The 144179-nt window shown below is 35.3% G+C and overlaps 1 pseudogene; it reads right to left on the reverse strand.

Moving 5' to 3' along the window:
- Positions 1–6838: 6838 nt before the first annotated feature.
- LOC149226862 (putative CoA ligase CCL7) lies at positions 6839–70605 on the reverse strand (annotated as a pseudogene).
- Positions 70606–144179: the final 73574 nt, after the last annotated feature.

The raw sequence follows: 144179 nt of genomic DNA on the forward strand, positions 1-144179 counted from the left end.
TGATGGTTTTTAATTGTTATAATGGTCTGTTGGTTTGGGAAATTCTCATCTCCATTGACCCTCACTCCTTCACACTTACGTTTCCCACCTCAATAAGTATCTCTTCCTATCATCCTTTTAGCCATTTCTCCTTGTCTCATTGAGATTTTTTCATTTTTCACTAAGTGAAGGACTAAACCCTCCTCACCTAGCTACCCTTACTTAACCCTGTAGCTTTCTCCGAGTCCCTTAAAGTTTTTTGCACTCCACACTTTTATTTCATGTGAAAGTTGACACTCAGCTAACAAGTAGCTCAACCCCTCTTGGCATCAAGCAACAAATGGTATGAGTTAGTCCTACTTTTCTTTCTATGTTATAGCATTGTGGTTTTATGATATATTATTAACTATTACATGTTATCAAAGTTCAAAGTTTCTGCCAATGGTTACATGGTTTTAGGATCTTCATTTACTCTTATGTTGATGTCAATTTTTTCTATTTTTATGTGGGTGGATTTTCAAGGGCCTCGTATTTATTCTACAAATTCGTCTCTCCCATCTCTAGGGCCATTGCTAGCTTAGACACTTTGTCTTTACGGTATTAATTCGAGCCTTATTAGACTTCTCTAATTCTGGGCTACTCTCCCATGTTGTAACTTTCATTCCTAGGAAACATCAGTTGTTAATGTTTTTGTCTTTGGTTGTAACCCTTTTGCGGGTTCCTTATCTTAATTTTCATCCTATGGAATTTGAACTAGAGGCTTCCCCACTCCATTTCCTCTTCACTAATACCTATACATAGAGAATTGTCTTCTCTTGGAGTTAGCAATAGAGTGACTCATAGGGGATATAGAGCTCAATCTAGAGCCCAATGCTCAACCTATCTATAACACATGTAGACCCCTCTTAAGGTGGAAGAGGAAACCAAGGAGGAAGAATAAGTGATCATTAATGACAAGGAATGCCATTCAAATATCAATATTTTTTCTTACTATTTCAAATTAGATCCCTAATACAACACACAAAAGAGGTCACCAGAATCAATATTTACCAACAATATATCTCTACTGGAAGATAAATTTGTTGCTTCACAAAGTCTTACTCAAAAGGAATGAGAACATAGTTGAAATTCTTCTGCAGTTGCATGAAATCTAGTGGGAACATAGGGAAATAGACAAAAAAGTTGAAATCCTTCTACAGTTGCATGAAATTGAGAGGGAACATGAGGAAATGTACAACTAACTAGTTCGCATTAAGTCCCACCTCTCTCATGGGAAATGCCTAACACCCTCAGACAACTTGGTAGATCCATTATTGATTGATGTGTCCACCTCTTATTGATGGTTTCTACTCATGGTTTTCATTGGCTCCTAGTATTTCAATGTTTTTCTATTTGTAATAGTTTATATAGAGAAGAAGACTTTATTTTTAGTTCATGGATATTGTGTGAGTTGTACAATATTTTTATGAATTCCTGTAGAGAAACAAACTCAAACAAATATTTAGACAATCTCATTTATATAGTCTTTGATATTCTAATGTTCTCTTTTTGATATTTTGGGAAAGCCATGTTTCTTTCATTGGTTTAGTTTCCCATGTAGTAAACTATAGTATTAAAAGTTCATTCATGATGTAAATATGTTAGTGATCTAAAAAAATACTTAACTTTAAAAAAAAAATAAGAAATAAGAAAAAATAGAAAGAAATAACTTTTATAAAGAGTAAAATCCTTATAAAAATATTATAATTTTTTTTTTATTACTTATAATATTTAAACTATATAAGTTTGTAGATAGTTTTTATAAATAATTATTTATATTAATATTATATTTATACACAATTATTTATATTAAAAGATTTAGAATTTAAATTTAAATAAAATTTATATATAAAAATGAATTTTTTAAAATTAATTTCAAAATAATATAATTATTAAAAATAACTTTTTTGTTTATCTTATCTTTTAAATTAGAGAAAAATGTGTATTATAGTGAAGGTTAAAGCTTAATAACAAATACATAAATTTATAAAAACAACAACTTTATTACTTTGTATGCATTCTGTTTATTAAATCCATTCGAACATTCATAATTTTAATTTTAATTTTAAGTTTGGAAGGAAGAAAATAAAAACTTTCATTTAATTTTTAAAAAGACTTGACAAAGAGAAAATATCCCAAATGAATGATTTATGGCTAAAATGCTCAAAGAGAAAAAAGTTATCTAGAATTAGAATGTTACTTGCAAAATGTCAATAAGAAAGTAATTTAGAGGGTCGGCCATATATTTAGAAAATCGTGAATATGGAGTGCATGAAAGCAAAAAAACAAAATAAAATATTTAGGTGTTGTATTCTAAACACCCAGATGTAGATGATAAAGATTATGATATTTAGGTGTTGTATTCTAAACACCCAGATGTAGATGATAAAGATTATGTTGATTATTCCTAAAGATATTTGTGTGCAATATAAATGACAAAAGTCTCAATATAATATCATGGAAATCATCATTACACAAATAACTCTAATAACTTATTATTTCAAGTGGTGATTTGAGAGAATACGACTTTCAAGTTTTTCTAATTGACACTTATAATTAAATATATATTAAGAAAATTATATAATTATCATATGAGTTATATAAAATAAATTTAATATGGTAAAAAAAATGGAAATATTATTAGTCTTTAAATACCAAAGATAATTAGTTTGTTTTGAATCCTTAGGCTGGAATGTAATGCATTATCAATTAGTCTTGAAAGTACAATGACTACCGAGCAACCTTAACTTGGAAGTTGCAACACGAATGTTATAGAAAATGTGGAATTTCTTTAAAATTTCAATAATATTTATTATTTTTCATAATTAATAAGTAAACTCGAAAACAACAACATACACTATAATATCTATATATATATATATAATTACTTATGGTAACACTGCATGAAATATAATCATTTTCCATCATTGTTATCATGGCTTTTTTCAGATTACACATAACTATGTTTTGGGTTTTATTGGCTAACCCTAAACCATGCCTAGGGTTTTGTCGGCTAACCCTAAACCATGCCTACAGGAATCCCTGTCCACTTCACTCTCACACATGATTTTTGTCTTACCAAAAAACGACACTACGAAGTGGTTTCTGGCTTACCACAAACCTGCACTTACTTACACTCTCACAAGTGGTTTCTCCCTTACCACAAACCTACGCTCACAAAGTGATTTTAATATTACCACGAAATTCATCCGGGTACACATGCTTCATCAATTTTACATTAAACACACTAACTCGTGAAGTTACCACATACATACTTTAAAAACACCTCTACAAAACACCATAGAATTGCTGGCAGTTAAGATGTATAACTTATAATACAACATGCTAGTGAGTATATCCCACAAACTCACACTAACTCACACAAATATTCACTTTGATGTCCATCATATTTTAATATCTGATGTAGCTCAAACCACTATCCTCTAATCCATCTTTATTGCAATGTCTTCATCGTATCTGGTAGTCAATCATTTTTGCAACATATCTGGTAGCCCATCATTTTTGCAAATGAATTTGTCTATTGTTAGAATAACAAGTTACAAGATAGACACAAATGTGTGACCATTGTTGTTCAGACTAAATGTCACGAAAACAAAGCATAAAATTCTTTCAACCAGATTTACATTAACGACATAACCAATTTTTAAACCCTTAATCAAATTTAAATTTAAAGCAGTGAAGTCTTTCAATAACTCCAATTTTGCGTAACCTATTAGGCTTGTATTGGATTATTTCACAATCTAATTTGCGCACTTTAAGATCATGCTTGCCTTGACACTGCAAGCACATTTAAGATCATGCTTGCTTTGACACTGCAAGCACGTTTGAGGCACATTAATTTTAGATAACCTAGAAGCAAGTTGTTGACAAGGTTATGCATTTGAAATCTGCAAAACATGACTAGAGAGCCAGTGTTGGTGTACATGCACTTAGACTAGCTGTAGACTAGCTGTGTTGGTGTACATGCACCTAGATTAGCTCCAGTTAACTTATTGCTTGCATGTGGCACATGTACACATAAAGCACACTTAGCTTTAGTTAGCTTTAGTTATTGCATGCACAACTAAGCTTAACTTAGTTGCTTTTATGTATTTATTCTAAAACTCATATTGTAGAATCAATGCGATTTCATTCTTTTCTCAATTCTTGCTCGCTTTCTTCCTTCTCTTGCAAGCTTGTTTATTGTTTTGCAGATCTAGATCTATCTGTGTATCTCAAAAATCTTACATGGTATCGGAGCACAGGGATTTGTAATTAGTGCACAAGCAATTTTATTTGCAGGTTCAGAAGATTGACGCAACAACAAAGAATGGAGTCTAAATTGGAGTTTCCACAATCGGCAATTCTCACTCCATATAATTATTTCGAATGGAAGCCAAAGATTCAACTTCATCTCAGAAGTAGAGGCTTATTTCGAATAGCCATGGGAACGGAAGTTGAACCAACATCGGCAGTGGAGAAAACAAGATATTTCAATCGCATGGACGAGGCCTTCGGCATCCTATGTTTAACTATTTCTCCGGAACTGCTATTTCATGTTGAATCATGTTCAACTCCAAATGAAGTATGGAAAATTTTGGAAGAATTGTTTGGAAAACAGGATGAAATGCTTAGAATGATAGACGATTCGATCGCAACCTATAGAAATCGTCGTAAAAGCTTTAGCTTAGAACCGGAGGACCCGCATGTCGCCAGCCTGTACGCCACCAACTACGTCCAAGGTCTCCTAGAAACCGATGGTGGTGACCCTAACCAGTTGGAGGTGGCGGCCTGCTGCAAACATTACACGGCCTATGACGTGGACAACTTGCATGGGGTCGAGCGTTACACGTTCAATGCCATCGTGACGCAACAAGATCTGAAGGACACATACGACCCGCCATTTAAGAGCTGTGTGCTGGATGGCAATGTGGCCAGCGTGATGTGCTCCTACAATCAGTTCAACGGCGTCCCCACCTGCGCCGATAGAAATCTGCTCGCAGGCACCATCAGAGGCGCTTGGAACTTGAACAGCTATATTGTCTCAGACTGTGACTCCGTTTCTGTATTCTACAACCAACAGCACTATGGGGCAACTCCTCAAGACGCAGCTGCCGATGCTATAAATGCAGGTCTGGATCTCAACTGCGGGACATTCCTAGCTCAGTACACACAATCAGCTGTGCAACAAGGCAAACTGAACGAGACTTCCATTGATATAGCTCTGCATAATACCTTCACGGGTGCAAATAAAGGCGCTGCAGCTACGCAGCGTACTTCAAGAAATTGTTCTACTACACCGCATCTAGAGGTAGAAATGGTGATGAAAAGTAGACTGCGTAAAGATGCAGAGAGCGGAAGGGACTTCTGGCACATAATTTTCGGTCTTATCAATCATGGGCCCGCAAAAATAGAGGTTATTTCTTTATCTTTTTGGTCCATCGATGACGACAGCTCGGATGTTTGCAGCATAAAATGGCCGAAAGGTGACGTGATCCTCATGGAAGGCCTTTCGTTTCTGTGCTATACCAGTAATCATCCGTGCCCTCAAGGGTCTCACGATTCTCCCAGAGTAGCTTTCAGCTGGAAATACCGAAAATTGGAAAAGAAACCAAATCTTACATCTATTCGAACAGACGTTAGTCCATCGCCAGCGAAATCATGGGATGCCTCATGAAGCCGCGCAGACGATACAATGTTGCAGTACTCCGTCGAACGGGCAGTGGTTTCTTTTCTCTACTTTTGCATTATATTTTGAGGGGGGGTTTTCTTCCCACTGGGTTTTCCCTCTTTCCTCCTTTTTATGCATTGTATATGGGTACCTAAAATGGCCGTGTTGCCGGGACTCATTCATTTTGCATCACACTCACCTAAGTTATGCTTAAGGGGGGGTGTTGGTGTACATGCACTTAGACTAGCTGTAGACTAGCTGTGTTGGTGTACATGCACCTAAATTAGCTCCAGTTAACTTATTGCTTGCATGTGGCACATGTACACATAAAGCACACTTAGCTTTAGTTAGCTTTAGTTGTTGCATGCACAACTAAGCTTAACTTAGTTGATTTTATGTATTTATTCTAAAACTCATATTGTAGAATCAATGCGATTTCATTCATTTCTCAATTCTTGCTCGCTTTCTTCCTTCTCTTGCAAGCTTGTTTATTGTTTTGCAGATCTAGATCTATCTGTGTATCTCAAAAATCTTACAGCCAGTCGTATCTTAGGCTGAATATTTTCAAACTTCCTACAGCAGCGCACGGACATCTCTAGCACTAGCAGAAGTTTCTACCGTCGAGTGATGACACGACCCAGAGAAGCCCCCACTGAACCTGCTTTGCATGAAAAACAAAAGAGAGTCTTTATGGCCAACAACGACATCTCCATTGAAGGAATTGATCTGATACGAGTATGGTAAAACCACGTCTAGAAAAGTCTGTTGAGACTTTAATCTCCCGAAATCGGAAATAAGGAGCACGTTATTCTTGAAGTTGTTTATAACCTTGTATAGGGCATTGGGGTCTTCGCAGATGATCACGTGGTCCCGCCCACGGTACCTCCTCAAGCAGGGCTACCTCTCCGGCCATAGCACCAGTTCCCCCTTTATTTCCTCGTAGATGTACGATTCCTCATTCCCCATTATCTGTCTTCCCGGGGGAGGGGGGTGTTTAACAACGAGGCTGAGCGAGGAGAAGAAGTTCGCATAGAAGAGATCAGCGTTGTTGAGTTCGAGGGTTCTAATGATGGAGGAATTTCTTATCTCCTTCGAAGTATCTGGAAGGCCTCACCAACGATCCCAACTATGCCGAGGATCTAGAGTTCCTCAGGATCTCTTTCCATTTCTCTCCTCTAATCGGGACACCGATTTCATCAATGCCCTTTGCTTTATCTGCAAAAATATTCGTACGGATTAATTAATATGGTCTGCCTACCTCTATACATATAGTCAATGGAATGAAATTTGAATACTAGGTCACTCAAAAAAATAAATTCTGATGTGATCTGATCTCAAACAACGCTTCATCAATTCTCAATTCAATAAAATCGAACAACCACAAAGATCATCTCTCCAACACTCCAATAACCACCGCTTGGCTCAGCTGGATCAGCAGAACCCTGAGAAACCTCAGATATTATGGCTCCAAACGCAGAATAGATTCACTTATTTTCTTTTCCAGGTGTCACGATCCACTGGTAAGCGTGGAAAGCAGTAGGCGATCATTCTTCGGTACAGGTAATCGGTTTGATATCCATGGATATGTGTCCTCACTCATATGCACCACGACTCTCTCTCTATCTTCATGCACTGATTCAATCGCGGTTACAGGACAGGCCCTCGACCTCGTTGTCACAAGAATTGCATATGAGATTCTTGAAAGAAGATGATCCTGGGTGGAATGATCCACGTTTCTTCCATATTCAAGAAAATCTGCACCATGCACATAATTTGCAAGAGGTACCAGGATTGATACCCCTCATCTTCCACCAGCCAATTACTCAGCGAGAACAAGGAGTTCTACATGCAGACGCCCGTGGGTGGTCGAAAATCTACCTGGGCTCAGACACCAACTCGACTTGATTCCTCTCTAATCATCTTCAAACGAACTTTAATAATCTAATGGACACACAAAAACTAAAAGAATACAAATATACTCTTTTATTTCCCTCTGCTAGAGGCTTACGGCTAAACGGGCTCTCATACCAATTTAAAAGACTAATGAAATGATTAATTAATTAAATAATGTTATATATAAACATATGTAGTGTTGTTTGAAGATAGGAAAAACATAATTAGTTGATTGAGAGAATATCTCAACCACACACCAATCTAGAAATCAATTAGATCTAAACAACTTTTAGGAACAAACTCTTTTACATAGAAAAAATCACAACTGAGAAAAGTAGGAATTATATTTTCAAGTGAAAGATAATCCATTCTAAATTTTCTTTGCATAAACATCTTTGTGAGAATCATGGAATCTGTTTGGTAGCTAATTAAGTATTAACACATGAGAATACTTAATTATATGAGAATGAGGTGGTGGGAGAAGGTCATATCTAGGGTGATAAAAGCTTTTTCTAGTATTTATAATATCATAAACAATCAATGATGATTTGTCAAGGGTTTTTTTTAGAGTTTCCATTTATGGAGGGCACTAATTTAAAGAGAGGAAAGGCGAGTGTCTGTTTCATGATGGAGCTATTGTTGTATGTAAGCTTAGTTGTGGTTGAGAGCTGGAAATTAACTATTACAAGGTGGAGGTTTGTTTTGCTATGTACTTGGCCAAGGAATCACATGTTCAACATCATCTTTTTGCTAGTGAACTTGTTGTATTTGGTCTTTTGTATGTGTCTTTAGATAGTAGCTTTCTATATTTTTCTCCCCTACCTTGGGTTGTTAATTATGGGTGGCCTCTTTTTACACTCCCCCCTTTGACCCTATTTCTTGAAAGTCTTTTCATTTTCCTCTTTTCTCCATCTAGCTTGCTAAAGATTGGTTTCTCTCTCACTCTCCCCCTGACCTTTTTGCCACTAAAGATCTTGGTGCACTTCTAGTTTTTCCCCTGCTTCTCCTCTAATCCTCTTCCCTAACTACAAATACTCTCTATCGGTTATCCCCTTTAGTTTACTCTCTTTTTGTGCATTTTGCGACATGGCTAGAATGCCTCTCTCCTCTTGTCAACATGGATGTAGGAATAGTCTTTCGAGCCCTGCAACAACCACTGATACATATCGCTCTTCTATCCACCAAACTTGTGCTCAAGTTGTGGCTCACTTTGTTGTCACTAGGGATATCATCCATGAAGGGACCGAAAGAAAGATTTTTAAAGTTGAATACTAAGTTAAACAAGCTAGAAGATTTGAATTCCTCATAGGCAAGTCAAACAAGAAACCAAAGACTAGATACCTAATATAACAAACTCTTCGAAGGCATGTTTATCCTCCTACATGCAAACTATCATCCTATATTGTCATATCAAAACTCTCATGGGAATGGTGTTGACAGATAGTGTAGAAAGTCAGCAAGAAATCATAAAGTAGACAAGCTTAACAAGAAAGTCTGAATTACTGCCATGAAATTGTTTCTCCTCCTACATGCAAACTATCAACCTCTATTTGCATATCAAAACTTTAATGGAAAAAGAACCTACAGATAAGCTAGACTATCAAGAGAAAATGATAATTTACATGATTAAACTAATGGACAAAGTGAATAGGCTTAAGAAGAAAGTCTCAATTCCTACTACGAAATTAACAAACTTTGACTTTTCTCCTTCAACGATGACAATCAACTAGAGCTGAGCCACTAAATCCTATTCGATCTCCCCAACTTATTAGTGAACAAGTGAGTCAAATGTTTCAAGAAAAATTTCTATAATGACACTGCCATTGTCCTATATATTATCTTGACGTTTAATTTATTTTCTGGTTTTTTTTCATTTTGAAAAACATCATAACCTATAAAATAAGCAATTATAAAATTTTGAACTTAAACTACATGTGTTATTTCCAAATGAAAATCTAATCTTACAAAAAAAATCACTCTAATCATTAATTTTTTCGCAGAATTTTACACCTCACAAAAAGTTTGCACGTCCTTAATTTAAGAATCCAAAGTCATAATAAGTCCTAAAATAGTTAACAAAAGTAAAACCCACTTTACTCGCTATTATTTGAAAAAAAAATCTATATTGTAATGATGATTTGTTGAGTAACACACAGGCCGGTAAGAAAATGAAAACGTTCTAAGAAAAGTAGTTCATCTTCAATTATATTTGTAGACTGGACTAAAGAGGGAGCAAACTGTTCCGAGAAGCTAGACAAGTTTGCAACATGATGACATAAAACTATATTACATTCAATCATATCTAGCATAAGTACTCTTTCGTTGTATTCCGTCGTTCCTCTTCTCTAGAAACCTCAGAAGAGAAAACTCTCGTTTGACTTGAAGGGGCACTGCAACACCCATTGTAATTGGACATTACGCGGCTTCTATTTATTTTTAAGCATTAGGTATTCGTAAACAAATTAGATTAGCAATAATGGCTAATCAGTCACAAGTCTACCTACGAGGTATTACTATCTGAGCAGATTGGGTGTGGTTAGGGACGACTACAGGTGATGCGGAGGGACTGACCTGGGTCATGTCCACGTCACGGTGGGGTCCCACTGTTCGAGGATCCACTAATTCTGGTCGCCACCGTCATTATCTCATTTGCCTGCTCCCAACAACACCAGAATATCTCAGCTCTGATCTTGGCTAGAAATGGGTAAATTATAAATTATTTCAAAACATGATATTTAGGTTGTTATAATCAAAACTCACACAGATATATATATATGTAAATATTAAACACCATACACTAAGTTAATATATTATTTTTACATTCATGAAATATACTTTATTCTCATTCATCATTGTTTATACATCTAGTTCATTATATATTACTTTATTTTTATTCAACGATGATGACAGACAACAAGAACACACTGCATTTACATGAGTTCATTAGATATTACTTTATTATCATTCAATAATGATGATGACAGAAAATAACTGCATGAAAATCTGGTTCATTAGCTGTTACTTTATTTTTATTGAGAACAAAGTAAAAGAATGATACTTAATTTTCATATTTAGTAAAGAAAAAGATTAACTCGATTTTCATATTTAATGAAGAAAAAAGATTAACTTACTGCCTAATACTTAATATTCTCCTATCAATATCTTAGGGTAACATCGGCCTGGAGTATGCCGTAAAACTGCTTCTGGTTGGCTAAGAGCTCGTCTTCCTCGGACGTAAGGACACAGGTTAACGGCCCAAGACCCAGAGGCATCTGGCAGAGTGAGAGCCTGCTCCCGATTACGGACCACCAGCAGGGTTATGTCAGGTGGCGTGGTTTTCCTATTTAACAGTGATGAGTCAAACCCAGCATTCGCGGATAGCAGCCAGAGATGGCTGTCCTCACTGTTGGTTTGACACCTGAGTTGATAGGTTTTACCACCTTCGGAAAAAAAAATATCTTAGGGTAACAATGGCATGGCTTACCGTATGTGGGGAGACATTGTAAACGTGCACTTTCCCTGCGTAGAAAATTGTTAAAGGGGCGCAAGGCAGCTGCTCGGCAACCGGCGTGGCAGTCCTGGGATATAAAAATGCAAAAAGCTCCAACATATGGAAATATAAATTCGGAATCATTTCAATAGCAAGAACAAAGGCTACCTATACCTTGAAACATTAAGATTCAGGGAAGATGGAACTGAGCAGCACCGCCGTGGTGGTACATTGGGCTGGCCTATTTGCTCCTAAGGGAAGGACCCTATGGGCTCCGTTGGAGGCAACAGAGACATATCTACACTGCAAAAAAACTGCAATTTATACAAATATAGACTCAAAAACATTGGAACAGTGCGAAGAATAAAGGTTATACCTAAAACCAATAAGATTTGGGGAAGAAGAGGGAACTGTTCAATACTGCAGGTACTGCTTTGGTGATTTGGTGGATTGGCTTCTGGGCAGGTACCCCGTTCAACAGTTGCGCCCATGCTCGTTGAAAAGGAAGGGCCACTGTTCTCTCTGCGATCTGAACCTCTGTTACATGCCCATTGAACTCGATGAATGAAATGTTATTTTATTAAGCGAAATCATCAAGTTTTTATAGAAACAGAGATAGTTTCTTTTATTGATTACATGTACATCCCGTTAGGGGGCCACAAATATAAAATGCGTTCTGTTCACGTGCTTTGCCATGGTGGAAAGTAAAACCATAGTCAGATTCGTCTCAGACCAACAATTACATGCCACGAGAGGCGGTAATAACATTTCAATTTTTGCTGTGCTTTTTGTGGGAGGTGTGTTTTATTTTCAAGTCTGAAGGGATAGATTTGTGAAGTTCTAGAAGCATTTGGGACTCAATTCACATGAGTGAACACAATATATTCTGAAAATCCTTTAAGAAGTAAAATACTGCTATTTCAATTTTCGCATGATTATAAAAAATCAATTATATATTTTTAAATTAGCATAAGAATGTCTATGTCGTTGCTTAATTCGCTAGTTTATTTAAATTATACAATTTAAACTCTAAAAGACCAGAATATATCAACATTAAACATCTATCCACTTAATTTATATATATATATATATATATATATATATATATTAAAATTACAATAAAATAACATTTTTTTTTTCTATAAATAAAAAGAGTTGGATTATAAAGAGTGATTGTTCTTTTTTTTGGTAATTTAAGTTTATGATGATGATGGTTAAGGTTCACCGAGACCAAACTTTGGTCTATCGGAGCTAAGAAAACGAATTATTTAGTTTAATTTAATATTTTATTCCTATGCTCAAAAAGCTTGGAGAGAAGCCCTCCTAGCTCACTATAATTTTGACATCATAAAAGGCTAGGAAGGTTAGTATTGCAAGAGAGATTTTGAAAGTGAGATCTAATGTGGTTGTACGCGGGGCACTCTAAGAGGAAGTGATTTTCATCCTCGATGTTCGTATTCTCACAGAGATGGCAGAACCTTTCCATCCATGGTGTTTTAGGAATTGTCCAATGACCCATTTCACTATGGAGCTCATGAGAGTTTGTTCTAATCTTGGCTATATTAATTTTCTTCTTTGAGCTAGTTAAAACAAAGAGATACTTTTGATCTTCTAGGGTGGGGTTGATGACCTCCTTATAATATCTTAATTTTCTTTTAGTTGCTAAATCTTTCTCACACCACATTTTTTCCTTGAACTTAGAAGTAACAATAGTTTTAATGTTATTAATGTTTTGCAATGCAATATTCTCGTCGATCTCCCAATGGTTTAACCAGGCCCTGGTGTCTTTATACCAGCCTCGCTTGAGCCTTAGGTGGTTTTGGCTGGAATTTAAAGCTAGTTTAGGAAGTCTATGGTCTCCTATGTTATTGAGTTTGTGCTTGTACGATAGAAGCCTAGTCATAGGTAGGCTCTCAATAGAGTAAAGACCCACTTCTATAAGGAGAATAGGATAGGGTGTGTTGCTTTTCATTTTGAGGTTATATGTTATAAAACGCTTCTGTATTTGCTCAATATTTCTCTAGGATTCCCTAGAGATGCTACAACCCCAAACCTCACATCCATATAAGATAACCGGAGTGACTAAAGTTTCAAAGAGTAACTTCTTTCTATCCCACATTACGAGATTTGTCGTTTTACAATTATTTTCAAGACCAAAATAAGCTTTCCACCCCCCATTAATCCTTTTCTCAATGCTATAGTAGTTCCAGTTGAGCTTGTGATGAATATCAATTCCTAGGTACTTGTAGGAAGACACTTCCTCCAAGTTACTATTGTCATACATAAAATTAGCATAAGTGTCCTTCTTGGATTTGATAATTATAACTTTTGTTTTGTCAGTATTAACAATCATACCCATGGTAGAGCAGAAATCCTTAAGAAGACTAAGTTTCTCATCAAGATCAGATGGGCACTTTGCAAGAAGAACGATATCTTTAGCGTAGAGAAGAAGGATGATGACTATCCCAGCTAAGATCGTGCTAGCACATCCTGCTTCCTCTAAACAACCTTTTATCTTGTCGATGTAAATGACAAATAAGGCAGGGGAGAGGGGGCAACCTTGTTTAACTCCGATATTACACTTAATATCTTTCGACCACCCCTCCTTGCTCTTTAACTTGAAAATTACATTCTCGTATAACCTTATAGTGGCAGACCTCAACTCAAAAGGAACCTTTAGCTCTTCTAATCTATTTCATAGGTTGTTTCTAGGAACCGTATCGAAAGCCTTTCTAAAGTCCTCAAAGCAACAGAAAAGATTGGATTTATCATTGCGGCATTCCTCCACAATGATCCTAAGCGTAATGAGGTGGTCCGTTGTTGAGTGTTGCCTTCTAAAACCTGCTTGGCCTTTATCTCGCTTACCTTCACTTTCAAGCCATATGCTCAACTTCTTTTCCAAAATAATACCATATAACTTGGCTAGGAGAGGGCTGATCATAATTGTCTGATAATTAGAGGGGTTATTTGTATCCCCACTTTTAAAAATAGGGATAATGAGGCTTTCAGTCCAATTTTTAGGGAACCCTTGCTTGACTGCTTGATTGAAAAGCTTGTGGATGTGGGGGATGAGGACAGGACCTCCAATTTTTAGGATTTCCACCTGGTAACCTTCAATGTCCTTAGCTTTCCCATTAGCGAAACGATTAATCCCAAAATCAATGTCTTCTAATGAGAAAACTTCTTTTGTAGTGAGCAGGGTTTCAAAGTTATCCATGACATTTGGATATTCATAAAGCTTTTTAAGATAGGAATTCCAGTTGTGTAAAGCAATTTTAATATTATATTTAGTTTTCCTAGTTAGAATCTGCCTCCAGAATTTCTTAGGAGCTACCTTAGAGAGGTGTAAGATATTCTCTTTTCTTTTACGAACATACTGCCTTTTTTTCCTTTTAGTTAGGGCTTTGTATATTTTTATCTTGTCAATTTTTAGGGATTCATCAATAGCTTCCTTGATTGCTCTCCTCGCACTTTTACAATCTTTGTCATACCATGGATTGGTTTTGCTATTTCTTTTATTACTTGAAACTTCAATTGAGAACTTGTTAATAGAATATGAGAGGTTTGTAGTAAAATTATGATAGAGTTCTTCTATGTTGTTTATACTAGATAAATGAATCAAATTAATTTTTAATTCATTTAGAAAGAGATGTTTTTTATTTCTATCAAATATTAAGTTCTTTTGGCTATAAGTATTATTTTCTATGGGATCTCTATTCATGACAAAGTTGAGAGTTACAAGTAAAGGCCTATGGTCAGAGTCAGCCTCGTGGTCATTTAAGATGTCAGAATTTATTATTTCGTTGTATAAAGAGAGATCAAGGATAACATAATCTACCACATTACTACCAAGCCCGTGGATGCAGGTCATCTGGCTAGAATTGGGCCACTTCTTTAGACTATTGCAAATTATGAGATCCTGAGCACTACAAAGCTTGACTAGCTCTGACCCAAACAAATTCTCCCCGCGGTCTTCAAAGATCCTTTTGTACCAGCTAGCCAGAGGAAGATATTTGTCTAACCAAAGAGGATTAGGGTTGGAATGATTGCTTAGAAGGATAGCTTGGTTGCTTGAAGTTCGAGCATTAAAGTCACCCATTAAAAGGATATTACCTTCATTCCTTAGGTTAGAAATATCAATCTCTAAACCATTGTAAGGACTATTTTTATCTAGATTCCTTCACTTATAGAAGTTAGAATTGATGGGGGGAAAATAAAAGATTGCTATGTGTGTCTTTTTATCATAAATGTGTGTGATCTCTATCCAACTATATTGGTTGTAAGGGTCGTTTTTATAAACCCTAGCATGGGGAGAGATGTTTTTCTTAATGTAACAAGTTATACCCCCAATGCCTCTATAGGGATCACTTGTTCGAGGTAGACCATAGTGTAAAGCCATCTATGTTAGGGACCTTAGATTCTTTGTGCTCCCAAGTTTTAACAAGCAAAATAATATCAACATCATTCGAGATCCAACTTAGCTTGGGGCCTTTGTTCCATGAAAAGCCCCGATAGTTCCAAGAAAAAATCCAGAAAATTTTCAAAAACCAAACCAGGTAAAACGACATAATTTTTGTTAAAAAATACAACCTTTTTACATATTTTGTCTTGAACTGTTCCATGGTTATGAGAAAATCGTGAACATGGAGAACATGAAAGTATTTTGTCTTGAACTGTTCCATGGTTATGAGAAAATCGTGAACATGGAGAACATGAAAGCAATCGTTTAATAGTTAAGAAAAATAAAATATTTAGGTGTTGTTACGTCCAAACACACAGGCCCTGGATGATAAAGATAATGGAAATCATCATTACACCGATAACTATAATAACCTATTATTTCAAGTGGCCATGTGAGAGGATATAACTTTCAAGTTTTTTTAAGTGACACTTATAATGGGATGTATATTAACAAAATGATATAATTATCATATGATTTATATACAATAAATTTAATATTGCGAAAGAAATGGAAATAATTTTAGCCTTTAAATATTAAAGATAATTAGTTTGTGTTAATCTTTAGGCTGGAAGATAATGCATTATCAGTTACTATCGAAAGTACAATGACTATTCTTAATTTGGAAGTTGCTACGCTAATGTGTTATAGAAAATGTGGACTTTCTTTAAAATTTCAATAATATTTATTATTTTTCAGGATTAATAAGTAAATTCAAAAACAATTATCATACCATACTATTATTTAGGGTAATATTCTATGAAAAATAATTCTTTAAAACAATATGCTTTCAAGATATAAATTTATTAAAGGGTACATAAATTTTTCATTAACATAACTTATAATTCTCATTTTCTTGGCATTTTTCTCCTTAAGAGTAGCAAAATGATTTACAACTTAGTATGGCATCAACGTCATCACATATGTATATAAAAACATATAAACCCAATTCCTTTTTTTAATTGGAATAGGGAAATTTTATATCAAAAATCCATTCCTGAAAATACAGATATACAACAAAAGCAACAAACGGGTAATTAATTCTACCGAAACCTACTAAGAGGTAGGGCTTATCTTCAAACAAAAAAACCAGAGCCTCCTTACATGACTTGCGAAACTAACATTCAGTTTACATAGTTCCTCCAAAAGACATAAAAAATCTTAAGTCATTTATGGCGCATTAACACTAGCTATGGAGATAAGGTGGTCATCTTTACCACAATCAATTTATTCCATTGGAGGTACTTTGATATTTAAATCCAGATGAGTAACAATATTAGTTCTTACAAAAACCCCAAGAGAGAATTGGCCTATTTGAAGTTGGTTGAGAGGGAATTGATCATTTAGTTGATGAAAAAGAGAAGCAAGCTCATCCTCACTACATGCATCTAAAACCTACATTCCATTATAGATTCCATTTCAATGGTTGAGATGGATATTGTTTAGGTATGATGAAATTGAAATTGAAAAATTTCCTATTACAACTAGCATATTCATTCAACCCACTCTAGTTGAGTTACCTTCCGCTTGTCCCTCTTATCCATATCAAAAAGACTAAAATAAATAGAGGAGTCTACAACCAAAGAAACGACCTAATGATTTCCTCCAAGAATGGACATAAAAGTAGGCACCCAAAATTCATGTCCCAACCCCAAAGATGCCCACAACTAGTTCCAATGTGACCATTACGTGCTACAAAAGCTCCTCAAAAATAAAAGGAGAGAAAATATGCATGGAAGACAAATGAGAGTACAATTTAATCATGTAATATACACAAACTAGCATACACTTGGAACAGATACCCATGCAATAACTTATGTCCTTTAACGAGAATAGAGAGACCCCAATTAACGTTCATAGAGAGAAGGAGGGAGGAATAAAAACTTAGAGGACTGGAGTGAGGACACTTGTCTTAAGAATTCCCACACAACAAAAGGGACTTGATACACTTACAAATGACTGGAGGACAATATCCTAAAAATGGCACACCTCGACTAAACAACAATGGTGGAAAATGGAGAACAAAAAGACCACGGAAACTTTTCTACCAAAGAGAGGACCAAGCATATTGGACCAACAACCCAAACAATTCAATTTCCATCTTCATATAGAGATCTTTAAGATTAATACTTCCTTTCTTATCACAAAGGACATGGTTAATACCATTAGTTGCTGAAATCCTCCCATTGATAGAAGCATAGAGAGTGGTTATACTTGTACATTCCCGTAAAGAACATTGAGGACATAGTTTCTTATATCTCCATTGCACACGTAATTAGTCTTGTTCACACCACCTATCATGATAACATAATGTCACATTGAGCATCGAAAGCTTGGCACCCCACATATCCATTTCAAATGACTTGCTCGAAAATGAATTGACTTCAACATGACTAGTTCACATAATGAATTCCAATGCTACCATTAGTGCACATTCATTGTGGCTACATCTATCAAACCATCTCACCAACTACAATGACTAAAACTCACATTTACGAGAAACTACATCATATTACTGTGAACCTGGAAGGTGTAATAAAAACAACCTCGTGATTTTTCCTATTTTAAATATAAAATTGAACATAAAAAAAATACGTGAACATAATTTTATTTAGTGATTTCCTATTTGAAAGTTAAACGTGACCTTAAAATCAATTAAAATTTATGAGTAAAGTCGATTTTGTTGAGTGACAAATCAATTTTAAAATAAATTAAAAATGATAAGTAAAGTCAAAAGTCAAGTTTCTTAAAAGACAAATTACGGGTAACTGTTCTTCTGATCCTGTTTTAATCGTGTTATATGATGGATTAAATAACTAGATGACTCCGTCGCACATGTAAAATATGATATGGAAAACTTAGGTAGTGTGCCCTTCTTTTACGTTTAAGGAAAAATTATTTAAAATAAAGAATTTGGCTTATAGAAAGTAAAATTATTTAAAATATAAAAATTTGGTATAGAGAAAGTGAAAGTATTTAAAATATGTAAATTTAGTCGATAGTTCAATTAAAAAAAAAACAAGAAGGAGATTATGATTTTAATCCTAGTAAATTAAACTATAAAATCCATTGAAATTCCTTAATTGCAACTAGTTGAAAAGGGGTTTTCTGCATAGGCTGCCTAACCTGATATGTACACACCAGTGTTAAAGAAAATTCAACAAATCTATTATTTCAGGTATTTCTCTTAGTTGTTTGGTCGTTGGGTTATTGGCCTTCATCCATCTCGTGGCTTATGTAGTAACATAATGGGGTTGTAGGGTTAATTGCTTTATCGTATGGGTTATTCTTTCGCGATTTATGGAGTTATATTAGTATGTTAAGACGGAGACAGAGTTTAATTTTTGGGAGATTTGTGGATCATGAATAAAATATTTCAAGTCATGGGAGAGAGTGAGGATGTGGAGTAGTGATTACATTGTTTTTGCATTTTCTAATTTTTAATAAGAAAAAGAAATATATTGAAGGAATGGTAGTTAAAGAGTGCCATGTTGAAATTTGCATCAGTTTTTATGGTTGTTCAAGAAGCTTCGGCCCTTAATGTTTCCTTGAAAGAAGATGCTTTCAAGGTTTATTTATTTTTAGAATAGGGTCTGGTTTGTAGATTTAATGGGTTTTGGCCATGATTCACCCATCTCCACAAGTAGATCCCTGATACATGTAAACTCCTATTGACTGATGATGTAAATATTTACCCTTTGGCTTGGGGTTTTTATATTGTGGTTTTTGATAATATAGAGGATAAGGTGGATCCTCGTTTGTAGGGTAGTGCTAGCCTTTTCATGAAGCCCTGGTCTCACTCTTTTGATCTAGTTATGGTGTCAATCTCAACGAATCCTTTTTGGATAAGGTATGGTGTCAATCTCCCTGAATCCTTTTTGGATAAGGTTCCAGAACCTTCCCCTATATCTTTTGATCCTTCAAACATTATCTTCCATTCGTAATGCATTAGGGAAGTTTTATTGCCACAACCCATAATCTGTAAATTTTTATAAAACCACTTATGATCGAATACGTGTTGAGATGGATTTCAACAAGGGTTTTCCTACTAAGATTAATCTGGAAATTCCAAGACTATGTATGGGTTTAGAAGCTGGATTATGAAAATGTTTCATCTTGATGTCAAGCATGTTATGACTGGATTATGAAAATGTTTCATTTGGATGTCAATCATGTTATGAAATAGGGCATGTAATAAAAAACCACTGAAAGAATTGCAAAAAAACAGAGTTCAAAAGAATAACAAGAGGCCCAAATGGGTCGAAGGAGCTTAGAGAGAACATTATACATTATATAAAGAAGAAGAGATTCGAGGTAAGAAATAATTAAAGGAAAAACAAGAAAATTTATTGACAAAGAAGATTCACTAAAGGAAACAAAAACGAGTCAAGAAGATGTGTATGAGAATCCCCGGATTTAACGACAATGAAAGCGCAATGTACCCTAGTGAAAGTCTGATCCCCCTCAAAATCCTCAAGGAAATCAACTAGAAAAGCGACTTCTTGGGCATATCAGACCAATAAGGAAGAAACGAAAGACAACAATGCTCACACATCAAAGGGTCAGATACCAAAAATGTGAGTCGGATTCAAGTGGGGAAGAAGGTCAAAAAATAATTTGCTAAGGAAAACAAGAAGCCAATCAAAATTAAATAAATATAGTGAAAATGGAATGTAAATGTATCTCGATCTTAGGAGTGTTTTGGAAAACGTTTAGTTGGAATAGGACTAAAATTTGTGTATCATGGGACAATTACTTGAGGGATTGGATAGAGCATTGATGCTCAACCTTAAACCCATAAACGAGATTGGTAATTTTGAAGAAATGTAACGATTTTCTACAAGATCCCAACTTCTTTTCTAATAAAACTCTTACACTGTATCTTTGAAAAGAAAAAATTAATTTGAGAAATGTGTTATTCTTTAGATATTTAATCTAAAGCTAACAAATAAAATTTAAAAACTATTAAAATCATTCTTAAATGGAATGTTTTAATACCAACATTATTATGTCAATCAAGTAATACACATAATAAAACATAATTTGGGTTCAATTAAAAATTAATAAAAAATGATAAGAAGTTCACAATTTTTTTTATTATAAATATTTTTTTAATTAAAAGAAATCATAATATGCGAATTACATTATAAAAATAAATAATAATAATTTATATTTATCTTTATATTTAAATTTAGTTAATAACTATTAAAAGGAAAAAATCTTAAAATGAACTTCCTCTCTCTTTTTTTCTATATAACATGTGAAAGAAAAATGTAATGTAAATATGTATATAGCTATATCTATATATAATAAAATTAGAAGTAAAAATAATTTTGTATATTGAGTTCTAAAATATATGTATAATATAAATATTAGTTATGAATTATAAATCTATATTGCTTTATAATTTAAAATAATAATGACATATTCATAATCATGATGTTTTAGAATTTTGGATTTAAAGTTAGTGAATAACAGACAAAAACTTAATACTTGTAATAAATTTATTTCTAAGCTATAATGTTATGCATATCATATTAAAGAGTTAAATAATTTTTTTTATAAAATATGTTGTAGCTATATATATCTGATGAGAGTTTGAATAGAACCATAATAGATCCATCTTAACACTAGATTTATCAAGCTTAAAGAGAGATTAAATATCTTAAAATGCATCTCAAGAAATTTGGTTCACCTTAGTGCTTGGTAAATCTCAAGTCAAAATATATGTAGGTTCTTAATAATACTATTTATATTTATATAAATTTCACATTTCAACATATGGAAATAATTTTATTTTTTAATTTGATTGAAACATTGATAATACATCTAATTTCATAACTATATGTTTGCCATTTTTCTTTGAGGTTCTTTATTAAGTCCCTATTACATACATATTATGTATGAAGTCATGATATGTTTATTATTTAAATTTAAATATAAAGTTTTAAAAATCCAAGTAACATTCTAATAAGAGTTATAAATAAAATATTTAAATATAAATATTGTATATAGTTACAAATGATTATGATGGTGGTAGTAGTGGTTAATATTCTCATTATAAAGAGAGAGGAAATAGAATAAAATAAAAAATTACAATGTAAAAATATGTGAGGTCTTCTGCCAATAATGAGGAAAATGTGTACCTCTTTCTTTATTTTGATTTTTATTTTTGAGTGGAAAGGAAAAAAAATGGATTTCTAAATACCAACTAAAACTATTTAAAAAATTCCACAAACTAACCATTACAACATATATTCAGAGACTTAAACCCACAAAACAAATTATTCACGAAACAGCGAAATATTTATAACAATATGTAACGTACACCTAAAAAATATCAATATTATTAATTTTTAATACTATAATAAAAAATAGTTAAATGTATAAATTTAAATTACGGTAATATTGAAAATAAACAAGTACATTTATTTTAATAATTAGTAAACAAATTATATTACATTTTAATATCAACATGGAATAAAATGCAAAAATAAAACAGGAAAAAATGGCAAACATAAAGCCAAAACAAAAAATGACAAACACACTGCGAAAACCTTCGAGATAATACTACTAAATACGGTTATAGGATGAATATAATGAATAAATATTGCCAAACACAAATATATGACCAACACATATTTCGAAAAATTAACATAATAAGATTATTTATAAAACTTAGTTTTAATTTTCTAAGCAATTATAAATGTAAATAGCTTTTGTCTATTTTATGGAACTAGACTAACTGTTTGAAACATTTGGCAGGCATATTGTCAAAGTGTGAGGGACATTTGTAACTTTTTCCAGGTTTAAGTTGGCATATACATATAGACTAATGTTTGAAATAAATAAAACATTTAACATTATAAATCACTAATTTTTAATGATATAGTTTAAATAAGTGATCGTACAAACATTGTGTTTATTTAAATAAATAGATTGTGAATTTGATCGATTGAGAAGGGGTGAAAAAATAGGTTTTGTGATTTAGAAGTGTTTATGTAGATGTGAGGGTGTTTTCTCTCGAAGGTTTTTCATTGTTTTTTTCACTGAGATGGTTGGAATCTTTGACGGAATGGGATTTTGACATTAAAAAACATCAGAGGAAAGGAGAATGTGATTTTGATATTAAAAACATAAGAGGAAAGGAGAATGAAGTTCCAAATGAACTTAATAGAATGGTGCACTTTATTCAAGCTACGACTATTAGTGTGCATATTTTAGATTTGCGAAATAAAATTTTAGCACTTATTGTTACAGATTGGTATTGCTTATAGGTAAAATAATATTGAAAAAAAAGTAGCATTGAAATTTAAAGAATACAATTTATATTAAGGTGGTATATTTTTCTATAAATATAGGGTATAGTTTTTATGAATTGAAAAATTAATTATGAAAGAAATTCACAATGTTCATATGTAGCATACTTTGGTTATCATAATGAATTTTAAAAATGAAAACTCATAATTTTTTTTATTGAGAATGATGAAGGATGTAGCTAATTACATTGCCAAATACATGGAATGTCAAAGAATGAATGCTAACTATAGATATCTATCTAGTTTTCCATAGTGATTGCCAATTTTAGAGTGGAAATGAGGAGTTGTAACCATTGATTGTACAACAAAATTTCCTATAACAAGAAGGAAACATGATTCAATAATATAAACAAAGGATAAATTAGCAAAAACTACTTATTATGTTGCATTAAAACTTAGACATAAGGTAGCTAAAATTGTAGAAATATTCATGAAGGAAATCAGTGGATTGCATGGAGTTTCAAAGGAATTATTTTAGATAGAGATCCAAAGTTTACCTCAAAATTTTGGAGAGAATTGTACACGTTATAGCATCTTTTTCCACATCTTATTTTAAAATGCATATTTGGCTAACTAATCTTCTATTTTTCCTATGCCATACTTGATGTTCCCTAAAATTTCTTAAGAATAATTTATAGAATCCCATACGCTCTTCTTATTTTGGCATCAAGCATACGTTTGTGTCTTTCCTAAAAGAGGGCCTTGTATGTTCACAAGTATCTCAAAAAAAGCTTCCATATGCCTAAAAAATGGACCAAAAGAATATACATGTGTGTGTTTTTGTGCTTTTTTGGGGGGTTATATATTATATGAAAAGCCAATTGTTGTAGCCCATGTCATAACCATCCCAACTAATTTTTCGTGGTATATAATGGTGCCTTGGGTATGAGAAAAGTATTTTACTATTATTGCAACCCAACTCTAACATAATTGCTTGGGTATGAGAAAAGTGTTTTACTATTATTGCAACCCAATTCTGACATACTTCCTTGAGGCACACGCTTGTCTCCCTATGATTTTAAGACCCCACCACACCCCCCCCCCCCCAACAAATCAAGAAACCCTAGTTTCCATGTCTTCTCCATATCTCCCTTATATTTTGTTGATTCCTCATCACTTTTGGAGTGAAATATTGTTGGAGGAGAACTCTAATGGGTCAAGTAGGAGGAATCTAGAGGATGGTTCTATGTAGTGCATGCATCGAAGATCAATTATTTGTGTCTAATATATTATTGTTTTTATATGAATAAAGAAGCTCACTTTAATGTTCCTATTTTTTTTTACCCAACAAGCCTCCCCTAACTAAAATCAAATTTTTGCAAGACCCCTCCATCAATAGTTTCTCATCAACATTAAGCAATAGAGTCAAATTCTCTAGACCCATAAGACTCGTAATTATCCCATCGGGAAATTTCCATCCAAGTAGATATCTTCCCTTGTCATAGGATGAAGTTTGGAAAAATCTACATTACATGAAAAAAATATTATTCCTTCTCTTTTAGAAATACCCAGTATCATAGATTCGAGGTCGAAAGTTTTTAGGTTTGTGACAATAACAGGTTTTATTTTCAATTGATCCTCTAATATCAACACAATGTAAGATAAAACTTTTCGCTCCTCTTGTATACCTTGTATTGGAGATCATAAGTATCAGAAATTTACTAAGAATAGTTTTGACACACATCATTTTCTCTCGACACCAATACCGATCCTATAGAGGAAAATTCACTAATTATCTAATTCTAGTGAATTGTCTTCACTTTAGAGAGGGACACCCTTGTCCAAACTTGTCTCCTAAGAGTTCTTCAACAAGAATATATATCTCGACCAAGAGGATACCTTTTTTTCCTGGCATGTTGAATTACCATTAGTCATAATAACAATCAATGTGGATTTATAGCATTAATGACTGGGTTGTTTCTAAATCATCTCCACCAATCCATACACACATCTCACAAAAAAATATATTCACTAGTGGTAGCTTCGTATAATGGATAGCAACTCGAATTAAGCTTATTACCAACTCCCCCGCCCCCCCCCCCACCCAAACGATTATCCCAATACATTCCCATTAGTGTTGATGTTTTCCAAGAACACATTAAAACCTTTATCTAGTTTTTGAATTGTTGTCTTCATTATAGGTCTTATCCAGCTATTATGGAGTATTTTTTCTTTTAAAGTGTTCAATCAAGCTCCTCCCGCCACTCTTTCATTGTTGCATCATTATTCTTTTTTTTAGCTTGATTGTTTCTCCCTATACTAATGGTGTGCTTGTTGCTCACTAATTCCATTGTGTCAAGTCAAACTTTTATCTCAATAAGTTGTTGTGGATGGTTCTAATTTCTTGGCATGAACTATAAAATATATGTGTTGTAGAAGTTATAATGTTTTTCTTTCATGCATGTCTTGATGAAATCTTTAATCGACAATATGTTGAAATATATCTATATATGCGTGTGTGTGTGTGTGTCCATGTGTGTGTGTGTGTGTTGTTGAACTTATAATGTTTTTCTTTGCATGCATGTCTTGATGAAATATTTAGTTGCTAGGATGTTGAAAGCAAACATGGTAAGGGATGAAATATCTCTATTATAGAGCCCATGGTGTCTGATTTACCTATGAGAGAAATATGTTATGGAGACACAAAGGCCTTTTATGGAAATAACACTCATCCTGATTGGGTTGGGATTTACTGAATCTACAGAAATTCTTAGTTCAATGGACAGAGTGAACATTATATGGCAATATGTAATATTATAAGTCATGGATATATTGAATTTATACCAGAGAACCGATAATTCAATATAACGACATGATTAGATGGGAAGCAACACAGATAAATGTAAATCAAGAAGTTATTATTAACATCAAATTTTAGATTTTAGCCTCTCTAAAGGTTGATTCATTCCATGAGATGTATCATCTCCAATAGGCAGAGGCTAAATTAACTAATCATTTCATTTAGAAATTATTTATGATTCACCTTGGAAAGTGTATCAAGGCCATAAAATATTGGTGATGGGACACTCATGCATTCAAAGAATTCACTAACAAATAATACCCCACACAATATTTGTGACATCCCTTCTTCCACCTTACAACGATGATCAGTCGACTCTATGGAGAGTTCAATACATCACACTTTAGGATTGAATGGATACCCCTGGCGGTGGAGATAGTCTCCAAAGGATGCATATTCAATAGGGAAAACATTTTATCCAACAATTCATTAAAATCTCTTTTAAAGGTGAAATACATCCTGACAAACTAGATCACATCCTTCTACATGTTAGCATATTTGGTAGATGTTTTATGTGCTAGGAATGAGTTTCTAGGAATGAACTAAAAATGGAATCTATATCTCACTCCTATTCATATATATTTCTAATTCCCATGGGCAGATCAATACATCAAGTTCTCTTAAGGAATTTGTGATCAATTTTTGGCCCAAAATCACTAGGTACTCTTCAAGTTTTTGGCAGCTAGTTTATCCGAAGGAACAAGGAACACTATTATGGAGATTGGAAATTGTCATAGTGAGGAAACTATACATATATCAAGGTGTTCTACCGTTCAATGCAACCACATTTGATTCTTCAAATTTTCCTTGATTAATTTCTAATCCAAGAAATTTCATATCAAATAGTGGAAGTTCGGATGGAATTAGCATTGTTGAATAACAACAAGAGGTCATGGTCAAGGTTTCCACTAAGAATAGTTTAATATGGCTTGAAAAAATTCCATCAAGCCATTAAAAAATATTACAACAGTAAGGAGTTAAATCTTCCGATAGTTACTTTAAAAAATATTGAGCCCCATGATGTGGTAAAAGAACATTATATGTCTCTGAGGCTTACTTATACATATAAACATGAATTTCATCATGATGATTTAGTATTTTATGATGTCCTCAAATTAAGTAGAGCTAAGGATGCAACTTTGAATACACTTAGACGTATAAGCATGAATTTCATCAAGATGATTTAGTATTTTATGATCCCCTCAAAGTAAGTAGAGCTAAGGATGCAACTGTGAATAGAAGAATTATTGTCAAACATTCAACTTCGAGAAGCAAACCAAAGAGATAGGGAAAAAGAGTGACATATATTTGAAATAGAAGTGGTATGGGAAGTGAAGGATGAAGAAAATAAGCTCAATGAAAAATGCCTTGAGAGGAAAAGGATCGAGGCTGAAATGAGACTACAATAACAAAAGTCAGCCCAGGTTAGAGCCTCAACCATCAAGCAAATCACTATACATGACGATGAACCATAGGTAGAGATGAGCATATCAGACAAAGAAACCAGTAAGGAGAAGGAGCACATCATTCCCCATAGTATTTACAACAATGAGAAGTTTTAGAGCTACATGTACCATAAATTACTCTAGTACATGATCCTATTATCCTGTAGATTTCAATCTCTTCAATCCCTCTAATTGATAATCATACATGTGCTACACCTCCTCTAAGTCACCATAGGGATATTGATGATGATTTTTTTGACTTAAGCGACTATTATTACAGTAGGTCATGAAAGGAAGTTATTCACAATGTATCGAAGAGAAGGAATATTGGGATGAGTGAAGAAGAATATGTTCTATCAAAAAGTCCATAATAGAGGATTATCTAAAGTATCTTCAGGAAAATTAATTAGCAAGATAATATCAATACAACCTCAATCGTAGGAGCTCTAGCTATAGATACGAAGGCCGCTACTTAGAGTATATCCTCAGACATGGAACAATTGAATTATATAGTAAGGGTAGTTCAACAATAATTAAAGAACCAAAAGAAACTTCTAGAGGCCAAAAAGAAGGAAGGATTAGAAATGCAATGCATAGATTTATCCAAGTCCTTGAAATCTCAGTATGAGGAGTAGGCAACACAATTTAGGGAATCTCATCCAAATGAGCTAAAGAAACTCAAGGAAGACCATAGATAGGAAACTAATGAAAAGATTGACTATATGCAAGAGACTTGAATTGGTGTCCAAGTATTGAAGGCCCAAATATAATAGGTGTATTTTCTATATGAAATATAACAAATTCAACAACTATTTATATGGATTGAGAAGAAATTACAGGAAATAGATGTTGAAGTGCAGATCTATAAGAGAGCTAACATAACTCTTGACCATATCCTAGAGTGGAAAAAGGAACACATAGATTCTCATGATTCATTTCCCATAGGAATACCATATTGGACAAGAAATTAATGGAAGGATTGACTAGATGAAAAAGACAAGAATCGACATCTAATTATTGAAGGCCCAAATAAAATAGGTCTCTCCTATAAAAAAACTTCAACAAATTCAACAATTGGTTTCAAATGCAACACCCGTACAAATTTTAGTATGGAATCCTTGGAATATTGGTTCAATCAACTACAAGAAGAAAAAGGCTCACTAAGTTTAATCATATAGACCATCATTATGGGAGTTAATGATGCGTTGATAATGTTTCATGGCCATTGATGCACAACACCATAACATCATGATCCGTGAGTGCCAGGAACATGTGGGTGCATGCAACCTGAAACATGCCACATAGGAACATTGGTGGGTACTCACGACCTAGGTGTACTACTATAGAAAAAACGGGCGGGGTGCCAATAGAGGTGCACATCACTCAAATCTAATAGCTAGAGCACATGCCGATCCAACGACCCAGGACACCCTCCACCATTAAGTCGCACAAAATTTTATGCATGGAGGTGGGGCATAGAAGCCATGTGTTAGCATCACAGGCCCCCCACACACATTCAGAGGTATCAAAGGCCAATTCTCAGCCTATGCAAAAATATAACACTGCCCTCCATTACATTAGCTTCCCACATCACATCACCACTGCACACTACACTGCTCTTGCATTGCATAGTCATCATCCACGAGAATCGGTCCCACCTCCAACCTATGTTAGCCTAATGTCACCTAGACTTGAATCAACTTGCGCCTGTTTAGATCATATGGTGAAGAAAACCTTTAATCAGATGGCTCAAATGATCCCATGCCATGCATTTGTGAGCATGATAACATCATAAGGGCATGCAACTAATGCTACTTTTCACCTCCTGGTGCACCTTGCATGCAATCTGAAGCTGCAACAATAGTTTTCCCCACCATGCGAAAGGTGGCCACATGGCTTTACACGTTGGTTTCTGATTCAGCTCCACCCGTTACCTATCACCAAATATGCCACATCTATTGATCCATCATGCACAGTCAGCATGCCACGTGGCTGATCCCATGTCTTGGTAATGCCAGCATGACATCATTCCAAATTTCCTACCAAGGAAATTCTCACACGTGTCATCTGTTCACTAGTATAAAGGACTTGCAAAAGTCTATTTTTGTCATTTTCTCACTGTTGTTTACTGTTCTAACCTCCGTGCACCTATGGTCTTCAAATTACCAAATTTGGAAAACAAGCATGTAAATCATGCAAGTGGAACCACTCAGCCACCTCTCTTTATCAATACTCATTGTCGACATCCCTATTCTATAAAAATTCTTAGGAATTTATGCCACTTAAAACCCCATTCTTGTTTTTCAAGTCGTATGCATTCTATCTGAAGGAAATTCATCCCTCGAGACAAAAATCACATAAAATAGTGCAATTAATGTCATAAACACATTATTAGAGTGAAGGAAATTGTTTAACTGCTAAATTCGTACTCCTTAAGATAAAAAAACCATAAGGATTTGACTCTCATTTCGAGGCTATAAATTTTATGAGGCTATCTCGCCAACCTATCACTCACACTCCACGACATGTGTCCTCTTCCCTTTTTCTATCATGAGTCCCAAAATCACTCCCCTTGTGCCTCCTAAGTTCTTCTAGTAAATAATTTCCTCTCCTTTCTATCCTTTCAGATGGCTTCTTTGTCTACTGGGAGTTACACAAACGTAAAAGGAAAAGGTAAATAAGTATGTTGATAAGATGAAGACATTAGCAACCTATACCCGCTATGATCTCTTTTGATTTAAGGAAGTCCTTTCAACTCTTAGTCGAATAGGTAGATGTTTTGTTAGTTGATGAGTCAGGATGTCAACTCCCAAATCAGAGGTGAGAATTGCAATTGGCTAGGATTGAACTTCTCTAGGCAAGGGAGTATATGAGAAGTTTAGAAACTGAGCTAGAGTTGTTGAAGAGAGATGACTCTAACAATCATTCTTTCAAAATTCTTAGGAAGATAGTATGGGCGTGTGTAATAATGGTGGTAGAGAAACACTAGAAGGACCTAGAGTTTATTCAACAGATGACAAAGACCATGAGGAGGGCACACATGGAAATAGAATCTCTTGAGGATAGCATTGAAGATTCGCCTACCAAGTAGAGGCAATCGTGGATTTCCTAAATTAGGTATTTAAATAAGAGATTGCAAGGGTAAATCTAGACTAATCTGAATGGCTGACTTGGGAAAATCAGATAATAAGGAAAAATGAATTGATAATGATAGCTAGAGAGGAAGCGAAGGCCTTAACAGATGAGGTAGAAGGCTTCCAAATAAAGAATGAATTACTTTGACGTAAACTTTTCCAAATTTCTTTGATGAGGAGGGGAACCTAGTGCCCAAAGAGTGCTTCATGAGACTCCTGGTTGAAATCAAGGAAGTCCATAGAGGCATCAAAGTAAAAAGTCGTCCTCAATGAGGAACAAAGATCATGAAGTTGTACAATGACCACTACAATGTTTTATTCTTGTTGAAGAACATATTTATGGAACGAAGAAAGATTGACTGTGAAGACATCACTAGCCTAAAGGCGGCCATGATTGATGGTTTGTCTTGTGATGTCCCTTACGATAGAGAATGGAGGAATCTAATGGACTTGTAATAATGGTATCCCCAATAAGGATTCACTTCAAAATCTCAAATAGCATCAAAAGAGCTCATTTCTAGTGTGAGAAGTTCTACATACCATATGAGACTTCCCCAATCAACACTAGCATGGACACTAGCCTCAGTATTATCATTGTCACCATCGTCTCTAGCATCACTAGTGAGAGATTTACCACCATAGGCGCCTTTGTCAACACCATTGACAACCCGACCACTGTAGCACCTAAAGCACCATAGTGCATGACTGTTGGGTCCCTATAATACTAGTGATTACCCCATTACTATTGTAGTTATACCCCTTATTTATATTGTTGTGCCCCTATTACCCACATATTGTTATTTCTGTGCCCCATAGAATCCCTCTATTATTATTTTTGTGGCTTTATATTATTATTGTTAGGTCGGCTGGATTATATTGTGACTCCTTAGACTCCTATATATAGAAAGGAGGTTTTGTCATTTGTATCATCCAAGAATTGTTCATTTATGTAATGTAAAGGAGGTTGCCCCCTCGAAGAGGCTGAATTCTAAGGCGTTGATCTTTCTTTTCTATCTTTTCTTGAGCTGGTTTCATAACATTTGGTATCAGAGCTTTGGATTCTAGGGTTTCGCTGCTCCAAACAGGTCATCGTGGCATTTTCGCTATAACTTTTTTTCTGTGACGTTTCAGAAGTCGCAAAAAAAACCCATTTGAGAAGAAATCGCGCTGAACCTTGGGTCCGAATTTCAGAGTTTTTTGCGCGATATTTCGGAGATATGATCTGAGGAAGTTGGTCTTTTTGCAGACTCCTGAATTACATTCAAAACAGGTGACCTGGGAAAAATCGTCATAACTTTCTTTCTGAGCATCGGATTGAAATTTCGTAAAAAGGTACAGAAAGAGGACGGACTGTAGTTTTCTTTTATATATTTTTCAGAGTCAAAGGTTGAAACAGTGACACGTGGCACGTCGTACAAGTTCGCTCTACTGAACTAGTCTATAATCAAGTCACTGTGGGAGATTTCGCATAACTCTTCCTTGGAGAATCCAATTTGGGTCAGACTTGTGGCATTGGAAAGAGGACACAGAGGGCTACTACAGGTCACAAATTTAGAACTAGATGATCAGAAAGTACAGAGATACATCAGAGGCAATATCGAGCTCCTACAAAGTGAAAAAAGGTGTGTAGATTTTCTTAAATTTTTGCTTAAGCTTGGTTTGAAAATTTATTTTGAAGGAATTCAAAGGGCATAGTAGAGAATTATTATCGGTAACTGATGCCCCGAGGAAAGAAAATGCAAACACCTAGTAAGGAACCTGAAAGCTCTAGCATGACTCATGAAGAAGAAGAAGAAATGCTACATGATATATCAAAATTACAAGAACAAGTGCAACAAATGTCACTTGCACAAAAAGCAACAGAATCTAAAATGGATGGTTTAAGGAAAGATGTAGAAGCTAAGATGGACGGTTTAAAGAAAGGTGTAGAAGCTAAGATGGATGGCATGGAAGCTAAGGTGAATGGCATGGACGCTAAAATTGATGGCATGGATGATAAGATGGATAAGTTGCTACAAGAAATGGTCACTAAGGGTGAAAGAGTACTAAAGGAAACTCATGATGAGAACAAAAGAAATGTTAATCATGATTCCATAGACTCTAATGTTGGATCGAAGACTCACCATGTTCCAAAAATCGATATGAGGAAGTTTGATGGCAAGGATCCCGCCACATGGATATTACAGATGGAGCAATTCTTCGATCTCAATAATGTGCAAAACACACAAAAGGTACGTATGGCAACTTTATATTTGGAACCAAATCAGTTTGTATGGTATCAATGGCTTTGTTCTCGTAAACAATTTATCACTTGGGCAATTTTTACGGAAGAATTGATAGCACATTATGAGGATACAAAAAGCAACACTTTTTTTAGCCAATTGATAAGTCTCAAACAAAAGGGTTCAATAATGGAGCACATTGAGGAGTTCCAAAAATTGAACATAAGGGTAAAAGATATTCCAGAGGAGCATAGGATTGATGTGTTCATAGGGTCTTTAAAGGATAATATCCAACATGATGTGCGCCTTTGGGAACCTGATTCATTAGAGAAGGCATTCAGGTTAGCAAGAAAAATGGAAAGCAAAATTATGGCAACTAGGAAGCATACCCTTCACAACTATAAAGACGGAAGTGTTGTTGCCCATAGTCTTCCACAACCTACAAGGTTGACACCACAACAATTGGAAGAAAAAAGAGCAAAAGGGCTTTGTTACAATTGTGATAGCAAATACACAAAAGGTCATAAGTGTGCTGAGAAGAAATTATTCTACATAGATTGTGAAGAGGAAGAAGAAAAGGAGCAAGAAAGGTCAAAAGAAGAGGATATATTCCAGGAACAAAGCCTAGATGAAGAACAAATAAATCCGACCATATCTTGTAATGCATTGGCGGGAATTACCACTCCTCAAACCATCAAGATAGAAGGACAAATCAAGAAGAAAAAGGTAATAGTGTTGATTGATTCAGGAAGCACCCACAATTTTATTCATTGTAGGGTAGCAAAAGAATTGAATTGCTTCCTATATCCAGCACCAGAGTGTCAAGTGATGATTGCAAATGGAGGAACAATAAATTGTTCTGGAAAGTGCCATAATATCAAGCTATCCATGGGAGAATATGTATTGACTAGCCCAATGCTTTCCATTCCAATGGGAGGTGCTGATGTTGTACTAGGAGTCCAATGGCTACAATCCTTGGGTACAATAGCTTTTAATTTTCAAGAACTTTTCATGAAATTTTCTGTGGAAGGAAAGGAAGTTGAATTAAGGGGTATTGCAGGGAAACCAGGAAAGATAATCAGCTCTAATGGCATGACAAAGCTTCTAAAAAAGGAGCAAAGAGGTGTAATTGCACAATTATGTTCGCTAGATGTTTCCACATTGGAATCATCTATTTCTCCAGATCTCCAAAAAGTCCTGGACAATCATTCCAAGGTATTTGAGACTCCCAAAGGTCTCCCACCTATGCGTGATCATGATCATGCTATTCATCTGATTCCAGGAAGTGTTCCTCCAAACATCAGGCCGTACAGATATCCCTATGTCCAAAAAAGTGAAATTGAACGTATGGTTGCAGAAATGCTAGAGGCTGGTATAATTCAACCGAGTCAAAGTTCTTTCTCAGCTCCAGTAGTATTGGTGCACAAGAAGGATGGATCATGGCGCATGTGTCCAGATTATAGGGAGCTCAACAAGCTCACTATTAAAGATAAGTTCCCCATTCCTGTCATTGATGAATTACTGGATGAATTGCATGGATCAATTTACTTCACCAAGTTGGATCTTCGTTCGGGATATCATCAAATCAGAATGAAGATTGAAGACATTCCGAAAACGACATTTAGAACTCATGAGGGTCATTATGAATTTTTGGTCATGCCTTTTGGCCTTACCAATGCACCTTCAACATTTCAAGGTTTGATGAATTCAATTTTCAAACCATTCCTTAGAAAATTTGTGTTAGTATTTTTTGATGATATACTAATCTACAGCAAGTCTTGGAAGGATCATGTTGAACATGTTGACAAGGTGCTACAACTATTGGAGGAGAAACAATTATATGCAAAAAGATCCAAATGTTTCTTTGGAGTCCAGGAGGTGGAATATTTGGGTCATATTGTATCTCATGAAGGAGTTAAGGTAGACCCTAGCAAAATTAAAGCCATTAAGGAATGGAAAATCCCCACATCCATAAAGCATCTGCGAGGATTTCTTGGGTTGACAGGGTATTATCGCAAGTTTGTTAAGAATTATGGGAGAATAGCAGCACCTCTAACAACATTATTGAAGAAAGATTCATTTTCATGGACTCCGGAAGCAACAAAGGCCTTTGAACATCTTAAAGAGGCAATGTGCCAAGCACCGGTCTTAGCTACACCGGACTTCACAAAAACCTTTATTGTGGAATGTGATGCTTCAGGAAATGGAATTGGTGCTGTTCTAATGCAAGATGAAAGACCCATTGCTTTTGAAAGTCGTCCAATCAAGGGAAAGTTTTTAAGCAAAGCTATTTATGAGAAGGAAATGTTGGCAATACTCCATGCACTTAAGAAATGGCGACCCTACCTAATGGGAAGACACTTCAAGGTAAAAACGGATCATGATAGCCTTAAATACTTTTTAGAACAAAGATTATCCTCTGAAGAGCAACAAAAGTGGGTCACAAAGATGTTGGGTTATGACTTTGAAATCATCTACAAAAAAGGGAAGCAAAATGTGGTGGCAGATGCACTCTCAAGAAAGGATGAGGATGTGGAAGCATTGTTGTGTGCCATTTCTATTATCCAACCAGATTGGATAAACGAAGCAAAGGAGGAATGGAAGAATGACGAAGAAGTGTGGGCACTTATTCGAAAGCTACAACAAGATTCCAGTACTTCTGATACATTTAGCTGGAAAAATGATTCGTTATGGTACAAAGATCGCTTATACCTCTGTAAGAATTCCCAGCTAAAACAAAAGATTCTTATGGAATTGCACACTTCTCCCTTAGGAGGGCACTCAGGATTTTTAAAAACTTACCACAGGGTTAAGAAGGAATTTTTTTGGGATGGCCTTAAATCAGATATTCAAAAGTTTGTGGCGGAATGTTTGGTTTGCCAACAAAATAAAGTTGAAACAATTAAGACACCGGGTCTATTACAACCTTTATCCATTCCAAGCCAACGTTGGGAGGAGGTTTCAATGGATTTTATCACAGGTTTACCCAAGTCTGAGGGAAAGAGTGTCATCATGGTGGTAGTTGACAGACTTACCAAGTATGCACACTTTTGTGCATTATCACATCCATTTAAAGCCAGTACAGTTTCTACTGCATTTATGGAAACAGTTCAAAAGCTACATGGAAACCCAAAGATTATTGTAAGTGACAGAGATCCCATTTTCACTGGAAATTTTTGGACAGAATTATTTTCTTGTCTTGGTACTCAGTTAGCTCATAGCTCATCTTATCATCCTCAATCTGATGGGCAAACTGAGATAGTAAACAAATGTTTGGAAGGATATCTTCGTTGCTTTGTATCTGATAAACAGACACAATGGGTCAAATGGTTGCCTCTGGCTGAATGGTGGTATAACACTTCCTTCCATACAGCAACAAAAATGACCCCATTTATGGCACTTTATGGGTATCAACCACCATCCATCACATCATATTTAAGAGAAAATTCTAAGGTTCAGGCAGTGGAACATCACATCGAACATCAACAACAAGTCCTCCAACTCTTAAAGGATAACCTCGTGTTGGCACAAAATAGAATGAAACAACAGGCAGATCAACATCGCAGTGAAAGAAGTTTTGATGTAGGTGATTGGGTATTCCTACGGCTACAACCATATAAGCAAATGTCCCTAAAGCAAGCTAAGAAGGATAATAAATTATCACCAAAGTATTATGGTCCGTACAAGGTGTTGGAAAAGATTGGTACTATGGCATACAAATTGGAGCTTCCTGCAGCTTCTCGATTGCACCCAGTTTTCCATGTTTCATGTTTAAAGAAGGTTATAGGCGACAAGCTCCCAGTTCAAACAATATTGCCAGAACTTGACGAGGAAGGAAAAATTATATTGGAACCGGAAGCAGTCACAGAAACAAGAACTCGACAGCTACGAAATCGATCAATTTCAGAGTATCTTATCAAGTGGAAGAACTTATCCGCTGAAGATTCCACATGGGAGGATGAGAATTTTATGCAGAAGTATCCAGAACTACTCAAGCGTTGAGGACAACACTTTTTTGAAGGAGAGGGGCATGTTGGGTCCCTATAATACTAGTGATTACCCCATTACTATTGTAGTTATACCCCTTATTTATATTGTTGTGCCCCTATTACCCCCATATTGTTATTTCTGTGCCCCATAGAATCCCTCTATTGTTATTTTTGTGGCTTTATATTATTATTGTTAGGTCGGCTGGATTATATTGTGACTCCTTAGACTCCTATATATAGAAAGGAGGTTTTGTCATTTGTATCATCCAAGAATTGTTCATTTATGTAATGTAAAGGAGGTTGCCCCCTCGAAGAGGCTGAATTCTAAGGCGTTGATCTTTCTTTTCTATCTTTTCTTGAGCTGGTTTCATAACAATGACCCAGGAAGTTCCCAAGAGAGAAGGAAGGAAACACCCAGCCAAGACAGAGATAAAGAGCTATCAAAGCCAAATTTGAAGGGCCCCATCTCACAAACAATATATTCTTCAAGAAACTTCGAGACAACATTAGTTATTGTATAGCTAGAAATTTTGTAATAATATCTGTGGTTTTTTTCATATACTACTAGTGGTTTAAGGTAGGGTCTAAGTTCTTGAGTGCCTATATATAGGCCTCATTTTGAAATTGAAAAATGGGGACAAATCTTGGTTTTAGGGGAAACTCTTCCAAATTTTTTGGTGAATTGCTGGGAGATCTTAGAGCTACATTGATGAAGAATTCCATAATAACTCTTGGGTTGTCTGTATCTTCTTATCATATATGTTCATACCCATCTCACGTTTTGAAGTTTACTATCAATTAAATGCAATTTTATGCAATTTCCATGGAACTTTGGGTTGTGAACCTAATTTGTTATGTGAATTATGTATAATTGTATGAGAATTATTATCTGAAATAAATTTTAGCATCAATATGATGGTTTATGTTGGTTTCTCAAGATCTATCAAGTTAGTTTGAAGAGCATCTTGACTTTCTTGATATTTCTTATAAGGGTTTTGCAAAAAAAAAGGGTAAATTTCAAAATTCTATGTTTTCTAACAATTGAATTCTTAATTTCTCAGTGGCTCACTAGATCTTAGTTGATTTAAAGGAGTTATTAATTGCTCCTTTAAAATATGTATGATATGTTCTCCATTTTTCATATTTTCCACTTTTCATGTCAAACAAAATGGTTATGAATGCTCCAACTTAAGATGAATGGAAATGTAGCCCAACAAATGCATTTAATGACTAGTGTTTTTCCCTTAACTTTGAGTCCCAAACATATTTCAAAGTTAACACAAATCTGAGCTAAATTTGAAGATTATTCATGCATATTTTAACACTTTCTCTCAAGAACATGTTATGAATGTTAGATGTAATTGACGAATCAATTTCCGAACAAGTGAGATATTAATTTTGTTAAGATTTATGGATTTGCATTTAACACGGTGAAATATAGTTCTGCACAAATATTTTACCTCTTGGTTATGATAAATTCCTCACGTAATTTTGATTTATTGGCACATTTTATAGGAGAAAATAAGATGCATGAATCTTGAACTATTTCTAGAAATCACAAAAAATTAAATTCACTTTAGAGGAAAATTTCACTGTCATTCTACTCACATAGTTATAGGAATAATTTAAATATACAATATTATTTACATTCATTTGGAGTCATCTACACCTTTGAACCATTCTTATGTCAAATAACCATGACTTAGAACATTGAACTCAAAGGGCTATAAAATACAATGAACAACATTAAACAACAATAGATGACCATGCACACTGATTTAAATAGAATATCATAATAATAGAGCAACAAATAATATCGCACTTAGATGTTCCTAGGTTGTGTACTACAACACAACGTACTATGTCTGAGGGACACCAACATCAACAATGCTTTATATGTCTTGAGTAAACATTATGGGAAATAGATGTTGAAGAGCCAACATTTAAGAGCCAACATAACTCTTGACCATATCCTACAGTGGAAAGAGGAACACGAGGATGCTCCTAATTCATTGCCCAATTCATAGAGGAGAAAAAGAAAAAGTACATGTAACTTATAAATGTATGGAGATTAGAACATAAGGAAGGTAAAGTGGGGAAACCATGGCCTTCAAGTTGGCTAGAAAGATGTGGGATGCAGCCACAAATATGTTAGTAGAATGGTAGTGAGGGAGTCTGGAATTGTTGTTTAGTTGTGCATCCATCAGACCGACACTACACGCATTAGAGAAATTTTGAGGTCTAAAATGGTTCTCAAAACAAAAATGTATAACTAAAATCAACTTTATAAGAACCAATAGGATTCATCATAAGAACCAATAGGATTCAAGATGATGATGTCAACCATGGGGGACAATTCACCATTTTTGGAGTAAAAATGTAAAAAGATAGAAACTAAAAAACTACTTTTTCAACTCGTATACTCAATTTATCTCCCTACGCTTTTACCTAAATTTCAAGTGGGAGCACTCGTTGGATGTGGAATTTAATTTCTCATCCAAGGAGTACCCATGTTGCATACTTTCAATGGACTCTAGTACACGAAAAATGATAAATACATGAAAAACATGATTGCAATCATGTTTTTTCATGTATTTCTCTTTTTTCGTGTAGCAAGGTCCATCGAATGTGTGCAACATGGGTAGTCCTTGGATGAGGAATTAAATTCTACATCAAATGAGTGATCTCTCTTGAACTTTTATAAAACTATAGAGAGATATGTTGAAAGTATGAGTTAGAAAAACGTTTTTCCTTTTTTCCCTCTAAAATTTGATGATGTAATTAAATATTATTTTATTATTTCCACTATTATTTTATAATATTCCTTAGGACGCCCATTTTAGAACTAAAAATTTCTCTAATGGAATTACTAAAGTTTTGCCTACATTACTCCCTGTGATCCAACACATTCAAAAGGTGGATCAAGATTCAATTGAAACATTCATCATGACACCCGAAGATTCAATTGAAACATTCATCATCACACCCACCAAGGAAGAAACTCAACTCCATTTTTATGCCTTTGGAATGAAGACTGACATGTGAGACCTGATATATCGAAAGTTGAAGGTGAGACGATAGTTACTAAAGGCAAAAGGATCATGGTTATTTGAGATCCTAATCATACTTGTTGCCTTGAAGATGCATCAACAAAAACACAAACTGGATAAGTCATGATGTCCTCACGATGTATAAGGTGTTACCATCCCAAGTCCATTTTTGTAACCACACTATATAGATAAAGGAATGGAGTTCCTTCAAAAAAGGGGGGAAGAGAGGGAGAAAGGAGGAGAAAATTGGAGGGAATTATAATGATTGAATGCATTTTTAGAAGGCCATGCTCTGTGATATTTTGTAAAGGACAACCTGAATTTTGCTAATTAACACAATTTTCTTTTCCAAGAGATATATGTATAATCCTTGTTTTGTGAATTGTGTGCCTTCCATTCCTTGAGTCTTGTATTTTTGCATACATTTATATGAATGTCTAGGATTTTAGAAGATTTATTAAATAGTACTTTTCCTTTAATTATGATAGTTGCTTAGTTGATATTTCAACAAGTTTGAATTTGTCTTTTTCTTTCCTTCTATTTAAGTGAAGAATTCAATTTATAATTTTTTAATTTCATTCAGTTGAACATTAAATTTCTTTGATCCTTCATCAAGCAATTTAAAGAACTGAATTTACAAATTAATGAAGAATTCCTCTAACAATAGCTTGATAATTTAGTTAAAAAATGAAAGCTAAATTGATTATTCATTTTCTAAGTTACAACTAGGCCCACATACTAGTTAGAGATTACCACACCAAAAGACATCGAGTCTAATTGGGGCTCATGATTAGGTTTCCTCCCTTCATTAATGAAAGTCTAGTAAGAGTCACATTTCACCCGTCAACTTAAATGACACCAAAAGTAGGGCCACTCCATAAGGGACTGGAGGTATTCTTTTCATTCTCTCAGTAATGTTTTTCTCATAGTCTTTTACTGATATAGAATGAAAGAGATGAATGGCTTAGAAATACATCATTATAAATTCAACACCTAGTTCATCTTCTTCTCCGAAATTTTCTACCACATGCTAGCCAAAGTTAAGGCTCTTACTCAACTTTCATTAGATCATCTCCTTAGTCATGACCCCAAGATTTTTGTAACAAACCTAGCTTAAAATCCAAGCAAAAATATATAAGACCACTGTCATATTCCAAGTTGAATGGTGGGAAAAACATCTTATTTGGTGTTCATTTGGTTTATTATGGATAAGGAAATGGAAAAGGCTTTGGGAAGGCAAGAGGCATTTATTTGACAATTTTTTTATGAAAATAATGGAAAATAGGAGAAAAGGAAGGTGAAAGGCCACAGGTTTCATCTGAGGATGAAATTGAAGGAAAATAGTTGAAATTGAAGGAAATAGATGTCTCATTGATAAAAAGGCTTCTGAGTATCAGTTTGTAACCTTTTGTCAGTTCAATTTTGAAGCTCTCTCTTTATTCTCTCCCTCTCTTTCACTCTTGGACACTTAGAGTTTTCTTGGAGCACTTTGGCTTTGGAACAAGAAAGGAAAAGATGACAAGAAGAAGTAAGGAGAAAGAAAGGAAGAACAATATCAAGCATCTACAATAGTACTCTTTGTGGGTATCAATTTACATGTGTGTTTTCGTTTCTAAATTTCACATGCATGGTATTGAATTTGGTCCTTTTTCTATTATGGCATGGGTTTTTCCAGGTGTGACAATGTTTTCAGCCCAGCCTTGCCATTTCTGAATGTCCATGGCATGATGGTGGTCTCATGTTTTGGTTGAGATGAATTTCTAGATGGATTCGAAGCTAAGTGACCTTGATCTTTGAAAGAAAGAACACATGGCCTAGTGATCCCTCAACCAAAGAGTGGATGGTGCTAAAGTCACTAGCCTAGTGGCCCTTGGATGAGACTGTGGCTTGTGGTAAATCCAGGTATTGTGTGCCTCGGTGGGCCTAGGAATCCTCAACTTATGAATGGAAGGATATCCGGTAAACCCTAGACTCTAGGCCTGAAAAAGCGGCTCAAATCCCAAGGACGCTGGCACAATACTAAGAAAAATATTCCATGGATGTTGGCATGCCATGCTATGGGATCATCCATAACCCTATGGACACTGGCATGCACATATATTGGGAGATTCTGGGGTTTAATTGGTCTAAAAACTCATTGGGACCCAAGGGCTGGTTGTCAGATAGGTTGGGATAGTTCCTAGGAGTTCTCATGCTGATGTGGAAGGTTTGTATGTTTTGTTTCCGTCATTTCCACTTCCTTAATATCACATAGGAGTTTGTATCATATCATAGTAGCATCTCGTCACACATTTACCCCGTTTGGCAGGTTACTTGGGTAGATGTGGGAGGAAGGTGTCACAGAGTGGTATCAGAGCATGGTTCACCCCTCGGACTAGATGGGCGGTGTGTTGGTCATGCATTAATGATTGTTGCATATGTGTTCCTTATGATTGTAGTCCATGTGATTGTTGCATTTGCATGGTGTTGATCATGGTTGCAGTGATGTCGCCATGTGAAGGTTGATGGTTTTATTGTGGGATGTGTCATCATGAGTGTATGGTTGTATATGCATTTGTTATGCATGTTGGTGTCTATATGTTGTTATGCATGCATTTTCATGGTGAATGTTGTTGTGCATAAGATCATTGTATGAAATTAGGTCACCATGATGATATTGGCATGTTATGATGCTAATGTGTTGGCTGATATAGAGAAGTTGATGCAGATCATTAAAGTAAAGTTTCAACATTGGACCTCGAGGCAAGAGCATGTCATCATATAGTTTTTTATGTTGGGCATGTAGGTATGTAGGTTGACGATTTTGATATGCATTATGGTTATATGTATGCCTTTCATTTTATTCTTGTTATGGTTACATACATGATAGATGCCAGTTTATTAGTGTGATCATATGCACATGTGTCAAATAGTAATGAATGATAACAACCTATGGTTGTATGCATTTTTGTTGTTGTTTTATGTTAGTTAACTTGATGATTATGTTATATGACGTTGATGAATATGTTATATGTTAACTTATAGTTAGCTTGATGATTATGGTATATGTTGTTGATGAGTATGTTATATGTTAACGTATTGTTGTTATATGTTAGTTAACATAATGATTAGGGTGTTAGCATTAATATCTTCATGTTATATGTATCATGCTAAATTGGATTGGCCTATGTAGATGGTTAGTGTTGTTGCATTCGGGTATGAGTCGACTTATTTGTGACATTGTGTTGTACTAATCTAGACTGACTGTGCAGATGTGATTATTATGGATGAATGATAATTGTTTATGAGCTTATGATGTGAATATGTTAGTTAGTTACTTCTATGGGTATCACGACCTTATTTATGGTTGAGGTGATATGTTGTGAAGTTATATCGTGCTAATCAAACTTGATTGTCTAGACAAGATAGTCTCCTCTGAGATACATTAAGATATGATTTTTCTTATGTCGTTTATTTGGTGTTTGAATGTTTGACTATGTCTTTTATTTGGTGCTTGAGTGTTTGGTGTCTATTATGTCATTTATTTGTTCTCTGAATGTTTGAATACTTGAATGATATGAGTATGTGTCTATAATATTTCTTGCCAAAATGATCTTTTTTATTATGGTTGTACTAATACATATGTGTTGAGACCACTGATATGTACTTGAGTGTAAGTAGGTGATAGTTGTAGCATTATGTATTATGACTGATGAATGTGACTTGATTTTTTAGTATGGCATGGTTGTTAGACTTGGTAAAGGTTGATTTTAAATTAATATACATTATGTATTGATCTTCAGAACATGAGGCTAACATGTGTGATAATTTGCAGGGCAACATGCCTTGGTATTATCTTGACAAGGTAATAATTAATGTGTTTATATAACTAACAATTAGGTGATGTGACAATACATAGTAAGACTCAATTGCAACAAGGAATTAGGAAATAATTCACTTGGCTATGTTTGGAAACCCTAATTCCAATTGAATGAGTGCTTTGCAAACATGAAGTCTTCTTAACCTTGAATTTGTCTGACATGATGAGGATATGTGTTATATTCAAAAATATGTATTTGACAAGTATACCAATTGGTTCTAGTTAGGGTTAGATTTGTCAAAGGAATTGGAGTTCCTTGAGAGATGGCATGGATGTGTTCGGTTACAAGGCCGCACGCTTGGCACAATAAGGTAAGGTAACTTGTGTATTGTTATGTTTATTTATGCAATGACAATTGTTTGTTGATTGAAATATGATGCAGGGGATTGCATGGCAAAGAGACTTCCATGAAATTTTGAAGAAGGCTCAGGTTGAGTTTTCCTTTGGAAGCACTAGGAACCATGAGGATTGAGTCATGGTGTTTGTTGCTAGTCTTGTGATTTTGGTCTTTTGTGATTTGTTGCACTTGATTGTAGATTTGTTTATGTTTAGTGTATGGCCATACCATTTTGTTTTTTATGTCGTATTGCTATTGGTTTTCATGGTTTTCTTCTTGTTTTTTCTTGCTCTTGTCTTATATGTTATAAGAGTCTTAGGAATTGGTTGGGAAAGAGGAAAGTTAATGGAGCTCGAGAACATTTGAATGAAACCTAGCATGTAATGTAAGACCTGAATGAAGCTCGGTGCATGAGTAAGGGAATTTGAAGGTAAGAATATGACAATCGGTTGAATTGGTTCGGTCCATTGGTGTAAATGGACAGTGTCAATACAATCATGAGAAAGGTAACATGAAAGGTAAAGTGAATGGATCTGAGGTGCGAGATGCCTTAGCTATGTTGGGAATGATTGTTCTCAATGTTGTGTATAGTGTGTGTAGATAATGGGAGTTCTCTTAACCTTGAAATTATTCTATTTGGTAATTATGTTATGATCATGATTTTTCTAATGTTTATATATGTATACATTTATGTATATATGTATCTCATTGTCTGACAAGATCATGATTGTTTTATTCTAATGCTTATGTATATGTGTGTATATATCTATGTATCTCTATGACTGTTCGACAAGGCTCTCAAGAATCGTCTTGTGGAGAAATGATTTCTTATGCAGGTGAATGGCATGAAGAGGTTCATGGTTTATGAGGAATCAAGTGGGAAGAGTAGTCATGATGAATATATGAGGTCAGTATCATGTGGATATGAATTGATATTGTATGCTTGTATTATGCCTATGTTTATGTTATGACAAGTAACCGTGAGGGATACATCAGTTGAATGAAAGCAGTGTGTTCTGTAGCATGTTGGGAAAAGCATGGATAAGACACTTGAAGCAAGGTTGCTTGGTAGAGATAGTGTGGTTTTGGATGTGTGGTACTACTTTTGTGCATATGTTGTATATGTTGTACATGTTCCATGTGTGATGTTGTGTGCTATGGTGTTGTGTATATATAGTGTGTGTACATGTTGTTTAGGAAATGTTATGTACAGGGTGGTGCAGATAGTGTTGTGTGAATATTGCATATGCAGTACTATGTATAGATCGTGCTATGTACATGTTGGATATGTGGTGTTGTGTACATATTGTATTATGCGCATGATGGATATGTGGTGTTTTGTGCATATGGTGCTCTACGCACATTGGATATGTAGTTCTTTGTAAAAATGATGCTATGTACATGTTGGATATGTAGTGATATGTACATGTGGTGTTGTGTGCATGTTGTACGTGTGGTTCTATGTACATATGGTGTTGTATGCATGATTGTGCAAGTGGTGTTATGTGCATGTGGTGTTGTGTACATGTTGTACAAGTGGTGATGTGTGCAAGTGGTGTTGTGTACATGTCGTGATTGTGTCATTGTGTACATGTGGTGTCGTGTACATGTGGTGTCGTGTACATGTGTACATGTGGTATTGTGTACACGTTGTACATATGGCGTGGTGTACATGTGGCGTTGTGTACACATTGTGTAGGTGGTTCCATGTACATGTGATGTTGTGCACATATTGTGTAGGTGGTACTGTGTACATGTTGTACATATGGTACTTTTTTACAAGTGGTATTTTGTGCATATCATACATGTTGTGTTGTGGGCATGCAGTATTATGTATGTGCATTGTGTAATCGTGGTATCATGACATGTGTATTCCTTGTTTTGTACTCTATGTACGTATTTTTGTTGTGTTGTACACCACGTGTAGGTGTATGTATTGTGGTGTACACTAGATGTAGGTGTATGTATTGTGTTTTATTGTACACTGGGTGTAGTTGTGTGTGTTGTATGTCAAGTGTAGGTGCATGTATTGCATGGTGTTGTATGTTGTGGGTGGTTATATGTGTGTGATGCATGCTATGTGTATGTGTACATGGTTGAAGAGAAGGAACTGGATGTTTGTCTGGTGTGGCAACCGATCCAGTGTGCATACAGAATAAGGACAAAGGTAGAAGCTAAGGATTGATTAAAGGATACGTATCAATGGTTTATTTCAGTTTCATTATGCATGTGATTTATTATTATGGACTATGATGATTACATGTGATCTAAGATTTTGGTTTATGATGGTTACACATCATTTATGATTTTGATCTATGATGATTGTGTTTTGAGCTAACCGATCGTGATATGTTTATTCATGATGATTTGATCAAATAGCTAGTTTGACTCGTTCTGACAGAAAGTAAACAATATTTCAAGTGTAGCTTATTGATGAGCTACTAATAAGGTGTTATTTGAAGTTATTTCAATTTATTTTGAATCTAATGGAAATTATGTCCTTGGTAAATCAAAGCATGAAATTTCTGGTTGGGTGGTTGAAATTGATTTCAAGAATTAGCAACATCAGTGAAAGGAATTGGAAAATGCAACAGTATGTTGGTAAAGCACTTCAGGAGTAAGGCCATTGTGGAGCACTGGTACCCAATAGTGTCCATTGATTTCCATGAGAATGCTATGACTGGTATGACGGTTTTAGGCAAGGATATGCCTTGGTTTTTGGACCTTTCGATGTGAGGAAACCTATCGAGGGATTCGTTGCCCAGGATGGGCATGCTAGTGGAACTTTGAAGGTGTATGACTACATAGAAGGGGGTGACTGAATTTCCCGAGGGATTGTGTAGCAGAGAAGGGAAGGTTGGGAATATATTTGTTTTGTTCATTAAAATTTCTGGATGGAATTAAATGCACATTGGGAGTGTGCCCTCGAACAATGAGTTGATAACTATTCACTGAGAGGACAAGTGGAATAGGATTATAGTGTTGGACATTGGATGAATATTTGACCTTGTAGTGGATTTTGGATTTCTTGGGAAGGAAGTAACTCCTAGTATTACTTTAAGGATGGAGGTGGGAGCCTATGGATTCCCTTGTGCAAATGCAGACATCATATCCTTTTATTTGTTGGTTGAGAAAATGTGCATATGTGTATATTATTGTAAATACCGTAATGAGCTGTGTTATAAAGCTTCAGTAAAGTATATGTTTGGCATGTTTCAGTGGTGGTCATTGTAAATACTGCAACGAGCTATGTTATAAAGCTCCATGGGTAGTATGTTTTCTTTTCAGTGGCCTTGTTAGTTTTAGGTGTCATTGAACACCAGGGACGGTGTTCCCCCAAGGGGGAGGGTTCTATAATATACCTGGTTAAAAATCCATGTAAAAATATATAAGACCATAGTCATGGGACACATATTCCAAGCTGAAAGGTGGGAAAAACATCCTAGTGGGTGTTCATTCAGTTTATTATGGCTAAGGAAATTGGAAAAGGAAATGACAAAGGATTTGGGAAGGCAAGAGGCATTTATTTAGCATTTTATTTATGAAAATAATGGAAAATAGGAGGAAAGGAAGGTGAAACGTCATAGGTTGTATGTTATGAGGAAATTGAAGGAAAATAATCGAAATTGAAGAAAATAAAGGCCTCATTGATAAAAAGGCTTATGAGGATCTGTTTGTAACCTTTCGGTAGTTTATTTTTGGAGCTCCCTCACTATTCTCTCTCTCTCTCTCACACACTCTTAGATGCTTAGAATTTCCTTGGAGTGCTTTGGCATTGGATTAAGAAAGGTAAAGAAGGCAAGAGGAAGGTAGGAGCAAGCAGCTACAACAATATTATTTGCAGGTATCGATTTACATGTGTGCTTTCATTTCTATATTTGGCATGCATGGTATTGCTTGTGGTTCTTTTGCTTTTATGGCATGGGTTTTTCCAGCTCTGACAGTGTTTTCAGCCTAGTCTTCCCATTGCCAAATAGCCATGGTGTGATGGGGTTCTCATGTTTTGGTTGAGCTAGATTGCAAAATGGATTCAAATCTGAGTGAGGTGCATCTACGAAAGAAAGAACACACAGCCTAGTGATCCCTGAACCAGACTGTGGATTGTGGTAAATCCACTGGCCTAGTGGCCCCTGAACTGGTCTATGGGCTCTAGATTCTCTTCACAAAATCTAGAAAGCCTGTTGAGGATTCTGTTGTTGATAAGCTACTGGTTGCTGAGGGTATTTTTATGGATATGGCTAAGAGTATTGTGACTAATAGTGTTGGGGATATGGTTTAGAAAATGGTTGCTGATATCGCTGAGGTTGTTGTTGAGTAAATTGTTGAGGAAAATAATATCCTTTCCATCCTTGTTGTGGGTATGTTTGCTGCTGTTGATTAAACCAATTTTGCCAACGCATAGGAACATTCCAAGAATTTTTAGTAGGCATGTTATAATTTTCTGAATTCAGATTTTGACACATACGTGGAGGTCTTGGTTGCCATGGCCTTCTAGCTGCCATGAAATACATGTTCTCAATTTCTGCATTGGCTTCCAAATTGTAATTCTGCAAAATTTTCATCTTTGTGCAATCCTTAGTGGCATGATTTTCTGTACAAAACCCACAAACCTGCACATTATCTAAAAGACATTCTTTCAAAGCATGTTTTTGTCTGCATTTGGGATAGTATATAGATAATTCTTGCTCTTGTGCGTCTTGTCTTTTATTTGTTTTCAAAGTATCTATTTGGTTTCCCAAAGTAATTAGAAGGTCTATTTTGAAATATTCAAATAGATTTCCTAGTTCAGTGCCAGTAATATTTCCTGTAGCAGATTTTGTGATCTTTGATGTCATGGCTCTCTTCCCATTTCTTGCCCTACTCCTAGAGTACTTTTGACACAATTCAGCAATCTCCTCAAAAGGTAAATTAGAAATGTCCCCTTTACCCATGAGATTGAGGTCATCTAGATATTCATCCCGGATGCCTTTAAGAAAGATTGTTCGAATAAGATCTATAGACATAGTTCTATGTTTTGATTTTTGTAGATTATATGAGAATCTTTCCAAGTATTCCTTTAGGGTCTTGTCTTCTTGTTGATTCATTGTAAAGATGTCATATTCAGAATATTTTGATCGATAGTAAGGTTCATACATTTTCAAAAAGAATTTTTTCACGTCATCCCAATTAGTGACTAAATGTTCACCTAATCCCATGAACCACCTAAGTGCTGCTGCTTATAAGGTAGCAAGAAAAAGTCGAAGTCTATGTGCATCATCGGTATATCGATAGATTCGACATACTATGTCAAATTTGAATAAAAACAAGTCCGGGTCTTTGGATGCCATACCATAAAAGTTTGGTAATGCAGATGGCGGTATGTTTTTCATTTTAATTTCCTTATTCATTTGCTCTCCTCTATCTTGAATTGGAAATTTAAATGTGGATTCCTCTGTTTCTAGTGGATTTTGATTTCCTCCAAACAGAGTATCATTTTATTGTTTTTCTTCATTCTCCCTTCTTCTTCTCCTTTCTTCCATTTGTCTCTCATACTCTCTTAGTTGTTCAGGTGTAGGTCCTTTGGATCCTCCGTCTTCAGCCATTGTAATTTGTGATTTGTCTAAGATTTTTATTTCTTCTTCTTGTTTTAGTTCTTCAGGGAAGATTTGTTCATAGATAGGCTGTTGAATTTTTGTACTACTCTCTTTTAATTTCTCTACTGTAGAAGTCTCAGGGATATATATTTTCTTTTCTTCATGAGCTAGTAAGATTTGTCTTTCAATGAGAGTGAGTCTTTGGCCTGATCTCTATTTTTCCTCAAGTTTTTCCACAGTAACTTTTCATGTTGGTGTTGTGTACTGAATATTTTCTAATGGTTCTGCTCCTAATGGTGGATTAGTTGTTGGTTGGGGGGTTTTTGTGAATCTTCCTTTCTCATCCCTAAACCTAGACATAAATAAACATGAATGAAATTTAAATTTAACTCTATGTTTTTGTTGTTTTGTTGATTTTAATTTTTTTTTAATCTTTCTAGTTGCACCTCCCCGAAAATGTCGCCAAAATGTTTGGTCTTTACTTACTAAGGTAAGTTAAGCTCTTAATTCCTTTATCAACCTAGGAAAGTACACTTAGAGGTGCTCACCTACAGTATATAGATCTAGAAGGATCTAAGGTTCTAATGACAGCCTAGTGAATGAAATTAACAGTGCTCTCTTACAAGAGGTACTTTATTGTCTTTTCAATCACTCAAGCATCAATCAAGATAAAACAAATTTTATGAAATTATGATTGCCTAAGTATCAAAAATAGAGTATTAATGACTGGTTAAAATCCTAACATTCCCTTACAATAATATTGCTTAATAGAACTTTTCCCAATCATAACAATCCGAGGTAATTTCAATAACAAATTAAATCAAACAGTGAATAAGATGAGTAATGTTGCAAACCAATAATAGGTGAATCTTTTTACAAGAATTACCTATCAAACTAATAATTGAATTTAACAACTACAATTTGAATCACTTGGAAATAAACTGGAACTATCTTCAAAGTCAAAGCTAATAAGCAAATATAGAAATGTATGACAACAAGCATGTATGTCAATTTCAAGATCAGAATTGGTTGAATCATTTTACAAGGTTCTTTTCACAACGAATTCAAGCTCTTTTCAATTGATAATTCTAATAACATAACCTTTACTTCTGCACACAAAATAACTTCTAATTTTCGAATTCTAATATATAGCTAGTAAGGAAACTTAAAAATAGAGTGTACTAGCATAGTGATGAGGGCCCTTCAACACTTCACAAGCATGGTATAAAACGATTCAGAAGAGTGTAACCACTGGATCTTGAGACATAAACTTGGTGATGAAGCCTGTATTAAGTCTGGAATAAAAAATGCACAAGTTGTACTTTCATACGTTCACAATCTAGCTCCAAAACATAGTCTTCTTCCATAGGTTATTTATCATGAATCCTATAACAAAAGAAGCTATTCCTCCTCCTTATTATCCTAACATAATTCTATTAATTACATCCAAGAATGTCGAAATTGAATAAGTTCCTTTATTTATGCAAAATTTCTCAAAATAGAAATTATTCTTTTCACAAAATCTGGAAAACTTGCTGAAGTGGTTGGGTTTGACCAGCATTGACCGGACACTTGTTTTCTTCAAAACTAAAAGTGGATAGGTGATCCACCATCCGTGTACATTTTACTTCATGTCCACAATCTTCAAATTCGCTCACCTATTGTGCAACATGTCAAACAATGGAGCATTTACAGGAAGTCACAACTTCTTGTAATTTTCTGAAAAATATCATTTTTAACATAATAATTTCAAAAATTAATTTCAAGCTAAAAATAATGATAATGACATCATATCATTTAGTTTCTAAGGATTATAGGTGGAATATGAAGGTTAAATGGTCAAAAATGATAGTCAAAAGATAATTTTAAGTGGAATGGATAGACATAATTTGATACCAACAGGGTGAATGACTGAAGAGAGATTTGGCTTACCCATTATATGGTCAAGTGGAAAGTGGTAGTCCCATTCAAGGTTGGATTTTGCATTCATTAATAAGAGGTTATTTCTTCAATATCTTATGTATAATCGTACTGGTTTATATGTGGAATTTATGGCTGATGTCCACTCGATATTTCTGGTGTTATTATGTTGGTTATAAGCATGTATTATGATAGTGATGATGTATGAATTTCTACATGTTTTAATTACTAAATGAATGAACAATGTATTTATGACCTAATATATGACAATGCAGTGAATGATATAATTGAACAATGCTTCTTAGCAATTCTGAGATAAGTATGAGACACCTATGCTTAAATATGTTGTTTACAATTCTAGATTACATATTTCTGATATGTTTGGCGAAATGTTTGTCATGGATAGTAGGGGTCCATTCAATCACTTTTTCAAGTGATTGCATTTATATCATCATTCCCTTGTTATCTTTATGTCATGAATGTGTCATTTCATCCTGGGCGGTGATCCAGGCTCTGGACTTGAAAAATGGCTCAAATCATGAGGACACTCACACATCACAAAATCTGGAAAGTTTGTTGAGGATTCTGTTGTTGATAAGCTACTGGTTGTTGAGGGTATTGTTGTGGATATGGCTGAGAGTATTGTGGCTGATAGTGTTGGGAATATGGTTGAGCAAATGGTTGCTGATATTGTTGAGGTTGTTGTTGAGTAAATTGTTAAGGAAAAGAACATCCTTTCCATCCTTGTTGTGGGAATGTTTGTTGTTGTTGATTAAACCAAATTTCTAAGGCATAGGAACATTCCAAGAATTTTGAGCAGGCATGTTATACTTTGCTAAATTCGGATTTTGATACATACTTGGAGGTCTTGGTTGCCATGGCCTTCTAGCTCCCATGAAATGCATGTTCTCCATTTTTGCATTGGCTTCCAAATTGTAATTCTGAAAAATTATCATCTTTGTGCAATCCTTAGTGTCATGATTTTCTGTACAAAACCCACAAACTTGCACATTATCTAAAGGACATTCTTTCAAAGCATGTTTTCATTTGCATTTGGGACAGTATATAGATAATTCTTTCTCTTGTTTGTCTTGTCTTTTCTTTGTTTTCAAAGTATCTATTTGGTTTCCCAAAGTACTTAGAAGGTCTTTTTTGAAATCTTCAAATAGATTTCCTAGTTCATCTCTAGTAATATTTCCTGTAGCAGATTTTGTGATCTTTGATGTCATGGCTCTTTTTCCATTTCATACCCTACTCCTAGAATACTTTTGACCCAATTCAGCAATCTCCTCGAAAGGTAAATTAAAAATGTCTCCTTTACCCATGAGATTGAGGTCATCTAGATACTCATCCCAGATGCCTTTAAGAAATATTGTTCGAATAAGATCGATAGACATAGTTATATGTTTTGATTTTTATAGATTATATGAGAATATTTCCAAGTATTCCTCTAGGGTCTCGTCTTCTTGTTGAGTCATTGTAAATATGTCATCTTTAGAATCTTTTGATCAACAATAAGGTTGATACTTTTTCAAAAATAATTTTCTCATGTCATCCCAATTAGTGACTGAATGTTCACCTAATCCCATGAACCACCTAAGTGTTGCTACTTTTAAGGTAGCAGGAAAAATTTGAAGTCTATGTGCATCATCGGTATATCCATAGGTTTGACATACTATGTCAAATTTGAATAAAAACGAGTCCGGGTCTTCGGATGCCATACCATAAAAGTTTGGTAATACAGTTGGCGATATGTTTTTCATTTTAATTTCCTCATCCATTTGCTCTCTTCTATCTTGAATTGGAAATTTAAATGTGGATTCCTCTGTTTCTGGTGGATTTTGATTTCCTCCAAATAGAGTATCATTTTGTTGTTTTTCTTCATTCTCCCTTCTTCTTCTCCTTTCTTCCATTTGTCTCTCATACACTCTTAGTTGTTCAGGTGTAGGTCCTCTGGATCTTCCGTCTTCAACCATTGTAATTTGTGATTTGTCTAAGGTTTCTATCTCTTCTTCTTGTTTTAGTTCTTGAGAGAATATTTGTTCATATATAGGTTGTTGAATTTTTGTAATACTCTCTTTTAATTTCTCTACTGTAGAAGTCTCGTGGATACATATTTTCTTTGCTTCATGAGCTAGTAGGATTTTTCTTTCAATGAGAGTGAGTCTTTGGCCTAATCTCTGTTTTTCCGCAAGTTTTTCCATAGTAAATTTTCCTGTTGGTGTTGTGTACTCAATCTTTTCTAATGGTTCTGCTCCTAATGGTGGATTAGTTGTTGTTTGCAGGGTTTTTTGTGAATCTTCCTTTCTCATCCCTAAACCTAGACATAAATAAACATGACTGAAATTTAAATTTAACTCTATGTTTTTGTTGATTTATTGATTTTAAGTTTTTTTTTTTAATCTTTCTAGTTGCACCTCCCCGGCAACATCGCCAAAATGTTTGTTCTTTGCTTACTAAGGTAAGTTAAGCTCTTAATTCCTTTATCAACCAGGGAAAGTATACTTAGAGGTTCTCACCTAAACTATATAGATCTACAAGGATCTAAGGTTCTAATGACAGCCTAGTGAATGAAATTAACAATGCTCTCTTACAAGAGGTACTTGATTGTCTTTTCAATCACTCAAGCATCAATCAAGATAAAACAAATTTTATGAAATTATGATTGCCTAAGTATCAAAAAAAGAGTATTAATGACTGGTTAAAATCCTAACATTCCCTTACAAGAATATTGCTCAATAGAACTTTTCCCATTCATAACAATCCAAGGTAATTTCAATAACAAATTAAATCAAACAGTGAATAAGATGAGTAATGTTGCAAACCAATAACAGTTGAATCTTTTTACAAGAATCACCTATCAAACTGAAAATTGAATTTAACAACTACAATCTGAATCACTTGGAAATAAACTAGAACTATCTTCAAAGTCAAAGCTAATAAGCAAATATGGAAATTGTATGACAACAATCATGTATATCAATTTCAAGATCAAGATTGGTTGAATCCTTTTACAAGGTTCTTTTCACAACAAATGCAAGATATTTTCAATTGATAATTCTAATAACATAACCTTTACTTCTACATAGAAAATAACTTCTAATTTTCGAATTCGAATATATAGCTAGTAAGGAAACTTAAAAGCAGAGTGTACCACCGTCGTGATGAGGGCCCTTCAACACTTCACAAGCACACTATAAAATGATTTAGAAGAGTTTAACCATTGGATCTTGAGACATAAACTTGGTGATGAAATCTGTATTAAGTCTGGAATAAAAAATGCACAAGTTGTACTTTCATACGTTCACAATCTAGCTCCAAAACATAGTCTTCTTCCATAGGTTATTTATCATGAATCCTATAGCAAAAAATCTATTCCTCCTCCCTATTATCCTAACAGAATTCTATTAATTACACCCAAGAATGTCGAAATTGAATAAGTTCCTTCATTTATGCAAAAATTATCAAAATATAAATTATTCTCTTCACAAAATCTGGAAAACTTGCTGAAGAGGCTGGGTTTGACCAGCGTTGACCGGACACTTGTTTTCTTCAAAACTGAAAGTGGATAGGTGATCCACCGTCCGTGTACATTTTACTTCATGCCCACAATCTTCAAATTCTCTCACCTGTTGTGCAACATGTCAAACAATGGAGCATTTACAGGAAGTCACAACTTCTTGTAATTTTCTGAAAAATGTCATTTTTAACATAATAATTTCAAAAATTAATTTCAAGCTAAAAATAATGATAATGACATCATATCATTTAGTTTCTAAGGATTATATCTGGAATATGAAGGTTAAATGGTCAAAAATGATAGTCAAAAGAGAATTTTAAGTGGAATAGACAGTCATAATTTGATACCAACAGGGTGAATGACTGAAGAGAGATTTGGCTCACCCATTCTATGGTCGGGTGGAAAGTGGTAGTCCCATCTGAGGTTGGATTTTTCATTCATTAATAAGAGGTTCTTTCTTCGATACCTTATGTATAATCGTACTGGTTTATATGTGGAATTTATGGCTGATGTCCACTTGATATTTCTGGTGTTATTATGTTCGTTATAAGCATGTATTATGATAGTGATGATGTATGAATTTCTGCATGTTTTAATTATTAAATGAATGAACAATGTATTTATGACCTAATATATGAAAATGCAGCGAATGATATAATTGAACAATGCTTCTTAGCAATTCTGAGATAAGTATGAGACCCCTATGCTTAAATATGTTGTTTACAATTCTAGATTACATATTTCTGATATGTTTGGCGAAATGTTTGTCATGGATAGTAGGGGTCCATTCAATCACTTTTTCAAGTGATTGCATTTATATCATCATTCCCTTGTTATCTTTATGTTATGAATGTGTCATTTCATCTTGGGCGGTGATCCAGGCTCTAGACCTGAAAAAATGGCTCAAATCATGAGGACACTCGCACATCATTGAGAAAAATAGTCCTTATATGCTGGCATGTTATGTTGTGGGAGCATCCAAAGCCTTCTGGATGCTGGCATGCCCATAGCATGGAAGTGTCCGGGGGTTAATTGGTATAAAAACTCAGTGGGACTGAGGAGATGGTAGCCAGAAAGGTTGGGATGGTTCTTTTGAGTTCTCATGCTGATGTGGAAGGTCTGCATGTTTTTTTCCTATCGATTCCACTTCCTCAAGGTCACATAGGAGGTTGAATCCCATCATAGTAGCCTCTCATCACATGTTTACCCCAATTGGCCTGTTACTCGAGTGGATGTGGGAGGAGGGTGTTTTAATTTTAAATCCTCAACTAGTTGAACTACTTTGAAGAAGTCGATGATTTACATGTGTTATATCACATGAGAAAGGGATAGAAAATATAGAAAGAATTTGAGAACCTTGTGCCCTTATATGGTTGCATATGTTAGTGTGAAATAATTCTAGGGGCCTAAATGATTAACGCTCTTTTATTTTGAAATGTACCCTTGCCCGTGTTCCAAATTTGTATGTTTTACATAGGGAACCATATAGATTTGACAACTTTGGAATGCCTCTTAATACTTCTATCCTACTAATTTTTATCAGATTCTCAAAGTTCACATGTTGCATTCTTCTATGCTATAACTAGGTTTCATCTAGTTTGCTAATACAACTTTTTACTTTGGTGTGATTAAAAGCATACACATTACTACGAGTCATAATTTCCTTGCCTACTATTTTATCAGTTTCAACTTTCCCTATCTCACAATTTTTAGAGAAAAATGTTACATTTTAACCTTGGTAAAACCTTTGGCTCACACTTAGGAGATTGTGCTTCAGGTCATCCACATATAATAAATTCTTAGCCTTAGTGTTATCATCCAATGTTAGGTCCCTATAATACTAGTGTATTCCCTCATTGTTATTTTTAGTGTAGCCCCCATATTGTTATTGTTGGGCCCATGTAGTCCCCATATTTTTTTACTGTGCCCCATAGAAGCCCAGTATTCTTATTGTTGTGCCCTTACATTATTATTGTTATGTCAACTATGATTATACTGTGACCCCTTAGACTCTTATATATAGAATGGAGGTTTTGTGATTTGAATTATCTAAGAATTATTCATTTGTGTAATTTAGAGGAGATTTCCCCCTCGAAGAAGCTAATTTTGAAGTCATTGATATATCTCTTCTTCTATTTTGTGAGATGGTTACATAAAATTTGGTATGAGATCTTTGGATTCTAGGGTTTCACTTCTTCAAACAGGCCATCTTGACATTTTCGCTATAACGTTTTTTGACAAGGCTTCAAAAGCTGAAATTTTTACCATGTGGAAGTGAAATTATATGGAAATTCGTGTAAAAGTTGCAGATATCGGTTCACTATATTTTCAGAGATATGTTCTAAGTAATTTAGGGTTTTTGCAGGTTCCAGAATTCTGTCTCAAACATGTGACCTAGGGAAAAGTATCATAAGTTTCGTTTTAGGCATCAGATTTGAATTCTATAAAAAGAAGCTAAAAGTACACAGACGTTAGTTTGTCTTGGATAAATTTTAGGGTCAAATGTCCAATCAGTGATATGTGGCACTCTGTACAACTTCACTCTACTGAACGAATCCATAATCAGGTCATCGTGGGAGACTTGGCATAGCTATTTCTTGAAGAATCCAATATTGGTCAAACTTGTGGGGCTGGAAAGAAGACTTAGAGGGCTACCAAAGGATAAGATTTCATGCATTGGAGATCTGAAAAAGTTTGTGTGAAAAAATAGTTTGAAATGATTCAAAGGGCATAGCGAAGAATAATTATCATTAAGTTATGCCTCGAAGAAAGAAAATGGAAACACCTAGTAAGAAACTTGAAATATCTACTACAACACATAAAGAAGAGGAAGAAATGAAACAATATATATATAAATTACGAGACTAAGTGCAACAAATTTCTCTCTCAAAAAATGTAACAGAAGATAAGATGGATGGTTTGAAGAATGGCATGGAAGCTAAGATTGAGGGTATAGAAGAAAAACTGAAAGGAAACATGGAATATTTGAAAAAAGACATGGGATGATTGAAGGAAGGTTTGACAAAGTTGCTACAAGGAATGTGTCCTAATAGCGAAAAGGTATTAAAGGAAACTCATGGTGAGAAGAAAATAATTTGTATTCATGATTTCATAGACTCTAACATTGGATTGAAGACTCACCATATTCCAAAGATCTATATGAGGAAGTTTTATGGCAAGGATATCATAACATTTATACTATAGATGGAGCAATATTTTGATCTTCATAATGTGCAAAACACACAAAAGGTATGGATTGCAACTTTATATTTAGAACCCAATAAGTTTGTATGGTATCAATTGATTGGCTCTCATAAGAAAATTGTCACTTGGTCAATTTTTACAGAGAAAATGATATTACATTATGAGGATACAAAGAGAAACACCTTCTTTAGCCAACTAATAAATCTCAAACAAAAGTTTTCAATGGTGGAGCACATTCAGGACTTCCAAAAATTGAATATAAGGGTAAATGATATTCTGGGGGAGCATAGGATTGATGTCTTCATATGGACTTTAAAGGATAACATCCAACATGAGGTTCCCCTTTGGGAACCTAATTCATTGGAGAAGACATTCAGGTTGGCAAGACAAAATGAAAGAAAAATTATGGAAACAAGGAATCCTACCACTCACAACTATAAAGATGGAAGTGTTGTTGCTCCTAGCCTTCCACAACCTACAGGGTTGACACCACAACAATTGGAAGGAAAAAGAACAAAAGGGATTTGTTACAGTTTTGATAACAAATACACTAAAGGTCATAAGTGAGCTAAGAATAAATTAATTTACATAGATTGTGAAAAGGAGGAAGACAACTAACAAGAAATGTCAAAAGAAGAGGATATACAACACAAACCAACCCCAAAGAAAGAAGAAATGAATCTGACTATATCTTGTAATGCATTGGCAGGAATTACCACTCCTTAAACTCTCAATATAGAAGTACATATCAAGAAAAAAAAGGTAATAATGTTGATCGATTTAGGTAGTACCCATAATTTTATTCATTGTAAGATAGCCAAGGAATTTAATTTTCTCCTATATCCAACACCAGAGTTTTCAAGTGATGGCTGCAAATGGAGGAACCATAAATTTCTCTGGAAAGTGCCATAATATCAAACTATCCATTGGAGAATATGTATTAAATAGTCCAATGCTTTCCATTCCAATGGGTGGTGTTGATGTTGTACTAGGAGTCCAATGGTTGCAATATTTGGGTACAATAGATTTTAATTTTCAAGAACCTTTCTTGAATATTTTTTGGGAAGGACATGAAATTGAATTAAGGGGTATGTTGGGAAGCCAAGAAATAAAATCAACTCTAATGGCATGAAAAATGCTTCTAAAGAAAGAACAATGGGGTGTAATTACACAATTATGTTCACTAGAGGCTCAAACATCGAAATCATCTATTTCTATAGATCTCAAAAAAGTGTTGGACAATCATTCGAAGGTATTTGAGACTCCCAAAGGCCTCCCACCTATTCATGATCATGATCATGATATTCATTTGATTCGAGGAAGTGTTCCTCGAAACATTAGGCCTTACAAATAGCCCTATGCCCAAAAGAGTGAAATTGAACGCATGGTTGCAAAAATGCTAAAGATTGGTCTAATTCAACCTAGTCAAGGTTCTTTCTCTACTCCACTAGTATTCGTGCACAAGAAGGATGGATAATGGTGAATGTGTCTGGATTATAGGGGGCTCAACAAGGTCACTATTAAAGATAAATTTCCCATTCTTGTCATTGATGAATTATTGGATAAATTACATGGACAAAATTTACTTCACCAAGTTAGATCTTCGTTCAGGATATCATCCACCGTCCATCGCATCATCTTTAAGAGAAAATTCTAAGGTTTAAGCAATGGAATATCACATCGAGCATCAACAACAAGTTCTCCAACTCTTAAATGATAACCTCACTTTGGCACAAAATAGAATGAAACAACAAGAAGATGAACATCGCAGTGAAAGAAGTCTTGATGTTGGTGACTGGGTATATTTATGCCTACAACCATACAAAAAAATGTCCCTCGAGCAAGCTAAGAAGGACAATAAATTATCACCAAAGTATTATGATCCTTACAAGGTGTTGCAAAAGATTGGTACTATGGCATACAAATTAGAGCTTCCTGCATCTTCTCGAGTGCAGCCAGTTTTCCATGTTTCATGCTTCACAAAGGTTATAAGTGACAACCTCCCAATTCAAACAATATTGCTAGAACTTGACAAGGAAGGAAAAATCATATTGGAACCTGAAGCAGTCACAGAAACAAGAACTTGACAACTACGAAATCGATCAATTTTAGAGCATCTCATTAAGTGGAAGAACTTACCCACTGAAGATTCCACATGGGAGGATGATAATTTTATCCAGACGCATCCAGAACTACTCAAGCATTGAGGACAACACTTTTTTTAAGGAAATGGGCATGTTAGGTCTCTATAATACTAGTGTATTCCCTCAATGTTATTTTTAGGGTAGCCCCCTTACTGTTATTGTTGTGCCCATGTAGTCCCCATATCTTTATTATTATGCCCCATAAAAGCCTACTATTTTTATTGTTATGCCCTTATATTATTATTGTTATGTTGGCTCTGATTATATTGTGACCCCTTTGACTCCTATATATAGAATGAAGGTTTTGTCATTTGATTCATCCAAGAATTTTTTATTTGTGTAATGTAAAGGGGGTTTCCCCCTCAAAGAGGTTAATTTTGAATTTGTTGATCTATTTCTTCTTCTATTTTGTGAGTTGGTTGCATAACATCCAAACTAGCAATTCGTCTTCCTTTTATATGTGTTGGAGCATTATTTTTAAATGTGACACTTCCACTTCTATCTTCTATTAGAAAGAGAAATTTACTGTCGTCACCAGTCATGTTCTTTGAGAACCCACTAACATATTGTTCCCTTCTTAATTATGAGCATATAGTTCAAATACACACTTGTCATATTTTTATGGTCTTTGTTTCCAATTTTTGGAGCTTCCTTGATGTAAATATTGTTGAGGAATATACTGTTGGAATTAGAAGATATACTCCCACACTCACTGACTTTGTGTAAGAAAAATATTGTAGTTAAAGCAATCAATATCATTCATGAGAGGAGAATATGTATTATTCCTTCCAACAAATAAATTTCATGATCTATAATTTTGAATGTGCTCGTATCTATCATCCTTCTTAATTATGGGCATATAGTTTAAATCCACATTCGTCATATTTTTCTGGTCTTTGTTTCCAATTTATGGAGCTTCCTTGATGTAAATATTGCTTAGGAATATACTGCCAAAATTAGAAGATATACTCCCACACTCACTAGCTTTGTGTAATAAAATATTGTAGTTAAAGCATTTAATCTCATTCTTGAGAGGATAATATGTATTGTTCCTTCCAACAAAGAAATTCCATGATCTGGAATTTTGAATTTTCTTGTATCTATCATCCTCATATGTGTTAAGTTTATTATATTTATGATTAATAACCTTATGTTTGAAGTTATGAAAAGAATAAAAAATGTGATAAAATAATTTTGGATACCTAAAGTTGTGTTTTTTTTGCATATGAGTGGATCTATTGAATTTTTTACACCTTACCTACTAGTGCTCCACTCTGCGTTGAGAAATATTTTTGGAAATGTTAGGATCAACACTTTTACGATTATTTATTTTTCCATAACCTCATTTTTCTTCTCTTTCATTTCCTTTGAGTTCATCTACATAGCTTAGAGGGAATTTGTTTTGTAAGAACTTGGTTCTTGGCTCACAGTTTGAGGACAGTTGAGGATCTTTATATCCCAGACATGTTTTTCTTGCAGGTGAGTTTTGAACATTGAGGACACCATTTAGAGTCTTTGATCATTTGACAAGATTATGATTTAGATATATTTTATCCTTTTATTTATCTATATCTACCCTTAAAGAAATGGCCTTTGCTTTTAGCTTTTATCAGTTCTTTTTCCACTCTATTAGCTTATTTGTGAGAATTTCCTCTTTTCTCTTTGCTTCCTCAAGCTGAGTTTTCAAAGGGATAATATCTTCTTCAGATGCATTTGAGTATCTCTTTTCTTACTTATTGGGCAATTCCTTCTTAGAAAACATATTATCATCTTCTAACTCCTCATGACTCTTTTGTTCATCTTTTAACTATTTATAAAAATTTATTTTATTTGATTTGTCTCTTCTAGTTGCACCTTTTGAATATTAAAGATTTCTTCATTAAAGTGACTATTACCTTCTTCTTCTCTAAAACATTGTTCCCTTAGTTCCTATTAGTACTCTTGGTATTTTTTAGCTCATTTAGAGCACTAATAAGCTCAACTTCAAGATCATCTACTCCTTCTATTTCTTCCTCTATGTCTGAATTATATTTGTATTTAAATTCATAATCTAAGGCAATGAGCAAGAATTCATCATACTCTTATTCAGATGATTGTTCACTACATTCTTTAAATGAGTTACCATCTTCTTTAGAATAAAAAATCTTCTTTCTCTGAGTTCTTTTATTCTGGTATTTGTGAGATTTACTTCTATTCTTTTGCTTTTTTTCGTTTCTATTTCTTCCCATCTTTAGTGTGAGGACATTTTGAAGCAAACTCACCAATTCTACCACTATCAAAGCATTTGAGGGGAAACTTACAATTATACTTGCCATATCCTCTCTTTTAATTCCTCAAAAATTGAGCCATCTCATAATATGACTCATGACTGGAGTAGTCTTTATTCTTTAGACTTCTTTGAAGATTTGAAGACAACCTCCTTTGATTCTGACTTCTCTTTTCTAGTTCTCATTTCATACGTTGTTCAAATTCCATGAAGTTCTTCATTCATGAGTGTGTTTAGGTCTTACAACTCTCAATTAACAAAGATATTAACATTGAATCTCATAGGACACACTAGACTTTGATATGTTTACAGGAACTCAAACTTTATCCTATGCACAACACTTAAATGTTGTTCCCATGCTCAGCTTTTGTGAGATCCTCACAGAAAAAGTATTGGTACTAGAATTCATTCTCAAGAAAACTCTTCAACACCATGGTATTTATTTCGATAGGTGACATGATCTTAGAGTTGCAAAATAACAATGAATGATTTTAGCATTGCAACATTAATTAGACTGGACAGGGGACTAGAAAGAAAGAAAGATCATTTTGAAAAGTTATGTTTATGGAAAGTTACAAAACCAAGGGAAGTTAAGAGGCATGCAAAGTAGAAAAAATGGTTGTCCAAATTTTCCATTTAGTAATGGAATTTTAAATGCAAGACAAAGGTATGTGAAATATTTTTGTGTAAGAAAAAAAAAACAAATACTTATGGGGGAAAAAACCTATTTTTTAAATCATTAGAATAATAATCGAAGAAAAAAACATTACAAACAAAAATATATAATCAAAACTTATATATATATATATATATATATATATATATATATATATATATCACATGTCCTCTGTTTTAAATATATATATATATATATATATCACATGTCCTCTGTTTTAAATAGATTGAAAACACAAAAATTAGAAAAAAAAAAAGACAAACACTTCTGTTTTTTTTTAGAAACTTTTTGGCGAAATCACATAATTGATCATTTGTCGATGCGTTTCGAACCAACTAGTGTGGTTCATCGTCAGGACAAGTTGAAGATACAGATCCAGTATAGCGAGTTAAATAGTCCAAGCAGAGACTCCAACGGCTAAAAAGACTAACGGCTATTTTTCAACTTAAGGACCCAGTCAAACCCCCTTTAACTAAATTAATATTAATATTATTTATAATTATTATTATACTTCTAGAGCTAAGTAAACTGGGTAAAAATTTTAACCAGATCAGAGGTTATTAATCTATTTATATATTTAAATTATTCTATATATATATATATATATATATATATATATATATAATTATATATAATAATATTTTTCCATACCTAATATAATACTATATTTAATATTTAGTTTTTAAATTATTTATATAAATTATTAGAAAACTATAATTTTTACTAAAAATTGAATTAGATCAATGGTTAGTTATCAAAACTAAAATAAACATATAAGTATATATATAAATTAATATATTACCATACCTAACATTCTAATAATATTATATTTAATGTTTAAATATATATATATATATATATGTTTTTAATTATATATATAAATATATCAATTTAAAATTCTTTAATATCTAATCATTCTAATAAATTTTTATTTAAGGTTTAGATATTAAAATATTATATCAATTTATATCAATTATCAGCCAAACCTATATAATTATTAAAACTTAAATAATTACCTTACAATCTAAGGATAGTTCAATTATTCTTAATCATATATTATGCTAAATATTCCCAGGTTGCCAAATTTAATAATCTTCGAATATAAAGGGAAAAAGAAGGGACTAAATCAAGACCATAAGGGCGATAATTAAAAGAAGAACAAATCAAATCAAGAGAAAAGCAAGCAAATAAACCACAAACCCAAAGGAAACAATTCTTAAGGAAAGGAAACAAGAAACAATGAGACCATACCAAGAAGGGACCGCGGAGGCTAGGAAGATAGGGCTGGGACCCAGCAGCTGCTGATCTTCCAGCCATCATCCCTACAAACACTTCTATTTTTTTTTGAACACATTTTTTTACTTAAAAATATAATTTTAATAATTAGAAAAATAAAAATATTATTAACATAAAATATTACAAACTGAAATATATATTCAAAACCTAATTCATACAAATTTATTATCAAAACTTAATTCAATATAAAATTAATCTATATATATATATATACACACACACACAAGGCCACATAGCTAGCGTTCCCTGCCGCTTAGTTTAGTTATTAACTTTGAAAGGTATAAAATAACTTACACATTTGAACAAGGGCTACATTGTAGATACTCTTGCTTAGTTTAAGTATCGTTAAGTTAGTGTCAAAGACATACATGAATGGGCAAACAAAGGGTTTTTCAGTAGCCCTACAACAATGCTAATGACCTAGGACTAGGAATAGTACCTCTAACGACTAGAGTGGTGTAGATCAGAAATAATACATCTAACAACTAGAGTAGTGTGGAAAAATTAACAATAACTAGAAACTCTTAATCATTTTGACCTTGGACAATTCACCTGGTAACTTATTTCCTTATAGGGAAAAAAGACTAACTCAAAAGGTTAACTCTGACTCCATGACCTAATACTTAATCATCTAACGAATACTTAGATCTGGTAATGGGCTAACGAAAACAACTATGATTCTAAACATGGAGCAGGTAGATACACTACTGAAGTAAATGGCAACCAAGTTGTATAAATTTTTTGTGCAGATTATGCTTTATGTCCCATAAGGTCATGGATTTCCATGAAGTAAACAAAAATACTCTACTGTATCTAAGATGCATAGGTAAAAGATGGATATAGATATGCACCTGATTAATTGTGACCTGTGGGAGTCTCTTCGCACACTACTCCATGGTATCCTTGTCCAAGGGTGCTGCTCCACTGACAATCTCGTTCAAAGAAGACAGATCATATCGTGCCACAACATTTTGTTTTGCAATAGCATGGCATAATGGGTGGCATAGTTAAATAGGATATTTTGTATTCTTGAATTGCTTCCAGCATCCTTACAAAGGTAAATTTCCCCATTGGAACCACATCATTTCCTCTCTGGAGCTGCCCATATGTGACACATGCCAACCCATACACATGAAACATGGGAATAACACATAAGACAGTCCAATGCTTCACGCCTTTCATTTCTTGGTCACTGGTCACCATCAAGGCAGCTGCCATGAAATTCCTATGAGCTAAGATCACCCCTTTATTTTTCCCAGTAGTCCCAGAAGAATAGAACAATGCAGTTGTGTTCGTTTGCTAAATAATAACCTCAAGTGGATTCTTTTGGGCACTCATGTTTAAAACCTTAGAAATGAAATAATGGTTAGTGACAGACTCTGAAGCACTGTTGAACATATATTTGTTCTTGCTGCAGTGTTTTTTAGATGCAGAGGCAAACTTTGTCTCTGCATCTAAGAAGCCCTCCTGAACTTTTTTTTTTTCATTTTATTTCTTTACTACTGTGTCTGTGCAATAGATCCATGCATGCCTTGGGATTGTGATTTTTTTTTGCACAGTGTATATATTGCAAGATACATTAGTAAAGAAACATATAGAAAAACACAAACAGTTACAACAATAATTAATATATGTTTTGGAGTGCTTCTTAGATGCAGAAACAATGTTTTTCACTGCGTCTAAGAAGCACTATTGAACATACAATACTTCTTGCTGTAACCGTTTATGTCTCGGTATATGTTTCTTTACTTATGTGTTTGTGCAAGATAGACCATATACAAAAAAAACTCCAAAATCCCAACACAGGTTGACATCAAGGTTGTGAATTCATGTTAACAATATCAACGAAAAATTATTGGAGTTACAAAGTCCTACATGTCCAACTAGATTTCCTTCAATATGAGTGGGATCAACTACCAAATCAAGTCTAAAAAATTTAAAGGGTTCTATTCAACAAAACCAATGAAAGAGAAGTTTTGTGAATTAAAAAGGAGTTGGTTTACCTTAATCCTCTCTCCTTTCTTGGCATTGAGGATTATTTTCCTATATTTGAAATTAGATGAATGTGGAATTTTTTTTTAAGAGGGACTTAAATCTATAGAACTAACCTTGATGAATTTAAAGGCATATATTTTTCGATAATTTGTGCTAGTTTGGATTTAGAGAGTAAAGATTATATCTTTGCTTGCTTCAACAATTTTCTAAGTAAGGCATAGGAAAATTTGCATGGTGAATTAAACTTGACATTAAGAAAGCGTGGTGTTTTTCTTAACATGAATGTATCTACTACACTCAAACCTTTGCACTACTTGCAAAAACAAACTATGTTTCACTGATTATTGAAATAGTGAGAATTTATCAATGTATTTAAATATCTTTTTAAAGCTCCGTCTTCCATATGTTTTCGATATTTCCATGCCAATACCTTCTTCACTACTTGTACAAATCCACGAATCTGTCTAGTTCACAATTTTCTTCAAGATATCCCTGCAAAAATGTTATGATTATGAACGCAGCAAGAACCTCTTACAACATTGATTACAAATCTTCCATACCTATCAATGCTCAGCATTAATTATAAATCAGTCACATCTGTCAATGTTCCTGTATTATGCACATGTGCCTTTGAGCTCAGCATTAATTATAAATCAGTCACATCTGTCAATGTTCCTGTATTATGCACATGTGCCTAACCCTCAAAGGATGGTTTGGAAGATATTTTGAGTTCAAAAGTAGATAGCATCCAATCATTCTCTTTTAAAACAATAATAAGAAGTAAGAATTGGCAATAGCAATTCGAACACGTTGCATGACTGCTTATTTCTTCAAAAACATTTTTCTTTGCAAATTACTTTCTGCTTACTATCTTCCATCTCTGGTATACCTCCTTGAAGTTTCAATAAAGAAGGATCTATAACAGTTGTCTAAGCTGGAATGGAAATCACAGTTGTTATATTTGGGGTTGTTTAACTATTTTATGTTTTGGAGTGTTTTGTCTAAATTTTGGAAAATAATTTCTTTGTCTGATCTTGATTTTTTGTTATTTTGCATGCGTTTATAGATTCAGCACCCCAAAAAAATCCCTAGACACTCAGATTGTATAAAATTCACTGCTCATATTGTACAAAATCCACTGCTCAAACTTGTAGTTCCAGCACACCCTTCCCTAATTTCAAATAAATTTTACCAAAAAACATAAAACAATTAAACTACATTGTTTATTTAAAAAAAACACAATTCTTGTCTGAGTCTCTATATGTGTTCTCGCTACCAGTCATGATAAGAAATCAATGGTTTACTACCCTTCTCTGAGCCCAAATATTTGTTATATCAAGCAAACCTTTCTTTCTATGTGATGATAACCAATCAATTGCAGTGACAACAGATCTGAAGTTCCAAAAATTGGTTTTCATCACAATGTTTTCTACTTGGGTCTTCTGCACTGAGTAAATAGGAGATACATACCATGTATATAGCCACTTATCATAGGCAATTTCAAATTCATGGACGGTAGGGACATTGCCACTACAGTGGCACTTGTCTATATATAATATGAGGATGGAAAAGAAAGTTATATACTAGTTTTTTAACAGCGAATAGGGAATCGAAGAAACCACTAACAAAACCTAAAGAGGAAACTGAAAACCCAGTCTGCAAAATTAGCAGTGGTTGGGTTTTAAAACCCTGTTTCAAAATGGAAAAGAGGGGCAAGGGTAATTGAGTTGAAGGGCCTGGAGATATATACTAAGAAGGCACACGGATGGGGGCACTGAAATTTGAACATGAGGAATTAAGCATTAATTTGCGAACAATATCTTTTCATTCAGTTAACTAGTAAACAAATCATTAAAAAGTCATGTGGGTTGTGATGTTGTGGTAACTTGTAAAACTATCCTTCAATTTATGTGCTATATCAATATATGACAACAGGGTATAGTCCTGGTTGATATATATATAATGTTTTCGCCAAACTGAAAAGGAAAATTATTCACACAAACAAGGTTGTAAGTGAAATAAGCCATTAAGAAATCATATATGTAGCCGAATAAACTGGATTGGAAGTAATATTGAATCAAATTTACAGGAGAGGTGAGTGTTAGCTCTGCGGCTAATGTCCAATTGACCTTTTATGATACATTTTTGACAAATTTGTGCGGTAAACATACTACTACAACAGGGACAACAAGTTGCTCCTACCTTAGTAGAAGTCTACTTATCATCAAAGATGTAAAATGTTTCTCAAGTATTGATCTATTATGAATCCCGGATCACCACCAGCAATTCTCTTAAATGAATCTCTGTAGATACAGTAGTAAAGAAACATATGGAAAAACACAAACAGTTACAACAATAATTAATATATGTTTCGGAGTGCTTCTTAGATGCAGAAACAGTCTTTGTCACTGCATCTAAGAAGCACTATTGAACATATAATACCTCTTGCTGTAACTGTTTCTGTCTCTGCATATGTTTCTTTACTTCTGTGTCTGTGCAAGATAGACCATATACAAAAAAAAATCCAAAATCCCAACACAGGCAAGAATCTATTGCACGGACATAGTAGTAAAGAAGTGGGTCTCTGTTTTGTTTTTTACATAAGTTTAACCTTTATATAAATAATAAATAATATTGGCTACACTCATTGACAATTATCTTAATAAAATTACTATTTTAAAAACTGGAATAAGTCTTACCATTTTGAAAATTGTAAGAGCATTCCCCTTAAGCTTTGCATTCTTTTCGATTGGAATGCTAGTATCATGTAAAAATGAGAATAGCCATTTGGCTGAAGGCGCAATCTCAAACACTCTGTAACCAAATAAACGTTTTGCATAACTCAATGACTTTTTATGGTTTTATGGAAGAAGATTTGTTGAAGGGAACAAACAGATTTCCGCGATTGCTAATACAAAATTACCTTAGAAAGAACTTAAACCCTAGTTCGGCAGCATTTGATTTCATGGCATTCCATGATTTCTTAACTAGGGCTTCCTGCTCCTTTGTAAAAGCCCTCAGCCATACGTTTGTAATTCTGCTTCTCCTTCCGATATGGATGTTACTACCTACATTCAACCAATATGGATATTTTTTTGACAAAATTCGGCCAATAGAAATGTGTTATCGAAGAAATAATTACAGATTCTAGAAATCCAATTGCAGCCAATGATGTATTCTCGAGAAATAATTGCAGAATCGAGATAAGGAAATAATGGGAGAACTAGCCCTCTTACCATCCCCATCGTCCCCAATCACTATTGCAGGCAAACCCAGATCTTTAACTGTATCCCATAGCTCTGGGACAGTTATTATGAGTTTGGCTTTCGAATCTTGGACCTGTTTGGCTACTTCCATGACGGTATACACCGGATTGACAGTGGTTGCCACAGCCCCAATTGAAACAATCCCAAAGAAACACAGGGGGAAATAAATAGAATTGGGAGAAAAAAAAAGCACCACGTCTCCTTTTCTAATACCCAATTGACTCAATCCACTGCCCACCGTGCTTACCTTGTCTTTGAATTCCCTGAAACTCAGTTTCTCACCGAAATCTGCATCTGCCAGTGCTAATCTGTGAGCGTAGGATGATGAATCTCTGAACATAAAATAGACAATGTCGGTGTTCTTGTCCTTTGGAAGCTTCAAGGGCGGCCTCATGGACCTGAATATTCCATCCTTCCCATAACCAGATTGGGTCAAGCTTCTCCACTGCAGGCCTGCATTTTCCTTCAGTCTTCAAGCCCTTCATTGGGAAGAATCTCTCAACAATAATATTGTTGACGGTTGTTCACAGTTGAAGGTAGGAAACCCAGCTGACAATCAAACCTATAATTGAGATAATGCAGGGCCATACTACATTCTATGTAATAGTCACATAGTATGTGTTCTGGTAGGCTGAAGCTGGTCATTATTAACATAGTCTTAGCTTTGTTCAAATCTGGTTCATGTTCCGTTAAGTGCTATTGTTTACAGCTGGGTTATTGCAGTTGCTTTGGGGTTATTCTTGTAAATAAATGTACTCCAAAACTTGAGTCTTGTGAAATTCTTCAATTATTTAGATAGGCCCGAACTAAGAATCTTCACCTCTATATGTTGCTGACAACTCATGTTTTATATACAGGATGACATAAAATATTAGATAATGGGGTAGTCGTATACTGTTGCAAACATTGCACAATTGTGTGAATAATTGCCAATAGCTGACAAAAATCCCTAAACAGAGAGCACATGCACTATACTTCTTTTAGTGAATTGGATGGCTTTGTTTTTATCCGCCAGACTGTTTCTTTCTCTTCACAGTTCACTGATGGCACCTCAACCATCTTTTCAAACAAAGATTTTTCCAAATTTGATATTGGACCCCGGCTCATTAATGGAGGAAGCTTGCATGCCATGATGATGACTGAGAAAGGGAGGGTTGGATAACTGAAGATACAACTTTCCAATGATTGTGCAGGTTGGGGAAGCCATGGGCGAAGAGGAAGCTTGCTTTGAATGGAGTCCTGATGGTCTTACTGACACTCATGAGATTAAGGATCATAGCCAAGTAAGTCATATGATTTCTCTTTTGTGTGTTTTGCTTTTGGAGGAAATGATAAATAGAAAGGTAACTGAGTGTAAAACCCACCAAGTTGTTGAGGTCCCAACTCCAAGACAAAGGGGGATCCTTGTATGGCTTGGGTTTCATGTGCACCCCAAATGTATTCATGGGTTTCACATGGACCATAAATGTCTTCATGGGTTTCACATTGACATATCTACATCTGAAAGTGGATTCAGTTACAAACTTTACATTACAGATGTTCTTATGTAGCAATTTACTTTAATCTGAGTTGCATAAGTTTGATTGTTAGACCCATATGAATTTATGTCAATTGCGTATGTTAGTTTTGATGTAAATGTATTCAGCAATCAATTGCAAGTGGAAGCTGCTCCTGAGTGTCTCATGGATGGTTCGATATCCTTTGGAAGATTCTCACTTGATACATTATCATGGGAGAAATGGTTAGCATTTTTGTAGAACAGGTATCTGGAAGAGGTGGAGAAATGTTCGACTCCAGGTTCAGTTTCTAAAAGGGCAACATACTTTGATGCCCATTACAAAAAAAATGCCGCTCAAAGAGCTTTTCTAAAGCAGTCCCTAACAAAAGAAGAGAACAACTCGTACAAGGATATGGATGCCCTAGCTCCTGAAGTGCACAATGAACAAGTGTCTAATGGTGATCCTGCATTGTATATTGACAATAACGCATGCCATGGATCCAACACAGAGGGTGGGGTTCATGACATGAATAAAGATGAAGAGTCTAACGAGGAAGTAATCCAGGATACACCTTCTTTACAAATAGATGAAGCTCACAATGAAGAAATACCTCTAGAGGTAGAGGTATCTTCTTTAACTGCTAAAACTAATGTACCTTCACAAAATGATGAAGTCCACCATGAAGAAGTACCTCTGGAGGCAGTATCTCCAATTGCTGAGGCCAAATTAGACATTAATAGTGTCCCAGAGGATCTGAATATGAATGGAGCAGAGAAGCTTGCTTTGCCTAAACAAGATAGTACCCTTGCAAAGGTGGAAACCATTCCCAAAGGCCTGGAAGCGGGTGCAATGGGAAAAAAGAAATCTTTGAAGCATGCAAAAGAAGAACCCAGCGAATTCAAACAAAAGAAAAAGCTCCCTTCCAAGGTGATCTTTCATCACGTTGTCTGTGAAATGTTATGTCTTTTCTTAACATCCCTATTTTTTTTACTGCACTGGATCTCTTCTACCTAAAACGAAAACCTTGGGTGTAATAATTTACTTAAGTACTATGTATTTCTCTTCTATGAATCTATTACAGTAGTTCATATTGATCGAGGAATGAATGCAATCAAGCTATGGGTTTTGCAGCGGATCTCTTCCATTATAAAAGTCTTATTTTGTTCTTCGTCTTATTGTGTTTATCTTTGTTCAGGAGACTGTTTCTTCAAACGAACACATTTTAAAGACAAAATGCCTGTTAAAGTTAATCAAACACAGAAAGTTACTTCGGGCGCTCCCACAACCAAGCTCAATCATGGCTTTATGTCATTGGATTGAATTCTCTGTAATTAATATTTGTCCATTGGCGATAATATTCACTAGCAATTCTAATATAAAATTACCACGATTTTTTTGATTGCTAATACAAACTTACCTTAGAAAGAACTTAAACCCTAGTTCAACAAAATTTGATTTCATGGAATTCCATGATTTTTTAACTAGGGCTCCCTACTCCTCTGTAAAAGCCCTTGGTCATACATTTGTAATTTTGCGTCTCCCTCTCATATGGATGTTACTACTTACATTCAACTAATATGGATGTTTTGTTGGCAAAATTCGGCCAATAGAAATGTGTTATCGAAGAAATAATTATAGATTCCAGAAATCTAGTTGCAGCCAATGATGTATTCTTGAGAAATAATTGTAGAATCGAGATAAGGAAATAATGGGAGAACTAGGCCCCTTACCATCCCCATCATCCCCAATCACTATTGCAGGCAAACCCAAAACTTTCACTGTATCCCATAACTCTGGGACAGTTATTATGAGTTTTGCTTTCGAATTTTGGACTTGTTTGGCTACTTCCATGGCGATATACACTGGATTGACAATGGTTGCCACTACCCCAATTGAAACAATCCCAAAGAAACACAGGGAGGAATAAATAGAATTGGGAGATGATGCCAACCTAAGCTGCATATACCCCAATGATGCAGCCTAAGCCACATATACCCACAGTATGAAAATAAATTTGCATGTCACACTATGTGTGTGTGTCCCAGGAATTCTCAAAATTCCATACTTAGTAAAATCTTTACTTAATCAAGGTTCAAGTCTTCTTAAATAAACTTTATGCGGAAACGGTAGACTTAACTATCCAAACTCTAAGACTTTGATAAACCTTTAAGCGGAACCTTACACAATCCTTAATAAACTTTGGTTAATTCTTAACTTAACCGAAATACACTAATCCTGCTTATTTCTATTATAATTCCTGTATAATAGAAATATCTCATAAACACACTTAAACCTTACCTTTCTTCCATTCTTCAACCTTTTGCACATATTCCGATGCTCTCCTTAGCGCGTTAAATCTCTGTTGTTGATCTCGTTCCTCGATTTGACAATTAACTATCATAGATGATCTCCACCGTTGATTTGCTCTGCCCAATCCAATGGCTACCGCGTCACCCGATCACCAACAAGCTTGGCTGATCTTCACCGTTGATCAATCCCGCTTGATCCAACGACTATCACGCAATCTCACACAGATACTTGCATGAACAATATCAGATTGGAAGCACGCGAGAAAAGTGGTTTTCTCTCTCCGCTACGTGTCAACCTCTAAGCTTAATCACATGAATTTTAGAAAGACCTCTTACCACCTTTAGGGCATGTGAGAAGCGGCTTCCCATCTTTGGAAACTACCCACGTGCTTTAATTCATACTTTAAGGAACTCAGCTTAATAAAAGGTTAGGGCTTAATGTCCACCATTCATCTTCTTGACTTCATTTGCACGACTTAATCTTAGTTGTCTATCTCCCTTGTTCTCATTTGTTGATCTGACTGATCTAACGGTTCATGTGTGCTAATACGTTATTTTGGCTCTTACTGTGTGATCTCCCATTCAAGTTTCTGCCTGTGTATGTGTCTTCGCCTCACGATCTTCACTTGTTCTAATCTCGATCTCCGCTCGCGCCTTTATGCTTCCTTCGTAAAACTTTAGGTTTCAAGAACCCTTACAGTTATTCTCTCCAATACTGTGTGTGTGCAACCACGTAACACACTCCTCTCTACACCTCTTCTCTAGTTCTACACACTTGCAACCTATGTTACGCAGAATTACTATAGATCAGACACAACTTATAATTCAATTACTCAACACATCACACAAACTCAGAATCGAGTTATCTGTATTAAATAACAAACATTTACACAGGAATTTCTTCCTCGACCTGATCTTCTATATCGCCCATAGGCCTAAATGATTGACTCTGACTCCTGACTGACTAACTCTCTCTCTCTCTCTCTCTCTCTCTCTCTCTCTCTCTCTCTCTCTACTATGCCTTTTAGGCTTACATTTATACAAAAGGATCTGTTTAACCAATTCTGGTTCAGATCCTTAATTTGCTGAACTAAATCTTGAATATCATTTAAGTCCACTTTTAACTCCAGTAATCCCTAAGAATCCTCTCTAGTTCCACGAATCATGACACCACTTTCTAGTCTAAGACATATAATTGATTTCCAACTCTCTCGTCATCACTCATAATCACTCATGTTCTCCTACATTCGAGAGCATTTACAAATATCCTCACAACATCTAATTAATTCCTATTCTAATCACTCAAAACATTAATAATTACATACATACGAATCCAACCTCCTTGAAAACACAAGACCCCCTAAGTTAACTAGAACATAATGAAATTGTTGAGCGGTATGCTCCTGCATCAGACTCCCAAGGTTAAAATAATCATGATCTCCTAATCATGTGCTTCCGATATTTGTCTTCCTTGATCCCATACTTTGTTTTGCAATTTGTCTTTGGTTGCTACTGTTGTTTGTTGTTGTTCTCCAGGTTTCCACACTTTATGTTGCTTTTCTCCACTAGCTATGCTTTCACAGTTTGTTGTTGTCTTTCTCTTTTTACTGTTCCTTGGCCTTCTTAATGTTGTTTTCTTCTAAGGCACCTTCATCATCAATCTTATTATTCTTTCAATCTCCATGTCCAATTTATCTTTTTACTGATAATTACTTTTCCATTTGTTGTTGTACTTTGTCCACTCGTCTTCAAACTATCGTTTGTTGTCTTCTCTTTGAAGTTGTTGGATTCTTACTACCACCCTTTCATCCTTAACCTCTTGTTGCTTTCTAAATAACCTCTGTTGAATATCTGTAAATTTACCTTTAAAAAGTAAATTGTCCTCCAATTTCCTTTGTACTTGAACCCCCTCAAATACATTACTATGTTGTTCATCAATTCTAGCATATTTTCCTTCCTCTTCTTTCTTTACTTGGTTGCTCATATGTGCCAAATTCTCCAGCATTTGCAACAAAACCTGCACTCAAAAAACAATTGTTAAAATGAAAATCATAAGGCCTCAGTGCCTTTTCCTTCTCTGGAAACATCTCAGTATGCTACTCTGATTCTCCCGCTTTTATCGTCACATCAGTATGTTGATTCTTCAAAGGACTCTGAAGACTGTTAGCAAGTCTCTCTTCCACACCATCTGCTTCAATGACGTCTTTATGCTCTTGTCCATTGTAGTGAATCCTTCTTCTGTAATCACTCTATCATACTCCCATTTTTCCAGCAAATACTCTAGTAATTCAATTTCTTTGTGACACTTCATAAGCACTTCATCGTCACTTATAATTCTTGCATTTGTACACAATTTATTAGTTTGAAAATTACAAGGTTGAACAGTCTCAACTGTTGTTTCACATATCAGCTCTTCAGACTAAATCCCATCTCCTTCTTTCACAAGAGATCGTTCCCGTGTTATAATAGTTTCAAACATCAATGTAAATCTACATTCTTTCTCGTGCAATAATTAACTGCTTTTCTCATTCAAGAGACATTCTCCATCCTTCTTTACTTTAGAGTATTCATCTTCTGAAAGATACTCTTCTATACTTTTGATAGCTTTAAAAGATTGTTCATCCTCTGCAAAACCTTCCTTTGTTAGTGACCAATTATTAGATGTTCTTTCTCCCTTTGCTAAATCTTTAGCATAGAATTCTTCTTTCTTAACATCTCTCAGTAGATGTGCTTCTTCTTCAATACACTTTGCCTTGTTGTCTCTCTGTAAACCTTCTTCCAGAGCTATCCTTTGCTCATCATCTACATTAATATTCTCCTGCATTTTTTCTTCATCAATAACATTAATCAAATTCATTAGATTACCTCTCTGAGACAATATTCCTTCATCCTTCATGAGAATAAGATCTTGATCTTCCATCTCTATGACAACTTCAATTGACTATCTTCTCTCATTGAGTAACTCATCCATAGGCTCTTTCTATTGTAACCAGTCAAATTCTTCCTCTTTTGAGAAATTTTCTTTGTCACCTCTTACTTCAAGATCTTCATCCATCCTAAAGACATCTTTACAAAGTTGTTTTTCTCTTACAATACTTGCAATCATACACAAACTATCAGTTTTAAAAACATAAGACCTTGTGGTCTCACTTGATGCTTCAATCATCATATCTCCTTGTTGTGTTGAATTCTCACAATAATTCATAAGATCTTCCACAGATCTCTAGTCTTCATCTTTAACCAGAACTTTATCTTGTTCTGCTTCACAAATGGAAACTTCCATTTCCAACTCAGCTTCTCTGAGTTTTTCCACTATCCACTTCACTTGCCTCTGTTGTAGCCTTCTTTGTAACTTAGACCACTTCAATGCCTTTTAACTCAAGACTCAACCTTGTCTTTTGTTTTCCTCTAGTATCATCCTTAATACATTGAGTTGTTCTTTTAACTCTGCAATCTCCTTGTCATGCTCCTCTTGACTCATTCTCTTTCCATTTTCCTTGGTGTCCTCCTTCTTCATTTTTCTTCTGTTGTGGTATTCCTAAGAATCTATGTTACCTCTGTTATGACTATCAATAGTCATCTTCTTCTCTATCTTCATGAGTTCCTCACTCACTTACTATGAGTTGTGCTAAAGCCTCTGCAACATCAAGTCTTCCCTGCTGCCACTTACCTCACCAAGACTTCCTCTATACTTGGTCTTTTGGCAAGCACTTGGTTCTCTATTCTCTCGAACCTATTTGAGCATTTCTCTCTGCTCCTTCTAGGCTTCAACTCATCTACACCTTTTAATACCACAATTGTCCTCTTTATCCAACCACTGTTGGAATTATTCAAGGTTCTACCACATTTTGTTTTCATTCAGAAACTCTTACCATCTTTCTTCATCCCTTAGCAATTCTACCCACATCCTCTTGTGGAATTGCCTTTATGATCTTCCTGTGAGATGCAACAAAACCTCTACAGTAACAAGTCTCCTTCTTGCTACACAAGCCTCACTAAGCTTCTCTCCTCTGAGCTCAGTGTTTTGGCATCTCTCTGGTTCTCTCCTCTAGAACCAATTGAGCACTCCTTGCTCTAGGTTGCTGCAATCTTCTCACCTTCTTATACCACTACCTTCAAGACCTCTGCATGATCTTGTTCTACCATTCACCTGCACTTTGAATGGATTGTTCTCTGTTTCTTTGCATATGAAAATTCTGCTACACTTTATCTTTGTGTGCCTATTGTTTGTCAGATTTAAAGTCTGATCTCCTCTTGCCTGTATATATACCTTCAAAACATAACTCTGTTCCAAGTTTTCTTAAAGAATTCTTACACACAGAATTTCCTTGTTCTGCTCTAATACCAAATGATGCTAGCCTAAGCTGCATATACCCCAATGATGCAACCTAAGCCACATATACCCACAATATGCAAATAAATTTGCATTTCACACTATGTGTGCATTTCCCAGGAATTCTCAAAATTCCATACTTAGAAAAATCTTCACTTAATCAAGGTTCAAGGCTTTTTAAATAAACTCTATGCGAAAATGATAGACTTAACTATACAAAGTCTAAACCTTTCATAAATCTTTAAGTGAAACCTTACACAATCCTTCATAAACTTTGGTTAATTCTTAACTTAACCAAAATACACTAATCCCGCTTATTTCTATTATAATATCTTTATAATAGAAATATCTCATAAACACACTTAAACCTTACCTTTTCACCATTCTTCAACCTTTTGCACATATTCGGATGCTCTCCTTAGCGCGTTAAATCTCCGCCGTCGATCTCATTCCTTGATCTGACAGATTTCGTGTCACCTGATCATTAACTATCCCGGACGATCTCCACCGTTGATCTGCTCCACCCAATCCAACAGCTGTCGCCTCACCTGATTGGCAACAAGCTTGGCCGATCTTCACCGTTGACCAATCCCGCTTGATCTAATGGCTATTGCACAATCTCGCGCAGATACTTGCACGACCGATATCATATTGGAAGCACACGAGAAAAGTGGTTTTCTCTCTCGACCATTTGCTACATGTTGGCCTCTAAGCTTAATCACGTGAATTTTAGAAATACCACTTACCACCTTTAGGGCACGCGAGAAACTGCTTCCCATCTTTGGAAACTGCACACGTGCTTAATAAAAGGTTAGGGCTCAATCTCCACCATTCATCTTCTTGACTTCATTTTCACGACTTAATCTTAGTCGTATATCTCCCTTATTCTCATTCGTTGATGTGACTGATCTAATGGTTCCTCTGCATTAATACATTCTTTTGGCTCTTACTGTGTAATCACCCATTCGAATTTCTGGCTGTGTATCTGTCTTCGCCTCATGATCTTCACTTGTTCTGATCTCGATCTCCACTCGCACATTTATGCTTCCTTTGTAAACCTTTAGGTTTTAAGAACCCTTACAGTTATTCCTTTGCTAAAGGTTCTCTCCAATATTGTGTGTGCACAACCACGTAACGCACTCCACTTTGCACCTCTTCTCTAGTTCTACACACCCACAACCTATGTTACGCAGAATTACTCTAGATCACACACAACTTATAATTCAATTACTCAACACATCACACGAACTTAGAATCGAGTTATCTATATTAAATAACAAACATTTACATAGGAATTTCTTCTTCGGCCCGATATTCTATATTAGTGGCCTTTATTTCCCTTGCCCGTAGGCCTAAATGATTGACTCTGACTCCAGACTGACTGACTCTCTCTCTCTACTATGCCTTTTAGGCTTACATTTATACAAAAGGCTCTGTTTAACCAATTCTGGTTCAGATCCTTAATCTGCTGAACTAAATCCTGAATATCCTCTAAGTCCACTTTTAACTCCAGTAATCCCTAAGAATCCTCTCTAGTTCAACGAATCATGACACCACTTTCTAGCCTAAGACTTATAATTGATTTCCAACTCTCTCGTCATCACTCATCATCGCTCATGTTCTCCTACATTCGAGAGCATTTACAAATATCCTCACAACATCTAATTAATTCATATTCTAATCACTCAAAACATTAATAATTGGATACATAGGAATCCAACTTCCTTGAAAACATAAGACCCCCTAAGTTAACTAGAACATAATGAAATTGCTGAGTTGTATGCCCCTGCATCAGGAGAAAACAAAAACACCACATCTCCTTTTCTAATACCCAATTGAATCAATACACTTCCCACCGCGCTTACCTTGTCTTTGAATTCCTTGAAACTCAGTTTCTCACCAAAATCTGCATCTCCCAGTGCTAATCTCTAAGCATAGGATGATGAATCTCTGAACATAAATGATACAATGTCGATGTTCTTGTCCTTTGGAAGCTTCAATGGCGGCCTCACGGACCTGAATATTCCATCCTTCCCATAACCAGATTTCTCCATATCAATTCTGTTTGATTGTATGAGAGATTGTGCCCAGTAATTGGCACCGAGGTTACTGTTAACTGAAGATCTCAGTTCAAGGATATGATATGAGATTTCTATGGGAGAAGTTTCTACCAATTTTACATTTCCAGGCACTGGGTTCCCTATTTTAGTTTCTGGGTTTGTAATGTAAAATAGTTTGAGAATTCCCATTTTATGAATTTCAATCATACGTTTATGAGAATCCCAAAGCATGATTCCACTCTGGCAAAAAGTTAGGTGGTTTCAGCTAACCTGTGAGCAAATAGCAATAGTACCTATCTTTTGGTTGAAAATCTATTACGTGCAGAGCCATCAAATCGGTGAGGCAGACTTTCTATCAATGTTTTCTTCCGGATAAACATCAGAATGTATTCATGGCAAGTTAACCCAACCCATTGAATGTAAACAAAAACCATAGCACATTAATTGCAGTGATTGACACACTGGTAGTCGTACCAGTCCTATCAATGTAATTGGACGGCCATAAGCATAATCACACAATAAGACCCCAAAGAAATAACCAATCAGTATCCCTCCACAGTCACGACAAGTATAATAATTTGGATATTTAAGAAAATAAAACATTATGTATAATATTCTGTCGTTCCTCTTCTCTAGAAACCTCACAATAGAAAACTCTCGCTTGACTTGAAGGGGAACTACAACACCCATTGCAGTTGCAGTTGGACATTACGTGACTTCTATTTATTTTTAAGCATTAGGTATTCGTGAACAAATTAGATTTGTAATCATGGCTAGTCAGTCACAAGTCTACTTACTAGGTTTTATTGTTTGAGCGGATTGAGTGTGGCTAGGGACGGCTACAGGTGATGCGGAGGGACTGACCTAGGTCATGTCCATGTCATGGTGAGCGAAATTAATGATCATTGGAGGAGTAAACATAAAAGATCTATCATCTTTACTAAAATCTTTCTAAACATAATATTTATTTTCAGATGATATATTTGTAAATATTAAACACCATTAACTAAGTTAATCTATTACTTTTACAATTTATCTATTACATATACTTTGTTCTCATTCATCAATTTTAATACATCTAGTCCATTAGATATTACATTGTTTTCAATCGACAATGATGACAAATAATAAAGACACACTGCCTTTACATCGAGTTTATTAGATATTACTTTATTCTCCTTCCATAATAATGACAAATAATTACATGTAAATTTGGTTGATTAGATATTACTTTATTTTTATTAAAAAAAAATTAATACTTAATTTTCATATTCAGTGAATGAAAAAAATTGAACTTACCATATGATACTTAATATTCTCCCTATCTTAATATTCTCGTTCATCAATATTCTCGTTCATCAATGTTAATACATCTAGTCCATTAGATATTACCTTGTTTTCAATCAACGATGATGACAGATAATAAGGACACACTGCCTTTACATCGAATTTATTGGATATTACTTTATTCTCCTTCAATGATAATGACCAGATAATTACGTGTAGATTTGGTTCATTAGCTATTACTTTATTTTTATTAAAAAATAAAATAATATTTAATTTTCATATTCAGTGAAGAACAAAAAAAATTGACTTACCTTATGATACTTAATATTCCCCTATCTTAATATTATCGCTATCACTACAGTGATATGGGGTTCAGAGACGAAGGTTCAAATCTCATTGAGTATATATATGACCTATTGTGTCTTGGCTAGAAGAGTAGGCGACCTCATAGCTGTTACACGTAGCCTAAGTTTATAATGACAGTCAGAATAACTCTCACCAATTACTGATTATCCTAAATTTAAAAAATAAAAAAAATAAATAAAAATAAATATTCTCGCTATCAATATCTTTGAGAAACAATGACGTGGGATACATTATGTGTAGAGACATTGTAAACGTGCACTTTCCGTGCGTAGAAAATTGTCAAACGGGCACAAGGCAGCCGCTCGGCTACCGGCCGGGTGGTCCTGGATAGATTTGTCAAGAAGTTCTAGAAGGGTTTGGGACTCAATTCACATGAGTGAATACTATATTTTCTGAAAATCGTTAAAGAACTAAATTAATGCTATTTTAATTTTCACATAATTATAAAATAAATAAATTACATATTTTTAAATGAGCATCTTTTTGTCCACAGATAACTTTTGTTAAAGTTTGAAGTAATATAAGGAATATTCTTGTATTCCCTATTGTATATCTTATTTTTGTTAAAGTTTAAAGTAATATAATGAATATTTTTGTATTCACTATTGTATATTTTATTCTTCTACATGAGAGTAACATGCATTTTTATGCCACCCCTTTTTGATCTATAGGTGGTTTTTTCTTACTGTTTGAAGTAATATAAAAAATATTCTTGTATTGCATGGTTTATATCTTATTCTTGTACATTAGATACTTCATCATGGCGATTCTCAATGGGGGAAGGCATTTGAGCCCCATAATTAACCCTAATTAATAGTAGTTTCCTTAGTGTTTAAATTTAAAAATAATTACTCATTAACTTGTGTAAGCTAAAATTAACATACACATTATTATGGTTGTAAAAACCTTTCTAATTTTTTTTCCATAATATATTTCTCTGATTTCGGTTCTATATATTCTTATATCTATATCTCTAATCCGTTAAAACAATGAGAATTAAGCAATACCATCCTATACTATTTTGTGACCCTTATTGTGTGTTATTACAAATTACTCATAAGTATATGTAATTTATTTGTGAGTGTTTTAATTATTGTAATGATCCATCATTATATACAAGTATCTAGTTTATTGTGTGTGATTGCAAATCATTTTTCAGCAGATACAACTTAGTGTGAATTATTTTAATTACGTAGCGATTCATTTTACTCTTCTATATGTTAACCTCAACTCAATAACCTGAATAAATTTTATTTTATTCAGTAGATAAAGGTAACAGTATATTATTTTATTTCGAAACGAATTGGAATGAATAATTTTACTTTATTTTTTCAACAATGTGAAAGCAGCTGACAAGACGGGTCTCTTATATTTGTGGTGCTGTAGTACGTACAGTTTGCACGAGCTAAATCAATAAAACGTTTCGTTAGTATATCATGTCATACAGAATTTCGATTTGCTGACTGTAAAATAGCATCGCTTATTCTTTTCTGACTGTAAAATGACCATGGAAATCTTGGGCATTTACAAGATTTCAAACAAAATTACTCATTACGATGCTACAGATTTCAGACAACGTATTTTATTTCAACGTTTAGGACAAGACTTCCAACGATGTGTAAATAATTAATACGTTTCTGGTTATCATGGTTGGAATTTCAAAACACACCACAGTGTTAAGAAAGGACCTTTCTAAATGTTTTTGAGGCGGCTAGCAATAGCAATTTGCCTATCAAATTCCATCCCAAGGTGGTTGTACTTGTGGGGGCTGTACGAGGCACGGGCATATTCAGTAAAGCATTTATTTTTTAAATACTATGTCACATCGAATTTCGATTTGCTGATTCTTCAAAACATCTTACCTTAATCTGAGCATGGAAACCATGCGCCTTTACACAATTGCAAACAAAATTAATTGATTCTAGGTTTAGGATTTCAAACAAAACGTGTCATTTCAATGTTTAGGATAAGAGTTGTAGAAATTTCTCACCCATGCAAACCAATCAGATCGCTTGCTGTAGCACGAGCATAACCCTTTTATAACTCATTCGGGGTTTACCACTTGCGTAATTGGGTCTCGCTTGGCTGTTGTAAAAGGCATCAGTTGATTCTCAGTTCGAGTGAAGCCACCAACAGCAACAGATATGAATAGTTTAGCGGAAACCGATCAAGCAAAGCAAACGTCCCATGGAGGTTCAGATGGCAGAGAGAACAGCGGCCCCTTTGTTTCAAAAAGTATGGCGACTGTCAAACGGGATTTCTGCCAACAGCCCAATTTAGATATTTCTCTGTTACCCCCGTGGGAGACGGTAAGGCCTTTCCCTTATCAGCATAAAGGCCAGTGCTCTGCATGGCCACAGCAGGACTGCCGAGCTTCATCTTCCCCAAATGTTAATGAGTTTAAGTATAACCTTTGCTCTTCGTGCCATTAATCTTTAAATCTTCTTAATGAGTTTAAGTATAAGAACAGCTTTTCCAAAATCTTTGAATCTACCTTTTCATAATTTACAATTTCTTGAATTTCTACATCACAGGTCTCCCGAGAAGCATCCTTGTGCGCAGCTCACAGTTTTCTACGCGGGGAAATTGAACGTTTACAGCGTCTCCCCAGATAAGGTGTCCTCTGAGTCTATTACTTTTCTGTGGTTGTTTGAAATCTGTTACAATATGGGCCACGGAATCTGGTTTGACATGTCATTGTGTTGTGGGAGAGGTGCAGGCTAAGGTTATAATGGCGTTGGCCAGAGGCAGTGGGACTCCCTCATCCTTTGTATCTCCGCCTTTAACGCCGCTCAACTCTGTGGCTCGTCCCATGGACTTACCTCCAATCACTCCCTCCCTATCGCCAGCGGCCATCCTCACCCACACCCATTCATCTCAGACGGTAAAAGCAGGTAAGAAGACCCGTGGCGAAGTAGTCATGATTGCTAATCTAATTTCTTTACTAGTGATTCATATACCCAGAAAATGGAAGATATATAACGTGCATTTTCAACGGGTGTTGCAGCGGCCCTTCCAATAGGGCAAAAAAATTCTATTCTGAGCTTCATAAAGAGGAGGAATGAGAGAATCCACCAAAAGAGCCCTTACGCTCGCCCTGCTCAATAGTATAGTTACAGTCCATATTTCAAACATCTCATACTTCCTGGAAATGGTAACTTGCAATGTTTTAATTTATTTTGCCAAGGCGCGTTAGGCTGAACATTCTGCAGAATCAATCAATGATTTATATTTAGCTTTTAATGGAAACTTATATCATTTTTCCCGAATTATTTAATGAAATGCACGGTTGCATATTATATATATATATATATATATAATCAACACCACATTTGGTTAGTTGGAAGTTGAAAGCACTTGTGCTATCATCTTTGCAGCAATTATGTTTTTAATATATCTTTAAGTTTTTTATTAGTGCATCCTTAAGTTCACTGTACTTCAGCAATCCATTTATTATCATCATTGCATCAATTAAGTTTTTGAATATATCTTTAAGTTTATCTTTTTGAATCGATAAGTAGGTGTATTTTAGAATTATATATATATATATATATATATATATATATATATATATCTTTTTATTATTTAAAACTAGTCTAGATATTTAGAAAGTGTCAAAAGGATCAAGTTTATCTATATATATATATACTATTTTATCTCATTTATATTTTAATTATTAGTTTTTTTTATTTTTATGTAATTTGATGGAGTCAAAATATTTAGATAACATAATAATAACATAACAAGATATGGCATTACAATATCTCTGTAGTATTAGCTTATTAGCTTGGAGAGACCTTCTCTCGGCAATAAAATTTATTGAATATTTATAAAATATTTTAGAATATTTTAAGTAGTCACAAATCAAAGGTTGATATTTATCTCAAAAGTAGTTATCTTCTTTTTGTCCTTTTACTAAAATTGATTAATTAAAAAGAAAGGTCATATGAATAAGTGTTATATGAACAAAAATTATAGTTTTTTGGGCATGTGGTATGAGTAAGCCATGTTGTTGGCCTATGAAATTGTAGCAAATTCTATTTATGGGTTAAGAATCTCCATAGTAAAGTGGGCATAAATCTCCATGGTTAAATGAGCACCATAGCTCCTTAGATCATCTTACAATGCTTTTTAGAGAAAAAAATATTCACACTAGCCAGATTAAGTTTTCACATTGATAATATATTTCATACCAAAATCAAAATGTGCAAAACTACATTCATCCAATTCATGTTACCACTAGGGAATTTGATCACAACTCTACCATAACCAACTCCATGAGAAGAGATTCATCACCTAGGTATACCATCCCATAGTCGTTTCCCTTATACACTAAAAATAAATATCAATATGGATTAGTATAGAAGGAATATGTAGATTCTATCAACCATGTAGTCTAGCATACATGAGTAATCCAAGATGCAAGAAAGGAATATCCTACATCCTCTTGAGAATATTTCTAAATCCATCATCATAATCATTATGTTCCTTCTTCTTCCATTTCTCTTGTTTCTAGTCGAATCTAAAATGTATGACCTTGATGTAGTTTCAACAATTTTCCCTAATACTCTATGAGGATTAGGTCTACCCTAGGATTTCCCCCTACACTATTATCTCCTATTCTTTTTTCCTTTTCTTTTATGAGTAGCCCATGCATGTTTGGCATCTTTAGAAGCTTCAAAAATTTTCCTTGAACACTCTATGAGGATTAGGTCTACCCTAGGATTTGTGCCTACACTATTATCTCCTATTCTTTTTTTCCTTTTATTTTATAAGTAGCCCATGCATGATTGGTATTTTTAAAATATTTCCACCCCATCGCTCTGAAAGTAATGTAGTGATGACATTATTAAGAACCATGTTTTTTAAGAGTTCTTCCTAATTCAATTATCAAGTTTTTATGATGAATTTGGAAAAAAAAAGTAGGTCATACATCAATCCTCCTCATCCTTTTTCACTCCAACTAAAATCATCTAGGTCATTACATTATTGAAGACATTTAGATACTTATTTATAGAATGAGCATCATACAATATCAAGGTGAACATTTTTTTCCATGAAAAAAGATTACTAAGAAATTATTTAGCTTATTACAAATTCATCAATTTGTTCAAGAGAATTCATATAGTTTTTCCTTCAAAAACTTTCATAACATTTAATTCAAGCAAAAAAATCTTACTAAGGATTATATCCTTTATGCCCAACAATATTGGCCTTCATTTATCATTCCAACAGGTTTGGCTCTAAATAATACAACCCATATGTCCCACTCTATAAAGGATTTCTCCATCTTAGGCTTCCATAACAAAATGTTAGTCCCTTAAAAATTGTTTATATTTAATCAAGATGTTCTTACCATTTCCTTGAAACAATATTCCCTTCTATCCAAGCTCATAGTTAAACTAGGATTAGATGAGAATCCTTGTCCCTATCATCTTGGATTGGAGATGAAAAGGATTTTGTTCCAATTGAAAGGAATATCTGGTGTAGAATACACTTTCTACAAAAAGTGGGAGATTTTTTTTCTAAAAAATTAAATAAACATAGTTTCACCGATAATAATGTGAAAACATACAATCAAAAAACAACATGATATCTTAGAAAAGCCTTCATTTGTCAACTACAATGGATATTCCACTAAAAAGGTCAAGCACAATAGTTCTTATAATATTTCAAAATATTATTTTTTTCTATTTATTTCCTTAAATGGAAGATAAATCCTTACTATCTTATTGCTTAAATTCATGAATAACTAAAATTTAAAGAGAAAGAAATGAGAAAAAGAACACACCATCAATAGAAAAAAACTCAAGATGTATCCTAGTAAACCCAATTTGGGAGAAAATCCAACTAGAATGTGAGTTCTACATTCCATTTCCTTTTCTTTAGTTATGGAAATGTGAATACATGGAAATAAGAACTCACGTTCGAGTTTCATTTGCCATTGTGGCTTGAATGACTACTATAGAATGTTTTCATCCTTTTTTATGCTCTCATAATACCACTCCTAGATGCTTTACTCAACTATGGAACAAATAAAATACTAAATAATGGAATCATTTATCCTCCTAGTGGTCTGGTACTTACAATATCTTAATATCCATATAACGCTAGAGTTTTTACTTTCTCAACCCTCAATTAGTGATAAGTTTTCGACCTTGTAGAAAACTTTTGAAAGTTCACTTGTGACTAGCCCCACATGCATAAGTAATGGGGGCTAACATGACATTCATTTGTACTATGGTGGTCGAGAGGGTAGGTCAATTTGTAGGAGGCATTGCTTCTACACCTTAGCTCTCATGAATGTGATTTTAACACCATTGGAAAAATATAAATATGTAAAATAACGTTGAGGGAAAGGGAGAATTTTCTCGATATTATAACCCCAAAAAATAACATTTCATGCCATAAAATAGTTCTAAATGGTTATGAACCCTAATTTTCAAACAAGTGATCCAAGAAGATCCATAAAGGCATAAATATCCAAGTCCTCGAAACTCAATAAAACTAGGACCAAGTCAAAGATCTCGTCACAAGGAATCCAACGACACAAATGATGCCTCAATCTAAATTTGTATGTGAAAGTTATTCCTAGTCAAACTTGGGAAAAGGACACATTTAGTTGGCACCAGATAAATCTAGATCGTCACTAAAATTGGCGGTCCAACCAAATTTGGCAGTTGGGGGGGCTAAAGTTAGTGGATCTCTAGATAAATGTAGTGACACCGCTAGATTTCTCAGGACCATGAAATATGGTGGAATCCCACTAAAATTGGTGGCAGATTACTGGCCCAATAGCATGGAGCCACGTGGCATAATCAAATGGCACCATGTGGCACCCGACTTACAGTCAAATAAGCCTTAACCACCTGACAGAGTTATCGTTTTCAAATGGAAGATAATTTAAGCAATGGGTTCGATGGCCACCAAACTTGGTGGACCTGGTAAACCCCAACCAACCCATCATATATATAATATATAAATAAAACAAACAATTGTTGAGGTCTGCAAGCTTTGATCCAACCACACATGCCAACCACATCCTTAATATACCATGTGCTAGCCAACAACCCAATGGATGAGCTTTGTATAGTTCACCACCATTTGTTGTTTAAACTAATTATAAGCCATTTGACCGATAGAGGAGTAAGGGGTTGACAGGGTCGAGGTGGAATCAGGTGGAAGGAACCACGAACATAGGAACAAGGAGGCTGTAAAACCCTATGGGTGCATACACTGAGAAGAATATTCTTAGGAATATTCCCAAAATATTCTATTGTGGAATCTTGAAGATCCTTTGGGGGTCTAGAGTTGATGATGCTAGAATTTGTTCCAGTTTATACTCACTTCACTCATAATTTCACAAGGATTTCATTGGTGTAGTCAGATTTGGGATTTGAGCAACCCATTTTCAGTGCACTCCCAAAAGAGAGATATAATGATGTATTTTTCCATGTACTTGCCTTTCTTTTTGTTAAAATGAATGAAGAAGCCTCTCCATTTTGAAGTTGGGCCCAAAGATGTAGCCCACATCATGTGAGCTCCATTATCAAACATTGGTGGATTGACTTTATGGTCTCTTTATGTGTTTCTTCTTCTTAAAATGTTGAATTTATGGTTTTACATGCTCTTTTATGCAATTATTCTAACATCACTAAAGAAAAGATCCTTGATAACACATATTTCATTAAATTTGGAATTATTGAGTGGATCTAGAATATAGAAATTTAACTAGATTAAGTATTTTCAAAATGAGGAATGAGAAAATCACTTAGTTCGCTAATTGTAATATAGATATTCACCTTTTTTTGTGAAAAAAATATCATGATAAACTATATAAAACAAATTTATATAAACTTGCGAAACAAATCTTTCACATCTTAATCTTGGATTCCTTACATTATCTCTTTTAATATTATTTATGGTTCGTATTAAAAGCTAAGTTGATTAAGTTCATTTATGAAAATAATGTTGTGTCTGTTACTATTATTAACCCATTTAATTGTAATCTGATATAGTAAATATCATGTATGTGTTGAGTTACTATTATTACTAGGACAAGGTTGGCACAATTTAAAAGTCTATCACCTTTGCAACACTAGTAATATGGTTGAAGATGAAATAACTCTCTTAGATCATCTAGTTTATACATTGGATTTAAATTTCTAAATATTTGTGACACTACCAACCTTCTTGATCTTTTAACTAGACAAAACTATGATGATCTCGAAGCACTTCTTTTAATGCTTTTTTAGCATAAAAATAAAATTCTAAAGAATTTTGAGTAATATCTTTATGACTTCTTATATACAATATTTGGTCTTAGTGGATGATAATCATCATTTACACCATCATCATTATATACTATTGTAGGAAGTTTTCACCACTTTAGAGTTCACAAGAGAAAATATTTTTTATGTCTAAGTTTTACCTTTGTAATGATCAAATTAAATTATGCATTAGAATAGCAACATAATTTATTTTTATTTATTGTTTGTACTTTTGTGTTAAAAACTAAGTTGATTGAGGCTTACTTCATGAATAATAGATTAATATGCAAGAAATATATTAAGTATAAATTTATTTAATGACAAATGATCACAGTAAGTGTCCAATACCTATTATTAATAATTCTAATACTCAAAATCAATCATGAAATAAAATAGAAACAAAGTAGTACAATTCAATTATTTTCAAATGCAAGAGGAAAAAGAGAAAATTGACTGAACTAATTATTACAAATGTTTAATTTTTATTCCTTGAGTGTTTAAGGATATTATATTGAAAATAACATATTGACATTCATCTAAATCTTAGATTCCTTACATTATTTCTATAATTGTTAATATATTAAGATTGTGTTTCTTACTATTATTGACCATTTTAATATTTACACTAAGTAACTACTTTTCTTATGTTGAGTACAAAGTTATTGTACTAGTACAATGTTGGCACCACTTCAAAATCTATAAGAGGAAATATTTTATAAGTCTAGTGGTGTTGTTCAATGATCAAAATCATTTTGTTAATAAATTATAATGTAACAAAATAGTACAATTTGATTTATATTAAATATAATAAAGAATATTAAGGAAAAATCACTTCAAACATTATTACAAGTGTCTAGCATTTATTTATTAAGTGTCTAAATGGTTTATATTAAATATAATATTGATTAGCTACTCCACTATTGTTTTATTAGACCAAGTCTAGAAGATGTTTTTAAGTGCATTATTGAATTTGATTATTCATATTTCATATGGTGAGAAGTCTTGTCGGTCAAACAAAGATTTGAAAACTTAAATATTGAATGGCATTTTCATGTAATTTGTATCATTGCATGATTACATTGAAATGCTAAATAATATAAAATTCCTCCAAAAATAATATGAAGATAATATTTGATATACAACAAATATTGAAAATTGTGTCTGAATGTATATTAATAGACCCTTCGAAAGAGAAAATTACATTCATGAATCATATCAACCATCTTAAGATATTCGCTCAAGTAGATCAAGAACAACTTCTACACCACATTTATTTATCTTAGTCTTCTTGCAATGTTGTTTATTTGGCATACATGCCCACACTATGGTATTAATTGGAATAGAGCCAAGTTCTTTGTCATCAAGATTTGATACCCAATATTGCTCTAAAGTTTTTCCATTGTGTTTCCCTAATATAGGCTTCCACCAATCATACTTTACATGAAGATTCTCACTTTCATTATCCCTAAACATATATGAGATGGAATTTTCCATCCAAATCATCTCTCCTGCATCCTCATTTCCTTATCTAACTAACAACATATTTCCTTTCTCAATATCAATCATTTGATTGAATGTTGGCTTTGAATTCTTGCACTTGGGTCCAACATATACTTATTCATCTGTCACATTATCAAAATATCCATCCATAATACTTGAGATTACATGGAGTGCATTATGGTCAACATCAACAATGTGCCTTGTCTTGGGCCAGAAATCCTCAAAAGATGAATCACTTCCATATATTATTCTATGATTATTATAGATTCCATCTAATGTCTGAAGAAATATGTCCCGATACACTACTTTATTTTTCCATTCCTCTCTAACAATTGGTCGGTCGTCATTGCCGATAATGTCTTTCCACATTTTTATGTATGATGTTATCCCTTCCTTTAGTTCTTTTAAATAGGCATCATTCTTTTTGGAAGTTAAGAAATATGGCTTCCCTATGGGAATTATAGGTCGACCTTTATCATCTATATTCCATAAGTCAACTGGTTGTAACCACTCAGTATCTCTAATGGATTCTTTGTACCTTAACACTGGAACATCATTGAGTACAAGAAATTGGAAGTATTGGACATTAATATGTCCAAATAGTGTATTTTTTCCCTCCATGATGTATCCATTAAGGAACATTTTGAAGTCATATACCTTGTCAGTAAGTATAGGTGGAAACACTCGATTTTCTTCAATTATGAGATACGTATCCATAATTTCAGGTAAAGAATATATATCTTTACTTTTCAAGTAGGAAGACATTATTCCATAGTTTCCATCTATGTATTCATGGTTGTGCCCCATAGGAAAGAACCCAACCTCAATAATGATGAAGACACCATGTGGAGTTAAAAGTGATAGAAACATGAAAAGGTAACGATTATTATTATCACTTGCCGTATTGTCCAATTGTAACAACAAATGTGGAGGAAGAGGTTTAAAATCAACATTTTGAATTTTTGATCTTCCATGAGATATAAAACCATCCTTGTACACTTGACATTTTCAGTAAATATAGGTTTCAAGTAATGCATCCACAAGTGGGTTTCTTGAACTTCAACTTTCATAAAGTAGATCACCATACATATCAATTTGTGGATCTTTAAGGTCCCTTACACACTTTGCAAGGGATATAATAGTACATTTTGATCCAACATGTACAAATGGTATGGAGAAATGACCAAAACCACTTATCTTATGCCCATATGTTAGCATACCTATCAATTAAAAACCTAAATTTGTTCCTACAATAGATGTTTATTTGACATGTAGCCTTGGGATTGAAGTCTTTGTTTAATCCATTTTATCATGGATAATGCTGAAATACTCCTTTGGAAACTTCTCTGACATAATTCTATGGGCATAGTAGAAATATCTTCCACACACAACAGTATTGTTATGTTTGTTCAGTCTACCTCGGGCCTTTTCTTCCAACTCTTTTGTAGTCACTGACTTCATCTGTTATTTCAACACAATACATTCAATGAATTTACTGAAGTTAGTGTTCTTTGAAAATGCCACATCTCAAAAATTAGTATTCTAGATCTTGCTTATTGTTGATTATGATATTGATGGGTAATTGAGATTTTGAAGAGCCTCATTGATCTCTTTTAATGAATAATTTTGTGTGTAAGTAAAAGGAAGCAATCTTAAACATGCATATGTTCCATCTCCTTCAACTTGGCATGTTTGGTTTGGTGAAAAATTTTAATTATCCATTACAATTCTATGCAATATGTTTATGCCTTTAACGGTGTGTGCTCGTGCTTTGCATGTGTTGGTGTTACCATGAATGGCTTTGATCTGTCCATGGTGTAAATAATGTTGGTAGTTATATAATGTTCTTTGAGGAATCTTATGTATCTTACACCATGCTTTCTTACAAATAAAATTCCCATTAAATATCATGTCCTTTAGTTTTCTAGCAATGGGTGTTAGGCTATAGCCATGGATCGTTGACCTCACTGTGTTTGAAATGAGTGAATTCAAGACAAATTCCTTAATACCATTTTCATTTATTTGTCCCATACCCCTTCTAGCACCTGCAATGGCCTTCCTATGAACATGTTGAAGATAATATTTTCTACAACATACACCTGTTGGCCAAAGTCGAATTTCTTTCTCTTCATATATTTTTGTTTGACATTTTGCAAATTTTTTTGTAGCCATAACTCATTTAATCCTTTTATATGATCTTGTTACATGCATATCGATTGAGTTTCTATATTTTCCATTACAAAGATCCCCGTCACATTTTTTTAAGGTATTTGTGTCCTCTATAACATCCCATATCACCATTTCCTTGGGTGGCTCATTGAACTTTTCCTTTACCCTTAATATCTCACCTTTCTTATCCACCAAATTATTTATTGGCCATCTAACCAAACAGTGTGTAGACTTATCCCAAAATTTTCATATTTCACAATTTCCATCTATATCTTCTAAACAAAAACCAAATTCCATTTCACCTAATGTTTCACCCTCAATAATGTCATCCTCACGGACATTGACTAACATTCCTTTGGCAATGTGCATGCTTGTTCCCATGCATTCATGTGTAAGAGAAACCTTTTTGCATATGAATCTAAACCTATCTTGGGGAATATTTATGGCATGATCATAACAATGAGCTTCCAAATCTAATTCTAGCCAAATCTCATAAGATTCCAAAACACCCCCTAGTGTAAGTTCAAATCCTATTGGATGTGCTAGAGGAGAATCATGTATTAACACCTTCTCAATTTTAACATCTATGCATCCTTTCGTTACCATCTTTCCATGCACTTTATGCCCAAGCTCTATCTTTAATATGGATCCCTCACCCACTTTCACTCCATGCTGTAGAAGATCTACCCTATCTCCAATGGAAAATGTAGAAAAAACATTTACACCTATAAACCAATGTAAATAAAATTAGTATTTACTCAAGAAAGAACATTTATTATACTATCAATAATACTGAACACATGCTTCAATATTTTTATTTACCTATCTTGTACCTCAAATCCATAACCTTCCATGTGTGCAAATCTAGCTCTTAAGTAAAAAGTGAAGAAATATAAGTGATGAATCGCTATAGATAGTGACTGAAGATCTCTTTAGTTATAAAAGAGAGCTATTTGTTCGAGTACATATCATTGTGTGCTTTTAATCTATAGTTTAATGTAACGAATAGCACAAGTTGTTCTCCCCCTCCCACCAACCACAAAACCCGTTACCACATTACCCTAATTCAATAATATTTGCAAAATGATTGCATGGGCTACGTGTCTCATAGACACTTTAATCATTAAATACCTGTGATTTCGAAGTTCTGACATTAATTGGTCGTGGGAATATAACCCGATTTATAAAATTTTGAAATCTTTTAATTAAATAAATACTTTCCTAATTTTAAATCAAGTTTTTACCACATGTCTCTAACACTAGAAAGAACTGTTATAACATCATTTACCACCTTTGTATACTTGATGCTCTAAGTCATGGCCTTGGGCATCCCTTTCCCATCAGACTTGGTACAAATATTAAAAAACATTATTTTAAATTCCATATGTGACTCTGCCCTGTAAAAAGTGCATGCACATGTGGGTTCATCTATACCTGACTGATGTATATGATTTAAAATATTAAAAAAATTATAAAATCCCTATTTTTTGGGTGGGGTTTACAGGTTACATCGGAAGCCTACCTACAGGAGCTCGTGGCCTAACTGTTTCCCAACTGAAAAAACTGTTTTGAGGTCATATAAATACACCTCATGGGGAAGGCCTAAGGAGAGAGAGAGAGAGATAGGATATTGATATTATATCCAAGTTGTCCCTGATCAAGTCTGATTTTATCCTTGTGCCTCCTGCACTCCCAACTATAGGAAACTCTTGTTTCCTCATTGTGATGTCCATCTCCTTTATATGGCATCCATGTGTATGCTTTTGAAAGAGGATTGTTGAGGCTTCAGATGGACATATCCGGACGAAGGTTTCGCTTGGAGCTGGAGAAGGATCAAGTTGTATTCTTCCATATTCTTTTGCTATCATCAATAGAGAAGCCATGTCTTGTTGCTAATGGTTAGATCTTAATGCTTTAATTCATGTTTAAATCTAATTGATGTATGATTTCATGTTTTATGCTTATATTCTTATATGATCTAACACTTATATCATGAACATGCTTTCTATTACTGCTATTGTATATGCTTTTCTTGAATGAGTTGTAGGTTTTAAGCCATTGGAGGAAGCATAGGGTTTGGACCCTATGGGAATGATCTCAAATGTAAGACTTCCGAGTAATACTTCTTCCTACTTCAATATTTTAAGTATTAAGGCTGCTTGTTTGTCTGCTTCTTATTGGTGTATTCCCTCTACTCTATTGGGGTTCCCAACCCATACCCTAGGGTGTACAATTTCCGTAACAAAATTGACAATTATGCTGGGGAATTATTCTAGTATTTCCTAGTTTGGGTTGTTTTCTTTCTTGATCTAGGATTTCTTGTTTGATTTCATGCCTTTCCAATATCTTTGAATTGTCTACAACCTGGGCAAACAGTCTCATCTTCAGGATCAGACCTAATTTTTTATTTTTTCCTTACTAACTTTTCTATACATGGGTTTCAGTATATATAGTTGTGTATACACATGATTTTGTCCAAAAAACACACGTATACGCGTGTTTCCTTGAGAACAGTCGCATATACACGCGGGTCTGTCACTGCACAGTCACGTATGCCTAGTTTTATTTGAATTTTTCAAATTTCGAGGCCAGTAAGGGGTTCTTCCTAATGTTTCTTGTTTAGTTTTATTCATTTATTTCTTGGGAAAGTTTTTCTTCAGGAAGATTATCAGTTTCTTGTCTCTGTTTGTGAAAAGACCTAGTCAACCTAGGGTTTTCTTTTTGGTAAGGTGTTGGTTTCTATGTTTGGGTTAAATCCTTCTTGGTGAATTTCTTGGCTATTATGAGTCTTTGGAATAGAGAATTGGTTTCAATTCATTTATAACCCAGCCTTTGCATTACTTTCCCTTTCTTTCCTGAAAGTTGGTGTCCTTGGTTTTTTCTTGATTTTTGAGAAAGTTTTTCTTGCAATCTTGCAAAGTTTTCTTGGTTCTCTTGAATTGTTTCTTGTTTGCTAGAGTTTGTATGTTTCTCTTCAGATCATGTTATGAAACTAGCTCAAGAAAAAGATAGAAAAGATAGATCAACGCCTTAAAATTCAGCCTCTTCGAGGGGGCAACCTCCTTTACATTACATAAATGAACAATTCTTGGATGATTCAAATGAAAAAACCTCCTTTTCTATATATAGGAGTCTAAGGAGTCACAATATAACCCAGCTCACCTAACAATAATAATATAAAGCCACAAAAATAACAATAGAGGGATTCTATGGGGCACAGTAATAACAATATGGGGACAATAGGGGCACAACAATATTAATAAGAGGTACAACTACAATAGTAATGGGGTAATCACTAGTATTATAGGGACCCAACATGCCCTCCCCTTCAAAAAAGTGTTGTCCTCAACGCTTGAGTAGTTCTAGATGCTTCTGTATAAAATTCTCATCCTCCCATGTGGAATCTTCAGCAGATAAGTTATTCCACTTGATAAGATACTCTGAAATTGATCGATTTCGTACCTGTCGAGTTCTTGTTTTTGTGACTGCTTGTGGTTCCATTATAATTTTTCCTTCCTCGTCAAGTTCTGGCAATATTGTTTGAACTGGGAGCTTATCGCCTATAACCTTCTTTAAACATGAAACATGGAAAACTGGGTGCAATCGAGAAGCTGCAGTAAGCTCCAATTTGTATGTCATAGTACCAATCTTTTGCAACAACTTGTACGAAACATAATACTTTGGTGATAATTTATTATCCTTCTTAGCTTGCTTGAGGGACATTTTCTTATGTGGTTGTAGCCGTAGGAATACCCAATCACCTACATCAAAACTTCTTTCGCTGCGATGTTGATCTGCCCGTTGTTTCATTCTATTCTGTGCCAACACGAGGTTATCCTTTAAGAGTTGGAGTACTTGTTGTTGATGTTCAATGTGATGTTCCACTGCTTGAACCTTAGAATTTTCTCTTAAATATGATGTGATGGATGGTGGCTGATACCCATAAAGTGCCATAAATGGGGTAATTTTTGTTGCTGTATGGAAGGAAGTGTTATACCACCATTCAGCCAGAGGCAACCATTTGACCCATTGTTTCTGTTTATCAGATACAAAGCAACGAAGATATCCTTCCAAACATTTTTTTACTATCTCAGTTTTCCCATAAGATTGAGGATGATAAGATGAGCTATGAACAAACTGAGTACCAAGACAAGAAAATAATTTTGTCCAAAAATTTCCAGTGAAAATGGGATCTCTGTCAGTTACAATAATCTTTTGGTTTCCATGTAGCTTTTGAATTGTTTCCATAAATGCAGTAGAAACTGTACTGGCTCTAAATGGATGTGATAATGCACAAAAGTGTGCATACTTGGTAAGTCTGTCAACTACCACCATGATGACACTCTTTCCCTCAGACTTGGGTAAATTTGTGACAAAATCCATTGAAACCTCCTCCCAATGTTGGCTTGGAATGGATAAAGGTTGTAATAGACCCGGTGTCTTAATTGTTTTAACTTTATTTTGTTGGCAATCCAAACATTCCGCCACAAACTTTTGAATATCTAATTTAAGGCCATCTAAAAAAAATTCCTTCTTAACCCTGTGGTAAGTTTTTGAAAATCCGGAGTGCCCTCCTAAGGGAGAAGTGTGCAATTCCATAAGAATCTTTTGTTTTAGCTGGGAATTCTTACAGAGGTATAAGCAATCTTTGTACCATAACGAATCATTTTTCCAGCTAAATGTATCCGACGTACTGGAATCTTGTTGTAACTTTCGAATAAGTGCCCACATGTCTTCATCCTTCTTCCATTCCTCCCTTGCTTCGTTTATCCAATCTGGTTGGATAATAGAAATGGCGCACAACAATGCTTCCACATCCTCATCCTTTCTTGAGAGTGCATCTGCCACCACATTTTGCTTCCCTTTTTTGTAGATGATTTCAAAGTCATAACCCAACATCTTTGTGACCCACTTTTGTTGCTCTTCAGAGGATAATCTTTGTTCTAAAAAGTATTTAACGCTATCATGATCCGTTTTTACCTTGAAGTGTCTTCCCATTAGGTAGGGTCGCCATTTCTTAAGTGCATGGAGTATTGCCAACATTTCCTTCTCATAAATAGCTTTGTGTAAAAACTTTCCCTTGATTGGACGACTTTCAAAATCAATGGGTCTTTCATCTTGCATTAAAATAGCACCAATTCCATTTCCTGAAGCATCACATTCCACAACAAAAGGTTTTTGTGAAGTCCAGTGTAGCTAAGTCAGGTGCTTGGCACATTGCCTCTTTAAGATGTTCGAAGGCCTTTGTTGCTTCTAGAGTCCATGAAAATGCATATTTCTTCAATAGTGTTGTTAGAGGTGCTGCTATTCTCCCATAATTCTTAACAAACTTGCGATAATACCCTGTCAACCCGAGAAATCCTCGCAGATGTTTTATGGATGTGGGGATTTTCCATTCCTTAATGGCTTTAATTTTGCTAGGGTCTACCTTAACTCCTTCATGAGATACAATATGACCCAGATATTCCACCTCTTGTACTCCAAAGAATCATTTGGATCTTTTTGCATATAATTTATTCTCCTCTAATAGTTGTAGCACCCTGTCAACATGTTCAACATGATCCTTCTAAGACTTGCTGTAGATTAATATATCATCAAGAAATACTAACACAAATTTTCTAAGGAATGGTTGGAAAATTGAATTCATCAAACCTTGAAATGTTGAGGGTGCATTGGTAAGGCCAAAAGGCATGACCAAAAATTCATAATGGCCCTCATGAGTTCTACATGCTGTTTTCAGAATGTCTTCAATCTTCATTCTAATTTGATGATATCATGAATGAAGATCCAACTTGGTGATGTAAATTGATCCATGCAATTCATCCAGTAATTCATCAATGACAGGAATGGGAAACTTATCTTTAATAGTGAGCTTGTTGAGCTCCTTATAATCCGGAAATATGCGCCATGATCCATCCTTCTTGTGCACCAATACTATTGGAACAGAGAAAGAACTTTGACTCGGTTGAATTATACCAGCCTCTAGCATTTCTGCAACCATACGTTCAATTTCACTCTTTTGGGCATAGGGATATCTGTATGGCTTGATGTTTGGAGGAAAACTTCCTGGAATCAGATGAATAGCATGATCATGATCACGAATAGGTGGGAGACCTTTGGGAGTATCAAATACCTTGGAATGATTGTCCAAGACTTTTTGGAGATCTGGAGAAATAAATGATTCCAATGTGGAAACATCTAGCGAACATAATTGTGCAATTACACCTTTTCGCTCCTTTTTTAGAAGCTTTGTCATACCTTTAGAGCTGATTATCTTTCCCGGTTTCCATGCAATACCCCTTAATTCAACTTCCTTTCCTTCCACAGAAAATTTCATGAAAATTTCTTGAAAATTAAAAGCTATTGTACCCAAGGATTGTAGCCATTGGACTCCTAATACAACATCAACACCTCCCATTGGAATGGAAAGCATTGGGCTAGTCAATACATATTCTCCCATGGATAGCTTGATATTATGGCACTTTCCAGAGAAATTTATTGTTCTTCCATTTGCAACCATCACTTGATACTCTGGTGCTGGATATAAGAAGCAATTCAATTCTTTTGCTACCTTACAATGAATAAAATTGTGGGCACTTCCTGAATCAATCAACACTATACTTTTTTCTTCTTGATTTGTCCTTCTATCTTGATGGTTTGAGGAGTGGTAATTCCTGCCAATGCATTACAAGATATGGTCGGATTCATTTGTTCTTCATATAGGCTTTTTTCCTGGAGTATATCCTCTTCTTTTGACCTTTCTTGCTCCTTTTCTTCTTCCTCTTCACAATCTATGTAGAATAATTTCTTCTCAGCACACTTATGACCTTTAGTGTATTTTCTATCACAACTGTAACAAAGCCCTTTTGCTCTTATTTTTTCCAATTGTTGTGGTGTCAACCTTATAGGTTGTGGAAGACTAGCGGCAACAACACTTCCGTCTTTATAGTTGTGAGTGGTATGCTTCCTGGTTGCCATAATTTTGCTTTCCATTTTTCTTGCTAACCTGAATGCCTTCTCTAATGAATCAGGTTCCCAAAGGCAAACATCATGTTGGATATTATCCTTTAAAGACCCTATGAACACATCAATCCTATGCTCCTCTGGAATATTTTTTACCTTTATGTTCAATTTTTGGAACTCCTCAATGTGCTCCATTATTGAACCCTTTTGTTTGAGACTTATCAATTGGCTAAAAAAAGTGTTGCTTTTTGTATCCTCATAATGTGCTATCATTTCTTCCGTAAAAATTGCCCAAGTGATAAATTGTTTACGAGAGCAAAGCCATTGATACCATACAAACTGATTTTGTTCCAAATATAGAGTTGCAATACGTACCTTTTGTGTGTTTTGCACATTATTGAGATCGAAAAATTGCTCCATCTATAATATCCATGTTGCGGGATCCTTGCCATCAAACTTCCTCATATCGATTTTTGGAATATGGTGTGTCTTCGATCCAACATTAGAGTCTATGAAATCATGATTAACATTTCCTTTGTTTGCATCATGAGTTTCCTTTCCTCCCCTTTCACCATTAGTAAGTATTTCTTGTAGAAAATTTGTCAAATCTGCCTTCAAATCTATCTTCAAATCGTCAATCTTGGCTTCCATGCCCTTTATCTTAGATTCCACTCCATTTATCTTAGCTTCTGTTAGATTTTGTGAGAGTGAAATTTTTTGCACTTGGTCTTGTAATTTTGATATATCATGTAGCATTTCTTCCTCTTCTTCATGAGTCATGCTAGAGCTTTTAGATTTTTTACTAGGTGTTTGCATTTTCTTTCCTCGACGCATCAGTTACTGATACTAATGCTCTACTATGCCCTTTGAATTCCTTCAAAATAATTTTTCAAACCAAGCTTAAGCAAAAATTTAAAAAATCTACACACATTTTTTCACTTTGTAGGAGCTCGATATTGCCTCTGATGTATCTCTGTAATTTCAGATCATCCAATTCTGAAATTGCGACCTGTGGTAGCCCTCTGTGTCCTCTTTCCAATGCCACCAATCTAACCCCAATTGGATTCTCCAATGAAGAGTTATGCCAAATCTCCCACAGTGACCTTCTTACAAAATTTCAATCCGATGCTCAGAGAGAAAGTTATGATGATTTTCCCCAGGTCACCTGTTTGGAATGTAATTCAGGAGTCTACAAAAAGACCAACTTCCTCAGATCGTATCTCCGCAAATATAGCACGAAAAACTCTGAAATTCAGACTCGAGCTTCAACGCGATGTCTTCTCAATTGGGTTTTTTTGTAGCTTCTAAAACATCGCAGAAAAAAAGTTATAGTGAAAATGCCACGATGACCTATTTGGAGCAGCGAAACCCTAGAATCCAAAGCTCTGATACCAAATGTTATGAAACCAGCTCAAGGAAAAGATAGAAAGATAGAGCAACGCCTTAAAATTCAGCCTCTTCGAGGGGCCAACCTCCTTTACATTACATAAATGAACAATTCTTGGATGATTCAAATGACAAAACCTCCTTTCTATATATAGGAGTCTAAGGAGTCACAATATAACCTAGCCGACCTAACAATAATAATATAAAGCCACAAAATAACAATAGAGGGATTCTATGGGGCACAGTAATAACAATATGGGGACAATAGGGGCACAACAATATTAATAAGGGGTACAACTACAATAGTAATGGGGTAATCACTAGTATTATAGGGACCCAACAGATCATTTCATTTGAGTTTGTAGCCCCCTGACATTCTATGCCTTATCATGCATATGATATATATGGCTTGTGAAGTTTGAGGTATTTTATGCTTGAATTTGATTTTGAAGCATTTAGTAGTTTTTTATTTCTCAAAAACTCTTTTGTGTCCTTAAAAATAAAAAGATAAAAACATTGTTTCATTGCCTTCCTTTTTCCTTTTTGGTTTTGTTTTTGGTCTCTTTATCATTTTGAGCAATTGTGAACTCTTTTCATTAGGTCGAATTCGATTGATTTTGGGAAGTTTTTGTGAGTGAATTTTTTCTTCCTCTTGTCAAGTTTGGCCTCTTGTTCACTTTAATAAACACATTTGCTTGTTTTTAGAGTAGTATTTTGAATATTTCATTAGACATTTAGTTTGCATTAGCATAGTTGCATTATATTTTTAGTCCTTTTGTATATTTTGAATGTGTGAGTGTGTGTTTTGAAAAAAGAAAAAGAATTTTTTTCTTTCATAGTTTGTTCATAGAACCTTGTAGAAATCTCTTTCGATCGAAAATAAAAATTGCATGTGCATAGAGCTAGGTTTTCTATTAATTTCTTTTGCATCCATAAAATCATAAAGTTCCACTTCCATCCTACCCCTGACCTAAAGAAAATCCATTAAAATCAAGTGCCTAATTTAAAATGAACTAGAATGTTTTTTTATTTGTCATTAGCAATATCAACTAGTCCAGGTCATATTAGGGCCTTGGTATAGGTGAGTGGAGATTTAACTCTCCAAGGCCACTCTAAATTAAAAACATAGAAGTTTATTAAAAGAGTGAAATCCAGTATCGTGAAGTTGACCAGGAAAGATCTTCTCTTCTAGGGCTCAAGCATGAGGGTGAGTGAAGGGAGGAAAGAGAGATATCGCCTCTCTAACTTGTTAGATCTCGACTAAAGACTGTTCTGCCTGGTTGTCGATACGACCTTGTGTCCATAGTTTCCTTTCCTAGGGATCACATAGGTGACTTTGGGGGGAATACCCGTGGTACCTGAGGTAGACGTTGCATCATTTTCATTATTACTTCTTGAGGGTGCCCCTGCGAAGCTTGGGTACTTTGCACCGACAAAGGATTTTTATTGGAGGTCAGCATAACTATTTCTGTTACCTTCGCTGGTAGGCTTGGGCCATCATTATCCCAAACTATCTTTGGAAGGTCCTTTACATCATTTTCTTGTATTTTGGTGTCCGATCCTAATCACATAGAGTGGAAATACCTGGAAGTAGCTTGAAAGATTGTATCTTTAAGGATATTTCAGTGAGTGCCCTTTAATCCTAGATTGCAATAACTTTGTAATTTTTTGAGTCTTTACAAGTTATCATAATAATTAAAATTGGTTGATTGACCAGTTCTTCGGTCCAGGAGGCTTCGTGGGCTCTCACATACGAGTGTTGAGCCTACTTCTAGAAGGTGTAAGAGAAATTCTTCTAGTGATTTCCAATCAGTAGCAGTGAACGCAACGGTTTTTGATCCTCCGCATCAGGCTATAGTCTCATAGGGTAGAGCTTTTTCAAGTCATGATTTGGGTAGGGATACCCCTATCCTTTCTAGGGTCCTCTTCCAATCAGAAAACAAAGTTGAGGTTGAAGAGATTTTTGAGTCACCTATGACTCCTTCTTCACCTCTTCCTCCTAATTATCTAGATGTTATTTTGTATGTTGGGACCCCGACTCACAGGCTGGAAAGCCCTGGTTTTTATCATCCTTTTCCTTCGATGACCACTGCTGGGAGCACGAATCCGGCTATGAGTGCTACTAATGAGCATAGTCCTCTTTTGGTTTGAGGAGGAGGTACTATTGCTATATCTACTATCACTCCTAGTACTGTGGGATTTGGCTCTTCCATTCCATCTTCATGTGGGGGAAGCCAAGATTTTTCTTCCCACACTGGTTCCTTCCCCTTTGGAATGCCTTCTAGTGAAATTCCTTTGGTTCCTCTATCCATCCCATCTGTTATTTCTACAACCATGAATTCTATGGCTAGTCATTCAGCCTCTTTTTAGGGTTTTCCTTTTGGGAGTGGTCACATTCCTCATTGTAATCCTCTCTTCCTTTTTCCACTCAAGGTCAAAGTTATAATCCTTTTCAAGGGTGGACTATCCTTGATTTTAGTGGTGTGGGAACCAGGAATTAATTTTTGTTTGGTCAATAGGGGAAGATGCCTTACTCCTCTGTAAGTTCCTTTCAGGCTTTTTCTCCCTTCGCTAATGCATGAAACCCTTACCAAGGGATCTCCTCTCCTTTTAGTACTTCGCTAGGGGGAAATATTCCTGTTTAAGGTAACTTTATGACAGGAGTTGGTCAAACTCCGAATTTCTCTAGACCACAAGGTTTTCCTTACAGTTCAGTTCCTTCTACGAGCAATCCTTGGCAACCTAGTGCCTCTACAAATCCAGGATATTATTTTCAGACTCTTGGGAATTCATATCATAGTGGATGGAATTGTCAAGCTCCTCCATGCTTACCATTCCTGGCAACCCCAAATTTTCAAGATCTATAAAAATTAATGAATGATCCTATCTGATATAATCCAGCGTGGCCTCTAAATCCTACTAAACTTCCATCAGATATTCCAAAATTCAAAGGAAAGACTGGGGAAGATCCAGATGACCATATAACAACATTTTATTTATGGTGTTCCTCTAACTTCCTAATTGACGATCCAATCAAGTTGATATTATTTCAACGCACCTTAACCAGAAATGTTGCTAAATGGTATATAGAGCTTAATGGGGGTAACTTTGCTTCGTTTGGTGACATGGCTACTGTGTTTTTGAGCCATTTCTAGTTTCTCATTCATTATGATGCTAGAACTGAGTTATTGGCTAGTTTCCACCAAGATATGACAACTCATATTTCTGACGTATTCAGGAATGGAGGAGAAGGAAGAGGCTCATTAAAGCCTATATTCCTACTGAATTCCTTCTTGAATGGTTTCTAAAATCCTTATGGCCATAAATCTATAAGGATGTATTGCTCTCTGGAGTGTTCACCGAAGAACAGGCTATCTTTAGAGCCCAACAATTAGAACTCATATATTCTCATTCTAGGATTCTTGAGAAGATTTTACCTAATGCTCTTAGTCCAATATCCATTTAGCTAAACTGAAGCTAGGTCCCCATGTCAATGGAATTTTCGAATCGATTGATATTAATACGACTAACCTGTTAAGTTAATTGCAACAATTGTCTTTACAAACTGCTTCTTCAATTTAGGCATCACCATCACTATATGTGCCTTCCCAATCTTCACCTATTAATGTTGTCCAATCTTCCAACCTCAAATGAAATCAACAATCCAATGGAAAGAAGAAGAGATGAGGTAAGAAGAAAGATAAGGATGGGAAGAGTAATGCAAACAAACCCAGTAATATTACTGGGGAGGGTAAAAAGGAGTCTAAAAAGAAATTTAAGTTCCCTTGCAAATTATGCAATGGAGACCATTTAATTGATCTTTGCCATAAGATACAGGATGCTCAGCGCTTGTTAGTGTAGCAGGATTATTCTAACTCCCAAGCAGTTCTAACTAACCCCTTTACCTAAGGGAAACAAATGTTTGCTGGCACGAATGTTAGTACTGGAAACCCCACAGGTGGCAAACAGGAAGGGGAAAATCCATCCAATGTATATATGATGAGTACTCATGTCGATTTTGCCACAAGATCACATGATTATGGTGAACCATAATCCTCTAAGGCTAAGGTCACTCCCAATGTTTTAGAGCCACTTCATATTGAGAGGCCCGCAGTTGCGTTTATACCTTGGATGCCAAAAGTCTCCACAAAACATTAAAAAATTAACCCTAATTCTAGGGCTGCCCAGAACTATTTCATTGTTGAAGATCTGGCCCAAAGCCCTTATGCAATTTTTGCGTTAGAGGTATTCTAGTCATGTCTGGCATAAAGGAGTGCGTTACTCACTACCATCAGGGTTATAGATCTGAAATCTCTCTTATTATTACATTTGACATGTAAAATATTAAGAAGAGATTAGCTCATCACATGGCTTTTCAAATTAAATCTACATATTGAAATATCAATATCTTTCAAATTGTAGTTGATGAGGGAGATTCCACGTGTGACATGTCTACCGCATGTTGGAAAGCTATCAGATCTCCTCAAGTTGTTACTTCATCGACTCTCTTGACAGCATTTGATGGCCATTCTCATAGGCCACATGGAATTATTCCAACCTTTCCTATCTATGCTGGGGGAAAGGTTTTCAATATAGAGGTGGAAATAGTTGATGCAAATTTGGATTATAATCTTCTATTGGGGAGGAATTGGATTTATGAAATGAATGCTATCGTATCATCATTATTTCACATCCTATGCTTTCCCCGTGAAGGGAGAATCATTATTGCTGACCAGATGGAGTATTCTCCGAAAGAATCAAATGTATCCCCTAATTCCCCTGTTCCCTTGGTGACTAATCCAAAACAACCTTTTAAGAATTTACGAGTTGGAATATATTCCTGATTGATGGGTAATTTTGATCTTCCTTTTCATCTGGTTCGAATAAATTCCATTTCATCATCCAAGACTCCTTCTCGAAGACACTTTTTAAGAACTCATTATTTTTATGATCCTTGGCCCTTACCATGTTCTACCACCACATTAGAAGTAGGGAAAGTAGGTGGAATGGCATATCCTATGTCTGCAGTTGAAATTTCTTATCAATTTATCGTCAACACTGAAGATTTTGATCCTAGTCCTTTTTCACCGAAGGAATTGGCTGGAGATGTGGCTCTGGCTTGGTCTTTTGACTCTAATTCTTCTATGGAATACCTTGATATTGTTTTACTACTCGAGGAAGCAATCCAAAAGAAATGACGGGTATAGACAGACCGTGGGATGATTTGCATCATTAGTCATATTTTCTCCAAGACTTGCATGAAGTATAATCAAGTTTGTCTAGTCCTTCGTCAACTGGTGATGTTCACATAGTTTTAAACCCTTTGGCTCCACCACAGAGTTTTGTTGAAGGTAACATATTTGTTATTTCAGAAACTATTCCGGTGAATAACTCCAGGAATCTCAATATACTCAAGAATGTTTTCATCAGAGCCGAATGCTCCCCTGAAGACATTTGAATCTATACTGATCTTTTTAAAGAATTTTGTGATCTGCTTTCTTGGTCCTATGAGGAAATGCATGGAATTGATCCATCAATAGTCCAAAATGAGATCAAGACTTATGAGAATGAAAAGCCTATACAACAAAATATTCGACTGGTAAACCCTAGGAAAGCGGCAGCTATCAAAGCTGAGGTTGAGAAGATGTTTAAGGCAGGTTTCATATACCCCATTTGGTTAACTAAGTGGGTCTTAAATCCAGTCCCGGTTTATAAGAAACAAGGAACGATCCGTGTAGGAATAGACTTTATGGATTTAAATAAGGCTTGTCCTAAAGATAATTTCCCCACTTCGTTTATTGATCAAATTATCGATCAATGTGCGGGAAATGAGATTTTCTCCTTCATGGATGGCTTCTCGAGTTATAATCAGATTACTATCCTTCCTGAAGATCAACATAAGACAACTTTTATCTGCCCCTGGGGTACTTTTGCATATAAAAAGATGCCTTTTGGCCTTAAAAATGCCGAAGCTACTTTCCAGCGAGCCATGTCCTACACTTTCCATGATACCAAACATATCATCGAAGATTATTTGGATGATCTAGCTACTTGTTCTCGAAACAAAATTGATCATCCTCATAATCTTCATTTGGTTTTTGAGCAATGTCGTTTTTACAAAATCCAGCTAAATCCAAATAAATGTGTTTTTGCTGTCACATCTGGTCGATTGTTGGGATTCATCGTATCTACTGAAGGGATTCGTGTAGATACTTTCAAGGTTGAGGCAATACTTCAGTTGTCTCCCCTTTCCACCATCCATCAACTTCAAAGTATCCAAGTAAAAGCCAATTTCTTGAGCAGATATATCGTCAATTACATTGTGATTACAAAGGGATTTATGTTATTTCTGATGAAAGGAGTTCCCTTTTTATGGGAAAATCTTTCTAAGCTCTCATTTGATGCTTTAAAAAAAGTATTGACCTCTGCTCCACTACTGACTCCACCCGATTATAGCAGGGATTTTCTCTTATATCTCGTTGTAGCATAATCAACCATTGGTATGGTTCGGGTTCAGGAAGATGATGCTCTCCATGAGAATGTGATTTATTATTTGAGCCAACGCTTAGTGGGTCATGAACTACGATATTCTCCCATAGAGAAATTAGATTTGATAGTTGTTAATGATATCCAATGACTTAGACATTATATTCTTCTTAGGAAAACTTTTGTATTGGCAGATATCTATCCATTTCAGTTTGTTCTTAGTAGGCAAGTGATTGGGGGAAATATAATAGATGGATTTTTATTTTACAAGAGTTCGATCTTGAGTTCTTGTCATCCAAATCTAAGAAATTGTTAGTATTTGCAGAATTAATCTCGAAGCTTCTTGTGAAGAAGAAATAGTTTATGAGGAATCATTCCTTGATGAACATATTTTTCTTATTTCTTCACAAGATCCTTGGTATGGAGATATCATTATATATCTTCAAAATTCGAAGTTTCCCATCTCTTTTTCAAAGGATGAGTGAAGAAAATTGCGTCACTTGGCAGAAAATTATATTATTATCGGTGACACTTTATATCGTCACGGGGATGATTCAATCCTTAGATGCTGCTTAACCTTAGAAGAATTTGAGTTAGTGCTAAATGATTGCCATAGTGGAGCTTGTGGTGGTCATCTATTTGGGCTTGCTACAGGCCAAAAAATTGCAGGGTACTTTTGGCCTTCGATTTTCAAATATTGTGTTGAAGCAGTCAAAAAATGCCATCATTATCATGTTTATACTCGGAAAATGCATGCTCATCTAGCTCCACTTTTTCCTATTATCATCGTCGATCCATTCACAAAATGGGGCATTTGTTTTACAAATTGTAACCCTCCTTTGGAAAAGGGTCATAAGTATTTTATTGTAGAAGTGGACTACAATACCAAGTGGGCTGAAGCTATGCCTACTGTAGTGAATGATGGTGAAACTACAAAACTGTTTATTTTCAACCAAGTCATTTCTCATTTCGGTATTCCAAAAGAGATTGTCACTAACCATGGAAGTCATTTTCAGAATAAGATGATGGTTGAATTGGCTCTTAAGTTGGGTTTTTGGCAAGAGAATTCATCTCGTTACCATCCTTAGGCCAATGGTCAGGCAGAAGCTGTGAATAAATCCTTGAAAGTTATCCTGCAAAGGAAAATTAATAAGGCTCGATCCAATTGTCCTATAATTTTATATCCTGTGCTTTGGGCATATCAGATGTCGGTTAATACTGCTATGGGTTTCACTCATTTTCAATGAGTTTATGGTTTGCAATCAATACTCCCTATGGAATGTGAAATTCCTTCTTTTAAATTAGTTGTAGAACTTCTTCCAGACACTTCTAGTCTTGAATAATTCCTCGTTTATTTGGAACATCTTGATGAGAAACGTCGAGATGCTGCCACAATAAATGAAGCTCATAAAAATGAGTGAAAGTCCAATATGATAAAGTTGTGTGTCCTAGGGTTTTCTTTGAAGGTGACCTTGTCATAGTCTATGACCAAGGCAAATATGCCTTGGGGGAAGGTAAGTTTAAGCCCATGTGGTATGGTCATTTTATCGTTAAAATGGTCTTAAAAAAGGGATCTTACGAATTGGTTTATTTTGATTGTCGAAACCCAGAAATGGGCTATATCTTGAAAAGTATTATGCTTAGGTTTCTGCCTAGCATTTTCTTGGTCGTAGATATTGTATATATTTGTGCATATCTATCTATAGGTTTCATAGTGATATCGATATTTTTTGATCTTCTTTGGCAGGTATAGATGGACGATTTGGTATATCTAGGGTTCGCTAATGGTGCTAGTTGACATACCAGAATTTGGCTTCCGTGGCTTGGGTAATTTACTATCCATCCAGTTAGTTGTTGGTTTCAAGAAGCATATGTATCAACCTTGCTTAAAATAATGTTGCAGAATATACTGATGTTGTTAACCTACTATTTGAAGCAGTGTCTCTTGGTATTTATTCGTTAGTAGTATACTTGGATTCACAACTGGTGGTCTCGCAATTAAACAACATCTATCGTGTGAGAGATCCTTATTTATATTGCCAATTTCTGAGAGTGCGTTTTTTACAAAAATTATTTAATTTTATCACATTTATTCCTATTCCACGATCAGAAAATTCATTTGTTGATTCCATAGCTAATCAAGCATTAGATTGGAATATTAATCATTCATCACATTAAAAGTAAAAAATAATTGAACATCATCTATATATATGATCATCACATTATGAAACCTTCTGTATATAGATAGAAGCTTTTGTTCAAAATTTTATACAAAATTGAGACAAAAATGTCCTACAAAATTAGGGTTAAGCCTAATCATGCCTCTAGACATTTCTAATATATATCTATGGGTCCATCCCTCGATGTGCATCTTGGAAGAAGACGATGGCATTAGCTACTCGTCACAAGAGCCACACCCAATCTCGTGGTACTCCTACCACGCATCTCTGCATAGCCTCTGGTAGATCCTCTATCTCCACTATAGGTACCTGGTGAGTTAACCTCTCCAAGTTCCTCTGTACGGTATGGACAAGTCTCTCAGTCTCCACTGCAACAATCTATATGTCTCTTCTTTGATGCTTATGCTTGGGTAGACCCTGAGGTCTTATTGGTCCCACATCTATATCATGATGAAATAATTTTGAAAGAATATTTGTCTCATAAAAAAGAATTTCAATTCATAATTTTTTGAAATAAAAAAATAAAATAACTTTAAAAAATTTAAAAATATTTCTACCTATGGCACCCGTTGCAGCATCTGGTGGAAGCACTAGATCTGGATCCCCTCTAAAGTCCATAATTGCATAGGGTTAGTCATCGATGGCAATGAATTGTTCTTCCCACCAAAAGAAAAACTCGTCATCAAAAGTTATTTTAGCGACCTCGCCACTGCTTGGTCTCTTCATCAAATCAGCCCATCTACCTATACATGGATCTCTTAGGCTATTGATGGTAGAGAGCACTATGGATCGAAGACCTGGTATCCTCTCAAAGAAGAAAGTGCAAAGGATGGTACCATACCAAAAATGTTTGGTATTACTCCTTTTTATATAAGTGATTTTCTTCTTCAGATTGATCAGGAGGGTTGTACACTAATCAAAGACTATGGTGAGGCAATCCTCTGCTAGGCTCATTGTAACACATGATTCTTGGTGCAATGAAGCCGAACCATCTACCCTTGCAATAGTAAAAAGGAAAATTCTGAGGGGTAGACTCTCCACATTCCTTATTGGGATATGTGTCCTTAACTTATCATTATTTTCGGGGCAACATATGTGAATATAATTATCTATGTTGATACTGCCTCAGGCCTTCCCTTGCAAGCTAACTGGCTCCTCGCTTCGGGAAATACTAGTGATGAAGTAGATATCTTCCACTTCAATTCACAAGGGCATTTGATCAACCTTAAAATCATCCTCTTATAAATCCCAGTAATTCACGAGAATCTCCAACAACCTTGTGTTGGTTTTCGTATTTGGAATTTTAAAGAATTTTAACAATCCACACCCTCCCAATGCATCCAGTGACAATGGGTCATTAATTAAATCATTGTTCATTGCACTATGCTCTCCTTCTTTCCATGTGATAGTCATCCTACAATTGACACAATTTCATCCATTAAAAGTCTTAGTTTGCAATTTTTTACTATGCACACGCGGGTTCACTTCATACACAGTTGCGTATAGCGGTTACTCATATGCAACTTTGACATGCCCAACCCGTGTACGCACAGAGAAAAAAATATAAAAACAAATTCTTTATGGTAAAAAAATATTTAAAAATTGTTTGAAATGCACATAAGTTCATTAAAGGATCGAATTTGAGGAATACCTAGATGTTTGGTAACTGTTCGGGCCGAGAAAGTGGGTGGATTGTGGTTGATGGTTTTTTGCTCCAGAGCTCCTTCTCTCAATTGTTCAAAACACAAATGAGGCTTGTTGGGCCAAAAGGTCTATTTATAGCTTATGATTTAAAAAAAAATTAAAACCCACTTTTACAAAGTTTATCTTTTATTCAATTTTATAAACTTTGTGACCTTTTGGCCTTGAGTGATGGGATAGGTTTCCTTTCATGTTCACATGAATACTTTGATATTTTTTATACCGCTTCGATTCCATGACCGTTGACCCATCATGGTAGGTATCATTTTTCATCACTGGCATGTAGGTTAGGAAAGATCACTTTTTCTTTGCATTATGCATTCTAGCCTCCATATTGCGATATATATTGCCTTAGGCTCAACCCCATTATGTTATGATTCTTAAAACCATTTTCACTCGCTGACTTATACAATCATGACATGATGATGGAGCCTTCCTTTACATGGTCTTCCTAGTTAGATCCTCGTTGATAGGTGTGGCCCATGTTGCAAAGATTGAGTAGGCTCGGGAGTCCTCTTCAGTCCCGCCATGACTTTTTGTGATGAAGCTTCATTCTCCTTCTTCTTCACTGTCTTTCTGGATTTATACACTAGAGGCTCCCACATGTTGAGTTGCATTGCTGCATTGCATGTTGACTATTTGTACCTTTTGGCCTTAAGCTGACTTCACTTGCACTCATGTATAAGCCAATTTTTGACCATGTCTTTTTGCAAAATTGGTCATGCAATCACTTACTCTCTGCAGCTTGACACTTTTTTCCCATGGAAAGAACATTCCTTTGAGTGTCATTGACCAATTTCATCACCTTGCATTGAGCATCAGAATGTTCCCCTCCTAGGAACTAGCGTATCTGTATTTGGAAAATCATTCTTTCCACTGTACCATAGGCATTCTTTTATTGTTTTTCCACTTTCCATATATGAAAAAGACAAAAAATACGATATATTCCAAAAAGAGCGGGAACGAGACTTTAATTACATCATTGTTGGCAGCAAGAGTCAGTTGTGTCACCCTTAGACAAAGCACTTAAAACGAGTCTTTCCTCCATTGAGATGAGATTTAGTTTGACTTAGGAGAGCCATAACCTTATTATTGAGTTAGTACTCCTCCTGTTGGTTATCTCTTCCAATCATATGATGAGTTTGTTTATGCCTCCTGCATGACAAACTTATACAAAGTTATCATATGCTTCCATATAGTCATAGTTGAGTTGTGCTTTTTTTCAAGGGAAGTAAAGCTAAGTCAACCTTTCTGTGGTGTCCCTTGACCCATTTTCAGTTGGCCATACCCAGTCTGTCAGGGTCATGTTCAATATCACATCAACTATTTGGTCCTTTGCTCATGCTGGTTTGAGAAGGTCTCCATTGACTTCTTTTTGGTGGGTTTTTCTCTTATCGACTTCGACATATTTCTCTGAGATTATGCCTGGACCCACAACCTATCCCTATTTCCATCATTTATAGGTGACCTTATGCTCAACAGAAATCAATATTATGGGTCTTTCACTTAGTGGTTTCCCTTGTGTTTGACGTCATCTTACATTATCAGACATTGGGATTTGTGCAGTACCTTGGTTTCCATTTGACCCTATTGGTGGATTCCTCACCTCTGTGTCAAATTTCATTATTGGGTTGTTCAGAGGGTTTCTTGCGTATGCTAGCCACATCTTGTGTACATTGGAACCGTGCTTCAGTATGGTTACTTCATCTTTCTTCATCTGATTCCTTCCAAATTATTGGCCTGTGGGTTACACTTGCATTGGATTGATGTAGGATGTCTTAATACCTACCTTGCAGTAGATATTTTCCCATCGACTCTGAATCATTGCTATGGGATTAGGATCTAGAGTCCTTTTATCAGTACCTTAGGGTTTGCAGTCATTAGTGGCAGACTCCTTCGCTATCGAAAACTAGAATACATCAATGTCTCCTAATTGATAGATTCTCTCAAGTGTTCGATTTCAACTCATTTATTTGCACTTGTTAGATGTTACTAGGGTACGTTGACTCTCATTATCATTATCGGTGAGTTGTCTTGCGTTTGTTAACTGTATACATCAATGATCGGTAATCAAATGATTTCTCACATGGTCAACTTCAGCTCATTTATTCCCATAGTGTATAAATGTACCATGGTGGTTGGTGAAGACCTTGGGTTGTATCAACATTTCATGGTTCACATGTCAGTCACTGCAGTTTACTACTAGTGACACCATCCACATTATATGTTGTAGTTCATCATAGTAGCATTCTATATGTTGACACCTGAGTCGCATGCAGTATCGTTATCCCACTTTTTGACTTTGTACTTTTGAGGATCAATTATATGACTTCAGTGATCAAATATCTACTTCAACATCATTGATCAATTCTTCTATATGTGATATTGTGACATAGCCTTGATATGCACTTTTACGGCTATGATCAGATGATCCACTATGTATTTTTCAGTGTTCTTTTTATTTGTATATATTTTGGATCCGCTCTACACTTGATATGCATACATGCTTTATTATCTCTGAGCATGGGTATTCCCACCTCAGACATGAGCTTTCTTTCTGATCTCTTTTGCTCGTTTGGCAGGTTGGAATCTGGTGATATCCTCCCAAGTCCTCGCATGATTATTTCTATACACTTAATACATTTCAACCATCATGTACCCCTTCTGACCTCATATATTAGGGGAATTTTTTATAGCATCATTTACCACCTTTGTATAACTGATGCTCCGAGTCATGGCCTTGGGTAGCCCTTTCTCATCAGAATTGGTCCAAATATTAAAAATCATATTTTTAAATTCCATCTGCCCTGTGAACACACTTGCAAAAGTGGGTTCAACTATACCCAACCCACGTATATGATTTAAAATATGAAAAAAATATAAGATCCCTATTTTTTGGGTGGGGTTTACGAGTTACACCAGAAGCCTACCTATAGGAGCCCGTGGCCTAAATGTTTCCCAACTGAAAAAAGTATTTTGAGGTCATATAAATACACCTCATGGGGAAGGCCTAAGGAGAGAGAGAGATAGGATATTGATATTATATCCAAGTTGTACCTAATAGAATATGATTTTATCTGTGTGCTTCCTGCACTCCCAGCTATAGGAAACTCCTATTTCCTTATTGTGATGTCCATCTCCTTTATATGGCATCCATGTGTATGCTTTTGAAAGAGGATTGTTGAGGCTTGCGCTAGACAGATCCAGACGAAGGTTTCACTTGGAGCCAGAGAAGGATCAAGTTGTATTCTTCCATATTCTTTTTCTTTCAGCAATAAAGAAGCCATGCCTTGTTCCTGATAATTATATATTAATTCTTTAATTCATGTATTAAATCTAATCGATGTATGATTTCATGTTTTATGCTTATATGCTTATATGGTCTAACAATTTTATCATGAACATGCTTTCTATTACTGCTTTTGTATATGCTTTGCTTGAATGAGTTTCACGTTTTAAGGAATTAGAGAAAGTAGAGGGTTTGGACCCTACGAGAATGACCTCAAATGTAGGACCTTTGGGTAATACTTCTTCTTCCTATTTTAGTAGTTTAAGTATTAAGGTTTCTTGTTTGTCTGCTTCTTGTTGTATGTCCTCTACACTGTTGGGGTGGTCAATCCATACACTAGGGTGTATTATTCCCGTAACAAGAACCCAAACACTTAAATTTTGGTAATGTTTATATAAACTGTTATATTAAAAATTCGCCCTTTACTGTGAAGAAACATGGCAATCCATAATTATACTAAAAACAAAATATATGTTTATGTGTTCGAATTTTTTTAATTTTAATTAGTATAGATCTATATGAATCGTGGATCTACCATGTTCATAGATAGATCAAATATTTTGATAAACAAACTTCTTTTATAGTGAAAACCTTCAAAAAATGTTTGCGCCCAAGAGATTTAAGCCCTCTCGCGATTAAGACACACACATATATATTTCATTATTTAAATTACATTTTTGAATACTCAAATGGATACAATATTTTGAAAATGTATTTGGAGATTTGAATTATATAGATTACACAACTTAAATTTTCTTTCTCCACAAATCATTACTATATTTTAGACTAAATTGGTTGTTATATATACTTAAAAATTACCAAAATGTAAAATAGTAAAACTATTTGAAATATTTTAACAACATATTTTTTTTTCTATTATATGTATATGATATTGAAATATTTTAGACATTAAAACAAGTTATTTATGGAGTCTCTTATTAATATTATTTTAAATATATATCAATATTAAGTAATTTTATATAGTGAAATATTTTATTTACGGTTCACATTGATCATTTTTATTATTATTAATATTTTTTGAATGTCCCATATCAATTTTATATTAATAATTGAATAAATTACACATTTTACTTTTATTAAAAATAAATAAATTATTTTAATTTTTCTAATATATACACCCCAGCCCAACCACTTCATACTAAACCCCTCAACGAGGCACATGTTATTCATTCTAATATCCGTGTCACACAAATAATCATACTTTGATTTCTACACTCGTTAATTTCCAGATCATTTGTTTCGTATCTAAACGATCCATGCAAAACCAACTGCAATAGAAATGGAAAACTAATACCTTACATTTGGAAATATCAAACAGATCGAAGATTTAAATTTGTTGACCTCCCAAATTCAAGTTTTCCATTCACGATTCTGATTTTTCCTTTATTTTGTTTAAAATTATCAACTCACGATTCTGATTTTTTCTTTATTTTGTTTAAATTTGGCATCCAATTTTAACGAAGTGCACATGTTAAAGAAAGAACATAAAATTATTTTGTGATCTCTTGTCTTTTACATTTTAACAAGATGACATTATTTGAAATGGTCAACCCTTTGAAAAAAGTTAAGTTATTTGCAAACAAAATATTAGTATTGTGTTTTCTAGGATTTTAAAGTAGTTATGATAGGCAATAGTAGCTTGAACTATGTGGAAGATGTAATTTTAAATGAATTATTTGATGCAATTCATAGATTTTTTTTTAAATTGGAATATTTTATATTCATTGATAAAAAAATGTTACGTAGTTATCAAGTTCAGACATATAAAAAACCATATATTCCAAATATCAATAAATAAAGAGACACAACAATAAAACTGCTCTTCAAGATAGCAAAAGACAAAAAGTCATTTTCCAACCATCTGATACATCACCAAGAAGAAAACATGATAATTCAAACTTGGATACTCATAGCCAATCCCTGAGAGCATTTCCATCATAACATAGCCTCCACTATTCTCCAAATACCATACATCACATAGGAATGAAACAATAATGCATATCCAAAGCACCTTGTTTGATAAAACTTAACTGAGAAAACTTCGAAGCCATAAGTGTTATCACACAAGAGTTTCCTCTCACATCGAAGGCAAGTCAAAACCACACCAACCATTAACAACATAACCACATCATAGACAGCATGTGAAAATAAACGTCTGGGGAGAAATGGAGGCCAATAACAATAGTTGTCTACGGTGAAATGGAGGCCAACCTAGAACCCAAAATAGCATGGTGAAGTGCTAAGATAACATAAATGAACGAGCCAATGATGGGTCTAAAAAATGACTAACATTACACCACCATCTATGAATTGAAATAAAAGCATGATATTGAAATCATTGCTCGCATTAGCCCTATAGAATATCCCAAGAGGCAATAAAACTACCTCATGCCCAACAAGCCCATATTTGAACAAACAAGAACAACACTATGTAAAAAAAATAATGATATTGGGAGAGACCAATTTTCCCCATGAAAGTGCAATTCAAAGACACGCATCATAAGTCATTGCAATGAGCATAAGAGACAAAACAAGTTGAAACCACCATGGCGAGCCCTGTTAGCACTCCAGGAAACTCTCCTAGGTTGTAAATCGGAGATGCCTGGTAACATGTAATCTTCAATATTGTTCTCTGAACTATTGGAATAAATGATGGTTCGGATCAAGTTGGATAACCATTTCAGCTCTATTTTTACTCAAGACATGCATGAACACCCCCAATAACACAAGGCTTTAGACTGCAAATGCTCAATAGTTTGTAGATTTAATGGATAGATAGAGAATACTGACAATACCAGCAGATTGCATACATGAACACATATGAATGGCTAGCTGTAGGAAACAAATGAACTTACTGACTATACTGGAAGATGTATATATAATAACACATATAAATGGCTAGCTACAAGCAGCAAAGAAGCTTGCAAATCTAATATATCAAAGCAGCGATAAGATGGCAGTTCTCTGGCCTTAAACACGGAGAAAACATGAACGAATTGTTTAGGTGCAAGCATAGAACAGAAGAGAAATGAACCTTGAACATATAATGGCAAAAGAAGCTTGTATTACTAAAGAATGCAGATGAGAAGCTTGAAGAAACAGAGGAGGAATAATCTCCAAAGGTTGAACCCTTGTTACATCTAGTTTTTCGCCTTTTATAGGTCGTTTACAATGGTCTTGAGCCTTTTGAGGCTTTAGGTGTCTTAATCTATCCCTCTATCTTGTTTAACCGTTTGATTCCTTCAATAGGCCACATGACTCGGTGGTTTTCCTCTTCTGACAAAGGAATAACCATATTCAGATATTTTGGGTAGCTTGCTGTGATGCCTGGGAGCTCTCTCGTGCTAGAGATGCCCATAATGTTTGTTAAGATGGCTGTTGCGCTGGCAGGACCGTCAATGCTCCATGATCTCGTTTGATTCGGGTTGCAGCGTGTTGTAGCCCCTCTCTTTCCCTTTTCGGGATCTGTCCGCCGGCTGCTGTATCCCGGCCGAATCCCTCTTCTGGCATGTAAACATTTCTGCACAATGCTTCTAAGGATGGTTGGCCCCCTGATCTTGAAAATGGGGTGGCTGCTGGGCCTATGAAATCCTTGCAACAATCCCTTTCAAATGATAATCATGAATATTTTCTTTTTCATACATAAAAAGCTGCAACTGTGTAAATCTCGCCCTTCACTGTTCTTTTCAGACCTCAAAATTCATTAAACATGGCCTATTCTCTCATTAGTTCTGTCCTTGGGTCGCTGTCATCTATCGCAGCCGGCGTAGTTCCCTTGTACCCCTTGTATCTTGAAATACTTAAAAACACGGGAAATACATGAAAATTGGCCTCCCTCCGGACTTCAAATATTATGGATTTCATTCCCCAAACCTTTTTGGGTCCGGGACTCATCGTAATCGGCTTTACCATCTATATAGAGGCCAAGGATAATTTTAGGGGCGAATGTTCGCCCTTTGGCGAAATTAAGGGGTTTTAAATTTTTAGTGGGCGAATATTTTGTATCATAGTACATTTTTACAAATCACCTCAAATAGCCCACCTTATTTTAAGGGAGATGGTAAAAAAGGTAAATTTAGCCCTTGAAATTAGGACTTACAACCTTCCATTCGCCCATTTTCAAGAATAGGTTTTATTTAAGTGAATCCATTCGCCCATTTTCAAGAATAGGTTTTATTTAAGTGAATCCTATGGGCCAAATACCATATTTATAAAAGAGGTATGGTAAATTAATAAAAGTATAAATAAATGAGAGGTATGGTAAATAAATAAAACATTTTTTATATTTACTCCATAAGTCACCTTATATACATGTAAGGGTGTAAACAAATAAAAATATAAGTAAAGTGGAGGGATGGTAAATAAATAAAACGTCTTTTTATACTTACTCAAAAGGTATGGTAAATAAATAAAAATATAAATAAACTAGATGTATCATAAATAAATAAAACCTCTTTTTATATTTAGTCCATAACCCTCGTTCTATTTATGAAGGCTCAAGGAAGAGGTTTTATTTAAGTGAATCCTATGGGCCAAATACCATATTTGTAAAAGAGGTATAGTAAATTAATAAAAATATAAATAAACGAGAGGTATGGTAAACAAATAAAACATTTTTTTATATTTACTCCATAAGTCACCTTATATTTACGAACACTCAAAAAATGGGTTATATTTAGGTGAAACCTATGGCCAAAATACTATGGGACAAATACCATGGACTAGATTGTTATTAATACCATGCAAAAAACCATTATTAACCGTAATATTAGAATTAATAAAAATAAAAATGGCACATGGTATTGACCCATGGTATTCACCAAAATGGCACATGGTATTGACCCATGGTATTCACCTGGAATGTAGCCTATTTAAATGGGGGAATTAAACCAGCATGTAGCCTATGCTAAGATTCACTAGGACTTTACAAAGTTTTATTATTTAGTGAAAGACTCGCCAAGATCTTACAAGATTTTATAATTGAGTAAAATATTCGCCATGCCTGGTGAGAGATTCGCCAAAAAATTATATATACATATTATATTATTGATAAAATCGCCTTCCATTTTTCCTATATACCATGGAGATTCGCCCATTTATTATATTTATAAATTTAGGGGGGGTTCTTAAAATTTTCCCTGATAGAGGCCCTGCTCCTTCGCAATATTCCAATGCGATCTGATTGCAATCGCATATCGCTCCAGCCAACAATCTTCATATAACACAGCATATGTTCCTGCCGATTGCAAACTTGCGATGCGATGTGGGCCCCCCGACCCTTGGTAATGTCTTGCTGCGATGTAACGATGCAATCCAATTGCAATCGCTGATCGCTCAACACCGGGGCTTTGTAGATTATGCTCTCCATCGCCGCGATTGCTGATGTGACTTGTTGATTCACTGTCCCTTTAGCTTGGCCGATTGCGATTTAGCTAGTTAGATCTAGGCCGTTGATCAGCTAGATCTAACGGCAGTTGTGCGTTGCTCTATTTGCACCTACAATATTATGTTTTTTCATTGTTTTGGAGTATTTTAGCCTCTTGATAGCATCCTTCCGCCCTTCTGAGGGCTTTTGGCATATGATTGTTTTCGGTCTTGGGAGGACATTAATCCACTCTTGAAGACTTCAGAAATGTTTTGGGTCTGTTTTTTGGGCCAAATGCCAACAAGGCTAACACTGGCTCCTTCTGGGGATGAAATCCTCCATGTGAGGCTTCAAGGATCTCAGAGCAATGCCTTTCTTGTAAAACAAAATTAAATCTTCCCTTGTTGTTCCATTGGGCATGGAGTCTATTTAGCATAAACATAAAAACTGAAAGAAAAACATATGTACAATAATAAGGTTTTAAGGCCTTAAATGAAATAGAGTTTCAGGAACTGCCCATTTACCAGGCTACCCAAAGTGTCTCCTCCCTCCAGATTGTGCAGGACGAATGTATTGTTGTGCTAAACTTGAGCAATGACAAAAGGACCTATCCATAAGGAGTCGAACTTGCCATGGTTACCTTTCTTTTCCTTCAATTCATCCCATTTGAGCACCCAATCACCAACTCTGAAATTGTCCACTTTTGCCTTCCTGTCAAAGGTTTCTTTGATTTTCTTCTGATGGACCTGTGACTTCTCAACTAGCTGCTCTCTGATTTGTTGTAATTCAACTAGGTTATTCATTCTTCTTACTAATTCATTCTCTTCATCTTGTTCTTCTTGCAATAACTTATCCACGGGGAGGATTAGCTGGATAGGGAAAATAGAATCAGTGACATAAACCAGTTTAAATGGAGAGTTCTCTATGGAATTTTTGATGGAAACTCTGTCAGCCCATAGTGCAAACTTCAACTTGGAATCCCAGCTCTTTTTTTTGTCTTCTAACAGTTTTTTGATTATCCTTACCAAACTCTTGTTAGATGATTTTGCCAGGCCATTGCCCTGAGGATAATATGGGGTAGAATGCACCACTTGAATTGCCATGGATTCAGCCATGTCCATCAATTCTTTTGCCTTAAAAGCTGTTGCATTATTAGTGACTAGTTTGGTTGGGCAACCAAATCTAGAGAAAATATTCTCCTTCAAGAACTTTATGACAACTTGATGATTGGCATTCTTAGTGGGTATAGCCTCAATCCACTTGGTGAAATAATCAGTGGCTACTAAGATCCATTTGTGTTGGCCACTAGAATGTGGGTTAATCTCACCTATAAAGTCCAAGCCCCATTGTTGGAAGGGACCATTGACATGTATTGGCTTCAAAGGTAGAGATTTTCGCTGTTGTCTCCCTGCAAACCTCTGGAACTTGTCACAAGCTTTTACAAAGAAAAACACATCAGAGAACAACGTAGGCCAATAATACCCAGCCCTTAAGATTTTTTGAGTTGTGGTTCTCCAATAATGATGCCCACCATAGATGCTAGAATGGAACTAGTGTATGACCTCTACAGATTGTTCTTTATCTAGACACCTCAAGAGAATTCCTGATGGGTCTTTCCAGTAAAGCATATTTTTGTCAATGTAGAATTTGGCTTATCTGAGTACAAACTTGACTTGGACTAAGCCCTGGAGGAACTTCCAGCTTCTGCAAGAAATGAACTATGCTGGAATACCATTCGCATGTGGCTAGATTTTCAGCCAACTGCTGGTTCTGCTTTTGCTCTTCTGATTCTCCTTTTTCTTGCTCATCATCTGAATTTAGACCTATGCAATTTATGTCTAACAAGCTGTAATTTTCTTTGGCCATGAGCTTAGCCAAGCCTTGGCCTTTGACAAGCTTAGTGGGCTTCACCTATATGTCAAATTATATGAATTTTGCAATCCATTTCGCCCTCTTTCCATCAATATCTGGCTGAGTTAAGACATATTTTACTGAGGCTGAGGGCACATATGCAATTACTTTGGAATGCAGAATATAAATCTTGAATTATTTCAAATATTTTATGAGAGCATAAGCTTGCTTCTCAATAAGGTCATACTTAGTTCAACATCCCTTAGAGTTTTGCTGAAAAAGGCCACAGGGTGCTCTATGCCTTCATCATTTTTCTGCAACAAAACTACTGCCAGTGTATCATAAGAGGCAAACGAGAAGATACAAAACTCCTTAGTGTAATCTGCGCTAATTAGAGCGGGAGCCTCCATGATAGCTTGCTTGATGGCTTGAAAAGAGCTTCTTGAAGTAGCTTTCCATTTTATCTTCGATCCTTTCTTTAGCATGGAAGTGATGTGTTTTACTAACTCTGCAAAGTTTGGAATGAACCTCCTTACAAAGTTTATCTTACCCAGGAAGGATTGGATGCCCCTTTTCGACCTTGGGATGGACAAGGTCTGAATGGCTTGAACCCTTGTTGGATCAATCTTCACACCTTCAGCAAAAACAATATTTCCCAGAAGTTTACCTTCTTTTAGAGCGAACTGTGACTTCTTTGGGTTTATCGAGATTCTGAACTGTCTGCACTTTAGGAATATCTTTTTCAAATGTTGTAAATGGTCTTTGTGGCTATTGGGGAAGATTGTTATATCATCAAGATAAATAAGGAAAAACTTGTCCTTCTCTCCCACGAAGGCTATGTCCATGGACCTTTGAAATGTGGCCCCAACATTCATCAATCCGAAAGGCATCTTGGAGTGCATGAAAGTACCCCATGGAGTAGTGAAGGCGGTCTTTTCCTGATCTTCAGGATGTACAACAATCTGATTGTAACCTGAAAATCCATCCAAGAAAGACATGTCACTAGCCCATGAAACCTTTTGCAGCAAGTGTTCCATCTTGGGCAGGGGATAGTTATCTTTTTTAGAGCACTTGTTCAGATTTCGGAAGTCGACACAAAGCCTGATTTTCCACTTTTCTTCCTTACGACCACAAGGTTGGCTATCCACTTCAAATACCTTAGGGGAATTATGATTTTGGCATCCAACAACTTCTTGATTTCTTTCTCTATCAAAGGCAGTAAGAGAGGGCTGACAGGTCTTAATTTCTGCTTAAAAGGGGTCGTGTTCTTTTCCAGTGGGATCCTACGCTGGATAATGTCTGGGTCATAGGTTTTAAGATTGCTGTATTCCCAGGAAAAAATATCAGTGAATTGGTTCATGAGGGTGCAATACATGGAATTCTGGGTAGAAGACAAATGAGTGGACAGATTGATGAATTTTGGATGGGCTAGGCTCCCTATATTATGTTTACGGATAGCAGATTCATTCTTTGTTTTGGTCAGCTTGTAGGGCACGTCATTATGATCGAAAAGCTTCTCTAGAGGCACCAATCCCTTTGGTATGTGATTATTGGGCAGCTGGACGATGTTTTCTTAGCCGATTTCACTTTTTAGCTTGGACTGGCCCAATTCTTCCATGTTTTGATTTTCTTGGTCGATGTGCGTTTCAGCAAATTCGTCAACGACTTGTAAGAACCCGTTAATTTCCTCATCATCTTCAAAAACTCTCCAATATTTGACATTGTCTGGCAGGGATGATCTATATTTTACCTAAACTTCATATGTCAATTTAGGAGGCAAAGGAGGAACAAACATGCTAGCAGAAACAACAAGGGAGTCGGCAAGCTAGTTCTTCATTCTTGGGATATAAGAAATGCTGAAATCTTTGAAAGAATCTTTGAGCCTCCACACCTCATCCCTGTATGCTTTCAACCTTGGATGCTTTTCTTGGAACATTCTATTTACTTGCTGAATGATGAGGAGGTATGCATCCCCAAACACTTGCAGGCCTTTGATACCCATTTCTTTAGCAGCGCTTAAGCCCACGATCAAAGCTTCATACTTTGCTATGTTGTTTGTGACCTAAAATGTTAATTTGAAAGAAAGATGAATGTATTCCTGTGTTGGAGACACAAGGACTACGCCTGCCCCTGTAGTTTCTTTGGAACAAGCCCCATCAAAGAACATATCCCAAATCTGTGGGCTTCCATCCTCTGCGATCTGGTGGACTGGTTTCTTGAGCTACGTGGAGGCCAACTTAGATTCTTTGATGTGATGAATACATGCTCCAAAATCAAAATCCACATCATAGATGGGATGATTCTTAGGGTTCTTCTCATCATTGATGATATAGGCCAATTGTCTCTCTCTGTAAAATCTCTTGCTTTCACCTCCAAAAACTGGGACAGTAGAATAAGATAGATCATTTTGTAATGATCCACCTAGTCTCTTGATCCATCCTCTTCAAAGTAACATGCAAAACTTTGGTGGTACATCTACTACCACAATATCCATCATCATGCTTTTCATGGGTAGCTAAGACAAAGTGATGGCTAGGTCCTTGATTAATCCTAGACACTTCACTTTTCTAGAGTCAAAAGAGAATAGGTCATGATAAGGCTTGGTAATGTCTAGACCCAGCTCACCATAACAGCCTTGGGCATTAGGTTATGGCTAGCTCCAGTGTCCAAAAGGTAGTTGATGAGGATTTTATCATGAATGTTCAGAGAGACATAGAATTATGGGGAGTTGTCCTCACAGTTCTCAATCATTGGGCTGAGGATAATGGCTGGCTTGTCATCTTGCAGATTTACAAAATCATTTGAGGCTTGGATGGCTTTAGGCTCAAGGGCTTCGAGGATGGATCTTTTGAAGGAATCACTTTTCACTAGTTCAACCAGAGGCATAGGTATTCTTAGCTTTTGAATTTCTGATTGAAAACTGAAAGGGGAAGGAGACTTGTCAAGGCCTCTTACCTCATGAGCTGGAGCTTTGAGGATGATAGGATCAACTACCGGTTGTTTTTGCTTATTAGCTTGCGGTACTGCAGGGTTAGCATCTCCTTGTATAGGAGTTTCCTTGGCATTATTCATCTTCGACTGTAGATTATATCTGCGCTGATCATCGGCTTGCAGAACAGCTTCATCATTCCATTCCTGGCTGATCTGGTCATTGTATAATGACTTTTCATATGCAGCCGCGGTCAAAAAGGAAGCATTGCCTTTGTCTTGTAGACAATGAATCTCATCATCTTCTTCGAACTGCTCTTCTTCCTTGACTGTATTCTGGAAAGGAGCCTTCACCCTTTGGTCTTCATTTGTATTTTTGTTTCTTTGCAAAATCTACAACTACTATAGCCCTTCTATATGGATTTGGATTCCTAGGAGCAAAGGTATTGGGAACTCTCCCTTTCGCAGGATGCTGTTCAACCTTTAATTTGGAAATTTCAGATGCTAATGACTTGATCATTTTGGTCATTTTATCCATCTTAAGATCAGAGGATGACGAAGACTCGCCCCTCTGTCTTCTTTTATTAGCATTTCCCTTAAGTTTTTCTGTAGCCATGATGTTTGATTCTACTTCCAAGGCTGCATCCTGCATGTCAGCTAGAGTAGCACATCGCCTCTCTCTCAACAGTAGGCAGAAGTTAGAGTCAAAAGCATTAGCATAGGTGAGTTTAGCAGAGGTAGTAGTGGGTTTTACTTCAGCTGGTATCTTGTTGTACATGCGGTTAAATCTCTTATTAAAATCGAACAACAGTTCACCATTTTCTCTCTTCAAGTTCCCAAACTCAGTGTGGTAGTAGAGGAGATCCTTCTTATCCCCCCAATGTTTTAGGAATGCATCATCTAAAGCTTCAATATCTGCTATAGATCTTGGGGCTTGTTCTCTGAACCATTTTCTAGCCTCCCCATCTAGGCTTTGGACAAAGACTCTCATCCACACATCATCTTCACTAATGTCCAGATTATCAGCATGGCTATAAAATGACTCGAGGTGTTCTTCAACAGTAGCACCTTCAGTCCCAGTGAACTTAGGCATATACTTCTAATATTCTCCCATGGGCATATCATTCAAAGGAGTGGGCAGTATTAGAGGTCCATACCTAGCAGCTATGATTCTTTCCATTTTGGTAGGTTCTTGTGGACCTGCCATAGCTGTAGTGGCTAAAAGAGTACTAGCAGTCTGAATGATAGAGTGTTGAGGAGCAACAGACAGGACTAAAGGAGTATGATGGATAGGAGGTGAGGTTTCCTTTGGGCTTAATGAAAAAGGATAACCTAAAGAATAAGGAGCTTTATGAATTTATGAGAGTTTTTCTTCACTGCTAGTATTTGAATATGTACTCTCAACATGTATTTGTTCTATTGCAGGATTTTCTTGAAAAGATATAGAAAATTGTTTAGGTTTACCTGAACCTGATGCTCCTTTCTGCAATGTCTTTCTTACTTTCAAGGTCCTTCCAGGGTCAGGTATTGGATTAGCTTGTGATTTCTGAGGATTTCTCTGAGTGTGCCTCACAAACTGAGCCAAAATTATGAAGTGGAGTCACCAAGAGGTTCAGCCTCCAGTAGAGTTTCCAGATAGATGATTACAACCAAAAATGTGCCCAGACTTTTTCTATCATCAAAGTTGGGTTTGTGTCGTTTCCCAGGGAAGCTGAGCTTTAGTTTCCTCTCCCCGACAATGGCGCCAATTAATGCTAGCACTCCAGGAAACTCTCCTAGGTTGTAAATTAGAGATGCCTGGTAACATGTAATATTCAATATTGTTCTCTGGACTATTGGAATAAATGATGGTTTGGATCAAGTTGGATAACCATTTCAGCTCTATTTTTACTCAAGACATGCATGAACACCCCCAATAACACAAGGCTTTAGAGTGCAAATGCTCAATAGTTTGTAGATTTAATGGATAGATGGAGAACACTGACAATACCAGCAGATTGCATACATGAACACATATGAATGGATAGCTATAGGCAACAAATGAACTTACTGACTATATTGGCAGATGCATATATAATAACACATATAAATGGCTAGCTACAGGCAGCAAAGAAGCTTGCAAATCTAATATATCAAAGCAGAGATAAGATGGCAGTTATTTGGCCTTAAACACAGAGAAAACCTAAACGAATTGTTCAGGTGCAAGCATAGAACAGAAGAGAAATGGACCTTGAACATATAATGGCAAAAGAAGCTTGTATTACTAAAGAATGTAGATGGGAAGCTTGAAGAAACAGAGGAGGAATAATCTCCAAAGGCTGAACCCTTGTTACATCTAGTTTCCGCCTTTTATAGGCCATTTAAAATCGTCCTGAGCCTTTTGAGGCTTTAGGTGTCTTAATCTATCCCTCTGTCTTGTTTAACTATTTGATTCCCTCAATAGGCCGCATGACTCAGTGGTTTTCCTCTTCTAATAGAGGAATAACCATATTTAGATATTTTGGGCAACCTGCTGTGATGCCTGGGAGCTCTCTCGTGCTAGAGATGCCCATAATGTTTGTTAAGATGGTTGTTGCGTTGGCAGGACTGTTGGTGCTCCATGATATCGTTTGATTCGGGTTGCAGCGTGTTGTAGCCCCTCTCTTTCCCTTTCCAGATCTGTCCGCCGACTGTTGTATCCCAGCCGAATCCCTCTTCTGGCATGTAAACATTTCTGTACAATGCTTCTAAGGATGGTTGGCCCCCTGATCTTGAAAATGGGGTGGCTGTTGGGCCTATGAAATCCCTGCAACAGTCCCTTTCAAATGATAATCATGAATGTTTTCTTTTTCATACATAAAAAGTTGCAACTCTGTAAATCTCACCCTTCATTGTTCTTTTCGGACCTCAAAATTCATTAGACATGGCCTATTCTCTCGTTAGTTCCACCCTTGGGTCGCTGTTGTCTATCGTAGCCGGCGTAGTCCCCTTGTACCCCTTGTATCTTGAAATACTTAAAAACATGGGAAATACATGAAAATTGGCCTCCCTCTGGACTTCAAATCTTATGGATTTCATTACCCAAACCTTTTCGGGTCCGGGACTCATCGCAATTGGCTTTACCATCTGTATAGAGGCCCTGCTCCTTCACAATATTCCGATGTGATCTTGCGATACGATCTGATCGTAAACGCATACTGCTCCAGCCAACGGTCTTCATATAACACAACGTATGTTCCTGCCGATTGTGAACTTGCGATGCGATGTGGGCCCCGCGACCCTTGGTAATGTCCCGCTGCGATGTAACGATGCGATCCAATTGCAATCGCTAATCGCTTAACGCTGGGGCTTTGTAGATTATGCTCTCCATTACCACGACTGCCGATGTGACTTGTCGATTCACTGTCCCTTTAGCTTGGCCGATTGTGATTTAGCCGATTAGATCTAGGCCGTTGATCGGCTAGATCTAACGGCAGTTGTGCGTTGCTCTATTTGCGCCTGCAATATTCTGTTTTTTCACTGTTTTGGAGTATTTTAGCCTCCCGATATCTTCCTTCCGCCCTTCTGAGGGCTTTTGGCATATGATTGTTTTCGGTCTTGGGAGGATCTTAATCCACTCTTGAAGACTTCAGGAGTGTTTTGGGTCCGTTTTTTGGGCCAAATTCCAACAAGGCTAACAAGACCATACCTGGAGATTGATTGCCAACATATGACAAAAAAATCATAATACCAACCAATGTTATTCTTGACCAGGGGAGGTTATACTGAGATCCTGAACATTGTCAACTAGCGCATTCGTAGGATCACCTGGCAGTTCAGTGAGATCACTAGAGGTTGAGTTTGACACCAGAAATCTCTCTACCTAGGCCAATCGAGAATCCACATTATCTAAATAGAACCTTTGGTTCTGGAGCATACGTTTGATATCCTCCAGTGAAGAGAACATATTATAGTTCTCAACTTGCTTATCTTTAAAAATTAAATGCAACAAGGTGTCCATTTTTTGGTGTAGAGCCAAAGAGTTTAGGAAATTAAGCCTCCTTTTCCTGAATCTGTCAGGATTAGGAATCTTGTTCATATCATCTCTTACAACATTTGAATATGAATGATACATATGTTCCCTAGTCTCTTTAGAATCCAACAAAAGGATTTCCTTCCTCACTTCTAGAGGAACAACATCAAATAAAGTCTCGACTGAATCATAAACAAAAGGGTGAATTGGTTTGAACACGACATTACCCACTCCACCCCTTAGACTTACCATTCTTTGGCGAGGAGGCATGATTATAGTGGCAAGGGAACAAACGGGCCAACCACTACAATACCTTCTACTAGAGAAGCAAGAAAAAGGATGGGACCCAAATCCTTGTGACCTTGACCTAAAGATCAAGAAGTCATCACCCAATTGCCACACGAGAGGACCAAATTCTAGAAAATTGTTAAACTCACCATAACACAAAGACATAACATAAGAAATTCCCCAAAACCATAATAAGAAATGGAAGCTCTAAATACTCAAACAAAGGACAAGAGAAAATTCAATGCCCATATTACTCAGTGTCACTACCAAACCAAAACACGAATTTATTGAAAAGGATGTCACAGGAATTGATGTACAAGAACCCAAATTTATTGAATCAGAGTATTGCTTCAAAGTAACACATAAGCACCAAAATGAGACATTTTGATAATGGCACACCTCTATTGATAAAGCAATAACCCTCCCAGAGACATTTAAACCTTGCACGAAAAACAATTTATCATTTACATAATTCAATGTCGAAAAAAGGAGATTGGATACCTCTAAAATTACTACCAAATATCTGGACTCAAACTAAAAGAAGAGTCAAAGGACTAATTCGGCAGGTGAGAAACAAAGCGTTGCAACCTCAAATGAAACCAAATGAAGGAGGTCAAGGATAAATCCCCACCTCCACTCCCACGTTGCACGTACTTTGGCCACATTGATGCCATAACTAAGCATTTAAATTGAAGAGACCCCCACTTAGAAATCCCAAGTCCATCAGTTGTGTACTACCACACCTCCTCTAGGCTGAGACACCTGTGATGCATATAGCACAACTTCCAAGGAATCTCTCACTCCTCCTATGTTCACACGCCCATCAGGGAGATGTAATTTATAGATATTGGACTTGGGTAGAATAATTATTTTTTGAATCATATAAACTAAATTTAGTTAAATTAATATTTTACATATTTATATTATTCTTATAAAAAATTGTTATATATTATAAATATAAATATATGTAATATGTTGATAGGCATGTCTATTTTGGAATAGGGTTTTCACAAATTTAATTTACTATCAATAATGTTAAGTGGATGGTAGGGGTTTAATCTTCATAGAATATTCAAGAATATTCTTAGTAGTATACAAAATTCAAAGGTTGAGATTTAGCTTCAAAGCACCCTTTTAATTGAACTTATTAATTAAATAAAATTTCTTGTGAACAATGGTCCAATGAAATAAGTTATGGTTTTTTGGGCATGTGGTGTTGATAAGCCATGGTATTGTAACAAAGGCAATTTAAAAATTAATAATTTCAATCATAAAGTGGTGTGAATGGTTAATATTTTTTTTTAAATGTGTATATGTTTAACTTATATATGAATTTTTTACTACTACTACTACTACTACTAATAATAATAATGATAATAATAATAATAAAGTATAATTTATTTAATTTTTATGATTTTTTTTAATTTTTAAAAACATGAAATATATGATGAAGTATGTCTTGTGATGATTATTATGAATTGATGCCTATTGACATTCATTTACCTTTCAATTTATATAATTATGATAAAATTTGAATAAATAAAAGTTATGTGAAATTTGTTTTGGGATATAATCGATGTTTAACTACATAGATGACTCTTTAATCATCTACAACTTATCTATTAATCACATATAACTATGAAAGTTTCATCAAAAGGCATAAGTGTGAAGCACTAAGAGGAATTTATGATGAGATGTAAATCGAGCAAGCTCATAAATGGATAGAGTTGTCCGTATGGTCAAATACATATCTCAAATTGTCCATATGGTCAATATGTCTATAAACCAAATAATATTCTCCTACCATATGAGGTTTTAGAATGATAAAAGATAGAAAATAAGGATTATTCGACATTTTGTAACACCCTCATCCTACATATACCCAAGTAACTGACCAATCAGGCTAAATATGCGATGAGAGGCGACTATAATGGGATTCAACCTCCTAAGTCAACTTAAGGAAGTGGAATCGATGGAAAGACATCATACAAACCTTCCACATCAGCAACAATACTTCCAGGAGCCATCCCAACCAGACTGGGTCCCACTAAGTTCTTAGACCATTAACACCCCGAACACTCCCTTGATATGGACAAGAGTGCGCCTGGGAGGCTCCAGACACTCCCACAACATGGATATGCATGCAGCTCAGGAACTTTCTCCTCAGACCTGTGCCTAGAACTTCGAGATTTGTGACATTTTTTCAAGCACAGAGTCAAGGTCACTTCCCAAAACTCTATGACAAGTTAAGAAATGATCAGTCCAACACTCCAACCGTCTAGTACCCTAACCTCTAACCTCACCTCTATGATGCTACTGCGATCCATGTCTCTGTCTAGCTACATTGAAATTCATTTTTGGTGCCACATTTTCTTTCTGTTCTGCATTCTGAGGCCTTATTATTTTTGGTTTCCATTTACCTTTACCTTTATATTTCCCTTAACATCCTTGTTGTGATTCATTCTTACACTTTGACTTCTCATAGTTTCAACTTCCCAATAACTTCCTCAAGTGACCGAGGCTCATCATACTCAATTTGATCTTTAAATTCTAATGGTAAACCATTTACAAATTACTAAAATTTAGCTTTCTCATCATTAAGATACAATACATATCTCAATAGCTCCAAGAACTTAGTCGTGTACTCTTCATCTATCATCGATCCAACCTTTAGCTCATAGAATTCTTTGGCCTTACCATTGTAGTGCCTTTTTGACAACTACTTCTTCCTTAAAATCCTCTTAAACTCATGCCAACTCAAATCCTCTGTCCTGATGTCTCTGACCCACTTCACATCTTCCCACCAAATATCTTCTTTACCTTTCAGAATGAAGATAATAATTATGGCCTTCATGGTTTCTATGTACTCATGAAACTCAAAGAACTTGTTCATCCCAAGTATCCACGCCTATTCATCTTCTGCTTTCTTAAAGTCTCCATCAAAAGTAGGTGGCTTTGCTTTCTTAAACTCATCTGCCAAGTATCCCCTGTCACTCCTCCTGTAACGATGATACAGATGGCGATTGTGATGTCTATCAAAACTAGAACTAGAATAATACATGTATCCATCACCTCTCCTATCTAGAGTATCCATCAATCTTCCATCTCTAACCATGTCATCTCTATCTAGCCTGTGGCCACCATGAGTCCTATTGCCATATGGCCCATTAGTTCTATCCTCCTACCCATGGCTGATCCGAGTGGCCCTTGTTGCTGCAATTCAAACAAATTCCGAAGGAGTATTGCATTAGCCTCTACTTGTTTCTCTTGTGCCTGCATGATTTTGTCATTATCTACCTTACAACTCCTTATTTCTTCCTTCAAGCTTCTCAATGTGTCTGTTAAGTCAAAAGAGTGCCCAACACCATGTTGCTCATATGATTCATTGGGAGAATCCTTGTAGTCTACCATCTTGCTAGTCATTTTGATCTCTTTCCTGCAAGGCACATCATGTCATCTAAACAAGATCATAATAAACCAACATAACTTAGCGTAATTCGGGGAGGATATTTCATCTGCAAGATCATCCAAATACATGTAATACATGTACAAACATATTCATAACATCATATAGACATATAACAAACAAGTGTACTGACACATAAACGTCATTTTATTTAGAGTCCAGTCATCAATGCATGACCATATCAACTACACATACCATGACCTCATGCATTACAACAAAAACCATACATAGACATATAACAAATAAGTGTATCGACACATAAACATCATTCTAGCTAGAGTCCAGTCATTAATGCATGACCATATCACCTACACATACCATGACCTTATTCATGACAAAAAAAACCATACCAATGTACACTGACAATACACAAGCATAAACAACATGTAACCAATCATACACTAATGACGACACACTTCAAAACCACACCATCCTCTTTCACATGATGACACCACTACAACCATGACCGACACCATGCACCTGCAATAAGCATATAGACCACAAGGATGATTAACACACATGCAACCGACATGAATTCATAACCACCACACACCACGAAATCTAGTCCAACGGGTGAACCATGCTTTGATACGCCTCTATGGTATCATATATCATGCCAAGAGAATGAAAAATAGAAACAACTGAAAGAGAGAAAAACCATGCTCTGATACCACTCTGTAAGACCCTCCCCACATCTACCCAATTAATCGGCCAACTCGGGTAAGTATGTGATGAGAGGCCACCATAATGGGATTCAATCTCCTTAGTCACCCTAAGGAATTTGAATCAACCGAAACACATAATACAAATCTTCCACATTAGCAACAAAACTCCTAGGAGCCATCACAACCACTCAAGTAACTAGCCCCTGGGTCCCAGTGAGTTTTTAGACCATTAAACCCTTAGGCACTCCATTGATATGGACAAGGGTACATCTGGGAGGCTCCAGACGCTCCCAAAACATGGATATGAATGCATATGGGGACTTTTCTCCTCAGACCTGTGCATGTGAATTTGGGATTTGTGCCATTTTTTAGGTCGAGAGCCTAGGTCACTACCCATAACTCAATGACAGGTTCAAAAATGAATTTACACAACAGAAAAATGATACATGTGTAAAAAAATTGACAAGGTGTAGACTGGACCCCTACTAGCCATGACATGCATTTCATCAATCATGTCACAAATATGTAATCCACAGGTTTAAACAACAAATATGATCATAGGGATCTCATACTTATCTGAGAATCGCTAAGAATAATTTTTCCCTTATATCATTAGTTGCATTATCATCTATTAGATCATAGATAGATTGTTCATTCATTTACAAATTAAAACATTTGGAGATCCATACATCATCACTGCCATAATATATGCTTATAACTAGTAAGATAAAAACAAAAATATCAAGGCTACATCAACCATAGAATCTATTATCTCAAAATCAGACCCCTGATAGGCTGTTGATCAGGTAGACCTTGTGTAACTCTTTCAAACCAACTTTTGGCTGAGGCTTAGCCTCCCCAACCTGAGAGGGCTCTCTCACAAGATTAAGGATTTGGATAATGAATAAGATGGCTAACTCTATGAAACAAATGAACAAGTGTAAGAGGTTGAAACACAACTAGAAAGTATTCATTGGGCTTATGGAGTCAAATATGCTTCAGTATTGAAAATAATGTTAGCTTTACATAGAAGTCAGGGCATAACAATTCAACATAAGGAGAAAACACTAGATACACATAGGACCAATACAGTTCACAAATGCATGAAGGAAATTAGAGCACTGTTAGTGATTTCTAAGTAATCACACATTCATACCACTGTAGATAATAGGAAGACGACAAGAATTCCTTCTGATTCCTGAGAAGCAAAGCCAAGTATTGTATTACTAAAATAGAGTCTTTTCACAAAGCACAATATGAGAGCCTTTCTCAATAATTTTCCAACCCTTTGTACATTACATCTTCTTCTATATATAGAGCTCTTTAGATAACTTAGATTCCTCCTCAAGCATGAGGGGAATTCGAATTCATCCTACTATGACACCTATTGATACTTAAAACTAACTATTAAATGCAAATGACACCTAACTAGCAGTCCTAGAGAACTAATACAACTAGGAGTGTAACTCCTTATCATGATTACAACAACCTTATCTAAGCATTTAAAGCATTCTTTGACAACTTTCAACCTCAATAAGTCGAATTTGATGAATCCTCCCACGTGGTCATCTGACTGCTGAAGACAAACCCTAGAAATTAGGGAACATGTTTCCCTGTTTTTAGGTTTAGGATCCCTGAAAATGGCACGTGGGACAGAGCCTTTATCTCCTCATCCATGACACAGTTTTCAAAACTGAAGGAGGTTTTTGTAGTCCATGATGTATAGAACAAAAAACTCTCTTGGTTTTTTAAAATACTTCTCTAGATGTCCAGAATCTATCCTTGAAAAACACATGTCAAACAGGAAAAATCTTCTCTCTGAATTTTGGGTTTCAAATAAAGCTTATTATCTCCCAACTGAAAATACTTATGATGAAAGTGAGATAGGCTATTGTATCTGGAGAGTTGATGAAGAGAAACCTCCTTCATAATTCCAAAATACCTTTTCATGTGACCAAAAATGGATCTTGAAAAAGACTGCTAAAACCAGAAGACCAAGCTTGACTTTCAGCAGTTTCGTAGTGCAAGTTTAACCATAAATTCCTCCCAACTCAAAATGGATTTGAAGAAAATGAAAGCAGTTTTTGTATTTTGGTATATTAGGAAGAAAATCCTCTTTTATTTTTCAAAATTTAGTTCTCAGCTGCTCAGGAACCCTTTTGGAAGTTGACTAGTAAACGAAGAAAGCAGAGTTTTTTATGCTGAAACAGGGTTTTTCAGGGATTTCGTAGCGCGCTACGAAAACTCCTAGTTCAGTGATTTCGTAGCTAGTTTCAAAATATTTCCAACATGATGTGAGATATGAATTCTAAACACCTGGTAAGGTTTCTAGGACATGGAATGAGGCTGTCAAACTTTATTTGGAAAAGAGATATGACCTTAAAAGACTTTTAACCTTATGACCTAACCCTTAAAGCATGAAATGACCTAGAGACCCTTTAACACCATGCCTAGAAGAAGGGTTTGTAAATGAGAATGACAATAATTGTGATGAGATGACTCAAAACTTATAAGACTATGACTAGAAACAAGGCAACTTTCTAAAGCTCAGAGACAAAGATTTTAGGGTGATAAGAGTGGCTCCACTAGGGATAGTGTGCCCTTGTGGTATACTAAGAACTTGTAGCTCCAGTGCCGCTATCCATCCTCTAGAATAAAACTCTGAACCTCTTCCCAATTTGCTCCTCAAGCCTTTAATGATTTCTGAATGAAGAATTCAAACTGCACCTACTGAAACAGATGCTCAATTAACCTACCCTCAGCTTATTTGCACATTCCTACCTACCCTATTAGCTGCAATTTCCACTTGTAGCTCAAGGAACATGAAACTTCCAATGAAGCCAATCATCGATCTGATCTGACACTTGAATCTCTTGACTGTGCTTGAAGCAAAAATGAACTAGATACTGAAATGACCAAGGCAGCATGAGGTGTAACTGTTCTTCAAGATGAACATATAACTGGAAGGCTGAACAGTAAATCTTTTCCATGTATTTAGCTATAGGGTCAAAAAACACATGGTTAGTTTGATGATTCTCAAAACCTTCTAGTTGTGCAAACTGATCTTCAATAACAGTGTATTCTTCCTCAATCACAAAAGAGAAAGGAAGCAACACCCTCCCCTTGCGTTCTGCCACATAAAGCTTTTGAAAAGTCTGATCATGATCATGAAGACTATATGATTGAATTTGACCTTGTAAACCTTCAATTTCTTTCTCAATGTCCTTAGAAACTTCATCCAAAAATTTCATCTTATCTTCTGTCTTGCACTCAAATGATTTTAGATAATAATACAAGGACAAAGAAAAATTTTCATCTATTTGTTCATTAATATGATCATCATTCCATTGTTTGAAACCTTGAATTGAAGGAGAGTTTGCCACCAACTCTGATCTATCTATCCATTCCTCCAAAAACATAAACCAAAAATCTTCAAATGACTTAATAGATTTGGCAGGAAAGCTTTCAATCCACTGTTTACATTTCCCTTGAAATTAATCATAGAACAACATAATGCAAACATCCTCATGTTTGACTCTAAGAAGCTCGGTAAAATCACAGAAATCTGATATATGCTTCAAAGTTAAACTCAAATCTTCTCCATTGAATTATGGACCATTCCTTAGAAAATATGTATCCTTGTGAAAATGATTTGGGAAACCATGAATTCCTGAAAAATTTATGCATGCATACCTTGAAGTAAGAATGGTAGCATCTGAGTTCTTCATAACTTTAGTGGAATCACCATGAATCTATGAATTTTGAATTCTTCAACAATGGAGTCACCAAGGTAGTTTTGCAACCTCAAAAGATTTCTGAGCTCCTGCTACCTTTAGAAGTTTAGCTTCTTGATTTCGAGAATGATTAATCTTCAGACTCCCGGCAGATGCACCAAAATGTTATCTCAAAATCAGACCCCTGATAGGCTGCTGATCAGGTAGACCTTGTGTAACTCTTTCAAACCAACTTTTGGCTGAGGCTTAGCCTCCCCAACCTGAGAGGGCTCTCTCACAAGATTAAGGATTTGGATAATGAATAAGATGGCTAACTCTATGAAACAAATGAACAAGTGTAAGAGGTTGAAACACAACTAGAAAGTATCCATTGGGCTTATGGAGTCAAATATGCTTCAGTATTGACAATAATGTTAGCTTTACATAGAAGTCAGGGAATAAGAATTCAACATAAGGAGAAAACACTAGATACACATAGGACCAATACAATTCACAAATGCATGAAGGAAATTAGAGCATTGTTAGTGATTTCTATGTAATCACACATTCATACCACTGTAGATAATAGGAAGAAGACAAGAATTCCTTCTGATTCCTGAGAAGCAAAGCCAAGTATTGTATTACTAAAACATAGTCTTTTCCCAAAGCACAATATGAGAGCCTTTCTCAATAATTTTCCAACCCTTTGTACATTACATCTTCTTCTATATATAGAGCTCTTTACATAACTTATATTCCTCCTCAAGCATGAGGGGAATTCGAATTCATCCTACTATGACACATATTGATACTTAAAACTAACTATTAAATGCAAATGACACCTAACTAGCAGTCCTAGAGACCTAATACAACTAGGAGTGCAACTCCTTATCATGATTACAACAACCTTATCTAAGCATTTAAAGCATTCTTTGACAACTTGAAACCTCAATAAGTCTAATTTTATGAAGCCTCCCACGTGGTCATCTGACTGCTGAAGACAAACCCTAGAAATTAGGGAACATGTTTCCCTGTTTTTAGGTTTAGGATCCCTGAAAATGGCACATGGGACAGAGCCTTTATCTCCTCATCCATGACACATTTTTTGAAACTGAAGGTGGGTTTTGTATTCCATGATGTCTATAACAAAAACCTCTCTTGGTTTTTTAAAATACTTCTCCAGATGTCCAGAATCTATCCTTGAAAAACACATGTCAAACAGGAAAAATCTGCTCTTTGAATTTTGGGTTTCAAATAAAGCTTATTATCTCCCAACTGAAAATACTTGTGATGAAAGTGAGATAGGATATTGTAGCTGGAGAGTTGATGAAGAGAAAAATCCTTCAGAATTACAAAATACCTTTTCATGTGACCAGAAACTGATCTTGAAAAAGACTGCTAAAACAAGAAGACCAAGCTTGACTTTAAGCAGTTTCGTAGCGCAAGTTTAACCATAAATTTCTCCCACCTCAAAATGGATTTGAAGAAACTGAAAGAGGTTTTTGTATTTTGGTATGTTAGGAAGAAACTCCTCTTTCAGTTTTCAAAATTTAGTTCTCCGCTGCTCAGGAACCCTTCTGGAAGTTGACTAGTAAACGCAGAAAGCAGAGTTTCTTATGCTAAAACAGGCTTTTTCAGGGATTTCATAGCGCGCTACGAAAACTCCTAGTTCAGTGATTTCGTAGCTAGTTTCAAAATATTTCCAACATGATGTGAGATATGACTTCTAAACACCTGGTAAGGTTTCTAGGACATGGAATGAGGTTGTCAAACTTTATTTGGAAAAGAGATATGACCTTAAAAGACTTCTAACCTTATGACCTAACCCTTAAAGCATGAAATGACCTAGAGACCCTTTAACACCATGACTAGAAGAAGGGTGTGTAAATGAGAATGACAATAATTGTGATGAGATGACTCAAAACTTATAATATTATGACTAGAAACAAGGCAACTTTCCAAAGCTTAGAGACTAAGATTTTAGGGTGATAACAGAATCCACATACAAACCAATACATTTACACATAAGATATCAAGGAAAGAACCTCTTATTAATGAACAAAAAATCCAACGCAGGATGGGACTACCACATTCCACCTGACCATAGGTTTATTGAGTCAAAACTCTGTTCAGCCGATCACCCTTGTGCCATATTCTAAGCATGAATGTGGGATGGAAACCAAAATAACAAACTAGGATATCCTCATTCTAAACAACCTCACGCTCATCAATAGAAACCAATCTTTACCACAATCCATCCCAGATCACTAGACCATAAAATAAGCATGGATTCCACTTGATTTCTCCATGTAAATCGTGAGGAATTTTCCTGTCTCCTAGTCTCTATGCTTTACAACAATCCACACTGGATAACTAGGCCCTAACCGACACTCTACCTTCTAGGCTTTACCATATATCCCACCATTCACAATCAAGGATTCGGCTGAAAAAAACTGTCACACCTAGAAAACTCATGCCATGACAACAAAAAACCACATGCAATACCATGCATGCCAAATCTAGCAAGGAAAAAACACATGCAATTTGATACCTGCAAAAAAACCTATTGTAGTTGCTTGATCCTGCTCTTCCTTGCTTGCTCCTTCCTTTCTCTTGCCTTCTTTGCCTTTCTTAATCCAATGCCAAAGTGCTCCAAGAAACTCTAAGTGTCCAAGAGTGAGAGAGAGAGAGAATAATGAGAGAGCTCCAAAACTGAATTGACAAAAGGTACCAATTAATCCTTAGAAGCCCTTTTATTAATGAAGCCTCTATTTTCTTCTTTTTCCATTATTTTCCTTCATTTTCCTCCTCACATGCAACCTGTGACCTTTCACCTTCCTTTTCTCCTAATTTCCATTATTTTCATAAATAAATGTGCCAAAATACTGCTTTGCCTTTCCAAATGCCTTTTCCATTTCATTTGCCAATTTCCTTAGCCACAATAAACCAAATGAACACCCACACTAGGATGTTTAGCCCAACATTCAACTTGGAATAAGTGTCCCATCAACCATGGTTATTATTTTTCCTTTATTAACTTTTATTACATGGAATTTTTAGCAAGGTTGTTACACATTCTATCTTTGTTCAGGCCTTTTCTTTTAAATATTTTATACAAGCTGGTGAAGTGAGAGTGATTCTCCTCATGAACAACTCTACTTGGGCCAAAAACAAGGCATGGAGTTAGATAAGGAGTCATTAATATATTAGTAGAAGGAAAATAGTTACATAAGGAGTCAATAATTTATTTCGAAAATGTTGTTTTTATGTTTGTATTGAGACATTTTACTGAAATAGTATTTTGAATTCATGTACATAGATTTGATCAATATTTAAAATTGAAAAATTCTAATCCATTTATGATTTTTCTATGCTTATTTATTTATTCTTTGAATTGTAGGTATTAAGATATTTTTCAAACATACTATTATACATTATAAAAAAAATTCTTGAAACTTCATGCTAATGAATGCTCCTAAGGATTGAATTTGATTCTACAATATATTGCAATATAGATGTTGAATAATATATTTTTTGTTATTTCGAATGTGGAGGTTTTTATGAAAGTTTTTTGATGCAGATTGGATCATCATACAATTTTCATCTATCTTGGTATTCTCTAGGTGGAAAAATTAGAGTAAATAACTTCCAAACCCATTTTATGGGTAGGTACATGTTGATCTGGGATATTTTCTTTAGTTATGTTAGAAGAATAGTATAAAAGAGCATGTAAAACCATAAATGTGACACTTTAAGAAGAATAAACACATAGAGAGACCATAAATGCAATGAACCAATGTTTGATAACAAAGTTCACTTGATGTGGACTACATCCTCGGGCCCAACTTCAAAATGGAGAGGCCTCTTCATTCATCTCAGCAAAAATAAGTGCAAGTACATGGAAAAATACATCATTATATCTCACTTATGGGAGTGATCTAAAAATGGGTTGCTCAAATCCCAAATCTAATTACACCAGTGAAAGCCTTGTGAAATTTTGAGTAAAGAGAGTATAAACTCGACCAGATTCCGCCACCGTCAAGTCCAGGCCCCCATAGAAACTTCAATATTCCACAAGAGAATCTTTTGGGAATATTCCTAATAATATTGTAGGTAGTATTCCCTAGGAATATTTTCATGGTCTTCATGCCCATAGGGTTTCACAACCTCCTAGTTCTTGTTCTCATAGATCCTCCCACCTGGTTCCACCTCTGCCCTATCGACCCCTTGCTCCTCCGCCAGTCAAATGTCTTATGATTAGTTTAAACAACAATTGGGTGGAAGAATATAAAAAGCCCATCCATTGGGTGGTCGATTGGTGCATGGTATATTAAGTCTGTGGTAGGCGGGTGTCAGGGGTTCAAACCTCGTGTACCCCAACGATTGTTTGTTTTTTTTATATATTATATATATGACGAGTTAGTTGGGGTTTGGCAGATCCACCAAGTTTGGTGGGCCGCTAACCCACTGTCTGAATTGTCCACAACATGAAAATGATAACTTCGCCAGTCGGTTAAGGCCCATTTGGCCATTATTGCGGTGCCACATGGTACCATTTGATTGGGCCACATGGCCCCATGTTATTGGGCCAGCCACATGCCACCAGCTTTAGTGGGATATCGCCATATTTGGTGGTTCCACCTGTTGAAAATAACACTAAGAGGGGGGGTGAATCAGTATTATTAAGTCAAATACTTTTTATTTCACACCTAGATCATATACGCTACTTCAGTTCAATAAAACCATGTATATACACAACTTTAGATAAGAAAACCAGTGTATACCATGGAGACTTATAATTTAATGTGTTCTATAGATGTTGATCATTAATCAGTGCATCAGAGTCATATAAACAGTAACCAAGAACAATAAAAATAGAGCAGAAGACAATCACACACAAGAACACAAGATATAAGGTGGAAACCCAATGTGGTACGAAAACCACCTGCTGCAATTCGTATCTATCTTTTTTAAATAGAAACTTCTTTTTTTATAATGATTCTATACTGGTGCAGACTTATACCAGTACGCAGGCTGCAACCTGTAGAGATCTACAACCCTCTCTCGCTCTCTAGCTTCTCCTAGAAGGGAGCTACAACCCCCTTAGCTCTTGTATTAGCTTAGATACTAGTACGTAGGTGCTAACCTACAGAAGGCTATGACCTTCTCTTTTCTTCTAGGGACCACGTTTCATCAATTTTCAGACTGGATCCATGAATATCAAGCAAACATCAGGTATATGAGCATCAACCAATCCCCTTTCCACAAACAACTACTAAATCAACCAATAACTTCTCAGAATGCTATAACCAGAAAACAATACTAGTAACCAAACACCAATGCTGAACCCAGAACACTGCAGTAATCCACAGAAGCAGCTAAAACATATTTCAAGAGACATACGCTACTTCACTATGTATAAACCTGCGCATATATGCAGCTGAATCAAGGTCAACTATCGTATACGCTTTCTTCTCTTGCTGAACCTGCGTGTATAGGCGCCTTTACAGATCCGAACCTGTGTATAGATCTATAAACGACAATTCACCCTTTACACTTAAACAGACTTCAGTTATACTCAGATTATCAGATTTATAGATCTAATTATGCGCTGATTATAATAGACTAAATCACAAAAAGATATTACTATTCAAGCCTTGAGATCTCGACCCATCAATAGAACTTATCTTATCTTGTAATGCTCAGGTTCCTTCTTGATTCAGATTCAGCCACACAAACCAATCACTTGCACGTCTTCAGATATTCAATACATCAGATGATCCTTGCCTAATGATCTCCTTCCTCTTTTATAGTCTTAGGCTTTTCACAATACCACGGTCCAAAATCATAACAAACCAATACCATGGACCCAATACTTGGGATCAACACATCTGACGAGATACTATGGTCCAAAACCAGAGGTTCAAATACCAAGGACTAAATACCATGGACCAAACATAAGTTCTCCCACGTGTACGTGATTTTCCTTGCGTGAAAGTGTGTGTATACGCATACGCAACTTTGGAACGTCTAACCCACGTGTATACACGGATTGATCACGATGAAGCTGTGTATATATATTTTTCCTTCATTCTGAGAGCCTGAACTGAGATCTGTTACCAGAGTTTGTTGCCATCAAGGACAACACCTGTGCCATAGCGCCAAACCTGTGTCATAATGCCAAACCTGTGATCACTACATTTATTTGGTGATCTACTAACTTTAGCCCCCCAGCTACCATATTTGTTTAGACTGCCAATTTTTTCGATAATATACATTTATCTGGTGCCCACTAAACTTTTCCCTTTGCCAAGTTTGACGGTAAATTTGATTGGGAATAACTTTCACATACAAACTCAAATTGAGGCGTCATTTTCACCGTTGGATTCCTTGTGACGAGATATTCAAATTGGTCGTGGGTTTGTTGGGTTTTGAGGACTTCAATTTTTATGATTTTAGGGATCCTCCTAGATCATTCCTCCCCATTGAGGATATTTTTCTTCTCTAAAAGTATAAAGAGGAAATACAAGCTTATGTACTCCTGCAT

This window comes from Pinus tabuliformis, chromosome J (assembly GCF_031772625.1).
Source record: "Pinus tabuliformis cultivar Carrire ecotype Pingquan chromosome J, CPIR1, whole genome shotgun sequence".
NCBI classification, from domain to species: Eukaryota; Viridiplantae; Streptophyta; class Pinopsida; order Pinales; family Pinaceae; genus Pinus; species Pinus tabuliformis.